The 144,179-nt window shown below is 42.9% G+C and overlaps 1 protein-coding gene and 1 non-coding gene across 4 annotated transcripts; both read right to left on the minus strand.

Annotated features, from left to right (window-relative positions):
- Positions 1 to 12,987: 12,987 nt before the first annotated feature.
- Positions 12,988 to 114,141, minus strand: CAB39 (calcium binding protein 39). Of its 3 annotated transcripts, XM_055398849.2 has the most exons (10): positions 113,752 to 114,141; positions 93,641 to 93,775; positions 70,832 to 70,987; positions 41,560 to 41,724; positions 37,583 to 37,701; positions 31,484 to 31,652; positions 23,841 to 23,900; positions 20,085 to 20,150; positions 16,422 to 16,565; positions 12,988 to 15,572 (listed from the first exon to the last, which is right to left on the minus strand). In XM_055398849.2, exons 3-10 carry the CDS (start codon positions 70,943 to 70,945, stop codon positions 15,384 to 15,386), a joined length of 1,026 nt encoding a protein of 341 aa, XP_055254824.1. In that variant the 5' UTR covers positions 70,946 to 70,987; positions 93,641 to 93,775; positions 113,752 to 114,141; the 3' UTR covers positions 12,988 to 15,383. The 3 variants fall into 3 exon arrangements, with proteins under 3 accessions (XP_055254824.1, XP_055254823.1, XP_088701056.1); XM_055398848.2 differs by lacking the exon at positions 93,641 to 93,775; XM_088844930.1 differs by lacking the exons at positions 93,641 to 93,775; positions 113,752 to 114,141 and adding an exon at positions 113,133 to 113,570.
- Positions 49,990 to 50,061, minus strand: TRNAS-GGA (transfer RNA serine (anticodon GGA)). Its single transcript has one exon. It is a non-coding gene; the product is annotated as a tRNA-Ser (tRNA).
- Positions 114,142 to 144,179: the final 30,038 nt, after the last annotated feature.

Raw genomic sequence — 144,179 nt, forward strand, 5'->3', positions numbered from 1 at the left:
TGGCCATCCTTGGAGGCAGTCTTACCACAGAGGAGTTGCCTATCCCATAATTGTGGATTTAACTATCTCCCACTTAGTTCTATCAATTTTTTTCACATGTATTTTGAAACTCTGTAATTAGGTATGGACATATTTGTGTATTACCAGACCATCTGGCCTGCCTCTTGAGAAACCTGTATGCAGGTCAGGAAGCAACAGTTAGAACTGGACGTGGAACAACAGACTGGTTCCAAATAGGAAAAGGAGTATGTCAAGGCTGTGTATTGTCACCCTGCTTATTTAACTTATATGCAGAGTACATCATGAGAAACGCTGGGCTGGAGGAAGCCCAAGCTGGAGTCAAGATTGCTGGGAGAAACATCAATAGCCTCAGATATGCAGATGACACCACCCTTATGGCAGAAAGTGAAGAAGAACTCAAGAGCCTCTTGATGAAAGTGAGAGAGGAAAGTGAAAAAGTTGGCTTAAAGCTCAACATTCAGAAAACTAAGATCATGGCATCCGGTCCCATCACTTCATGGGAAATAGATGGGGAAACAGTGGGAACAGTGGCTGACTTTATTTTTCTGGGCTCCAAAATCATTGCAGATGATGACTGCAGCCATGAAATTAAAAGACGCTTATTCCTTGGAAGGAAAGTTACGACCAACCTAGACAGCACATTAAAAAGCAGAGACATTACTTTGTCATCAAAGGTCCGTCTAGTCAAGGCTATGGTTTTTCCAGCGGTCATGTATGGATGTGAGAGTTGGACTATAAAGAAAGCTGAGCACCGAAGAATTGATGCTTTTGAACTGTGGTGTTGGAGAAGACTCTTGAGAGTCCCTTGGGCTGCAAAGAGATCCAACCAGTCCATCCTAAAGGAGATCAGTCCTGGGTGTTCATTGGAAAGACTGATGTCGAAGCTGAAACTCCAATACTTTGGCCACCTGATGCGAAGAGCTGACTGATTTGAAAAGACTCTGAGGCTGGGAAAGATTGAGGGCAGGAGGAGAAGGGACCAACAGAGGATGAGATGGTTGGATGGCATCACTGACTCGATGGACGTGAGTTCGGGTGGACTCCGGGAGTTGGTGATAGACTGGGAGGCCTGGCGTGCTGCGGTTCATGGGGTCTCAGAGTCGGACACGACTGAGCAACTGAATTGAAAATTATATTTATTTATTTATTTTTGGCTGCTCTGAGTCTGTATCTATTTGGGGCCAGTGGGGGCTCCTCTGGCTGCCTTGCGGTGGCTTCTCTTATGCAGCACAGGTTCTAGGTGTGCGGGTTTCAGTCGCTGTGGCTCTTGGGCTTAGTCGCTTTGTGACAAGTGGAATCTTCCCAGATTGGGGCTCAAATCCATGTGCTCCTCAATGGCAGGTGGATTCTCAACCATTGGACTGCCAGGGAAGTCCAAGGTACAGACACATTTTAGGATTGTTAGTCATCTTGATGAATTGAGCTTTTTATTATTAAGAAATTTCCTTCTTCATCTCTGGTAATGCTTCTTGTCTCAAAGTCTGCTTTATTGATGTCTATATAGTTACATCAACTTTCTGGTAACTAGTGCTTGCATCATATATTTTTTTAATCCATTCACTTTTAGCTTATCTGCATCTTTATATTTAGAGTGCACCTATTATAAACACCATGCCATTAGGTCTTGCTTTTCCCTGCAGCCTGGAAATTAATTATTAATTTTATGCAGTGTATTAATACATTTAATGTAAGTATTGATATGGTTGAGTTTCAGTCCATTAACTTGTTTTTTGTTTTCTATTTATCCTCTCTGATCTTTGTTCCTGGTTTCTCTTTTTCTGTCTTCTTTTGAATGAACTGGGTGTGTTGTAGTATTCTGTTTTATCTTTTTTATTGATTTTGCTGCTCTACTTTCTTAATTTTCATTTTTTTGAATTTTTTAGTGGTTGCTTCATAGATTAAACAAAGCATGTATTCTATACATTCCATGAAATTCTCCAGGCCATAATACTGGAGTGGGTAGCCTTTCCCTTCTCCAGGAGGATCTTCCCAACTCAGGGATCAAACCCAGGTCTCCTGCATTGCAGGCAGATTCTTTACCAGCTGAGTCACAAGGGAAGCCCATGTATTCTTACAGTGTATGCTTAATTAAGACACATCTGTATAACACAAGAAACTCATAACAGTATAATCAGTCCCCTTTTGTCTCTCACCTGGGTCACACCATGCTTCTGTGTATGTTATAAACCACACGGTATATTATCACTTTTGCATTAAAAAAGTCAACTGCTTTTGAAAGAAATTAGGAAAGGAGAAAATAGTCTTCTCTGTTTACCCATGTATTTGCATTTCTGGCATTTTTCGTTCCTTCCTATTAGCTCTGTCTTTCCATCTGGTATCATTTCTCTTCAGCCTAACGAACTCCCTTTAGCACAGCAAGTTTGCAGTCTATGAATTCTCTCAGCTGTAATTTTTCTGGAACTATCTTTATTTCACCTTCATTAATTTTTTGTATAATACAAATTATTCTTCTTTATTTCAATATTACAGCAGTATTTTATTACTTTGTACTAGAAAAAGTACACTATCAATTATTACTTTATTTCTCAATGGATTTTAGGCAATAGAAAAAAAATACAACTTTTATTTGTATTTGAAAGTGTTTCCAAACATTAAAGCAGATGAATAGAAGCAAAATATCCTGTCATATGACTTTTTTTGGTTGTTAAATGTATACTTTTTTCAATTCAATTATTTTTAGTAGATCTGTAGAACTGAGCAACTATCTTCACAATCTAATGTCAGAACATTGCGATCACTTTAAAATGTGCCTTCATGCCTATTTGCAATTCATTCTTGCTCCCACCCTCACCCTTAAACACCTTCTGATCTGCTTTCTGTCTCATAAATTTGGGACATGGCATATAAATGGAATCATATAAAAGTAGTCTTTTGTCTGGGTTCTTTCCACTCACGTAATGCTTTTCAGGTTCATCCATGTTGTAGCTTATATCACTACTTCTGAACTGCTGAATAGTATTTCATTGTATGAGTCTATTACGTTTTGTTTATATTTCCATTAGTCTTTGGATTTTTGGATTGTTTCAAGGTTTTTATTACTATGAATGATACTTCTATGAACATTCAGGTCTATGGTTTTTTATGGGCATATGTTTTTACTTGTCTTGGGAAGATTCTTTGGGGTGAAATTTCTTGGTGACGTGGTAAATTTATGTTAACTGTTTGCATGGTTTATCTTTCTCCATCCTTTTACTTCCAATCTATTCATGTCTTTGAATCTAAGGTGTGTCTTCTGTAAGTAGAATCTAGCTGGATATTGCTTTTACATCCAGTCAGACAATATCTGCCTTTTGATTGGGATGTTCAAACCATTTACATTTAGTGTAATTATTAATATGTCTGGATTTATATTTGCCATTTGGCTATTTGGTTTCTGTAGGCCTTTTCCCCCCTCTGTTTCTCATTACTGCCTTCTTTTGTGTTAAATACATATTTTTAGAATATCCTTTCAATTCTTTTGTTGATTTTTAAATGACCTTCCAAGTTCTTTTCCTCCCACAGTCATTGCATTAGGTATTACAGTATGCATTTTACCACAATTTACTTCAGATTGAGTCTAATTCAGTTCTGGTAAAACACAGAAAATTTGTTTCAATCTAATCTGATTCCATCTCCCTCTCCTCTGTCCTATTATTATCACAGATAACAAACCATTCTATCTATCTATCTACTATCTATCCATATGTATCTATGTTATAAGCACAACGTTATAGTGTCATACTTATTACTTTATGCAAACTTATGCTTTTTGTAAGTTAAGAGAAGAACTAAGAAAAATTCATTTATCTGTTACATAAACTTACATATTTACCCTTTCTGTTTCTCTTTACTTCTTCCCATGGATTTAAGTTAACATCTAGAGTCATTTCCTTTCCCCCAGAGGACTTTCTCTGTATTTCTTGTAAGGCAGGTCTGTTAGCAAAAAAGTCTCTCAGTCTTTATCTGAAACGTCTTTATTTTACTTCATTTTTGAGGAGATATTTTACTGGATACAGAATTCCTGGTTGACAGTTTTTTCTTCAGCACTCTGAATGTGTCATTCCACTGCCCCTACTTCCATCCTTTCAGATGAGAGAAGTCAGCCACATTATACTTCTGCTTGCCTTTACTGATAAGTTGTTTTCCTCTTGTTGTTTTAAGATTTTCTCTTGGTGGTTTCAACATAATTGAGGCCCTACTATGTGAATCTCTTTGTGTTTAACTTACTTGGTATTCACTGAGATTCTTGAATGTGTAGAATAATATTGTCACATACACACTCATGTTGACTGTAAGCCCTTTCTTCCACCTGGTGTGGGGGTGTTCAGATTTCTCCTGGAACAGGATGAGCTTTGACTAGGCTGCAGTTTTAATTCAACCATGTTCTCTGTGGTTAGCCCAACACACAGTCTCCTGGCCCACCAAATTTGATTTTATCTTTTGAACTGGTAGGTATTTGGCTTCAACTTCAGATATTTTTGGTGCATCATTGGGTTCAGCTCTGGCAGAGCCCCAGAATCCAATCACCATAAGAATGTTTGAGATTGCGCTGTTTCCTTCTGCTTACCAACCTCCTCCCTATTGCTGTTTCCCTGGCAAAATTCAGAGGAGGAAGTTTCTGGGCCAAGTGATCTGTCCTTGTGTTTGGTGCTTTCCCAGACTCCAATCTGTACCACAAACTCACTCTGTTTTCCAGGGTCTGGTTGATTTTCCTCACCTTGGCAAAGTCTCTCTATCAATGGCAGGATTGCTCTTACCCGGATCAAGTTATGGAAGGTGCCTCAGTTTCCCATTCATCTACAAAAGCCTCAGTCCTCTCAGGAGTTTAGTTCATCAAGGTTTCCTGTGTCCACCACTTTTTGCTAGCTTCATAGAAACATATTACTTCATTTTGCTTGTTTTCCTTCTTCTTACCACAGGAATAAAGTCTTCTGTGTCCTTCTAAACCTAGGCTGGAAGCTGAGGTCAAGTTTGCGTTTCCACTGGGTGTCCTGAACTGTAGAGTGAAAGCTCTCAACCACTCAATTTTACTGTTATTTCAGTCTTGACCTCACAGGGCTATTATGAGGATCAAATGAACTGATGCATCTATTGCCTCCACCCCAAGACTGGCAGCCCAGCAGTGCTCAACAACCAACAGCTATAGTGTTGATTACAAATCACGGTGGCCTTGGGCAGGGCAGGTGCTGGGAAGTTCCTGGCACAGCAAATGACACTGAAGTGAACTTGTTTTTATCTATCACCCTGCGTGATGAATCAAGGTAAGGCAGTGTAATTCTGAAGGACACTGCCAAAAATGTGACACTTGATGGTTTTTCCCAGCAAGCACTTATTGAGGGCCTACCATATACTTGGCATGCTCCTAGGTCCATAAATATGGACTTGTTTCATTACCATAGAAAATCTAAAAGAAGGGTCTTACTCCTCCTCACCCCCACACACAGATAAGAAGATGAAAGAAACAGGAAATGCAATTTCACTGAAACTCCTGTATGAACTTGACTTTTTTTCTTTCACGTGTTCAAAATACAGTAATATTTAAATGGACAGATCCTTTGACTGAGACAGTTATTAAACCTCTGACTTTCACAAGTGCAGGATGGTATGTCTGTGTCCCTGCAGAATTCGTATGTCAAAGTCCCAACCCCTATGTGATGGTATTAGGAGCTGGGAGGTGATTAGTCACAAGGGTGGAGTGTTCACCAATGGGATTCCTGCTCTAATACTGATAAGAGAGACCCCCAGAGAACTCACTCCCCCTCTTTCTGCCACGTGGGGACACAGGGAGAGGGTGGCCATCTGTAACCTATATGAGGGCCCTCACCAGAACTGACCTGGCTGGCACCCTGACTTCAGATTTCTAGCCTTCCGAACTTAAGAAATACATGTCTGTTGTTTGTAAGCCACTCGTTCTACAGTATTTTGCTATAGTAGCCTGAAAGGACTAAAACCTTCCAACTTCCTACAGGAGGAAGAACGGATTTCCAGTGACATTGGTCTCTGTGACACTCCTCTCAATGTCAGGGAGCAGCCCCTTGGTGGGCGTCCCTGGGGACAGGGACCTTCCTGTCCCTTCCCCGTGCCCACCCTCCCCCACTCCCACTGCCCACACCGTTCAGTGGCTTGCTGAACCCCTCCTACAGGGGCCTTTCCTTAGGGTGGTGTTTGGATGTACATGGCAGAAACTCCTGCAGCCTGGCTGAGTCAAACAAGGGTGTCTTCTTGTCACTCACAAGCCATCTGAGTGGGATGTCCAGGCCGGGGTCGAGTCAGGAAGGCCCCAAAGCTCCAGGACCTTTTCCTCCTGCCCACCATCCTTAAAGCCAGGAGCTGCACTCTGGGCAGAGTGGGTTTACCTACTGTGGTGTGGACAGAACAAAGTCAAGGGAGAGGGCCCTGGTGATGTTTTGCAGCGCTTAACAAGAAAGGCGCTCCTTCCCCCGAGGCACTTTACTGCCGCCTGCTGGAATTAAACAAACCACCCGGCGGCCATCGGAAGCTGAGTGGTGTCCCCCCCGGAAATGTGCCATCTTGGTGGGCTGGAGCTCTCAGCTGAGCCGAGTGAGGGCTGGGGACATAAAGATGTGACAGCCCCCACTGCTGATGCTGAGAAACCCCCGGCCTGAGGGGAGCAGATGCATAAAAAGAAACCGTGACACCACGATGCCACGGGAGGGACGCACAGGGCCCTGTGGCGCCCTGCATGAGTCTACAGCCCAGCCCAGAACTGTGCCCCCTCTGGGTGGCCGTGCAGACCCCCCCACTCTGGGTGCTGGGTTCAGGCCAGACTCAGTCCTCTGGCCCCACAGGCCTCTCTGCTGACCACGGCTCAGTGAGCTCCCTGAGACCCACATCCCTGCCTCTTCCGGGCCCCTTCCTGCCCTCACCCTGGAGAGGACCATCTATCTCAAACCCCAGCGCTTGCCAGAACTGTTCCTCACTCGCTTGCCTGGGCAGACCTCCTCTCTGCTCTTACCCTGGCCAACCCCAGAAGCTGGGTCGCCTACACCTTGGTTCTTGGCAACTGTGGCTGTCACCGGCCTTTTCCTGCTCCTCCTGGTGTGGTCCTGGGGCCGTAGCACCCTGGGAGCTTGTGTTAGAAAAGCAGGAAGTCGGGCTCTGTCCCAGTCAGACTGGATGAGCCTCAGTTTTTAGTCAAGACTTTAGCATCGCCCATTGGTATGGTCATAGCAGTTTGAGAAGCTCCTCTGAGCCTTGCCTCCTGGTTCCGGGAACCTGTGAGGAGGATGCCAGACAAATGGTCTCTCCTCCTGGGTGTTTAATGTCAACAGTGGGCTGTGGGTGAGATTCTGAGACCCCCTTTGCCACCGCTCACTGGGACTCAGTCACTTGCTCTTGACAGCTCTGGAGGAAGGCAGGCACTTGGTGAAGGATGTGAAGTGATAGGGCTGAAGAAAAGAGATGCTGCCTGCCGAGGCCACTTCTGGCTCTGCTACCGACTGCTGTGTGGCCTTGGCCGAGTGGCTTAACCTCTCTGTGCCTCTGTTTCCTCTTCTGTAAGGTCAGGATACTAGAGGGTTTCTCCATCTGAGTGTTGTGAGGATTGTAAAACCCTTGGTAATTACTGTCAATATTAATGAAGATTGTTGGCAGTTAAAGAATCTTGAAAGAATCTATTGACATGGGTGCTTTAGGAAGACTTAGATGGAGATGGTTAGCAAATGTTTACCTAGTTACCACAAAAATAAATCTATACTTATTCTGTGTTGCATCATTATACAACTGAATTTCTATTTCCTAAGAAGGGAAAAAAAGCTTTCTTAGAATTTTAGAAGGCTTGTTATCATCGTTCCAAGGACAATTGACTTGAGACCTTGAAACCAAAGCATTCTGAGGCAGAACAAACAGGATTTTCTGTCGACTGGATGGAGGAGGTGGGAGACAAGGCAGGGAATCAAGGCTGACTGTTGACTTAAGCAGCCAGAGTCTTAAGCCTGGAGGGTGGGGAGCCTGCCTGAGTTCCGGTTTGGACCTGGGACATCTGGGGTTGCTGTTGGACACTCACGTGCAGCAGCAAAGATACTGGATATGCCGCTCTGTCCCCTCACATCCTGAAAACCCGAGCTCCTTTCCCCTTGCATTTGGCCACACATGCTGGGTGTACACCTCACCCCACCCTCCTTTCAGCCATTTTCAGCTCAGTTCAGCCGCTCAGTTGTGTCTGACTCTCTGTGACCCCATGAACCGCAGCACGCCAGGCCTCCCTGTCCATCACCAACTCCCGGAGTCCACCCAAACCCATGTCCACTGAGTGGGTGATGCCATCCAACCATCTCATCCTCTGTCATCCCCTTCTCCTCCTGCCCCCAATCCCTCCCAGCATCAGGGTCTTTTCAAATGAGTCAGCTCTTTGCATCAGGTGGCCAAAGTATTGGAGTTTCAGCTTCAACATCAGTCCTTTCAATGAACAGCCAGGACTGATCTCCTTTAGGATGTACTGGTTGGATCTCCTTGCAGTCCAAGGGATTCTCAAGAGTCTTCTCCAACACCACAGTTCAAAAGCATCAATTCTTTGGTGCTCAGCTTTCTTTATAGTCCAACTCTCACATCCATACATGACCACTGGAAAAACCATAGCCTTGACTAGATGGACCTTTGTTGACAAAGTAATGTCTCTGTTTTTTAATGTGCTGTCTAGGTTGGTCATAACTTTCCTTCCAATGAGTTATTTTGTTTCCACCATTTGATGATGAAAAGTTTCAAGCAGAAAACTGAAAAGATTTTACAGGGGAAAATGATATAATGTGGGAGGAGTCAAAGCTCCCATGCAGAAAAATTCCAAGATATATACGTAGACGTTTGCTCTTAAGGAGATGGAGCCTAATGCCCACCCCTTGAATGTAGGGTGCTCACAGTGATTCTTTCCAAAGAGGACAGAACTGACAGAGGGAAGACGAAAGAACAGTTTTACAGAGGGACAACCTGACAACACTTCCTCAGCTAGGAGATCAACATCGACAGGAATGTTGTCGCTGTTCAGTTGCTCAGTCCTGTCCAACTCTCTGCGACCCCATGGACCACAGCACACCAGGCTTCCCTGTCCTTCACCATCTCCCGGAGCTTGTTCAAACTCACATCCATTGAGTTGGTGATGCCATCTAATCATCTCGTCCTCTGCTGTCCCTTCTCCTCCTGCCTTCTATCTTTCCCATCATCAGGGTCTTTTCCAGTGAATTGGCTCTTTGCATCAAGTGGCCAAAGTATTGGAGTTTCAGCTTCAGCATCAGTTCTTCCAATCAATATTCAGGACTGATTTCCTTTAGGATTGACTGGTTTGATCTTCTTGCAGTCCAAGGGACTCTCAAGAGTCTTCCCCAACACCACAGTTTGAAAGCATCGATTCTTTGGTGCTCAGCTTTCTTTAGGGTCCAACTCTCACATCCATGCCTGACTACTGGAAAAACCATAGTTTTGACTATATAGACCTTTATCAGCAAAGTAATGTCTCTGCTTTTTCATACACTATGTTTGTCATAGCGTTTTTTCCAGGGAGCAAGTGGCTTTTAATTGCACAGCGGTAGTAACCATCTGTAGTGATTTTGGAGCCCAAGAAAAGAAAGTTTTTCACTGTTTCTGTTGTTTCCCAATCCATTTGCCACACAGTGATGGGACCGAATGCCATGATCTTAGTTTTTTGAATGTTGAATTTTAAGTCAGCTTTTTCACTCTCCTTTTTCACCTTTATCAGCAGGAATAGGTCCTGGTGATAGTGCGTGTTCTTGATGGGATGAGAATGGCATTTTACTTGTGTGGTCTTCCTCCCCTGAACCCACAATCTCATTCGAATCATGAGGAAAACATCAGACAAATGCCACCTATGGGAGAGTCTATGAAACGCCTGACCAGTACTCCTCAAAACTGTCAAAAACAAAGTCTGAGACACCTCACAGCCAAGAAAAGCCTCTGGAGACTTGATGATTAAATGTTATGTTGGATCCTGGATGGGATTCTGGCATAGAAAAAAGGACATTAGGGGAAAATGAAGGCTATCTGCTTGATGTGTGTGTTCAGTTGCTTCAGTCGTGTCCAACTCTTTGTGACGCTATGGAATGTAGCCAGCTAGGCTCCTCTGTCCATGGGATTTCCCAGGCAAGAATACTGGAGTGGGTTGCCACGCCCTCCTCCAGGGTCTCTTCCCAACCCAGGGATCTATCTTGCATCTCTTGCATTGGCAGGTGGATTCTTTACTCACTGAGCCACCTACGGACTTTAGTTAATAACAACACATACGTATCTGTTCATTAATTGTGACAGATGTCCCATACTAATTTGTTAATAATAGGAGAAACCAGATGTGGGATATAATGAAACTCTGTGCTATCTATGCTTTTTTTCTGTAAAAATGCTTCTAAAAAGAAAGTTTCTTAAAAAACACAACCATATACCCACTAGGTAAATTCTTTCACAGTTTACTATCTTTACTACACTTTGCATTTTTATCACAATGTTTCACCCTCTTTAATACCCTCTCTTGGCTACCTCATCCTTTTTGCTCAAAACAGCACTCAGGAAGCCTGGGACCACCTGGCTCACAACTGCCTCAGGGTCTCTGGGTCCCTGCACATTTGTGAGGCTGGATTTGCTCTCTGGATGCCCCATTCCCTAGGCTTGTGTGTGCTAAGTGACTTCAGTCATGTCCGACTCTTTGAGACCCTATGGATTGTAGCTGACCAGGCTCTTCTCTCCATGGGGATTCTCCGGGCAAGAATACTTGAGTTGCCACATCTTCCTCCAGGGAAACTTCCCGACACAGGAATTGAACCCGTGTCTCTCATGTCTCCTGCACTGGCAGGTGGGTTCTTTACCACTAGCACCACCTGAGAAAAGCTGCTGAAAACAAAGAGCTCTACTGCCACCTGGTGGACCTTTAAAGTGCCAAGTGCAAGAAAAGCTGGAAGCCGGATAGGTGAGAGCACCCTTCAGGCTGCCAGCAACTGTGAGCACAGTTGACTCTACCCTAGCCCCTTCCCCACTAAGCCCCATCCCAATTCTAATTGGGACCTGGACACTTCCTAACTCAGCCCCAATTCCCACGTATGCAGTCATTTTGTAAGGTAATATTAATACTATACTTTTCAAGAAAAAATTTTTTGGAAGAGAGCAGGAGAGCATGAGGGAGAATTTTGAGTTTTCCACTTTTGCTAGGAGCTGTGATGGCCGTGAAGAACAATTTGGAGCTGTTTGCGTGCCCTGTCCAGCTGTCTTCTCAGGCGGCAGCAGCAGCTCTGGTCCTGATCGGCCTCACTGTGCTGGCCATGGTCTCTCTGTGTGGGACAGGAAATCACGAAGGGAGCTCCAGAGAGCGGGCAGTGCTGCTCTGCTTGTCCCAGGCCTCCTTTGAGGGAGGCCCTGCGCCTGGCAGCTCCTGTCCCCGGGTTAGAAGGAACACAGCGAGATATCTTAGGTGGGGTTTCCTCGGCAGCGCAACTTGGGACCAGGGTTCAAATGCCAGTCTTTTTTCTTTTTTGTTGTTGTTCTGTTGCTAAGTTGTGTCAAACTCTGTGACCCTGTGGAGTGCAGCATGCCAGGGTTCTCTGTCCCTTGCTATCTCCTGGAGTTTGCTCAATTTATATTCACTGAGTTGGTGATACTATCCAACCATTTCATCCTCTGTCATCCACTTTTCCTCCTGCCTTCAATCTTTTCAAACATCAAGGTCTTTTCCAATGAGTCTGCTCTTCACATCAGGTGGCCAAAGTACTGGAGCTTCAGCATCAATGAACATTCAGGACTGATCTCCTTTAGGATTGACTGGTTTGATCTCCTTGCAGTGCAAGGGACTCTCAAGAGTCTTCTCCAGCACCACAGTTCAAAAGCATCAATTCTTTAGTGCTCAGCCTTCTTTATGGTATAACTCTCACATGTGTACATGACTTCTGGGAAAACCATAGCTTTTACTGGGACTCAAGCCCAGGACACCCGCTGAAGAGTGATGTCGCTGCTCATCAGGAGGCAAAGGGGCACACGCAGGTGGCTCCAGGGTAGCCTATCTGAGGCTCAGCTCCAGGAGAACGTGGAGGCTGTGGCAGGGTCACGGGAACTGTGGGGAGGACACAGGAGTGGCCGGTGCTGGCCTTGGGGCCTCTGAGAGGTGTGCAGGGTGGTGACTCACGCCTCTGATGGCTCCGGCTTCCAAAAATCAGCGAGCACTGTGTGAGCCTTTGCAGCCAGTTTGCTCGATCCTCACACGAGGAAGGCAGCCTGGTGACTTCAGCTGTGGGCGTGCGGTTGGGGGCTGCGGGAGAGGGCCCGAGTCCAGGCCTCTGTGTGGATGCGCCTGCTGCGGCTTCCTGCTCATCCTCCGTAGGACGGGCAGCGTCGCCTGGTCCCAACATCATCTCTGGAGAAGCAAGACAGACCTGTGGGGCTCAACTACCTCCTACAAGAGATTGTAATGAGCAGAACGTCATTATTCAGAATTCAGAGAGGCATTTTTGGGAAGAGTGTGTGTGGGAGACTGGAGACCCCATCTGCTGACGAGGATTATGGAAACCTCGAGGGCGGGGCTGGGCGCCATGTGGCAGCAGGTGGCCCGGAGGACTGACCTCCTGAGGGGGCCGCTGAACCCTGTGCTTCCAGAGTGCTTGCAGCTTCTTTGTGATTTCACTCTGGTTACTTCTAAGTAGTCCTGCCGAGTGCTCAGTTTTATCTTAGTGTATTGATAACTAGAGAGAGGATCTACGGTCTGAGAAGCAAGGCGAGTAAAAGGCTTAATACTTAACTGTGACAGGAAGGGCCAGTGAGCTATATATGACCCAAGTGAAAACCACATTTTGGACACCAGAAATAGAACCTCAAATGGGGCAAAAAAGACTTAGAGGCTTGTGTATTAACTGTTCCCAGCTGCAGTTTGTAACACCGTTCGTGCCAGTGTTATCTCCTGACTGGGTTGTTAACAGTGATACAAACGCAATTATCTAAAGACATCATGTAAACAGCCGACAATGTTGTTTCTCCAAAATTTTATTTTAATTTAAATTACAGGGCCAGCCAGATATTCTGATAAGAAATTTACTTTTCCTCAAGAGAGAGGAAATGCTTCCAAGGCATTGTTAACATTGTATACATCTCCACCTTTTTTTTTAAGGGTTAAAAATCACATTGAGTAACTGACTTATGTAAAATTAAACCTTTATAACACAAAAAGAAACCACTTCCAGTATAATAGTTTGGGCAACATGAATATATTAAATGATCAGAATTTCAAATGCTATTTTTTAACTTTGAGTGTTTTCACATTTTTGTTTAAAAACAACAAAAAACCGAAAGTCTTAACTATCCCCAGATTCTAATGCGAGAGTCACATCCGGGTTTTCTTTGACACGCTGCGCCCCATGCTGTCTTCCACACAAAGGCTCTAACGCTATAACAGCATCACCAAAGTGGAAGCTGCTGTTCTAAGAACCAGCTTGGCAAGGAAACCTTTCTTCCATGTGGTGTAATGAATGCTTGCACCCTGAATCCAGACACCCAGCACTGGACCACGCGAATCAGAATGATGCATCACAGCCAACTCTGCCTTCCTAAATGTCTTGGATAGTTTCATTTCAAGGGGTTTGGATTGATTTAGTTCCAAAAGAAAAAACAAGGATTATTTTACACAGATTTTGGTAAAGACAGGCTCAGGAAAACCAATTATAAAGGTAGACCACCATTTCAATTAAACAGAATAAAATACATCTGTCTTTTCTGGGGCTCTTTTCCGAAATGGTGCTCCTGGAAGGAGATTTTAAAGCCTGCTGAAACATCAACTGGGAGTCTCATTTTACTGGCTGATAAGTAATTCAATTAGTAAGAGAGGCTAGCAAAGAATAATTACATAAATTTCTTAATCAGCTACAGCCATGCTGAATTCGAACCGGCAAACTCTGATTTGTAAGTTGTTAGTTGTGATCTTCATGTCACTAAGATGAACAGATACCATTCTAATAACTTTACATAGATATATTCTAGGAGACGTTGTTCTGCCGTGGTCACAGTAACAAAAAAAGTGGTGCAAAATCAGTTACTTTATAAATACTGATAATTTGCAGCATTAAGGAACAGGACGATAAAAAAAAAAAAATTTCCCCGTAGGACACCTATGACTAGGAACTCTTCTTTTCCTAAGAGAAGCCAAAGTTTTAATTATTCAGTTTCGCAACTATTGTACTGGATTACTTCCTCTAAGAAAGAAAAGGTGCTCTAAAGAGGTCTCCCCACACACAAAGAATCAGCATTAATTTAGCATAATCGGTATCATTCGTAGATATGGAGAACTCTTGACTCATTTTAAATGAATAAGGCCAATATTATGCAGGAAAAAGTGTAGCTGAGTTCCAGGTCTGTATTGTAGTCTATTGATGGCACCCCATTAGATAACTGAATACAAAGGACTGGTTTACTTCGTTTTCTTTTAATGCTGTGATACTTAAATGTTAAATCAGCATTTTCAGGTGATCTGAAGTATTTCAATTACATATGAGCATTCATTTTTTGCAAAAACTCAATATTAGGTAATAGTTACATACTAATACAATAACATTCCTCTGCTGTACAAATTAAATCATTTAAAAGAAATGAGCATTCTAAGAATTATATACAAAAGAAACCTGTAAGCACTGTTGAAATGAAATGCGAGGTGTCGTTGCTAGCTCTACTGTTTTAAAATACCTTCAAAAAGTAAAATTAACAAATACCCTTCAACGTATCCAGGTTTACAAGTCTCAAGAAAATCAAATGTCAAAAAATTCTAGAAAGCTGTGAAAAGCATATATACATTTTCCTTATGACCTTATGAAGCTTCACACTTTTGAGAAGTTGCTAAGTTTCAGTATCAATTTATTCGTGTGTCAACTTTATCCACTCAAGGAGCTCCCATCTCGGATACAGTTCCCCTAGGATTTCAAATAAAGCTCCGCACGATCTTCCATGAGTGAAGGCATACAATCTTACCCAGAATCCGCGCTCAGATCTTTAACAAAGATAAACGCAAACAGGCAGGTTTACTCTGATCAGATCAATGCCCTCTTCCCCTAACACACACTATCATCTATGCATTTGCCTTCAGGAACCTAGCCATGTTCAGAACTTCTACAGCAAACGGAGTCTTTAAATTCTGAAATGACACAAAGATCAAGAAAAAGTCCACGTGTGCTCTAGTGTGCAAGAAAGCAGCAGCTACGTTCTCCAACTTGGACTAAAAAAAACAAACAAAAAAATCAAAAAAGGTAAAATGAAAACCGTTCACTTAACAGCAGATTAGCAGTAATGTTCCTCATGAATCAATAACAGTGCCTGATGCTGAACAGCTAACAGCAGACGCTGAACTTGGATTTAGTATTTTCGATGTTTATTGGAAATCAGGCTTCTTGCTGAGCTGGTCTCTTCAAATCCCTGATCTGTTTGACTAAATACGTCTTCTCGTCATTGAACTGCTCATCCTCGGTCCTGTCATTCTGGAACTTGCTGAGGAACTCTATGAGCTTGGCTTGGTTCTTGAGGAGGATGTCGAGGATGGGCTGCGTCTTGTTGGGGTTGGCTACAAACACCTGCACAGGGAGAGATCAATGTCAACTACAGGACAGGGCGCGACATGGAGATGCTACAGACAGCAGAGCACGTGTGGCCACACCTACTGCTCCCCTGGGCACGGGCTGAAGCCAGGATTACTCATTCGGGGGTGTCTGCTTTGGAACCTTATTTTTACAATTAAAAAAGGAGGGAAGAAGTGCACGTTTAAGCACAAAAAGGACTGACGTGTTCACTCATGCTCTGAAACTCTGCAGTTTGTATTAAATACAGACTTTGATTTTAGAATAAAATGGGCAGTAGTTAGTTCTGGGCACAGGAGGTCAGAATGGATTTTAAGAATAAAAATCTCCATGGAAAGCATTAAGAAATGCATTACCCTTTACTTTGGGATTAGTAATATTCCATGCCAAAGACCACCTGATGCGAAGAACTGACTCATTGGAAAAGACCCTGATGCTGGGAAAGACTGAAGGCAGGAGGAGAAGGGGACAACAGAAGATGAGATGGCTGGATGGCATCACTGACTCGATGGACATGAGTTTGAGTAAACTCTGGGAGTTGGTGATGGACAGGGGAAGCCTGGTGTGCTGCAGTCCATGGGGTCGCAAAGAGTCAGACACAACTGAGTGACTGAACTGAACTGATGCCAAAGATTAAGTGACACTCCTCTACAAATCAACTTTTCTTATTCCCAAATACAAATGCCCTGTTTCTGGGTCCATTTTTGTTTAAATGTTGTACCACACAACTGTGAAAACGGATTGAATGGAACTGTGTCACTCAGATTACCAAAATGAAGCTAATAAACAAGTAACTTGCAAATAAAATGGGATGCACAACTAGTGTTTATGGTTTTAGTACTCTACCTTAAAAACGTGGAAGGCCTCAAACTGGATGTTACGGCTTTTGTCTCGTAGAAGGTTCATCATTAATTTGAGGTTCTCAGGTTTACTGATGTATTTTGTCATAATCGTGAAGTTGTGTCTGTCTAGTAGCAGTTCACCGAGAAGCTGAGAAGGCAAACAATTCATCCTTTTATTCCACCATTATCATTTAACATTTGAAGTAAAACCAAAATTTTAAAAACAGTTCATTAAATAATCATATTATTAAGCATGGAATATTAATAGGCACTCAAAAGATGGATGAACTGAATTAGGACCTGAAAACTAATGAGCACTTTCTGTTTGCTACTTGGACACCTCCTTTTTCTTCTGGGGTTTAAACCTAGAGTGGGTGTGACACTACTCCCTGAAGACGACCAAATTCAAGTCATCTGGCTCAGAATCTGAGACTTATCAGAACCTATTCTTTAAATATGCATTTGTGTTATCTCAGTAAAAAGAAACCACCAAAGAAAGTGGTCAGAAGATAAGTTACTGGATAACTATAAACCTTAGCTAAATTTAAAAATAATTTTATGTATCTGAACTTTACGGGACACAAAGGGTTTCATGTACACAGCTTTCCATATACTTACCCCTATACACGCCAAACATCATTTTATCTTATCTGATTCAAAAAGCTTTATAAAAACAAGTACTTTTCTGGTCCTTCTTATGCAAGGTATCCTGAAGATACTCTAAGCTTCTCTTAGTGACACCACAATATCACTAATGACGTTAATTAAGCTAAAAACAAAAAACAAAAACTGTACTTTCAGTTAAGTCTGGGCTTACTGAGTTCTATGGAGTTGATCATACCACATCAGCTCTTAATTTTAAAATCAAACCTGCTTGTTCTAGATTTATTTTTCTGAAACTAGTGGTCACCTCTTCATGCTGTCACTGTGCCAACTTCCAGTCAAGGAGTCGTGTGCAGGTGGTATGACCTGCATGGGGGAAAGGGGCCCAGAGGCACGACAGAGTGGTGTCCAGCATGGCTCCTGGCACCAGCCTGCCTGGGTTCAAATCCTGACATTTTGTTCCTTGTGAGCTCTATATCCTTGAGCATACTATTTAACTTCGCTGTGCTTCAGTTTCATCATCTGTACAAGGGAGTGGATGATGGTACCTGTATCTTAGGACAGTGCGGTGCGAAACAACAGCATGAATACATGCAAAGCACAGTGGACCTGAGTCTAGTAAGAGACATGGAATGAGGTCCAAGGGAAGGAAAACACATGGACAGAGCTACTTTGCCATGGTTTACTTGCTTTGGTTAATTCTTTTCTGGGTTCCTGGCTATGTTCTACGTACCTGAAAGTTTCCAGATAACTGATCTCTAGATAAATATCCTAGTAAATAAAAAATAACCTGATGTGCAGAAAAACAAATCTGTTTAGGATTTATAAAGAATTTAGAGGAAGAATTCAAAAGCTCAGACAGGTTTCACACCAATCCAAATCACAAAATCTACAACTTTCAAAGTAAGAAGCCCAGTATTTACTCTTTCAGAGGCGCAGAAGTTAGCATGAAGTGTGTACAGATTTACTCAGTGTTCATTTTCTGTCACACAAACCAGAGATACTGAAAATGGTTCATTTCAGCTTGATGATCTAGGGGAGGGTAACCAGTAATTTTAAAATGTCTTTGGATGTAAAAATTCAAAAATGTCAGGCCAGTTTTACTAAAAATAAAACCCTGGCAGTCCAGTGGTTAGGACTCCACACTCTCACTGCTGAGGGCCAGGGTTCAGTTGTTGGTCGGGGTACTAAGATTCCATAAGCCACACAGCGTGGCCAAAAAGCCCCCTGAAATCTGGTACAGGGAATTCAAATTTAAATAAATAAATTTAATTATCATTAAAAATAAATAAATTTAAATAAATAAATTCAAATTTAAACACAAATTTAAATAAATGCCAGTGTGGCTGCAGAAAAAGGGAGTACAAATTACAATACATGTTTAGAGTACCACTGGTCCTCAAAATTTCTCCATGTGTTCAGGAGAAACTGCAGGCATGAAAGACTGGCTTCATATCCACTGCTAAGATCTCACAAGTAGCAGTCTTAATCTTCCTTTCATGTTGGTAATTCTGAAGTGTTAGAAGGTCTTGAAAGCCTTTCTCCTATCTAAGCAGCCCAAGAATTCAGCATTTGGTCCAAGTCTTCTGATTTGCCAATTAAAAACCGCAACCCCCCCACCCCCCGCCACCCGCCCCAGGAGGTATCAGTCCTGGAAACTAGTATCCAAGGCAAACCTCTCTAGCCTCCTTGGCCTCAGAAAATACTGAGTGCATCCAACGGGGGGAAGAGGCCCTTGGATATAAAGAGGTTCCTGGCAGAGGGCTGCTTCTCCGTGAGGCTCTCAGGGAGCCCACACTAGGTTACACAGACACACAGGGAGATAATGCCTTAAACAGCTGCCAGGTGGACTACATCCACCCTGAAAATGAACAGACTGTCCCTATCAGCTATCACAACCACTGGCAATGGCCCAGCCAGCACACCTGCCAACGGAGAACAGGTTAAGGATCCCCGACACTGGACCAAAGGATGCCTGGAGGCCAGGCTCCACGGGACGGAACACTGTAGCAGTGACACATTTCTTATGGCCTTAAGGAAAACGAAGGAACAAGCTAGTCAGGGGAAAGGAATCTTTCGGCAATGTTCCTAATGTCCTTTAGTCAATTTCCACAGAAAGACAAGGTGTCAAAGACTGATATCCCCATGGGAGCAGCAGCAGGCGGAATGGAGTGTCTTGATTAAAATGAATTCAGACATCTCTGAGGGGAAGCCCTCTGCGCAGAGTAGAATTTAAAGTGGACCTGGGAAAAACCACAAAGGAACTGCAAATTTCCGCCCATAAAGCCTTTGTGATTCCATCTGTTATTCCTGTCAGGACCACTTCCTCACAGAAGGAAGGGTATACATGGGTATACATTTATTAACTGCAGTAAGAATTTTCTAGAGTAGGGGTTAACAAACGATCGTAAAGAGCAAGACAGGAAATACTAAAGTCTTCACTACCCATAAAGTGTCTGAGGCAACCACTCAAATTTGCTGTTGTAGCCAAAACAGCCACAGACAATACATAAGTGAACAAGTGCATCTGTGTTCCAACAGAATTTTATTTACAAAAATAGGCAGTGGGCTGGATGTGGCTCATGGGCTGTTGCTTGCCAACCCCTGTTCTGGAGTTTTAAGTCTTTATTTAAGTTTCAAGTCGAACTGTCCACATCCTATTTTGACACAAAGCAGCCAAAGCCGTGTGGTTCCCCATGTTACTGCTGGCAGCCACCCCTCCCCTCACACAGCAAGTCTGGGACCCTCTGGGCAGAATCCCGGGAGCACAACACCTGTGGTGCCTTCAACTCAGTGATAACGATTCTAAGTTTTAAAAATAAGGCTCCAAAACCTAAAGACCTTCATCACTTGGAGATTAGATCCTCTTCAAAATTCTGCATATTCTCTAACACAGAAGGAGGTGAGCTGGGGTGGGTGCCCTGGGTGAACCTCTGCTGAGCCCTGCTCCTTTCCACAAAAATCTTGACCAGGGACACGTGCATGTTTCCTGCAAAGGTCTGGACCCATACACGTTTCAAACACGGGGTGGAGAGAAATGAACGACTCAGATGATCTGTCATACCTTGAGTGACTGTCTTTTTGTCACATAATTTTCTGAATGAAGTAACTTCTCATATTCACTGAAGAACTAAAAGACAAGAAAACACACATCAGAGGTTTTTCTTAAGAGCAGCAGATAACGTTGAAAAGCTTGAGCACACACTTCTAATGGCACAGAGGCCAAGCTCTGCTCCTCCCGTCCATCTCACACTCCTCCTCGAGTGACAGCCGCTGGCTACTGCCATGAAAACAGCTCCTGGGCTGGCCCCTCGCAGCTCCAGAGAAGTGTGCACAGAGCGCATATCGCTTCTGTCACCCAAACTTCAAATGCACACAACTTAAATCCCTTCCCCACCTCCCCACCCCACTGTTTTCTCACTGTTCTCATTTCTTGGTGTTGAATTAGAAAATTCATATATATATATTTTTTACAACTCAACTAGTCCAAAGCACAACCACAAAGAGAAAAGTTATCTGTTTTTTCAAAGCAAAAAAATAATTAAAATAGAAGAGAGAGAAATTCAGCACTGTTGGGTAGGTAGATGTCCCACAAAAGGTAGGACTCGAGCTCAACTTTAATAATGAGAGAGACTTTGTTTCGAAATGGGGAGAAGAGATACTCTTGGGGATGAAAACAGAAGAACACAACAAGACTGAAGACCTGGAAAACGCAAAATGATACAGACTGAAGAGCTGATGAGGACCCACTGGATTTACAAACTGGGGATCACTGACAAGAGCCGCGTCCCTGCAAGGGTGAGGAGCAGAAGCAAGGACAGCAGGGAGGCGGGGAACAGAAAGGAGGGACACACAGGGGCAGGGCCCCCCTTCCCAAAATTCAGAGCAATGGGCCAGTTAGCTTTCTGTTGTCTGAACTATGGTCAGGCTTCTAAAGTTGCAAAATGTTGCAGTACTAGTGTGACGCTGCTGGGTGTCAGTGCATTACTGAGACTTGTCCCTGCCTGCGGTGGGTGGCTGAGGATGCCCGCTGTGTATTCTGTCCACACTCAGACTACTTCTGCCTTTGCTTTATGATGGGTCTTCATCAGCCATTCATCTGTGGTTTAGAGCAGGGGCTACATCCAACCCACTGTCTGTTTTTATACAAGTTTTACTGGAATACAGCCATGCTCATTTCTGTATTGCAAATAAATTCGTTTATGAACTGTTTATGGTTGCCTCTGCGGGAGAACTGACAGGAAAGTTGACCAAGAATGCATGGCCATGAAGCTGCAAATATTTGCTCTCTGGCTGGCCCGTTACAGAAGAGGTTTTAGCGCTAACCCAGAACCGCCCAGCATCCATTCTTTTATCTCGAGGCAGAGGCGGGATCGCCCTCTATGTAGTGTGCAAAGGAGTCAGACTTCTGTCTCCAGAGGTACTGTTACCCCTTCCTTCTCCTCAAACGATCATCAAGCCATGATCGAAACAGTCGGATCCATCTTTGATCAGTAACACAGGAACACCTCAAGTTCTTGACAGAACATGCAAGTTAAGATTTTCTGCTGCATAATTTTTAGGGAAAGCTTGGTTGCAGGAGATTATTCTCAAGAAGAACTGCCCCGGTCAGCAGTAAAGGACTAGGACAAAGGGCTGGCATTGTTTGGGCTCCTCAGAGATTTGCGGTCCCTGAGCCACACTTCAGTTCAGCATTTTCTTCACTGCAGAGTCACCCTTGGGGATGGCGTCAACTCCATGAAGCTGCAACTCAACTCCTATCCAAAAGCGCCAATGGGAGAAATTTGCTTCAGGCTCCAGTGCTAGAAAAGGCTGTTTCTTTTGAACAAGCTTCATAGACACTGTGATCTTTTAATGGTTTTGTTTCCCTCTATGTTTTGATTATTAGAAAGCTCAGAAGCAAAGTGTACAGACTTTAGAACATGTGTTTTTAATGACTCCACGTTTGGCTTAATTTAAATTGCTCATATCTCCCCTTTTCTTCTCTTTTCCCAGATCTGGCTGCACTGTATACATACATACGTATATATATATATATATATATATATATATTTTAATATATATATTTCAGTTAGCTGCTGCACATATATTTTCTAAAATCCTGATAACCAATGTCACCCATTAATAACACATAGGAAAATATTTTATTGCAAAATTAAAAAGTGACATCATTGCCTATAGTAAATTTCTTGGAAATACCGTTGGTAGGTTTTAAATTAAGACACTTGTATGCTCAATTATAAAAACCTTTGAGATCATATTTTAATAAAAACAATTTGCTAACGCTTATTAAATGTTTACTGTGGTCCAGGCACTGTGCCTTGCACTTGACACACACATTCTTACCTAATCCTCACAGCAACCTAGTAGTAATAAGAAGGTGCTGCTATGCGCCTTCTCTTAGAGCTGAGGATCTTAAAGGTACACAGAGGGTCAGGGAAGCACATGGTGAAGCTGAAACTTGAAGCCAAACTCCACACAGTGTGGTGCTGAAGCCCACACTTCTAACTACTGCAAAAGGCGCTGACAAAATGTGCTTCCGACTAAAAACAAGCAAACACATGGAAAAAAACACTCCTACATCTCAGTGAATACGGCCAAAAATAATAAATGACCACTGATGCTTAAGCCATCGATGAGGCTATTTCCGAGGGAATTACTACGGACTCTGCACTGTGTTAGGATGTTACTGCTAGTGGGAGGAAAAGACGGGAAAAGGAACACAGAAGAACTAGAGCGCATAAGCTCTGCCTCCAAGAATCTTCTAATTTAGCTGAACAGCACAGGGAATTTCCTGGTGGTCCAGTGGCCGGGACTCCACACTTTCACTGTCAAGGGCACACAGATTCAATCCCTGGTTGGGGAACTAGGATCCCACAAGCTGTGACATAGCCAAACCGCTCTCCCACCCCCCCGAAAAGCTAGTTGAACACTGAATAATGAAGTATTAACAAAACTTAGGATTTTAAAAATTCAAATAACTAGTGGAAGAATGAAAAACTAAGCCACACTTTAGAGGAGAGATAGAGATTTTAAATGGATTGTAATCATGGTAACTTCTCCAGGAGCACCTATACGGTTTTGGACAGTGTTGAAATTAAACTAGTGTGGCACACGGAAGTGCTCATGGGCGTCATGGGGAGCAGAGGTGACACACGTGGGAGAGGAGTGACCTGCTGTCATAATGATCAGGGGCAACCAGGTCATCAGAGTGCCCAGACCTGCTCACAAACCTCTGCGGGTTCTATCACCAGGAAGTCTAACATCAACTCCAGCCGGAGGGGGCCTTATGGCTGAACTAACCAATGTCCTACTTTACAAATAAGGACTGACTCCTGAGTCTCCAGAGTTAAGGGCCTCGGCCTTGGCCACAGGCACCAGCAGCAGAGTAGGGACACTGCTCATCCACCTGCTGTGTCCTCTAGGCTAGGGCTCTGCTCACCCACTGCTGCGGAGTCCCTGTCTCTCTATTTGTAAGCAGCTGGGATGTGAGCAATGGATGGGAAGTATGGGGAAGAAAAGAAGCCACATAGTAATTTTCTCTTTATTTTAACTGTGTATTATCATTCAGCAGCAAAGTGCTTTATTTTCCTCTTCTAAAGCAAGAAAAGATGCAAAGGGGAGTGTGTCATCAGAAAGAAAATTCTGCTTCTGACCAAGTAACGCTTTCTACCTTGGTTTTCATAGAGAAATGATTACAGCACCAATTAAAAACATATTTCCAAAACAAATCTTCTGGTACAAAATCTAATTAAAAGCTTTCATTTCTGGTAACAAAACTTACAGTGTGCTATTTTAAAACAGAATTTCACATACTTACTCTATCATAATGTTGTTCCAAAAATTCTGCACTGAGCAATTTATGTCTTGTAAGTAAATCCTAGAAAAAGAAAACATACATTTCACAGTTGTTTGGCATTCAAGTTCTTTTAGAAAAGAGAATCTTAAAATTCCACGCCATTTTACCTGATAAAAACTGTTGTCAAAAATTACTACACTTAAAAATATTTGAGCATGAATTGTATTGCAAAGTTGACTCTATGTAAGAGCAAATAAAAATCATCAATAATTTGAAATTGTGAGAGTAATGATCATGATTGTTGCAGGTCTAATAGCTCTTAGATGGAAAAATTAAAAAGCAAATTTATAAGGTAATGGACATAAAAAATCAAAGAAAGGGAATCAAGAACCAAAATTAAAAGTAAATGGTTGTGATAAAATGCGAAACAGCATACTGCTCCTGGTAGAGAAAGAAGAAATATCTTATATTAGAAAAAGTACAAGAAGTTTCATTTTTTTCCTCCTTAACTGAATTACATTCAGTTTAATCTTGAATGCTATCTTTTCTCAGAGGTAAGGGTCTCTTTTAAAGGCCCCATCATAAACATTAGCTCATGCTGCAAATACATAGAACCAAAAGTTATGAATAGTAGAGTTCAATTCTGCGTCCCTGTGAAACAGAGCTTACGCCTGACCCCATGGATATCCCTGGAAATCACTCAAGGGTCATTCATTCAGAAAACATCTCCTATGTGCCAGATAAAGGTCTAGGTCCTGAGGCTGCAAGACAAAAAGAGGACCTTCAAGGACCTGGAAGTCAGCAATGAACTAGCCATGGACTCAGCAGGTGGGAAGAGAATGGAAACAGGTGACAGCAGAACAGCCCATTCATCTTCAGTGAACTCTGGAGCACAATTCCTTTAGAGCTGCTGACCTCAGAGGTCAGTGTCAATAATCCCTTCTCTGAACCAACTTTCCTGCACTTATTTTCTCTGCTGTTTAGGTTACAATGACTAGTGTTTCCTGAAGTATGTCCTGAGAAATGCCCTAGGGAATGTTCCATGGTCAACAAAGGAGGAAAGGGCTGCAGTTTTGGGTCCCGTATGGAAACAAAACCCTCAGGTCTCAGGGAGTTTTGGAGGGAGTTCTCCTGATGCCTGCTTGTTAGCATCCTGCCCTGCAAGTCCTTCTCTGCATGGGCTTGCCCCTGGCCCGGTTACTTCCTACCTTCAGACCGTGACACACACATTGCCTCCCTGGGGAACCCTTCCTGCTGGTCACCAGCACAAAGCAAGGTCAGAGTTATGACCTGACATCTGTGGGATTAGGTTCTGAACATCTCTCTCAGGGCAGGCTATACATTCTATAAACACAAGGTCATGTCTATTTTTACTGATCTCTGAATTCCCAGCACCTATGCAGTAGCCAGCACATAGTAAGAGCTTAATATTTAATAAATAAATGAATGAACCAACAGAATCCAGGAACATATTTGGAAACACACGACATTAAGCAATCTTTGAAGAACGTTTTTAGGCTTTTAACCCCACCCCAAAGATTTACAGGTGTTCAAACTGCTGGACAGGGTGTGCATCCTATGCCCATGGAAGATCTACCCAATTTTCCTCAAGTGTCCCTTGGGGACTAAGTAGGCAAAATGAGAAAACCTGGAGTCTGAGTAACTTCAAGAATCTGGGAAGAAATATGTGGAAGGAGGAGATGGCAGGGCTAGAAGAATTTATATTAATATATTGTCCCATAGGGTCATATGTGAACATGAGAACTTTAAGGGAATATATCAAGAATGCCTGTTAAATAAAGTCTTGCCTCTAACATGCTACTCTCAATGTAAAGTGCTATGTCTATAACATGTGGTCTATGACAGCTCTCCCCTGGGTTAGGACCTCAAGGGCAGGGGTTTGTCTGGGCAGATCACTGCTAAACCAGAGTTCCCTGGTGGTCAAGTGGTTAGGACTTCATGTTTTCACTGCAGGGGGCCCTGATTTGATCCCTGGTTGAGGAGCTAAGATCTTGCAAGTCTTGCAGAATGGCAAAAAACCAAAAAACAAAAAACCTCCAGAAAACAGATGAAAACAATCACTGCTGATCCCCAGAACCTAAAGAAGAGTGCCCAACATTAGCAAGCTGTCAAGAGACTTGTGGAATGAACAACAAATAAGCAAATTTAAAGACTGCTGTGTCTGGATCCATGCAAGACTAAGTGTCTCATCTACTCTGGTTAAGTCTTTCTGGAGGCCACTCTGAGCAAGTACAGGGCTAGGAGCCAAGTGCTCACTGCTCCGTCACGATTTGACCAAAGAGAAAAGGAGGCATCTCAGAGGCAATGGCTCTCAACTGGGGTTGGATTCTCAGGTACAGAGAGGTAGAAAGTATTTCTCTGAAGAGTAAAGATCCTAAACATGCTGTACAAGTGTTTTTCTTTTTGGTCTGAGTAAGGTGACTGTTTATCCTGAGAGCTGTATTTCCAGTAGGAGCAAGAGGCTCACAGTTGGGCCACACACAGCAAGGGGGAACGTCCAGTACGCCCTCATCAGAGATTCTACCTGTTACCATTCGGTTTAGACAGACCAGGAGGCTCAGGAAACCACTGCCAACCTAGGGATCACATCTCCAGAGCCTTGGGGGAGGAGAGAGACTGGAAAGGGGTTGCTGAGACTGCTCAAGCAGGAGCCTGACCCCAGTGCATCGGAGGAGGGAAGTCCTTCCTAATAAAGGCCAGACCAGGGCCTGGAGCAGACAGTAAAACACTAGCAGGGAAGGGGTAATTCTTGAGAGCTGGCACAGAGGAAAAAGGCTGATACTAGCTGGGAAAAGAGGAGGTGGGGACTTGGGCAGACTGTCTCCCTCCTGAGAGATGGGAAAAAAACCCTACCCTCGGCAAAAGAGCCAAGAGCTTGGCGAGCTCAAACCAGGCTGTGGGCTATGTGTGGTGATGAGGCGGGGAGGGAAGCGGTCATGTAGTCGAAATCTGGTGAGCGACTGGCAAAGTTGACAGGGTGCACGTGGTCCCAGATCAGCAGAGTGGCCGGGTCAGCCAGCAGGGGACACAAAGAACATGAGGTCTGACTTCCCAACCTATCTAAATTCCCATATGGCCAAGCCCTGGCATGACCCAGAGACAGGTCAGGGGTCATCTCCCAAGTCCAGCAGATGGAGCAGTCAACTTTCAGGGTGGACTGAATTAAAAGATTCCTACAAGTTATGTGAGTTTTGGATCCCAAACATCATGTGACAAAGATGGCCCTGGAATCCCTGAAGAAATGTTGCTAACCCGGGGGCTCATTTTCAGAGCCTCGGCAAGCCATCTGGCCCAGTGTTGTACTTGATGACTGTCTGTGTCCAAAGACAAGAGACTTAATTCTTCCAACTGTGTGGTTCACCTTTGGAGTTAGAAAGTTAGAAAGTTCCTCCTGTGGCAGAGTTAAAACCTAACCCCAGGCTACTTCCAGAAAACTGTCAAGTCACAGAACTAGGTGGAATCCATTTCCTTGAGGACCCACTTTAAATACAAGCAGTGCTCTCCTGGCAAGTCCCTATCAAGTCTTCTCTCCTCCAGGCTAAGTATGTCCAGTTCCTTTAACCAAACTTCAAATGACAGGTCCTGAGTTCCCCTTGCCATCTATTGTCTTCTGAAAGTCATCTATTTGTCTGTGTGCCTCTTAAAAGCACAGCGCCTGGAACACACGTGTGCTGCTGTTACCTTACAAGCTTACAGTGGGACAGGACCATCAGCAGCTCCTTAAGTCACATGTTATGAAGTCACAGGTAGCTCTGGGGCAGCAGCATCATACTGTTTAATTTTACTGGACTTACACAGAATTTTATTTACTCAGATTCAGCTCTCCAGTCAGACTGCCTGGGTTCAAATTCTGGCTTACCCATTTATTGTCTGACTTCATCCAACATTTTTCTAGGTTTCCATTTCCTCATGTGTGAAGAAGATAATAAAAAAATACTTCCTTCACAGGGTAGTTTGAATATGATATGAAGTTACCTACATATTAGTAATTATCACACTGTGTAATGACTACATTTAGTATTACTTCCTATTATTATGCCTTATTCTCACATCTCATATTTACAAAGCTGGGTCCTCAGGTGGAAGACCTCACTTTTTGAGGGTTTTTAAATACTTAAAAATTGTTTTAATTGGAGGTTTTTAAATACTTAAAAATTGTTTTAATTTACAATGTTGTGTTGAAGACCTCAGTTTATCTGTATTTAACTTAAACCTGTTATATATTCTGGCCTCTCTGGATCTTTATGAAGCCTTATTTCAGGATCTCTGCTATCTGCTTTCTATTCCTTTGTGGTGCACATCTGCCGTCACCTTTTATCTGAGTCTTTAATAACAATCTTCGGCTGTGCTAAGTGAAGACAAATCCACTAAAAATTTCTCTCCAGGATGGTGGCAATCCATTTTCTGGCACCTTATGGATATGGTGTTCAATTAATTATGAATTGTTAACCTGAAACTTCATCGAGCTCCTAGTTCTTCATTGTTTTACAGGTCTGTTAAAACAGACCTGTACAATCATTCAGCATCTAACATATAATGGAATAATTCTAATAGCTACTATTCTCTGCGCATAGACTATGTGAGGGCACAATAATCTGAACATACTCGTATTGTCACCTACATTCTTACAGATAGAAAGACAGGTTAAATCAGTCTCAGAGCAGGGAACTGAATCCAGATAGCCATGCCCTTCGCCCCCTGATCTACACGTGTCTATGAGATTAGCATGACTGAACTTACTCTTAGTGAATCCATGCTGGCTGTGGGTACACGGTTTCCTTTCCAAAATGCTCAGAAATCATCTCTTTAGCAGTAATATTTTCTAGAACCTTACACAGGTATAATATCAAGCTCCAAGCTCCACCAGCCTCTCTGGGGAGTCTACCTTCTTTTACTCTGGAAAATGGGAAATATATTTGTTGGCCTTCTGATACCCCTCCCCGTCTCCTTAATTCCTCCTTAAAAAAAAAAAAAATCACGAACAAATATGTGGCCACTAATTTACTGTCTCAGTAACCCATTCATTCAAGCTCTGAACCGTAGACATATTTCAAGCAGGTAGTTTTAATTTCCCTTTAAGATTCAGTACCTGTTCCTCCTCGTCCAAGGTTATGGATGAGCTGCATTTGTTTAAAAGTTTTTGTGTGTGGAGTGCATTTTCTGGGAAGGTAGCTCTGGTCATTCTCAAAGGAGAGCATGAACCAAGGATCTATTTTTTCCATTATAAAAAGTGTCCCCCGCCAAGAGGACACCAGCAAACCGGAAGAGGAGCAACTTCCTTCCCTTATCAGCACCTCTGGTGTGGAGGTCAGACCAGCCCTGCCCGTCTTCCTCCCTGCCCTGACCAGACTTCTTAAGGAAGGGTGGGGAGGGAGCTTCAGTCTGTTTGACAGGCCTGTGCCTCTCCTGAAACGCTCTTAGTTCCGGGCCCTACTTCCTTTTGCCTCTTGGCGGGCTCTCCCCCTTCTATCAGGAGTAGCTGAGACACAGGAGCCAAGCCCATTCCTCACTGCTCTAGAGCCCTCTCCTCTAGAGCTCACCCTTAGAATCCTACCAGGTTTTTAAAGTTTCCCTTCTTCAGGTAGAGAACACCTGCCTGACTCTGCTCAGTCTCTCTGTCTCTGACAACCAGGACCCAGCAGGGTTGCTTTACCCACAGTGATTCCATCACCATTTTTCTTCTTGGTGACAATTTCATTCAAAGAGGTAATCCTGAGATGAAAGTATCAGCAAGGCCAATCAGACTGTCAGAGACTGGGACTCACGCTTCTGGCACTTGGCACGTCTCTCGCCTCAGCTGTGCCGTCTGTGCTAGGAGCATGCCCCTCGTGTCCCCTCGGTCAGGCGGTCCGGCTGAACTCTCCTAGCCCACTGCTGCTCCTCTCCTCTGCCCTCGCCCTCCTCCTCCCAGGGTCCTGCGCACAGGCTTCCGGCTTGCTTCCCACACAGGAGCATCCCTTCCTGACGCCTGGTGCCGCGATACCTCCCTCATAACAGGTCTGCTGCTTCTGAATGGGGTGTCCCCTTCCATCAGTATGTCCCAATTGTGAGTCCCAACACAACAAGTGCAGTGATACCTAAGATGTCATGTTTACCACTCCACGTTATAACCTCAAATTCATTTCATTTTGCTTTGTACATGTGTGTGTGCTCAGTCGTTCAATTGTGTCCAACTTTTTGCAACCCCATGGACTGTAGTCTGCCAGGCTCCTCTGTCCATGGGACTTTACAGGCAAGAATACTGGAGTGCAATTTCTTTCTCCAGGGGATCTTCCTGACCCAGGGATCAAACAGGCGTCTCCTGCATTGGCAGGTGGATTCTTTACCAGTAAACCAACTGGGAAGCCCTTGCTTCGTACATTAACATATAAATAACTGAGGTCGTACCTAAGGTTTCTGACATCTTGAATAATCCCTAAGCACTTTTCACATTATTACCTTATTCTCATTCAATGTGAAACCCCAGGCTTCCAGGCTTTCACCCTCTTTTAAAGGGTGTTCATTCTACTGGAGGAACACATTTTATTCAAAGACCAAGGCATGTGCTCATCATCTAAATGGGTCTTTACACATAAAACTGAACCTTAACATTAACAGTGGCTACTACTTCTCACTGAAACAGTGTTTATGGTTTGCAAGCACAGTAGACTATGTTAGACTATTAAATTCTGAATATATTGAAATTGCAGTTCTAAACACTCACTTATGAGGTGAGACATTTTATATAAGGGAATGTTAACATATAACAGAGGACGAGATAGTTAGATGACATTACTGACTCAATGGACATGAGTCTGAGCAAACCCGGGAGATAGAGAAGGGTGGGAAGCCTGGTGTGCTGCAGTTCATCGGGTCACAAACAGTTGAACACGACTTAGCTATTGAACAACAGCAGCAGCAGCATTTAAAGGCTTGCTCTCACTGTAAAAAGCACTAATAAACATTACTGCTTTATTCACATACCTTAAACAGCACAGAACCTTGCAATTCAAAACAAAATGTGCATGCTGTACACTGATGCCATATCATGTGTCTTTAATTTACACAAACACACAACAGAGTGGTAAGGCAGGCAGGGGAGGGAGGGACACTGATGGTGATTCTGCACCCCCTGCACCCTGTGTTTAGTAAACAGCTCTGGCCTGAGCATGAGACGGGAGAGCAGCTCACTGTGCCCTTGGGCCTGTTCACAACAGGGTGATCTATCCCGAAGGTGGTTCTACTATTTAAAAATATGTGTATTCCAAACTGATACGACCCTGAACGGAAGCCAACCTCTCTGATGCTTAACCAAAGAAACTGCTGCACTACGTTCCAACACAGGAGACAAATCTGATTTTCACATACACTGCATAGCTATATACTGTATTTGATGGGGAATTTAACAGAAAAGTGTACCTTTGACCATACAGGACTTATGCCTTTTAGACAGACTTGAGAGTCTTAACTTTTCTGACCTATTAGAGCTGTGACTCTACTGCACATACCTGAGTCACAAACACACATATAAAATACATCTTCTGTCTTCCCACTAGAGGGCAGCCGTGTGTAGATTTGAAGGGTACAGCAAGTTGAGGAAAGAACAGCACACCTGTTCATCTCACTTGTTGTACATATATTTAGAATTCTACAGTTTTTGTTACCTTGAAAGTGGCAAATGCATCTGAAGCTATGTCAAATGTTGACATTTCGACATATCTGAAGAAATCATAAAACTGTTCCGACCACAAAATGATTTTTGCAAGTGGTTCATGTCTGATGCATTCTCTTAACATTATTCCACAATTTAGGGCTATTTCTGGAGATTCATACCTGCAAAAAGAGAAGACAAATATGACTGCTTTCCCCCCCATCACTGTTCTTTTCAAACTCCCAACAGTTCCAATTTTTAGAACAGGAAGTTAGAAACATGTTCTGACTAAGCGACAGAGAAGGTTACAAGATGCATCTCTCTCAGTGGAGAATAAATATGTGCTCAGAGGGGTTAGTCTAGAGGGCACACATGCGTCAGTGGGTGGTGACCGCTTCAACACAAAAGTGACAGCCTTGACAGTGAGTATGTGGGTAAAAGCTCATTCCTTCAGTTAAAAAACTTGGAGGGAGGTATTCAGGGTCACACCTCCAAAGAGGATTTAGTTCATCTGAGGTGCTCTCAACAATTCAGAAAAACCAAACACTGAATCGAAAAACAACAGAAACATAAGTTTCCTAAATTCATAGTTATCTAAATGAGTCTATCAAATTATACAGCATTTACACTTCATTGTTTCAATTTAATACTCAAAATAGTACTTCCAAGGCTGTTGGCAACACATAAACGCCAGAGCTTCCAAGGCTGTTGGCAACAAGTAAACGCCAGAGCCGAAAGCCTGGTCTTGAGGATGTCACCGAGCGCGCTGAGGGCTTTCAAGTGGACACAGGGGCTCCGTGTACCCCTCCTCAGCTCTCCACAGAGACTTCCTCTACTCCATCTCAAGGCTGCGCCTCTCCTCCGCCATGATCAGACAGAGAACCTCGCTCTCCTCTAAAACAGCAGCCTTCTCCACGCTGATGTGCACCAGCCCCCTTGGGCTGGACTCTGCCTGCCACCTACTCACACACCCACCCTGTCACTCCACTTCCTCTCACTCTTGCACGCTCAGGCTGAGTCTCCTTCCCCACTCACAGCCGCCTTCAGCTTCCTGCCATTGAATCCAAAGACCTCTTGGCTAAAACAAATGATCTTATAACAGAAATTCTGCTTTTAATTTCTGGACAATGCAGACCTTTGCATCTCTTTCTTTAAAAAATGAAAGCAAGACCCCCAGTTCTCCTTTCTACCTCCTCGGTTCTTATTTCTTGCCTGGCTGAAGTCTTTCTTCCATTGCTCTGACCCTAAGATCTCACAGTTCCTACCACGGCTCCTAAACTGCCCCAGCCCAGATCCACCCTGAACTGTAGTGAGGTATTTTCTGTTGCTTTTGGACAATTCCATAAACTTGATGTGTCTAATACAGCATCACTATTTTGCTTCAGATATCCAGGTCTAAAACAGATCTTACAGAACTTTCTTTGATAACGGAAATGTTCTCTATCTTTGACGTCTACTGAGCACTTGACATTTGGCTACTATGACTGAGGGACTAAATTTTAAATGCCATTTAAATTTAAAATAATTACATGCTGTTAGTAAGAATGGTATTGAACAGCACATATCTGAAGCACAGATCTGAACATTCCCCTCTTTGTCTACTCCCAATCTTCCCATCTTCAACGTCATCACTCCTTTCTAATGCTCCTCTGCAATATTTCAGTTTCATTTTCTTGTATCCAGTGCTGCATGAAGTCATGCCAGGTCACCTGAGTGCCCCTAACCAGTATCTTTGTTCAAACTCTGACTTAACAAATCTATCCGACACACTAGTGTATCAGCAGCCTTTTCCAATTTAGGAGCTTAAAATGATTCTTCTTGCTAATCAAACAGACTAACATCTGGGCTTCCCCACATCACAGCAACGCCTCTGATACAACACCATCTCCCACAAGGCTATAACACCTTCCGATTCTCTCCTCACTGTTGTCAGTCACTGTGTTCATCCCTGCCCCTCTTACTCTTTTTTCTGCCTATGCAAATCTGAAACTATCTGGAACCTCAATCCTAAGTCCATCTCTGTTACCAAGTCTTGCCTTATTGACTAAACCCACATTTTACCCCCCGAAACCCTCTGGGAGTGTTATCTGGTAGGACCATCCTCCTACTGTACATATGTTCATTGCACATCCTCAACGCCACCAAAACCATGTTCCTTCGTGTCACTGGCGGCATGGCAGCTAGAATGGCGACAGGCTGTGAGGCGACTGAAACATCTGCTCACAAAATGGCTGAGCACACAGTTTCCTCTCTGCTGCTCTGAAACAGGCAGGAGACTAGAAAGACAAGGGTAAGACAATTTGGTACAACAAGTCGGGCAGGTTTTGATGGCAGTTTGTCAGGCTGGCCTTAAATGATTAAACCATAAACCACTGAGTACAAGGCAAATAGTTATGCTGTACAACCTGTTAGCACTAGGCAGGAGAGCACATTAACATTTAAACTGCCAGTGAAAAAATGACTGCCTCCAGATGCAGGCTAACACAAGTAACACGGGTTTTTCCAAAGGCACACTAATACTGGCAGCGTCACTCCTCAAAATGTCTAACATCAGAATACTTGTAGCCTGAGTGGATAATCACATTGTGTTGTAACAGTCTGAACTAATTACTAAACAAGTGCAGAAAAATTTTTTTCTTCTTTTTTTTTTTCCTTTTTGGCTGTGCTGCATGGTTTTCATTAGTTCCGACCAGGGACTGAACATTGGCCTCAGCAGTTAAGTGCTGAGTCCTAACCACTGGACCTCCAGGGAATTTCTGAAAAACGGAAAAATCACAGGGCCCTGGAAGAATTGCCTGTATCTAGGTCTGAGGAAGAAACCCATACAAAATGAGCACTGGATGTCTTGTGCCAGACAGCAAGGAAGCTATCAAAGACTAAGGGGGTCTTGCCAAGAGGACACAGGCGCCAATTTGAAGGAGTGCCCAACAGCCCAAGATGGGGCAATCTGGACATAAAAACGTGGTCGTAATGACTGAAAGGGTTTGAGACACATCAAACGTATTTTAAAATCTGATTAAAACTTCAGGTTTAATGCTTAAATACATAATGATACTTAAAACAATAACATACTCATTGCTCACTTAAGAAAGTGGCTAGGGCATCAACTGAGTATACTAAAAAACGATAATGTAGAAAAAGTCAAGCATCTATTCTGTCTTACCTACAGAAGTCATGAAACACTTGATATATGGAGAAGGAATAAGAGAATTAGGAAATCACCATTTTGAACCTAGACAACAGAGCATATCATGAGAAACACTGGGCTGGATGAAGCACAACCTGGAATCAAGATTGCCGGGAGAAATATCAGTAACCTCAGATATGCAGATGACACCACCCTTATGGCAGAAAGTGAAGGACTAAAGAGCCTCTTGATGAAAGTGAAAGAGGAGAGTGAAAAAGTTGGCTTAAAGCTCAACATTCAGAAAACTAAGATCATGGCATCTGGTCCCATCCCTTCATGGCAAATAGATGGGGAAACAGTGGAAAACAGTGGCTGACTTTATTTTTCTGGACTCCAAAATCACTGCAGATGGTGATTGCAGCCATGAAATTAAAAGATGCTTACTCCTTGGAAGGAAAGTTATGACCAACCTAGATAGTATATTAAAAAGCAGACACATTACTTTGCCAACAAAGGTCCATCTAGTCAAGGCTATGGTTTTTCCAGTGGTCATGTATGGATATGAGAGTTGGACTGTGAAGAAAGTTGATCGCTGAAGAATTGATGCTTTTGAACTGTGGTGTTGGAGAAGACTCTTGAGAATCCCTTGGACTGCAAGGAGATCCAACCAGTCCATCCTAAGGAGATCAGTCCTGGGTGTTCATTGGAAGGACTGATGTTGAAGCTGAAACTCCAATACTTTGGCCACCTGATGCAAAGAGCTGACTCGCTTGAAAAGACCCTGATGCTGGGAAAGATTGAGGGCAGGAGGAGAAGGGGACAACAGAGGATGAGATGGTTGGATGGGATCACCAACTCAATGGACATGGTTTTGGGTGCTCTTGGAGTTGGTGATAGACAGGGAGGCCTGGCATGCTGCGGTTCATGGGGTCTCAAAGAGGCGGACATGACTGAGCGACTGAACTGAATGATCCTAAATGGATAGTAAAACCATCAGGTATAGGGTTGATAGAGAACTTTAAAATGGACAGGCTAACATCATCTGCATCCACTGATCAACCTAACATTTCCAGAAGGACAACCAGCACTGTCCAACAGAAGCACACAGTCCTATCCATGAAGAATTCCTGTTCCCACCCCCTCAACTGAGGCTGAATCTAACCAAATGCAAAAGAACAGAGGATAGAGGAACATGGTCATGCGTGAAACCACAGCATGCAAATACCAAACAGGAGATTTTTCTACAAAACAAATGGCCCAGTTGCTTCAACAAATAATAGTATTAAAAGAAGAGGGCAGGAACTATTACAGATTAAAAGCGAGTTAAGAGTCATATCAACCAAATTCAGTTTGTGGACTATGCTGGAAGACTGTTTCAAACAACCTGAAAAATGACATTTTGGTGGAAATCAAGGAAATCTGAACACTGACTGGGTATTATATTCGCTTAGGTTTTTAAGTGATATGATTATGATATGGAAGTGATGTTGTACGTGAGGAGGAAAAACAGAAGGCAAGAAATAGATGAAACAGGAATGTTAATAATTTGTTAAATATCAACAAGATGTTAATAATTACTGAAGCGTGGTCATGGCCAGGAAAGGGCTTGGTATATTATTCCCCAGTTTAATGTATATTTTCCACAATAAACACTAAAAGGGGTGGAGTGGGGTCCCAACACCAGTGGCTTCTCCATGCTGCTTCTCCTCACTTACCTAAGCTGAGGTTTCTGCTCTGGCCAGCTCAGTTGAGAGCTTTAAACCTTTCTTTAAATAGTGCCTCAAAAGTCTTACAGCAATGTTCCTATCATACCCCTGGGCCACTTGACAGTAAAGACAGGCAGAGTTAACTAATTCACAGATTTTAATAACCACTGTTTTCAATGGAAAAAGGAATACTGGCTTTAAAAGTACACAAAGGCATCCGGAAGCTGCTCCAAGAACACCAAAATTTCAGACTACTCACTACATGCTCATACAGGCAGCTCTGGATTGATACAACAAAATACTGGATGCCAAAAATTCCTTACAGCAACATCTGAAGAAGCAACATAGATAGTCAGAACTAGAAAGGAGGAGATGGAATGCTGGCCTCCAACACAGGCAGTGACACATGCTCTGTCTAAACAAGTCTGAACTTGGAGGGAGTGTTAAACCACAGAGATATGAATCAGAGTGAGGCAAGCTACAAGGCTGAGGTAGCAGAGCAAGCTGATTCACGCCAACAGTCATACCAATAAAACGCTTGCCCACTGATTTAACAGAACCCTGCCACTGCACACATACCCAGAGCTGGCAAACAACCCTAGTGTGAAACAACAGGAGGTTACCTTGCCAATCAGTGATGAGGGAGAAGAGGATTTTTTTTTAAAATAATTTTAAGGCTCTTTTGGTTTTTTATTTTTGGAAAATGACATCTATCCAAAGATAAATGACTATTCAGTTCAGCAGTAACACCAGAAAGATGCATTGTGGATTACCAAACTAAGTGGGTTAGTGGGTGGACACACACAGGTGAAAAGCAAAGGGAAGTACATCATAAACATGTACTCTGTTGTTGCTGACTGAACAAGGCTAAGTTACAGTATCCACGGCTCCATTTACTGGGTAGCCTTTACTGCCATATAGTGCGCGTATATGTCCAAAGAAGAGGTCTTTAAGTATATGACTTATTTAGCTGATATTTCATACAGTTAAGATTTTTACATCTTAGAGAACAGAAACAAGACCACAGAGGACTTATTTTTTTCTTGAGGTTTGAGATTTTAAGGCTCATAATTCACTAACTTTAAAATACCCTGGGCATCCTCAAATTCTGTTCAGCTCACAGGCTGAATTTTAAGGGTGGAAACGTAATCAAGAACTACCAGAAAAGGAACTACAGAGAAAATGCTTTCCCACATTCACCATCCTGCTTTTGCCCACAATCATCTTTCCCTTTTTATTTTTAAATTCAAAAATACCAATTTTATTACATTATACATACCCTTTCAACAACATGAACAAAATATTCTGCTGGGTGCAGATGTATTCAACAGTAGGAGTTCTTGTACCAATTTGTCTTCTGAGAATATTGTTGAAAATTTGAGCCACGTCTTTCTTGCCCTATTAGGGAGACAAAAATAGCAAAATGCCTGACTAAATACCGAATGCCCGTCCATACTCCCAGATAAATGCAAACCAAGGTACTTACTAAACACTCAATGCCTGTCCACACTCCCAGATAAACTCAAATCAAGGTACTGACTAAATATCCAATGCCCATCCATGCTCCCAGATAAACTCAAATTGAGGTACTGACTAAACACCCAATGCCCGTCCACACTCCCAGATAAACTCAAATCAAGGTACTGACTAAACACCCAATGCCCGTCCACACTCCCAAATAAATTCAAATCAAGGTACTGACTAAACACCCAATGCCCTCCACGCTCCCAAACAGAACTCAAATCAAGGTACTGACTAAACACCCAATGACCGTTCATGCTCCCAAATAAACTCAAATCAAGTTACTGACTAAATACCCAATGCCCATCCACACTCCCAATTAAACTCAAATCAACATACTGATTAAATATCCAATGTCCATCCACCCTCCTAAATAAACTCAAATCATGGGTCTGCGTATTTATAATTATGACTTAGTATCTGACTTTAAAACATTCATAGAAATTGAATTTTATTTTTTTCCTTTATAATTCCAAGTTCTAATAGTGAAATATTTTTGACATGAATAATGTGCTGACAAAGTGAAATCTCAACTACACATAATTTCAGTAATTTCTAATTCTCAGAATGATGCTGACTCAGGCATGAAAAACAAAACCTTGCTATATGCTTACATTGTTCAGGGATCTGATTCCCATCCAAAGGGAGCAAGCAGCTTCAAATAGGATGCTCGTATTGTAAACAATACATGCAGCTTCCTTTTAACAGTGATGAAAGTAGGAGAAATTGTATTCTGCTATTATAATAAAAATGAAAGAATTCTGAAAGAAGTTGAGCTTTAATGGCATGTAGACATATCCTTCTATTTTTTTTTTGAGGGGGGGACGGGATGGGCAGCACAGCTTGTGGCTTGCAGGATCTTACCTCCCTGACCAGGGACTGAACCTGGGCCCTTCGTAGTGAAAGTGCAGAGTCCTAACTACTGGACCACCAGGGAATTCCCCATCTCCTCCTATTAAACAAGGTCAACTTGGGAAAAATTTTATATAGATTAACAGTTTAGGTACTAAGTATCACATGACTCAATAGTTCAGAGATCAGAGTTCCACCACTGTACTTTGCTAAACAAAATAGGTGGTTGTTAACTTCATATGGTGAAACTGTCTTGAACAGAAAGCTGCACAAGGAAGTAACAAATGAAGAAGTGAGTTTCGGAATGGCCACTTGTTACAAACCTGACAAGTCTGCAGGGGTGTGAGGAAACATTAAAGCTTTCCAGCACCGAGATCACCCTGGGGCCTGTGCTAGGTTTGGGGTAGTAACGGCAATCTCGAAAACCAGTCTCAAGGGCACACATTTCTTTTAAATTTATGTCTCTAAAGCCCCAAATGAATATCAAGATCAGGGTCCAGGATGGGGAGTAGGATGTGCAGACAAAGGAGGGGGAACTGGATGGTCTCAATGTATCCCCACCTTTGCAGTGGAAATAAAAATTGTTGCTGAAATTTGACACTCTATGAAAAATACGTGAAATCAGCTCTATAAATGAAAATATCATAATTCTGTTCTTTTTTTTTGGTAAAGAGTTTTTTGATGTGGTCCATTAAAGAAACTTTGGTTTTGTTACATTATTGTTTCTGTTTTATGTTTTGGGTTTTTGGCTGTCATGCCTGTGAGAGATCTTAGCTCCCTAACCAGGAATTGAACCCACAGCCCCTGCATTGGAAGGGAAAGCCTTAACCACTGAACCAGCAGGGAAGTTCCTCTGTGTGTTCTAAAAGATAGAAATAAATTTTGTTTCTCTTTTAATTATCCACTGATAGTACATTCAAGTAACCTATGAACCACACTTCAAACTTCTCCAAAACTGAACATGGCTATATGCACATGCTAAGTCACTTCAGTCGCTTCTGACTCTTTGCAACCCTATGGATTGTAGCCCATCAGGCTTCTCTGTCCTTGGGATTCTCCAGGAAAGAATACTGGAGTAGGTTGCCATGCCCTCCTCCAGTGGATCTTTCTGACACAGGGATCAAACCCACGCCTCTTATGTCTCCTGCATTGGCAGACAGGTTCTTTACCACTAGTGCCATCTGGGAAGCCTGAACCTGGCTATAGATATCTGTCATTTTCTCCCCTGATTTTTCAAATACCTAAACAGACAAAGGTCCATCTAGTCAAAGCTATGGTTTTTCCAGGAGTCATGTATGGATGTGAGAGTTGGACTAGCAAGAAAGCTGAGCGCCGAAGAATTGATGCTTTTGAATTATGGTGTTGCAGAAGACTCTTGAGAGTCCCTTCAGCTGCAGGGAGATCCAACCAGTCCATCCTAAAGGAAATCAGTCCTGAATATTCATTGGAAGGACTGATGTTGAAGCTGAAGCTTCAATACTTTGGCCACCTGATTCGAAGAACTGACTCGTTTGAAAAGACCCTGATGCTGGGAAAGATTGAAGGCGGGAGGAGAAGGAGACGACAGAGGATGAGATGGTTGGATGGCATCACCGACTCGATGGACATGGGTTTGGGTGGACTCTGGGAGTTGGTGATGGACAGGGAGGCCTGGTGTCCTGCAGTCCACAGGGTCACAAAGATTTGACATGACTGAGCGACTGAACAGAACTGGCACAGACATCCAACCCCTCAGGATGATAAATATTGGGGTTTAAACAAAGCACACCCATAAAAGAGCATCAAAGAGGGGACTGCTCATGACCATGCCAGAGCCCTTCATTATATGCTTCTCAGACGAGTTTACTCAAGACTGTTATCAAAGGCAATTCTTCTCACTAATAAATACACTAAGTATCTAGCATGGCCTGATTTGGCTGTATAAACTTGGGCAACAATATCAAGTGCTGACCAGGGATGAGCAGGAAATACAAACAGGTGCAGCAGGCCTGCAGCAGAAAAGCAAGCTGCGCCGTCTGGGGCATACCCGAGTACGGATACCCATGCATGTCACAGGCTGAGGGGCCATGCAGGGCTAAAGGCCCCATGCTGCCAGATTTTTCAAGGGAAGCCAAAAATTCCAAATTGTGTATAAAATCTCCTGCTGTTTTAATGGTATCCTAATTTAAATATTAAAAGCAATGCCATGCAAACAAAACATACATAATCTCTACTGCAATGAGTTTTCAGCAGGTTAAAGAAACAAATAAACAAAAAAACTAGGTGTTCTCTAAGATCTTATCTGGGGATTCCCGGGTGGCACTAGTGAGGAAGAACCCACCTGCCAATGCAGGAGATGTTTAAGAGACCCGGAGTCTATCCCTGGGTAGGGAAGATCCCTGGAGGAGGGCATGGCAACCCACTCCAGTATTCTTGCCTAGAGGACCCCATGGACAGAGGAGCCTGGTGGGGCACAGTCCACAGGGTAGTAGAGTCATACACAACTGAAGCGCTTAGCATGCATGCAAGATCTCATCTACCTCAAAAATTCTTAACGTTCTATGGTCTTCTTTAGATTATTTATTCTTTGAGAGCCAAGGACCAGTGAATTATATAAAACAGCATCTATTTAATAAATATACCTGAGTGAAAGGGTATAACAAATACCTAAAATACTTCATATACGATGTCATCAAAGAAGGGGGAAGACATGGCCTAAGTCTGTGATACACTTTAGTTCCTGACCGAGCCCCGCTAATTAGGCAGGCAACCCGGGCATGCTTACTGGTCAGTACCCCCGAGCCAAGAGCCCAATAAGAATCTTAAAACATTTCAGAAGAGAGAGCATAGGAAAAGGACTATGAATAGTTAGTGTTTTTGAAAAATAAAAAACTGATTTCTTACCTCAAAGTCAATGAGCTGCAAATCAGCTACCAGGGTGCTGAGGAGCCCACTGTTATACAGTTCTTGAGCGAGCTGTGCCACTGCCTCTGTCTGCGGCTCCTTCTCGTTTGTGCCATACAGAATTTCCTTCATGGCAACCAGATTCTTGGAAACTTCTTCTGTAGCCTGATTTTGGGGGAAGAGGAGAACAACAACTCATTTTAATAAACATAAATAACACACTGACATTTGCTCAACACCTTCTCTATATATTATAGACCCACAGAAGGGACACAAAGGCGCTCAGGCCCCATCCCTGCCCTTGGCAGTAAAACACTGCACGTGTGTGCGCATGTGGGGACTGACATGTGTGCTCAACAGGGAAGGCCAGCAGCTTCACAACCGTACACCCCAACACTGAAAACAAAGCTGTCAGAGAAGAAAGAACAGGGAGAATGGGTTCAGCTCTGCTCAAATGGGAGGGAAACCACATGGCAGAGGCAGCTGAGCCGACCCTGAGAATGGAGAGACTGACAAGCAAGAACTGGCTGGGGAAAGCAGACTGAGGGGAAGGAGGAATGGCATGAACTGGACGAGGGACAGGCGGAGAACAGCTGTGGAGGGAGCAACAGAAGAGGGAGTGGTAGAAGAAACGAAGCCGAAAGAGGCTCTGAATGCAAAGCTGAACTGTCAGCAATATATTACAAGTCGCTAAAAAGCTTCTACTCTGGCCAAGATCAAAACAAGGGTCCGATTTACTTATCCCCATGAAAAAGATTTAAAAAATGGGAGAAAATCTATCACATAATTAATTTTAAACGCTGAACTTTGGGCAGCACAGGAGAGCGATCCCTGAGAGAAGGGAAACAAATGAAGTGACCCTCATGACTGCCCTAGCTCATTGCTAGACCACAACACAGGGAGGGCAAGCTCCACGTGAGGAGACAGAGTTGGTAATCTGTGGAGGACAAGGAGCCTTGGTCCTTTTTCAGGGCAAAGACCAGAAAGGAGAGCTCCACTGAAGAGTATTAGAGACCTGCAGAAGGCTTGCCTGGTTCTCCAGCTGAGCACTGGTAAACACACACATGTGAGGAAAGTACCCAAGGCCAGGGAGCAGAGCCAAGGAGCTCATGCAAGGCTCCCATCAACGTGATGGAAAAACCTCATGTTCACAGGCATCAAGCAGAGTTTCCCAAGGGTTTTGTCTCTGCAGTTACAAAAAATTAGCCCGGGACTAAACTCTGCTCTCCAACAAAACTTAAAAGCCAGCCTGCAAAGAATCAAAACTTGAAAATACAACCAATAAAGGGGAGAAAAAACAGTCAATAGTAACAGCTCTGCAAAGTGACCCAGATGGGAGAAATTAAACAAGAACATTAAAAATTACTAGAACTACAGACAGTATGTTCAGGAAAAAAAATGAGCATGTTAAGTAAAAATACCGAAGGCATTAAAAAAAAAAAAAAGACCAAAATCAAATACTTACAGACTACAATTTCTGAAATAAAAAATTACACTAGATGGGATTAATAGCAGATTAGACACTGAGGAAGAAATGGTTAGTAAATACGAAGACAGAGCAATAAAAGCTATCCGAAATGAAACACAAAGAAAGGGAGGGAAAAAGCACGTCAGTGAGCTACAGGAGGACTGCAGGCAGTCTCATATTGGGTTGGCCAAAAGTTTGTTCAGATTTTTCTGTATGAAGTTACAGGAACACCCAAATGAACTTTTTGGCCTACCCAATACATGTGCAGCTATAGTCCCCAGAGGAGGGGGAAGGACAGACAAAACATGAACACACAACGGCTGAAAAATTTTCCCAATTTGATGAAAACTATAATCCCATGGAGCCAAGAAGTTAAAAAAAAAAAAAAAAAAAACCTAAGCACAAGAAACAGAGAAAACAATCAAATTGCTTAAATTCAGTGAAGAAAAAAAACCTTAAAAGCAACCAGAGGGGAAAAAACATTACAGACAAAGAATCAAAAACTGGTAACAGACTTGACAAAAATGATGCAAGTCAAAAGATAGCGGGGGAACATCATTAAAGTTACTAAACGGTCATTGCAGAAGTCTATACCTAGTAAAAATATTATCCAAAAATGAAGGTGAAATGAGTTTTTAAGACATAGAAAAGCTGACAGATTTTGTCACCAGCAGTCCTGCATTATAGGAAATGTTGGAGATTCAAGATGAGAATCTGTGTATACAGAAAAGGATGAAGAACACTGGAAACAGAGACGTGGATAGATTTAAAGACTTTTCCATTATTAAAAAAGTCTTTAAAAGATAACTTTAAAAATTACGCTTAAAGTATCATTTGTTTAAAGTATAAACAACTGTATTCTGGGTTTATAACATGTGTAAGGGCCTTCCCTGGTGGCTCAGACAGTAAAGAATCTCCCTGCAATGCAGGAGACCTGGGTCCGATCCCTGGGTCAGGAAGTTCCCCTAAAAAAGGGAATAGCTACCCACTCTAGTATTCCTGCCTGTAGAATTCCATGGACAGAGGAGTCTGGTGGGCTATAGTCCATGGGGTCACAAACAGCTGGACATGACTGAGCAACTAACACAACACCACCACAATTGTATTCTAGGGTTAGGGTATAAATAGAACGAGAATGTGTGGTAACAGCAGCCAAAGAGGCACATGAAACAGCACAGTATTTCTTGAAGACAAACCACAAGTTAAAAAAGCATACACTGTATAAGTCCTAAAAAGACACCCAAAAACACACACAGTGAAGAAAACCAAAACTGTCATAGCTAATAAGCCAACAAAGTAGAATATTCAAGTTATGTGGAAAAACATAAAGGCTATAAAAAGCTAAATAAACAAATATTTATGACCAGAAATCTATTTCAGGGAGATTACTTAGCACAGATTCAGAGGACATCAGCACTTCATGGTACCTAAAGAATCATCTGTGTCCATGGGACTCCCTTTTACAACCTTCTGATCTTACCAACTGACCACACTGCTTCACCTTAAGTATTTCCAGCATCTAGAAATGCAGTAATAATAGACTTTAGAAACAGAAAACTGTTAGAAAAGTTTATAGTTGAGACAAACACTGCCTCACTATAGTGTCTGCTGGTCCTGGGTCTGCAATGCAGATATGGTAGTACCTGAACTTCTCTTCCACATGAAGACTACTCACTGAGAACAGCTTGCCTGTCTCTCCTAAATAGAGAATCTCCAGAAAAACCTCCTCTCAACTTCTCTATCTATCCTTCTCAGAAAGGCAGGACTAATGCTCCAACTCTATCCTGATGGAATGATGGAGAAACCACCAGACCACCACTTCCTTGCAAATGTGGCAAATGTAATGTAGCTCAGGGCTCCTTTAAGGAGTTTAGAAATTATTCATTCAAAGCTGGTTCTCTGAATAACACTGCAATGATAGCTTTAACTCTTCTCACTATTTAATTTAATCTCATTAACAGCCCATCAGTCAACACTGTGTTCCTGACTATGAAGGACATCCAAAATGTCAGCTATTGCTCTCCTATTTGTTCCACCTGAAAATCTGATAGGCAGGCATGCCTCCCATGGCCTTATCATTAACCAAAATGCTGGAATGGAAGTAACTGAATGGAGACTAACAGTATGCCTTCGAATTACCACACTCCTTTCAGTAATAATCTACTAACCATCTCTGGGCATGGCTGCTCAGCCACTTAACATATATTTATTTCCAAATCATATTCAAAAGGCTTTTTAAAAATACTTCAATAAAATAAAAATATACTTTTCCTCCACATTTCCTGAATATAAGGAAATAAGGTTAATTTGGCATTATCTCTTTACTTAACTCTATGCTGATTTTTACTGACTACTGTACTGCTTTCTTTTCTAAATGCTGTATCTTTCTAATAATCCCATTATGAATCCTTCTTCAGTATCAACATTAACCAGATCTTTACATTTTCCAGTCTGCTGTTACTACCCTATCATGCTAATAATGTCTTAGATTTCTGACACCAGTTTGTCGTTATCCCGTATATAAATTTTAAGTAACCAGAACGTACTCTTTCAGGGCCAGGAGATAAAAATCATTTCTCAACAGTAAATGTTCTCTTATAATCTAATTACAAGTGTTGCCTTTTCAATTTCACTTCATTAATCTTTATTCTTAAGATGATTCTCTTTGACAGGGAATAATCTGACATTTTGAGTATATTATCTGCTGAATTTATTGACTGACTCTAAGGAGTGGAGCTTAAAGAGATGGGAATACCAGACCACCTGACCTGTCTCTTGAGAAACCTGTATGCAGGTCAGGAAGCAACAGTCAGAACTGGACATGGAACAACAGACTGGTTCCAAATAGGAAAAGGAGTACGTCAAGGTTGTATATTGTCACCCTGGTTATTTAACTTCTATGCAGAGTACGTCATGAGGAACGCTGGGCTGGAAGAAGCACAAGCTGGAATCAAGATTGCCGGGAGAAATATCAATAACCTCAGATATGCAGATGACACCACCCTTATGGCAGAGAGTGAAGAGGAACTAAAAAGCCTCTGGATGAAAGCGAAAGAGGAGAGTGAAAAGGTTGGCTTGAAGCTCAACATTCAGAAAACAAAGATCATGGCATCTGGTCCCATCGCTTCATGGGAAATAGATGGGGACACAGTGGAAACAGTGTCAGACTTTATTTTTTTGGGCTCCAAAATCACTGCGGATGCTGATTGCAGCCAGGAAATTAAAAGACGCTTACTCCTTGGAAGGAAAGTTATGACCAACCTAGACAGCATATTAGAAAGCAGAGACATTACTTTGCCAACCAAGGTCCATCTAGTCAAGGCTATGGTTTTTCCAGTGGTCATGTATGGACCTGAGAGTTGGACTGTGAAGAAAGCTGATAGCCGAAGAATTGATGCTTTTGAACTGTGGTGCTGGAGAAGACTCTTGAGAGTCCCTTGGACTGCAAGGAGATCCAACCAGTCCATTCTAAAGGAGATCAATCCTGGGTATTCATTGGAAGGACTGATGCTGAAGCTGAAACTCCAATACTTTGGCCACCTCACGCGACGAGTTGACTCACTGGAAAAGACTCTGATGTTGGGAAGGATTGGGGGAGGGAGGAGAAGGGGACGACAGAGAATGAGATGGCTGGATGGCATCACCAACTCGATGGACATGAGTTTGAGCGAACTCCAGGAGTTGGTGATGGACAGGGAGGCCTGGCGTGCTGTGATTCATGGGGTCGCAAAGAGTCGGACACGACTGAGCGACTGAACTGAACTGAAGGAGTAGAGCTTAGTCTTCTCTGCTTCTCTGACTAGATCAAAGTTTTGAGGCTCTTAAATAACCCTTCATATGTCTCAGTTTATACTCTGCGTTGAAACCGTAGTATGATTTTAAATCTGCATTCAGACTGTACTCTCTGCTTTCCACCAAGTTGGGGGAAGAGGGAGTGAGTAGTTAAAGGTATGGGGTTTCTTTTTGAGGTGATGAAATTTCTAAAATTGACTGTGGTTGTTTGCAGTTGCATATTACCTGTGAATAAACTAAGAACTACTGAACTGTATATTTTAGATGGGTGAACTGTGTGATATGCAAGTTATATCTGAACAAAGCTGTTTTTAAAAAACAGAAGAGAGAAGCAAGGAAACAGATGCTTCTATGATGAAACGCCCTTGAATCACACATAAAGCCCGCTTCTTCCCTTTCAGCAGACGACACTATCACCTAATCACGAGGGGGAGGAAAACACCATCCAATTCTCTCCTCTGCTAACCATTATACTCATCTACCTATACTAACCTTCCTGGCTTTTGAATTCCACTCACCTCCTCCCTTCTCAGGATCTCATCCATCCTGTTATCTTACTAGCTCATATAGTCAACTCCCCTCTTACTTGATTCTCCCAAACTCAACTTTAAATATGATCTAGATTCCCATTAACAAAATTAAAGAAGCTCTCCTTTGACCCCATAAGCCCCTGCCCCCCCAGCTACTGCCCACCCATAATTCAATCTCTCAAAACATCTCCTTGTGTCTGTTACAGTCCACATCTTGTTATCTCTTTCCTAGTCACTCTTCAGCCCAATCCCACGTGGCTTCTATAGCTAGTACTTCACAGCTTTTAGACAGCCACCAAGGACCTGCCTGCCATTAAATACAATTTTTAGTCTTCATTACATGTGAGCTCTTGGCAGCATCTGAAGCTGTTGATTACACCCTTCTTTTAAAACTGCTTCTCCCTGTACTCTGTGACTTACCAACACCCTCTTTTTTTGTCTTCCTGCTCCCTGGTTGCTCTGTCTCCTTTTTGGCTCATCCTTCTTGCATGGGGCATTTAAATACTGGGACTATCTCCAAGCAGAGTACAAGGCCCTCTTCATCTCTTTCTATCATCTCTCCGAAAGTGACCTCATCCACACCCACAACTCTAATTAACACCTAAATGCGATGCCTCAGATTTCTATCTCTAATTTAGTCCCTTCCTAGTGTATGCAGCAGTTTACTCACAGTGTCTACTACTCGAAGTGTCTCTACTCGGATGTCTCAAAATACCTCATATCTAACGCATCTAGAGCAGAACTCACGGTCTTGCCCCAAAGCCTGGTGTTCTTCCCTTGTTCCCTATTTCAGGGAATGAGATAGCACTGCTGCTGCAGCTAAGTCGCTTCAGTCGTGTCCGACTCTGTGTGACCCCACAGACGGCAGCCCGCCAGGCACCCCATCCCTGGGATTCTCCAGGCAAGAACACTGGAGTGGGTTGCCATTTCCTTCTCCAATGCATGAAAATGAAAAGTGAAAGTGAAGTCGCTCAGTTGTGTCCGACCCTCAGCGACCCCATGGATTGTAGCCTTTCAGGCTCCTCCATCCATGGGATCTTCCAGGCAAAAGAGAAAGCACTAATGATGTTCTTATATCATGTGAGAAATTTAAGATTCATCCTTGACTCTTCCCTCTTCAGCACCCTTCCTCAATGTCTCAATTATCACAAAATCTCTAAAATCCATCCATTTAGACTCCACATCCCCATTCAAGTTGGAGTCCCCATAACTCCTGTCTGGACTACCAAGTAGCCTACGGACTTGAATTCCCTACAGTCTGTTCTCCACATCACAGCCAGAATGATCTTTTCACAACACAAAATGATGACACTTTCTGACTAAATCTTAAAATGCTTTGTTTTAAAATGCTTAAATCTTTATGTTTAAAATACTTCAATTACCTATTGCTCTTACGGTGCAGAAAATTCCCTTTTGACGTGGCCCATAAAACCCTGTATGGTGGACGTGTCCCCTCTGACCTGACCCTGCACTACAATTCCTCCCCACTACCCACACACCAAAGCTCCGGTCACACTGGGCGCCTTTCGGGTCCCTGTGCATGTGGTTTCCTGAGCCCACAATGTTCTCTGTACTCACATGGGGCCCCACCTGCTGGCCAACTCCCCCTCCCTTCGCTGCTTGGCTCTGGTCAGCTCCGTTCTCCATCCTCCTGCCTCTTCTTCGGTGTCTCTCACAGCGGCAAGCCACTCTGCTCTTCCCGGTGATTTCCAGTTCATGCCAGCTTCCCCCTGCCCCATCAGAAGCCCCATGCGTGCAGAGGCTCCACACACATCTGACTGAACATGAGCACACGTGACTGCTGGATATAAAATGCAGGTGGACACTGGGTGTAGGGAAAGGTGCTGTTCTTAAACCATAAAAATCAAGGAATTCCTTTTAAAAAGAAGTGCAGATACAGGGGCCTGAAGGAAGGACACTTTGAAGCATCTCACCAAGAAAAGTGAAGGGAACCTACCCGGCAGACTGACAGTGGTGAGCAAGGAACCCAGCTCCCTGTTTCCTCCAAGGAAGTAGTCTGGGAGAATACACACCAGACTGAGGACCGCCTGCCTGGGGGAGGTAGAAATGCTCTCACTTTGCATCTGCTGTATTTCAGATACGTTTGAATGGTTTGCAATTCACAGTTTAATGTTTAAAGAGCAAAATAACAAAGGGAATGAGAGAAATACATCAAAGTATTCACTATATTTGTAACAACTGCCTTATCTTATTTCTGCTTCTGTTTTTCACTCCTCCCCACACGACACCCCTCCCTAAATGTTTAAGATTTCTAACAAATAACTAAGTATATAGCTTGACATATGTAAACAGGTCTACCAATCACACCTTGAAAAACTGCCAAATAAAAAGCTGAAGACTATAATAGGGCTTAACAGATAAAAGGTTGACTCAAAACTACTCCAAAGTAGAGAATGTTACTGGGGACAAGAGGCTTCCAAACCTGAGTACTTCCATGGTTAGTCACCATCCGCATAGGATAATCAGGAGCATGATTGAAAGTGAAAGTGAAAGTGAAGTCGCTCAGTCATGTCTGACTCTTTGCGACCCCATGGACTGTAGCCTACCAGGCTCCTCAGTCCATGGGATTTTCTAGGCAAGAATACTGGAGTGGGCTGTCATTTCTTTCTCCAGAGGATCTTCCCAAGCCAGGGATTGAACCCGGGTCTCCTGCATTCCAGGCAGACGCTTTACCATCTGAGCCACCAGGGAAGCCCTAGCATGATATAAAAGAAAAACTAAAAATCATCAACTTTGAAAGTTTTAGTTTTTTGGCCTTGCTCCCAACCAGCAATCAAATCTGTGTCCTCAGCAGTGAAAGCATTGAGTCCTGATGACTGGAAAACCAGGGAATTCCCTAAAATTCATCAACTTTACTGTTTATTAACAGGCTTGATATACAATAATCAAGATCATATCTCAATTGATGACTTCTAATTTTATGCATATTTCAAACATTTGTGTAATTTCTGTTCCCCATTACATAGATAAATTACAAGTTGATTTTTTAAAAAAGGCTTAAAAAATAAATAAAAATGACCATATATTAAACTAAACATGATCTGAGAAGCTTATGAAGTGTTTCACCAGAAAAGGCGATGCAGCAAGAATTTACGAATGAAGATGCCACGTACAGAATAAATAAACTTAGCTGTTCTCATTTAGATTTCACTTGGTTCCCTTCATCAGCGTTCACATTAGGGTCCCTGCCCAGTGCCTGCTGTCTGGTCAGCCTACATTCTGCCCACATGTTCTCTACCTCTGACCACATCCGCCTTATCTGCCACCTCCCAGCTTGTCCCCTCACACCTACTAAGTAAGCTATTCACACTTACAGCTCCTCACAGCTGTGCCCTTGTCAAGCTGCTGAGATCACCACGGCGCCTCATCTCCTGGGCTCCTTAATGGTCATGTTATACCTGTCCTGCTAAGCCTGCAAGTTTCGGGGCTGCCCGTGCTCACAGTTCCAGTTCTCTTGCTTCCCTAAACAACACTGGATGTTCTTTACTGAAAACTTTCTCTGCTTTAGCCGCAGGGTAGAGAAGGTGATGGAATCTGTGTACACCTGGTTCACGAAAATTCATGCTGTTCAACTACCTTCACTCAGCCAGAAACATTCCTTCAAACTGGATGGATTTCTCAACCTGCCACTCCCAGCAGCAAATATTCCAAAACTGTCCCACCTTCCTCCAGAGACCTTAGCTCTCTTTCTCTGGTCCATATCTGAACAGCTAGCTTCACTTCCCCCGTACTGAGACAAGACTTGAAAACATCTTCGACTTCTTCAATCCACCCTGATTTATTTCTGCCATTCTTTGTCTCAACCCTGGAGATACACCAGAATCACTTGGGAGACTTTTAAACAAAGATGCTCACTCCCCTAAGAGACCTACTAGTAACAAAAACAGTTACCTGGAGATGCCCTTTAAGCACATGATACCTGTGAACAGCACTGAGACTACTGACTACTGTCGTGTGCCTCCTGAAAGGACACACTGGAAAGGGCACGGCATCACTTCTGTTTTTTTCTTGCCAAAAAAGGCATCATCTACATTGACTCATGAGGAAATATCAGCCAAACCCAAATTAAGGGACAGTCTACAAAATAACTGGCCAGTATTTTTCAAAAGTGCCAAGGTCATAAAAGTCAAAGACTGAGAAACTGTTCCTTAAAGGGGACTAAGGAAATGTTACAGCTAAATGCAATGTGTGATCCTGAATGAGATCCTGGGCCAGAAAAAACACATTAGAGGACAACAGTGGGAATTTGAAAAAGGTCTGTAGATTAGTTAGTAGTAGTAGTATAACATATCAATGTTAGATTCCTGATTTGATCACTGTACTCTGGCTACAAAAAATGTTAACATTTGGGGAAGGGTACTCTTTTGCAGTACTCATTTTATCAGTTTTAAAATTTAAACATTCTGGTTATTTTGCTTTTACTTCACAGGTTAGAGGCAGCCCTCCTACTTAGTTCTTAGTATGGGTGCCAGAGAAAAGGCCCCTACACAAACAAGGCTGGCCTTGCCTCAAGGCCTCCCTCCACAACTCTGTCAGTTGTGCGGCCTCATGCAAGGCTGCGTGGCCAGATGCCTGCTGGGAACCATTCCCTTCCTTAAGATGTCAAATCCCAAACAAAGGTCCGCCCAGGTCCCTCCTACTCTTGCCCTCTTGTCCTGGAGGCTTTGTCTCTGCTCACGTGGCCTGGATGCCCACACTACTCCTCTCCGCTCCAGAGTCTGCCCCGGCTCCCGCCATTCTCCTCCTGCTACACAGTGGCCACCTTGTGCTGCTCTATCCTCTCCTCCACACCTCTCATGTTCCTGACACTCGAGGGCTTCAGAAAGGGTCTGCTTACCCTCCTCCCTCCAACGTGAATGAGACAGAGACTGACACACAGTCTGACTTCCATGATTTTGTTAACAATGAACTAACCGTCTGGGAAATTTTGTCAGTAAAATGTAGTGCTCTGAGACACAGATGCAACACTTATGTGGCCAGTGAGCCTCAGAGTATTCGCATGCTTCATGGGTATAGACTACTAACAGTGGCCAACTGCTTTATAAATACCTGGTCATGAAGAAAAACATGCGAGAGAACTGCCCTCCACCCCTACTCCCATGAAAAGCCACTCACTTGACTGGAAAATGTGGATTGTGCCTCACTCACTCGCAGCTGACTTGTCTAGGTGAGAGAGACAGAACTTTAAGTTCCTGGTTGTTTTCTTGCAGCTTCAGAGAAGTGGCTTACCCTGTGTGATTCTACTAAGCGGCCATACAGTAGGAGTTTCGGGGACACCTCTGTTGAGCAGAGTCACGGAGGAAAAGGTTTAAGGCTTGGTAGAGCTTCTCTGAGGCAAGGCCTGGGTAGGGTGGGTTGGGGGCAGGCATATTAATTCCATGCCAAGAAGCCTCATTGACTTCCACAAATAACTAGTTGGAGACAACTTTATTTCTGATCAGGATCTTAAAAAATATTTTTACATCAAACAATGTAAGGTACAGGATCTACTTAAGTAGCAACCAATATTCTAAAGTTCATATCAACTATTCACCTCATTAGTAACAATATCTTTTAACAATACTTTTTTACCTACCAGGGTGAGAAGACAAGTAAATACTTCAAATTTTTAAGGGTTGTGCCCATAATAACTTCCCCAATTAGAACTAAGGCTGTGAGACTTCCTTGCTGCCTGCTTTCTCATTAAAAAATACAAAGAGTTGGAAAAAAAGCAACTAGCAAGCCTAACATTAGTGGCCTATTTCAAGGCTTCCAAAACTTCAGGGGTCATATTAAATCTCTTCCCCTGAACCCCATGTTCCCACAGTACCCATCCCTGTACCATTTTACCATCATCCGTGGCAACCACTCAGATACAAAGCTGTGATGCAAGAAACATTTTCACATCAGAGGTATTCCTCACTCTCCCACTAGAGCTTGCAGACCACGTGCCTGCAGTGCTCACAGTCCTTATCGCCCACACCTCTTCCGGTCCCAACAAAGCCCAACTACTCAGAAGACTCCAAAGTGGCCTAATGGGAGGAGATGAAAGGTGACAAGGTGTCTGCTCACAGATGGAGGTACAGGGTTTATCTCGTGGAGTACAAGACTGGGTATGCTCTCCCCTTTGCCCCAAGTTTTAACAGATAAAAGTTACTTGTTAAGCCTAACTTACTAATTCATAGCACACTTAAGCACAGCAAGAGTAAAATGTTGAAGTACAGATACAGCTAATTCAGAAATTAAAAGACAAGAAAATATTCTTGACAAATAGCTATCTTAAAGAAGATATACTACTTTATAATATAAGCTAATATAATAATATTAGCTTAAAATGATAAACTGCAAAGAGCTGATGCATTTGAAAAGACCTTGATGCTAGGAAAGATTGAAGGCAGGAGGAGAAGGGGATAACAGAAGATGAGATGGTTGGATGGCATCACTGACTCAAACGACATGAGTCTGAGTAAACTCTGGGAGTTGGTGATGGACAGAGCCTGGCGTGCTGCAGTCCATGGGGTCGCAAAGAGTCAGACACGACTGAGCGACTGGACTGAATTAAAAATGACAAATATTTTCCCCTTCCTATCAGAAACAAAGACTTCTGGAAGATACATTGGTAGTGGAAAAATAAATGGGTACAACTTTTTTGGAGGGCAATTGAGTAAAATATAACAAAAAAACCAAAAAGCTTTAAAAGGTGCAATCCCTCTGAGTCACCCATTATACATCTAAGGAATTTACCCTAGGGGAACAGATAATTACACAGAAATGGAAGTACAAGCAGGGTCATTTACTACAGTGAAAGATCAGAAGTAAAAGTTATCTCTGGGAATTCCCTGGCAGCCCAGGGGTTAGGATTCTGTACTTCCCTGCAGGGCACACGAGTTCTATCAGGGAACTTAGATCCCACATGTGTGCTGCAAGACGCACCAAAAAAACAAACAAATAAACCCTGAACGGAACTAAATAGTGATGTACCCATAAAATGGAAGATTATGGCAAGCTTTGAAAACAATTAAGTAGATCTATATTGACATGCAAAGATTTAAAATTAACAAACAAACCAGGACCTAAAATGACATGACCTTGTGTTCAGTAACTTACCTGCCCCAGAAAGAGAGAGAGACTGAGAATATGAATGAGAATCCGAGAGGCTGTCCCACTACATAAACCGTAGTCACTGCATTCAGGAGTGGACTAGGGATGAGCTTTAGTTTTCCTTTTATGCTCTGCTGAACTTCCTTAATTTTTGGAATGAATACATATTAGAATACAGTATTTCATATAGATATAGAAATCAATTAATAAAACTATTAGGCTTAATGAAGGAAGCACAGATCTCTTGCACACATATGTACCCAAACACCCACTCCCACTACCTACAGAGTGCTTACAAAAAGGCAAAGAGGGAGAGGCTGTAAATTTCAGCCTCTTCTCTCCTCACCGGATGATTTCAAATGAACAGAACTTTGGCTGAAGTAAAGAGAAAGTATCCGATGCTCTAAGGTTTTGAGCCAGAAAGACAACATTTCTTAAGCTAAGCAGTCAGGAAGAGAGAGACCAATTCTGGAACAGCGAAGATGAATTCCGAGTTGAATATGTTAAATTTGAAGGGATGTCTGAGTATGGAATCACAATATCTTAAATGTTGAAAGAGATGTCAGAGGTCATCAAACCCGTGGTTTTTAAATGTTTTTTGGGGCACTGATAACATACTTCCTAATCCTGCTGCCATCATTTCTCAAATTAAAGATCTTGTATAGAGACTCAGTAGACAAATAAGGATAGGGTGAAACTGAAAAAGTCGATGAAGGTAGAAAGAGCACTGGAAACCATAGACAACTTGCTTCTTCAGAGCACCCTTTGCATGTTTGTGGAACATTTAAGTTTACAAGCAAAACAAAAATATTAGTATTACTCAGCCATAAAAAAAAAGAATGAAATGATGCCATCTGCAGCAACATGGATGGGCCTACAGATGATCACATTAAGCAAAGTAAGTCAGACAAATAAAGATAAATATATGATATCACTTCAATGGGGAACAAGAAAAAATAATATAAATGAACTTATTTACAAAACAGAAATAGACTCACAGACATAGAACACAAACTTATGGTTACCAAATGGGAAAGGAGCGGGGAGGGATAAATTAGTAGAAGTTGGGATGAACATATATACACCACTATATATAAAATAAACAACAAGGACCTACTGTATACCACAGGTAGCTATATTCAAGATCTTGTAATAACCTATAAAGGAAAAGAATCTGAAAAAATATATATGAATATATATACACACACATATATACATAACTGAATCACTTTGCTATACACCTGAAACTAACATAACATTGTAAACTGACTATACTTCAATTTTTTAATGGTTAAATAAAAACCTTTAAAAAAAGCAAAACAAACATACTTTTCCTGCACCTCGCCCCTACCTCCAATTTCTAATAAGCACCTTGTTATAATCTACCTCATCAAAAGCATCTTATCAAGTTTCTTTCGATAAGGATGTAGCTGTCTTTCTGTGGGTCACATGGTCTTTGTCACAACTGTTCAACTCTGCCATTGCAGCAGGAAAGCAGCCATAGTCCATGTATCAATGAATAGGTATGGCTGAGTTCCAATAAAACTTTATTTACAAAACCAGTACTGGGCTAACCTGGGACACAGTTTAATGACTTATGCTCTGAAAAATATCTGGTGGGTAGGAGGATAGGCCAAAGGATATGTGAATCTATAGTTAATTACATTGTTGTTGTCGTTCAGTCGCTCAGTTGTGATCAGTTCTTTGCAACTCCATGGACCTCGGCACACCAGGCTTCCCTGTCCTTCACTATCTCCCCAAGTTTGCTCAAACTCATGTCCGTTGAGCCGGTGATGCCATCCAACCATCTCATCCTCTGTCACCCCCTTCTGGATACCCATCAAATCCTTTCAATTCTCCCTCAGAAATTTAGTCTCACGTCTTACCTCCCTCTTTACTCTTAAGACTTCCTTGTCATCAGAGTCCTCTTACCAAGTTAATCTTCTGCCATTAAGTCCAGCAGTCCAACACTTCCAATCTCATCCCATCTATGACTGAAACATTACTAGTGGAATGTAGTGGGAAAGAGGCCGGTGGTTTCTTATAAAATTAAACCTGCTCTTACCGTATGAGCCAAGAACTATACTCTTGGACATCTATTCTAGAGGAAAGAAAATTTATGTTCACACAAAATCTGTTTATGAAAATATTTACAGTAGCTTTATTTGTCGGAGAAGACAATGGCAAGCCACTCCAGTACTCTTGCCTAGAAAATCCCATGGATGGAAGAGCCTGGTAGGCTGCAGTCCGTGGGGTCGCTAAGGGTCAGACACGACTGAGCGACTTCACTTTCACTTTTCACTTTCACACATTGGAGAAGGAAATGGCAACCCACTCCAGTGTTCTTGCCTGGAGAATCCCAGGGAAGGGGGAGCCTGGTGGGCTTCTGTCTATGGGGTCACACAGAGTCGGACACGACTGAAGTGACTTAGCAGCAGCAGCAGCTTTATTTGTAATAGCCCCAGCTGGAAACATTCTACTTACACATTCACCCTATGGACACACTATGGTATATTCATGGAACAAAAAACCACTCAGCGATCAAAAGGAATTAGTGATTAATAACCACTTGCACAAATCTCACAGGAAATCAAGCTGGGTGGGGAGAAAAAAGCCAGTCTCAAAAGGTTACATACTATATGATTCTATTTATAAGGCACTCTTAAAATAACAAAATTAGAGATTGCAAGAACAGATCAGCGATTGCCAGCAAGAGTTGTGGATGGGGGCGAGGAGACGGCGTAAAGGGGTAGCAAGAGGGGGCTTGTGGTGACGGGGGAGTTCTGTATCTCGGCTGTGGTAGTGGTTACACGTGTGATGAAACTGCAGAGACAAATATGCTCACAAAACTGCGAAAAGGTGAAGGAGGCCTGTGGACTGTACTGACACCAATTTCCTTGTCTTGATTTTGCATATAGTTAAGTAAGATGTTACCACTGGGGGAAACTGAGTATAAGGTACATGGGATCTTCCTGTATACTTTTTTGCAACTTCCAGTGAATTAAAAATTATTTAAAGATTTAAAACAAAGCAGAAAAAAAACAATACATTTCCTTAGCTCCCTCAGTCTATCTTTAGGTTGTACATAAGGCTCTTTTCAATCTACCACATTCTCCTCTAATCACTCCTACAAAATCACCCTAAACTTGTCACTGTTTTCTGGACATGCCATACTTTAAGATGTTTCACATTTCGTTCCCTTTCACTCTCAACTTGCCAAACACCTTTAAACCAGTTCAAATGTCACCGCATACTATCTCCGTACCTGTCTCTGACAGAGGTAGTAACTGCTTTATTTTCTGGGTTCCCACAGAATTTCACTCATACCTCCAAGTATCTCTATACTGTATTATATTATTTGACATGTCTATTTCCTCTGTGTCTGTGTTAGTCAATCAGTCGTGTCCGACTCTTTGTGACCCTGTGGACTGTAGCCCGCCAGGCTCCTCTGTCCATGGAATTCTCCAGGCAAAAATACCACAGTGGGTGTCATTCCCTTCTCCAGGGGATCTTCCTGACCCAGGGATCGAACCCAGGTCTCCTGCATTGCAGGTAGACTCTTTACCATCTGGGCTACCAGGGAAGCCCTTCTACTAGATTATAAATTCCTTAAGAACAAAGACAAAATTTGATCCATGTGCCCATCTGTCTGCCCTATATGGAAGGGCACTAAAATGTCTAGGCATTCAATCAAGTTGGGAATCTTTTGCAAAAGGTGACAATGGAAGTGATGACAGGAATTACTTCTATTGTCATCTTTTGAAAGCAAACAACAAAAAAACCCCTGTCCTAACAATTACTGTCAGTATGGAACTCTGCAGAAGGTAACATAATCAGATGGGAATCGTTATTTATAAAGTCATTTTTTTGGAAAAAATTTTGAAGTGATTAAGCAGAATTTTCCATTCTTGTGTTCACTACTGGTTTATACAATCAGGTTTATTCTAATTTACATGCAACTAATTGTTATTATTGGGAAATTCCTCAAAAAACTCAGATTTTTTTGAGGAGGAGGGGGCTCATATCATTTATTATTTTGTATTACACATTTTTTGAGTTCCTTTATACCCACTCTTATGCAAAAGAAAAATTTTAAACAAGAGTCCTCTAAATATTTACAGCCTATATTTATTGCCTCAAATATTAGTTCATTCTCAAAAAGCGATTAATTAGATGACCTCATTTAAAAAAGGAAGTTCTTAAAGTAAATTAAGATAAACGATGTGAGGTGGAATCTAAAAGTAAACTGCGGAACATTGCTGGCACTAAATACTCAAAAATGAGACCAATTTTATTACCATATTAATTTCTAAATTAAAAAAAAAATCCTATACATATATGTGCCTCTCTACTAAAGAAAATATCTGAGTATACTAAACTGAAAGATCATGGGCTAAGAAAAGCCTATTAATAACCTTCTGGTGTCAAAGATTACTCTAAACAAGTTTAGTAACCATGAGTCACTGTTAAATGGCTATGCTATGAAAAGACTACTCCCTTCCCCCCTCTTAAATATGCCAGCAAACTTAGTCCTCTCACGAAATGAGTGAATATAGTTATTCAATCCTGTGAACACATGCATTCACAGTGATGAAGGGATCCAGGTATAAGCTGAGCAAAGCAGCTATACCTTCTTTATATGGCATGCAGTGGCAAAGAGTGTGTAAACAGTCACTATGTATACCAGATCTCTGTGGCTGTGAGCAATGAGAGAACAAATTCCATTCCACCCGACTCCATGCTCCAGTTACCTAAAAATAAAGATGGTAAGATAAACCATTTTTCTAAAGGTATAAGGAAACTAGCTTTCAAATTCTCTTTTAAAGGTATGACCCAGTTCCTAAGGGAGTAATCTATTCCTATTACAGACAATTCTTAATATTGCAACTGTGTACCATACAGAATAAGGAAAAATATCAACACACTATAAAGAAAGAGAGACTCAAATGTTTCATTTATCGTTATGTTTATAAGATCACAAGAAATGAATGAGAGAATGTGCATGGATATCAAGAACAGACATAAAAGACAAAATTTTACCACAGGTTTAGCAGAGCTAGGAGTGAATACCCTGATTCTACTATAATGAATGTCCTTGGAAACAAGCTTTCTTCACGTGGATCATGAGAGTAATAACTATTTTACCTTGAAATAAGATGGAGGCCTATTTTCTACAAAGGCACATTGCAAAGTACCGGTGTTGTATCAATGTAAGGATGTGTCAATTATACAAAGCTTGAAATCCTTCTACACAACCTAAGTGATCAGCAAACCCACACCAACACAAACCCTGAGACAGGAAACCTGCTATCTCCCGTGGAAGCTAACTTCCACTTAGTTTCCCGAATATCAAGATGAAACTGGACTCCCTGTTTTATCTCCACTCATGGATCTTAAGTCTATCTTCTGTCAATCTGGAAGCTTCTCTAACATAAAATGATCCCTTCATGGGGTCGCAAAGAGTCGGACACGACTGAGCGACTGAACTGAACTAAACTGAAAAACATTTTACTAAGAGCACTAGGACTCAAATTTGGTTCTCTCTCTACAGCTGCAGTTCCTTCAACTGTTTCTCACGGCAGGACTCTGAATTTCAGTGCTAACCTGGTCACTCCCCTCTCAACACCTGAGCTTCTCCACAAACTCAGTATATAGACTTGTCTACACAGAGCAGAAGATGGTCACTCTGAGGCTGGTGTTTACTACTGCAACCTAGGCTTTCAATAGTCTCTCTGGGTGCTTTATTACATGGTCTATTCCTTCTTAGGGTAAACATCTATGGTTCTAAGTCACCTACACCTCAGCTTGGAGAAGGCAAGGGCAACCCACTCCAGTACTCTTGCCTGGAAAATCCCATGAGTGGAGGAGCCTGGTAGGCTGCATTCCATGGGGTCGCTAAGAGTCGGACATGACTGAGTGACTTCACTTTCACTTTTCACTTTCATGCTTTGGAGAAGGAAATGGCAACCCACTCCAGTGCTCTTGCCTGCAGAATCCCAGGGACGGAGGAGTCTGGTGGGCTGCCGTCTATGGGGTCGCACAGAGTTGAACACAACTGAAGCGACTTAGCAGCAGCAGCATACCTCAGCTGCTACGTGGAGTGTCGTTTCCCTTCTAATTGAGTTACAGTTAACAGACAACAAAACACACATATTTCAAGTGTACAAGCTGATAACTCTGGACTTAGGTACACACCTCTAAGACAAGCGAACTTATCCATCACTACCATGTTCCTGCTATAATCCCCTCGTTCCACCAAACCCACTCTAACCTGCCCACCACTCATCTACCTGCTGTCATTGCAGCTATTCACAGTTCAACAAAATCATATACTATGTATTCTTTATAGCCTGGCTTCCTTCACTCAACACATTATTTTGAGATTCATTGGTGCTGCTGTGTACAGCAAGAGTTTCTTCCTTTTTATTGCTGATTAGTATTCCATTCTATGGATGTGTCACAACTGGTTTATTCACACACCTGGGCTACTTCCTGTTTTGGACTCTTGCCAAATAAAGTTGCTATGAATATTTATGTATGAGTCTTTGTATGGACATAAGTTTCTCCCTCTCTTGGGTAAATACGTGGGAGTGAAATGGCTAGATTAAGTTCAGCATTTCCAGAAATAGACAAACTGTTTTCCAAAGTAGCTATATTATCTTACATTCCTACCAGCAGTTTTAATTGCTCGCCATAACTACTAACATTTGATACAGCCATATTTTCAGTTCAGTTCAGTCGCTCAGACGTGTCCAACTCTTTGTGACCCCATGAATCACAGCACGCCAGGCCTCCCTGTCCGTCACCAACTCCCGGAGTTCACTCAAACTCATGTCCATCGAGTCGGTGATGCCATCGAGCCATCTCATTCTCTGTTGTCCCCTTCTCCTCCCTCCCCCAATCCTTCCCAGGATCAGAGTCTTTTCCAGTGAGTCAACTCGTCGCATGAGGTGGCCAAAGTACTGCAGTTTCAGCTTCAGCATCAGTCCTTCCAATGAACACCCAGGATTGATCTCCTTTAGAATGGACTGGTTGGATCTCCTTGCAGTCCAAGGGACTCTCAAGAGTCTTCTCCAGCACCACAGTTCGAAAGCATCAATTCTTCGGCGATCAGCTTTCTTCACAGTCCAACTCTCACATCCATACATGACTGCCATTGTGATAGGTGTGTAGTGGTTATCTTATCATAGCTTTACTTTGCAATTTCCTATGATGAACATCTTTGCAAGTGTTTATCTGAAATCTGTATATCATCTTTGGTGAAGTGTATACAGAATCCAATTTTTATACTGTTTTCTTATAAAGTTTTGAGAGTTCTTTAAGTATTCTTGATGCAATCTTTCATCAAATATACGTTTTGCAAAGATTTTCTCAGTCTGTGGTTTGTCTTTTCATTCTTTTAACAGTGTCTTTAGAAGACTTGAAGGTTCTAGTGTTGATGAATTCCAATTTATTATTTTTTTCTTTTATAGAGTATGCTTCTGGTACCATATCTAAGAATTCTTTGCCTATCTCAAGGTTATGAAGATTTTTCTCCTGTTTCCCAGGTGCTTTAAAATTTTAGGTTTTTACATTCAGTTGAGCTATTTCAAATCCTGAAAGACGATGCTGTGAAAGTGCTGCACTCAATATGCCAGCAAATTTGGAAAACTCAGCAGTGGCCACAGGACTGGAAAAGGTCAGTTTTCATTCCAATCCCAAAGAAAGGCAATGCCAAAGAATGCTCAAACTACCGCACAATTGCACTCATCTCACATGCAAGTAAAGTAACACTTAAAATTCTCCAAGCCAAGCTTCAGCAATACGTGAACCGTCAACTTCCAGATGTTCGAGCTGGTTTCAGAAAAGGTAGAGGAACCAGATATCAAATTGTCAACATCCGCTGGATCATCAAAAAAGCAAGAGAGTTCCAGAAAAACATCTATTTTTGCTTTATTGACTATGCCAAAGCCTTTGAATGTGTGGGTCACAATAAACAGTGGAAAATTCTGAAAGAGATGGGCATAGGAGACCACCTGACCTGCCTCTTGAGAAACCTGTATGCAGGTCAGGAAGCAACAGTTAAAACTGGACATGGAACAACAGACTGGTTCCAAATTGGGAAAGGAGTACGTCAAGGCTGTATATTGTCACCCTGCTTATTTAACTTATATGCAGAGTACATCATGAGAAACGCTGGGCTGGAGGAAGCACAAGCTGGAATCAAGATTGCCGGGAGAAATATCAATAACCTCAGATATGCAGATGACACCACCCTTATGGCAGAAAGTGAAGAACTAAAGAGCCTCTTGATGAAAGTGAAAGAGGAGAGTGAAAAGGTTGGCTTAAAGCTCAACATTCAGAAAACTAAGATCATGGCATCCGGTCCCATCACTTCATGGCAAATATATGGGGAAACAGTGGAAACAGTGGCTGACTTTATTTTTTTGGGCTCCGAAATCACTGCAGGTGGTGACTGCAGCCATGAAATTTAAAGACGCTTACTCCTTGGAAGGAAAGTTATGACCAACCTAGATAGCAAATTAAAAAGCAGAGACATTACTTTGCCAACAAAGGTCTGTCTAGTCAAGGCTATGGTTTTTCCAGTGGTCATGTATGGATGTGAGAGTTGGACTATAAAGAAAGCTAAGCACAGAATTGATGCTTTTGAACTGTGGTGTTGGAGAAGACTCTTGAGAGTCCCTTGGACTGCAAGGAGATCCAACCAGTCCATCCTAAAGGAGATCAGTCCTGGGTGTTCATTGGAAGGACTGATGCTGAAGCTGGAACTCCAATACTTTGGCCACCTGATGCGAAGAGCTGACTCATTTGAAAAGACCCTGATGCTAGGAAAGATTGAGGGCAGGAGGAGAAGGGGATGACAGAACATGAGATGGTTGGATGGCATTACCGACTCAATGGACGTGGGTTTGGGTGGACTCTGGGAGTTGGTGATGGACAGGGAGGCCTGGCGTGCTGCAGTTCATGGGGTCACAGAGAGTCGGACATGACTGAGCAACTGAACTGAACATTCAGTTGTGTGATCCATTTTGAATTAATTTTTGTATATGACATGAGGCATGGGTCCAACATATTTTTTGCACATGTGACTATCAGGTTGTTTCAGCACCAGTTATTAAAACTACTATCCTTGCTCCACTGAACTGCATTTTCATCTTTGGCAAAAAATTTCCATACACATGTAGGTTTTATTTCTGGATTCTCTATTCTGTCCCACTGATCTACTGGTTTGCCTAACAGACTTCTTTTATCAATCACTGAGATTGGGGTATCAAAATCTCCAATTATAATTGTGGATTTAACTGTTTCACCTCATAGTTTTATCAGTTTTTGCTTTGTTTTAAAGCTGTTATTAGGTGCATAAACATTTAAGGTTGTAATGTCCCTTGGATTAACTGACCCCTATTTTATCACGAAATAACTATCCCTGATACTATTCTTTTCTCTGAAATTTATTTTTGTCTGATATTAATAAAGCTATTTCAGTTTTCTTTTGACAAGTGTTAACACGGTATATCTTTCTCCATCCTTTTACTTGCCTTCAAAGTGCACTTCTCTTAGGCACATACAGTTAGGACTTTTCCTCTTTTTAACAATTTTTTAAAACTGAGGTATAGTTAATTTATAATGGTATGCTAGTTTCAGGTGTACAGCAAAGTGATTTCAATTATACAGTAAAGTGATTTCAGTTATATATGTAACATTCTTTTTCGGATTCTTTTCCATTTTAGGTTATTATAAGATGCTGAATATAGTGTCCTGTGCGGTACAGCAGATCTTTGTTGTCTATCTATTTTATATATAGTAATGTGTATGTTAATCCCAAACTCCCAATTTATCCCTCCTGTACTCTCTGGAGACCACAAGTTTGTTTTCTACGTCTATAAGTCTATTCCTATTTTGTAAATAAGTTCATTTATATCATTTTTTAAAAATTCCACACAGAAGTGATATCATATGGTATTTGTCTTTCTCTTTCTGACATACTTCCCTTAATGTGATAATCTCTAAATTTATCCAGTTAGGACTTTCATATCCAACCTGACAAGCGCTGCCTTTTAACTGGAGTATTCAGACATTTATATTAAATGTGATTATTGATACAGTACATTTGAGTCTAGTATCTTGCTATTTGTTTTCCATTTGTTCTACCCATTCTTTAATTTTGTTCTACCCGTTCTTTGCTCTTTCTTTGATTTCTTTTGGTTTAATCAAATATTTTTAGTGTTTATATTTTATTTTCTCCTTTGGTATCCCATCTGCTTTTTCAGACCCTGATACAGAGCGATACTCGTATCTGTACTTCACTTTATCAGTTACAATCATATCCTTCCTCCCGCCCCCCTTCTCCCAGCTAATTAACCCTCCTTTGGTGCCTGATTTAGTCACCTACAGAGTCTTCTATCCTTCTCCAATTTCTGTCATTCACAAGCTCTGTTAATTAAGCCCTTCCTTAGGGATAATAAATGTTATCAAAGGTTTAGCACTGGGACAGTATCCTGCAACAGGTCACCAAAACCCTGCCTAGGTGTTTGGTTATCCATTAATTAGATCCACTGGGTATAATCATTCATCCAATCATGAAAAGTGTCCACTGAGCATCCTGAACTACACAGGAAGATAATTAATAAACACAAAACAATATGGAAGATACTAGGACTAACAGGGTAGACCTCTTGAGAAGGGTCATTTATCTCATTAATTGTGTGGGTGGTAGTAATGTATGGAATGTGATACTTGGCCACCATCATAAAATTCAGAAAATACCTGGTTGGGATACTCTCTTATTGGTCATAAACTCAACATATAAATTATTACAACACCCTCAATAATACGTTTTATCCTATTCAGTCAATACTAAGAGTTTAGAAGAGGTACAAGCTGACAGTGTTTCATGTTAACTCTGAATTCCATTTTCACTAAAAAATAACTATGGAGCTGTCTTTGGAAGGCTTATGTTCTAACAGAGGGAAGAACTAATTTTAAAAAAATCATTAAGTATATTAAAGATGTTAAGTGATACACAGAAAACAGCAAGATCAGGTAAACAGGAATGCCGGGGACTAGGCTGCACTTTAAATAGGGGGATGGGTGAAAGCAATATTTGAGCAAAGACTTGAAGGCAACAAGGGGGCAAACCAAGCAGACAGTTAGGGGAAGAACATTCCAGGCAAAGGGAACAGCACAATGCAAAAGCCTCGAGGCAGGGGTGGACTGGAATGCATGAGGAAAAGCAAGCCAACGTTGGGGGGAGTACTAGGAGAAGGGACGGGCCTGACTGACCAGGGCAAGGATGGGCATTTATTTTTAGGTAAAAACACCAAACAGGAAATATTTTAAGCTTTACAGGCCACATAAAAACTCTGTTGCATAGTTTTCTTTGCTTTTAAAACCAATCCTTTAGAAATGTAAAACCATTCTTATCTCATGAGCCTTACAAAAACAGGCCTACGCAGGATTTGACCTGTAGAACTTAGTTCAGCTCCTGTAAGGATTTTGACTTTTATTATAAGGGAAATATTACTTGATGCATGTTCTGAAAGAATCATTATGGCTGTGGGGGACCAGTTAGAAGAACACTGCAGCAATGCAGAGCAAAGATAACAACGGCTTAGACCAGAGTGGGAACCAGGAAAATGGGGTGGAGGGGTCATTAGATTCTGGCTTTTCAACACTCCCTGCTCCTATAAAGTGGATGAATCTGCTCATGAATTGGATCTGGGAAGTATGAAAGGAGTCATGGATGACTCAAGTCGTTTGGCCTGAACAACTAGAAGGATGGTGTCTCACTAACCACTATCGGGAAGACTGAGAGTGGATGTATGAAATGTGTGCTTTGCGTCACAACAAAGTAGAATTCACAGTCCTTAAATCCAGCACAACTTTACAGCTATTTATTCTTACAGAACTTCATAATCATTTTTTGTCAAGGTACAAAAAGATCCTGCTATGATGTGAATGGAATTGCTTTAAGCTTAAAAACTGATTTGATAAGATATCTTAACTATATTCTGTCCAATGACATGGACAGGTTCTGCACACCTCCTGATAAAAGTATCCCCAAATCCCTATTTATTTGTTGCTACTACAAATAAAATACTTTTAAAAAAATTATAATTTCTATATCATTTTGATTGATATTTAGGGAAGCTATGGATTTTGTATTTAGCTGCCCTAGTGAACTCTCATTTTCACATTGACTCCTCTGTGTTTTGTAAAGATATACAAATATGTCAACACTGTAATTTCCCTTCATTATTTGAAATAGATGTATTTTTAATTTCTAAACCATTTCTTTATGCATTGCCTAGAATTTCCAGAACAATGCTAGATAACAAATCATACCAAGCATCCTAACCTTCAAGTTTTCAGTTTTAAATATGATATCAAAGTCATTTTTCAGGGTGTTTAACTTAGTGGTAATATTTTATCTTTCCATTGTTTTCAGGTCTCACTTCCCTTTTTACCACTTGTATTAGCGCTGTCTCCTGAATCTTGACAAGAAAGTGAAACCACAAAGTTCAGGGTCTTCCTCTCTATTCCTTATCTATTCCAGAATAAGTAATTTTTATCAACTGGTCTTCAGAGTTGTCCCCTTTCTTTGAAACAAAACTTATTTTTCAAAAGTTCAACTAATTCTGTTTGCTTTGTTTATCCTAATAGCAGGAAGTCTATTCTTGCTTAGGTTTAGAGCAGGAATTCTCAACTTCTGTGTTACTGACAAAGGTTTCCTAAGACCCTTTCAAGGGGTCAATGGGGTCAAAATTGTTTTCATATCAGTGTAAACAGATAATTTGCCTTTTTCCACTGCTGCCATTTGCACTGATGGTGCTGACCTCTTGCCTGAGTTACGACAGCAATCATTGTAGTTTTTTCATCCTCACACACTCAGTTTAAAAAACTGTTTCACTTAAGAGTAGTATGAGGAAGCAGAAAAATAATTCATTAAAGTTTGACCTCTGAGTATACGCAAGCGGCAACATTTGATGTGACTGGCTTAAAGCTCAACATTCAGAAAACTAAGATCATGGCATCCGGTCCCATCCCTTCATGGCAAATAGATGGGGAAACAGTGGAAAACAGTGGCTAACTTTAGTTTCCTGGGCTCCAAAATCACTGCAGATGGTGACTGCAGCCATGAAATTAAAAGACGCTTACTCCTTGGAAGGAAAGTTATGACCAACCTGATAGTATATTAAAAAGCAGAGACGTTACTTGCCAACAAAGGTCTGTCTAGTCAAGGCTATGGTTTTTCCAGTGGTCATGTGTGGATATGAGAGTTGGGCTGTGAGGAAAGCTGATCGCCAAAGAATTGATGCTTTTGAACTGTGGTGTTGTAGAAGACTCTTGAAGGTCCCTTGGACTGCAAGGAGATCCAACCAGTCCATCCTAAAGGAAATCAGTCCTGGGTGTTCACTGGAAGGACTGATGCTGAAACAAAAACTCCAATACTTTGGCCACCTGATGCGAAGAGCTGACTCATTTGAAAAGACCCTGATGCTGGGAAAGATTGAGGGCAGGAGAAGAAGGGGACGACAGAGGATGAGATGGTTGGATGGCAGGAGTTGGTGAGGGACAGGGAGGCCTGGCGTGCTGCAGTTCATGTGGTCGCAAGGAGTCAGACACGACTGAGCGACTGAACTGAACTGAATGGGAAGTACACACAAAGCACCTTCTGCCCCTTCCAGAAGTATGGCTGCTTGTCTTAAAGAAAAGTATTTGTATGATAATGCTTGGGCTATGAGCTGAACAAGCAGTTTTCTTCATGTAACATCACTTTTCCTTGAAAGAAAAACTGACAAATTATTCAGGCTTGTATCCTTGGCAGGTATTTTTTCAAAAATAAACAAAGTGAACCTGTCACCTTAAGAAAAACAACAAATAGTATTTGTTGCCAAACTTGAATTTTGAAATTTGAATACAACATGAGGAAGTTTGACCACTTTCCAAAAGTTTTACTCTTCTGAGATCACAGTAGTATAATTTTAAAGTGTGAAATTTTGATACTGAATAATATGTCAACATTTGGAAGATTTAAGTCAATGATCCAATGCTTTCTGAATGATCAAAGACTGTAACAAAGTTATGTATGGATAGAGGACCTCTTCAAAGTAGAGAGTATGAGAAGTTCATTTACATACTTTGAGACTATTACAACCAAGAAACTATCAACTGGTGAATATTGGTGTGGTATCAGAAACTTCAAAAATCTGAAATGCTATTAAAATACTCCTCTTTCCCAATTATGCATCTGTATGAGGCCAGATTTTATTTATATACTTCAACCAAAATAACATAACAGCCATCTTTAAAAGAAGTTCACTTCATATTATTAACAGTTACCTACACATCTTACTAAGGTATACAAGAAATTGTCTACAGACTTTCTATGGAAGATCTAAAGAAAAGCTGAATGATGCCAAACTAAGTTGCTTCCAATGACAGAAAGTTATATAACTAAATAGCCTATAATTACAAATCTTAATCCCATGACTGTGATATTCTTTTCTTTATAAGAATACAGGTAAACCACAGAATCTCAAACTTAAAAAGATGGCAGAAATGATGCAATTTAACTGTCAACTCAAAACAGAAAACAACTTCCTAAAATAAAATACAGGATGGAAGATGTTCCACTCAAGCACTCATGCAATGAGTCATCAGGCATTCAGCCCAGGGGGAGACAGGTACCAAGGAGGGCAAAGGTGCGCCAGAAATGACACATGGGTCAAAGAGCGCAAAGTCTAGAAAGGAGGACAAAAATACGATGCAAATAAAACCATGTTGAAGACAGCAGCAGTCCAGCTATTTCCAAAGGAGGTGGCCAAATGGTGAATATTTGTTTCAGGGGGTAAGGATAAGGTCAGGAGAGGGAGTATTCTGGAAAGCCATTTGGGAAAACCAGATGAAGAGGTTGGTTCTGAAAAATCAATGAGGGCTAAGGGAAACTGATGTGGGGGCAGTGACAAGACAAAGGCGGTACAGCTGACTGTTTGCTGTTAACTGCTTTCCATGAACAGAGAGAAGCTGAGGTTGGTAGAGCACGCAGAATAAGGAAGAAAGGGGTTGAAATTCACCGCAAGCTGTACAGGCCAGGTCACAAAGGGTCTCATGTACTATGTGAGAAGGCTGAACTGAAGGGTTAAAGGAGGGGAGATATTTCAGAAAGAGCCCTAAGCAAGCTACTGCTACGATCCATAAGGTCATGAGAATTTTTGTCAAGTAGAAATGCAAGTTGGGATCAATTCCTAAACCTCTCAGGAAGCAGTAAAGGTTCACGCTATTTCTTGAAAGTTGATGCTTCTCGCGGGGGTGGGGGACAAACTGGGATGAAAGTCACATTTCAGACTGTGATGACTGGGTAGAAGATACTTGCCAGGGATACAGGAAACACAAAATCAGGAGCTGTATCTCCCATGGCAGACTACCGGTGGAAACACTGATTTCAGAAATCAGATAAACCACATCAACAACAAAAACCCCAAAAGTTAAAATAAAATTGGAAACCTCAAATGAAAAACTTGAGAAAAAAGTTAGATATGTGTTAGATGGCAGACCAGGAGAAAACATGTGGAATTTAAATAGCACCAGCAAGTGCTACTTAGTTGGACTATATTTTAAAAACCTTAAATAAACGCATGGGAAATAGATGGGAAAACAGTGGACACAGTGTCAGACTTTATTTTTTGGGGCTCCAAAATCACTGCGGATGCTGACTGCAGCCATGAAATTAAAAGATGCTTACTCTTTGGAAGGAAAGTTATGACCAACCTGATAGTATACTAAAAAGCAGAGACATTACTTTGCCAACAAAGGTCCGTCTAGTCAAGGCTATGGTTTTTCCAGTGTTCATGTATGGATGTGAGAGTTGGACTGTGAAGAAAGCTGATCGCCGAAGAATCGATGCTTTTGAACTGTGGTGCTGGAGAAGACTCTTGAGAGTCCCTTGGACTGCAAGGAGATCCAACCAGTCCATTCCAAAGGAGATCAATCCTGGGTGTTCATTGGAAGGACTGATGCTAAAGCTGAAACTCCAATACTTTGGCCACCTCATGCGACGAGTTGACTCACTGGAAAAGACTCTGATGTTGGGAAGGACTGGGGGCGGGAGGAGAAGGGGACAACAGAGAATGAGATGGCTGGATGGCATCACCAACTTGATGGACATGAGTTTGAGTGAACTCCGGGAGTTGGTGACAGACAGGGAGGCCTGGCGTGCTGTGATTCATGGGGTCGCAAAGAGTCGGACACGACTGAGCGACTGAACTGAACTAAATAAACACAAACTGAATTTACTGCTTTTTAGAAATCACCTCATAGTTTGTCTTACATTTGCTCCTAATCCAAAGATTAAAAATATAAAATAAAGCCAAATACTTACCTTTTCTGCCTTTTTGTCGGAAATGTCTTGCTTCTCCAGCACAGCCATGCTCTCCTTCAGGTTCTTCACGATGTCTGCAGGGGACTTGTGAGACTTCCCGAACGGGAAAGGCATGGCGGCAGCGACAGGCGCCTCACTGCGCTCCGCCTGATCTACCTGCGGACACAGCACAAAGCACCAGTGAGGAAAAGTGAGGCGGACAGAAGACATACTTTCTGAATCCTAATCTGAGAGGAGAACCAGGAGTGAGCAAGTTATTTCACCTCAGTTTCAAAATCAGTCCTAGGAAATACACAAGGATATGAGAAATGATCGTAGAATTACAGAACACTTTGTACTTTTCAAATCACCTTTTTAATCCCCTGCTCTCCTAACCCCATCTGAAGAGGAGCATGATGGTGCTGATGCTGGTGGCCTGCCAGTGCTGCCAGGGCCCCTCCTAAGCAATGGAATCCATCATCTACGGGATCTTTTCAAACAATTCTCCAAGGACATTATATTACTTCCATTTACAGGTAAAGCTGAGTGACTTAAAGAAACTGGCTCAAGGTACTAAAGCCAGTTGGCTCAGGATGATCCAAAGTGTCCTTAATCACCACGCTATACCTCCAGTTAATAGATACCTCTATCTTACAGTGGAGGAAACTGAGGTAAAAAGTTAGTAAGGGGCTTAGCCAAAAGACACTGGTAACAGGTCCACTCTCTAGGTCTCACCAGATACGCTTTTTCCAGGTTCATGCTGCTTGCTGCTAAGCGTCCTGCAGGCACACCCATCCTCCTCCTCAGTCAGGCCTGAGGGCTCAGGGCTGGAGAGAACCTTGGAGAGAGCCTTGGGCACATCTCCCTGTCAGATTTGCAAATTCTTTAAGTGACGGCTTCAAGGTGTACTTTTTCTGCCTGGATATGGCTATTCTCTATGAAGGAACTCACTCAATAAACTCTGGGGACAATGAAATTCTGGAAGTTCTTAATTTTTTGTGGGAAGCAGAAGACAACGTTTCAATTATATCAGGCAAAAGAGGGCTATCAAGTATTCAAAGAAGTCACCATGAATAAACACAGTTAACAAGATAAACGATGGAAGTAACCTGGGAACAGAAGTTACAATTTCTCTCACTAAATAAAAGAAGTTACACCCACCCTCACTAAACAACCTCATATAAGATTACAAAAGATTAACACTTTGGAGAAAAACCTTAATGATCACTTAGTTCAGTGACTTTCAACCTGGGAGTTCCCAAACTCCTATAGTTAACTGCCCCTGGCACCCAATGCCCGGGTAGGGGTAGGTCTCAGATACCCCAACCCTACTCTGTATTTTTTCCCATCAACATAAAATCTCTCTGCTGCACAGCATCATAACACTGCCTTTGACCTTCACCTAAGACTTCACTGGAAGAAAGTGTTGGAACGTTTCTTCTCTAAAGTTTGAGATACAGAGAGCTGAATGTCTGTTTACAAACATTTAGAGGGAAAGAACATGTAAATGAATTCTAACAAGAAGCTGACAAACCATGAACAGGTATGTTATTTCTTGACATGGTTTGATATGATCTGTTTTGATCAATCTCTATACCCGAATCAATCACTTACATAGTTCAGCTCTGTCAGCTTGTAAATCTTCTTTTGATCACATTAAAACCACATCTTCATTAATCAAAGGGAAATGCCCTCAAACACAGGTTCTCAAAATTCAAAGATGCATAAATTTATTTCTAAATATTTTTTCTATAACAAGAAGTTTGGATCAACTACAGCTGATTTACTCCCAGGTGGCTGTTACATTTTCTCTTTGATTACCTGGCAAGATGGGACCCAAATTCTGGATCACTCCTTTCCATTACTTTTTTCTTCTTTTATTTATTTTGAAGAAGGGTAGAGGGCAATGCCAGAGAAGGCAATGGCAAGCCACTCTAGTACTCTTGCCTAGAAAATCCCATGGATGGAGGAGCCTGGTAGGCTGCAGTCCATGGGGTCGCTAAGGGTCGGACACGACTGAGCGACTTCACTTTCACTTTTCACTTTCACACATTGGAGAAGGAAATGGCAACCCACTCCAGTGTTCTTGCCTGGAGAATCCCAGGGAAAGGGGAGCCTGGTGGGCTTCCGTCTATGGGATCACACAGAGTCGGACACGACTGAAGTGACTTAGCAGCAGCAGCAGCAGAGGGCAATGCAGACTGCTTTTCTATAAACAGTGAATTTACACTCACAATAAATCCTATGAATATATAATCTTCCTATTTGTATTCCACAAATAGCAGCAGCGATAAAACAAGTCTATGCTGGGTAAAGGCTGTGAATGTTTAATGGCTATTTTGCAGGAAATATTAGGGTGCTATGCAACAGAGATTATTTTCAGCTCTGGCTCAGTGGTGGAAGAAGTGACTTTCCAGCTACTACACGTGAAATACTGGAAACAGAAGAAAAAACACAGCTGCCGAAGAGAATACATATACAAATTGCTTCTGTGAGGGAAAAGGGGAGCATGCCACAGTCATTTCTCTTAATTAATACACCAGGCAGCCAAGATTCTGCCGAACAAATAAACTATAAACCACACTTAGAGGAATACAGTCAGTGACAAGTGGCGGACATTCCTCAGCAGGCTCTAATCCAGTCCCAGTGCTGAAGCTCTTCAGGACATGCTTGTATTTTCTCTCTGCCCTCCCTCCCCATTTCTCATACACACACTTTAAATATTCTTTTGATTTATTGTTTTAAAAATACAGTTAAGTATAATTATTAAGTAAAAGAATAAATACGAACTATTTAAATAATATTACAAAATGTATAAATAAAACCTTTAAGTTCTTATTTTAAAGCCTAAGTGCAATAATAAACATCCTTTTCTTTCATTTACACCCTCAAATTCACCAATTCTTATTTAATACAACCAAGATTTGGGGGATCAAAAACAAGGAAATAGTACCGCTTAAAACTTCTGCATTAGAATTTATTTCTTATGGCTAAATTTGCTTTGTATTAAACTTAATTATCCTTATACTACTGTATGTCACTCATGATCCAACTTTTTAAACAATTAATTGAAAATGTAGAGAAGTTCAAAATTCGTGAATGGCTTCCAAGTCATGACTGAGCAGGCAGACAATACATGAGCCTAGAACATTGCTAAAAGGCTAAGAGAAATACTTTGAGAAATAGAAAGTCTTAATAAACAGGTTGGCTTAACATGCATGGAGTTACTATGTGCATATTTACTGTGTTGTGTTACTGACTTTACGATGAGTAAAGAAAATAAAAGCAGCTATTGAGGCAATGTTATAAGTAACATGGTGAAATCATGGATGTGTCATGTAAGTATTAGTATGTTCATTAAAGATGTGGAGAAAGACTCCAAAACAATTGATCAAAAGAGGCTGTACCTCTAGAGAGCAGGAAAAGTGTGGAGGATTGTTATTTTTCTTACAAACCCTTTCTATAACTATTTGCCTCCTTCAATTTGACACATATAATTCTGGTAAACATAAAACTAAATTTAAAGAAATCAAAGGATATATAAAACTATCCACTATCCTTAATATATTAAAAAGTACTATTAATAAAACATTTCCATGGAAGACTGAATGACAGAAAAGTAAGGCTGCCAATTTACTAATCTTACTAATCCACCAAGTCAGACAGAACCAACAGAACCAGAAGACTTTGACCATGATCTGTACATAAGAAAACTAATGTTTCTTAAATATTTAATAGTACACACATGTGCATGCACACACACACACACAGCTAAAAGAAATACAGATGACTAAACTAGATTTCATGAATCACTTTAATGCATTTTAGCAATAAAGAACTATCTGAAATCAGCCTCAAGATTTGGAACCAAATACAAACTGTGTTTGAGTTGAGCACAAGGCTTCAGTTTGCTTGTGCGTCTGTGGTGTACATGTATGCGCTGTTCAATCAGTCGTGTCTGACTCTGCAACCCCGTGGACGTTAGCTCTCCAGGCTCCTCTGTCCATGGGATTCTCAAAACAGAAATATTGGAATGGATTGCCAGTTCCTTCTCCAGGGCATCTTTCTAACCCAGGTCTCTCACACTGCAGGCAGATTCTTTACCATCTAAACCACCAGGGAAGCCCAGTCCTTAAAAGCAACAGAGGTTAATCCCTTCACAGAACAACTCATGACCTTCCAACAATGCCCAAATGATAGCAAATGCAGCACTGAGAATCAACTCTCCAGCCCATTCTGCTTCCTCCCAGGAATGGAGATGGTGCTTTCAAAGGGGCCTGGTCCACCATCAAGCCGAACTATTCACAGGCTCCTGTGTCCATGAAGGACGTGAAACACCCAGGCACATGTCTCCAAGAGTATGGAGATGCCCAAGCTGGAAGTATTGCAGTGGCTTTACTTGTGGCTCAGCTGGTAAAGAATCTGCCTGCAATGCAGGAGACTCGGATTCGATCCCTGGGTTGGGAAGATCCCCTGGAGAAGGGAACGGCTACCCACTCCAGTATTCTGGCCTGGAGAATTCCTGGACCGTATAGTCCATAGGGTCACAGAGTCAGACACGACTGAGCCACTTCTACTTCACTTCACTTCAAGATGGTTATGAGACATTCCTCAGCTGCCTGGCTCTTGCTTCCTCCTTTGGGAACAGTAACAGCAAGGGTTCCCTGAGTGAGGCCCTTCAATAACTGTTCATTGCCTTTCTGGTAAACTCCAAACTGTCCACCATGGCTTTACCCATCTTCAGTTCACACAGCCCTCCAAGCCTCTACTCACGGGGGTCCAGCCACACTGAGGTCCTTTTGGTTCCCTAAATATACCAACTGCCTCTAAACCAGAGCACCACACTTGCAAATATGATAAAAAAAAAAAAACAACTTTAAAATCTAGATGGATTTATGTGTTTTCACTGCTCCTCAACTATTGCATATGTTCCAAGTTTTTCTTAAACTACGTTTTGCCTAAGCTATGTTTTAGACATAAGCGGAGTTCATGAAGGAAATGGACAAAAATATATACTGTAGTTGAAAAAATTCATTTAGTTTTTAAATACTCTTTTCCCTGTCTCTTAAAAAAAAACTGGTTCATAATAAATCTCAATAGGATTCCTTGGGCTGAGTCAAAACTACTAATGCCACTGGGTTTCAAGCCAGCCACTGCCAGCGTTACAGAGGGCTGTGGAGACCCATCCCTGAGTCTCTCAAACTGAGGGGAAGCTTGTTCCTGATGGTTAATTAGTGGGACATGCCCAAATCCCAAAGACGACTCAGGGGAAATTTAACATGAAAACTGGGAGGGTGGGGGTGGGGAATAATTTAGCACACTTTTATACTAAAATTAATATTTATAAAATAACATGCTAAATCTGCAAGAAAGGAATTTGCACAAACATTTAGCACTTCACACCTCTTAGCTTTCACACATTTGTTTTCCTGTCTTTTCAAATGCCCCTTCTTTCCGCCTTTAATTCAATGACTCATATTTATTCCAATGTTGACGTCCTTCAAGGTTCTATCTTGGCTGTCTTCTTACCCTATATTCTCTGAGTGATCTCATCTACCCACCGTTTTCAACAACGTGAAATCTATCTCCAGCTCCAACCGATCAGCCTACATTTCTAACTGCTGCTCGATACAGATGCCCTCCAGGCAACTCAAATCTCACCCCCAAGTTTTTATTCTTCTAAATTCCCCTTCACAGTGAATGGATCCATTGTTCACCCAATCACAAAACTTGGTTGTCAGAGCAGACTCTTTCCATTTGTTAACTCTTTCATACAATCAGGAAGTTATTAAAGTTCACAACTTCAGTAAATTCAATTTTCTAAATCTCTCTACCCCTACGGACACCAAGTGCAGACTCTCACTGTTCTCCACGAAGGGCTGTAGTTGTCAAAGGGGCCAATATCACCCCTAGGAGATGTCCTGGAAAATCTGGTTGTCAGGATGACTGGGACACTTACTGAAATCACTTTAAGGAGGAGGGGATTGCTTTTTGTGCCACTGTTCACAAAAGCACAGCCCTCAGCCAGCTTCTATATCCATGAGGTAGGGAGAAGAGGGCTAGACTGTGAGTTGGAATAAAAAGTCTGCACCTATGTCTACCACTGAGAGGTAAAACGTCTAGCTTTAAAAAACTAGGCTGTTAAAAGTGCTGCACTCAATATGCCAGCAAATTTGGAAAATTCAGCAGTGGCCACAGGACTGGGAAAGGTCAGTTTTCATTCCAGTCCCAAGAAAGGCAATGCCAAAGAATGTTCGAACTACTGCACAATTGCACTCATTTTATACACTAGCAAAGCAATGCTCAAAATTCTCCAAGCTAGGCTTCAACAGCATGTGAACCAAGAATTTCCAGATGTTTAAGCTGGATTTAGAAAAGGCACAGAGATCAAACTGTCAACATTCGTTAGATCATAGAAAAGGCAAGAAAATTCTAGAAGAACACCTATTTCTGCTTCATTGACTACACTAAAGCCTTTGACTATATAGATCACAACAAACTGTGGAAAATTCTCAAAGACATGGGAATACCAGATCACCTTACCTGCCTCCTGAGAAACCTGTATGCAGGTCAAGAAGCAAGAGTTAGAACCAGATGTGGAACAATGGGCTGGTTGAAAACTGGGAAAGGAGTATGCCAAGGCTGTATACTGACACCCTGCTTATTTAACTTATATGCAGAGTACATCATGAGAAACGCTGGGATGGATGAAACACAAGCTGGAATCAGGACTGCTGGGAGAAATATCAATAACCTCAGATATGCAGATGACACCAACCTAATGGCAGAAAGCAAAGAGGAACTAAAGAGCCTCTTGATGAAGGTTACAGAGGAGTGAAAAGGCTGGCTTAAAATTCAATATTCAAAACACTGAGATCATGGCATCCAGTCCCATCACTTCATGGCTAATAGATGGGGAAACAATGGAAACAGTGACAGACTTTATTTTCTTGGGCTCCAAAATCACTGTGGGTTGTGTGACTCCTGCCACGAGATTCAAAGATGCTTGCTCCTTGGAAGAGAAGCTATGACAAACCTAGACAGCATATTAGAAAGCAGAGTCATCACTTTGCTGACAAAAAGGTCTGTATAGTCAAAGCTATGGTTTTTTCAGTAGTCATGTATGGGTGAGAGTTGGACCATAAAGAAGGTTGAGCGCCGAAGAACTGATGCTTTCAACACTGTGGTGCCAGAGAAGACTCTTGGAAGTCCCTCGGACTGCAAGATCAAACCAGTCAATCCTAAAGGAAATCAACCCTGAATATTCATTGGACGGACTGATGCTGAAGCTGAATCTCTAATACTCTGGCCACCTGATGTGAAGAACTGACTCACTGGAAAAGACCCTAATGCTGGAAACAACTGACAGCAGGAGGAGAAGTGGGTGACTGAGGACTAAATGGTTGGATGGCATCACTGACTTAATGGACATAAGTTTGAGCAAACTCTGGGAAATGGTGAAGGACAGGGAAGCCTGGCATGCTTCAGTCCATAGGTTGCAAAGAGCAGGACATGACTGAGTGACTAAATGACAAGTTCTTAGAAGAGCATCCGCATGTGGTAAAATCTGAATAAATAGTAGAAAAAGATAGTTCTGTGGGGTTTTTTCCTTCTAACATCTGATTCATGGCTACAATTTCCAGAGCCAAATGGGTTTTTAAAAAAGGTATCCACACAGCAATGCAAAATGAGTGATTTTCTCCTGTTTAAAACTGCATCTAAAAGTTCTGATTTCGTTTTTGGAAGGATAGGCTATATGTTCTTATAAGCTGCAAATAAGATGCAATGACTCAGCAGCTTCATTAAAATAAGCTGTGAGTAGCTTAAAGAAGCAGTAGCTTAAAGAAGGTTAAATTGACCTCTGGTTAATTAAAAAAGCTGCCATACACATAGCTCATCATCAGATATGTAAAACCAAAATTAACTGTTCAAGAGCACACAAGACTTGTGAAGTGTTCTTTGCAATTAATATATTGCATTGGCCAATAAGGTTGTTAGGGTTTTTTAATAACAGCGACAGGGAAACCCAAACGAACTTTTTAGCTAAACTAATATCTTGATCAGACTTTCAGGGGCCAATGATGTGCAACACTGGATACTATGCAGGAATTAAACTGACATTTTTTACTGCTTAGAGAGTAACGGTGGTAACAGTAGCAGTATTTAAAATAATATAGGATCTCTCCTATAGTACAACACTTCACAGTTCACAAAGCCCTGTCACTTCTCTTTCCTGAGAATAAAATCCACACTCCTAACTACAGCCTGCAAGGTTCCTTGTGATTTACTCTTCTCTGTCCTCATCTCTTAGCCTCTAGGCTTCAGCCACAATGTCTGGCTTGACACTCCTGGCCAGGCCCATGAACATTTTCCATATTGTTCATGGAGAGCTCTTAGTGCAGATCATCATGGCTCTCTCCCTCATTTTACCCACAGGGCCTTCCTGACCAAGGCTTCCAGCAGAGGACCTCTCCTCTAATCTCATCTCCTTACCCTGCTTCTTTGCTCTTCCAGTACTTGTCACCATTACCTGAGTGAGATATATTAGTAGAGACGGGAGCAGCAGGAAAAGAAAAAATAAGTTCCAGGAAAGTGCTCTGCTGATTCCACTCATTCACTGTTTTATACCTGAACCCTGGAACATACCTGTAGAAAATATGTAGAAGGACCAAACTATTTCTTTTGATTCTCAAGGAAAGAGCAGAAACACTTTTTGATTCTTTACTCCTAAGAGAAGTTATTTTTTTTCTGTTCTAAATAAGATGAGTAAACTAAGGTACAAAAATATTGAATAATCTGTTCAAACACCATGAAGTTATTAATACTTAGTAAAGTGCAAGAGGCAAGACTTCAAAGGACTCCAACTCTGAAGGCACCATGTACTAGTTTATCTAGTGTCTTTCGTATGATAATGGATATGTCCATTGTGTATCAGTAGACTTAAAATGCTTCTCTGGCAAACCTGTTTCTCTAATATTTATGTACCAAGATGGCAGATGAATCATTATTTAAGACAGTTAAAGAGAATAAGTTCCAGAAAATATAACTGAACATTGTGAAGTTATTTAAAAATCAATGCTCCAGGGCTTGTGGGTTCAGTGGTAAAGAATCCAACTGCTGATATAGGAGACACAGGTTAGATCCTTGATCCAGGAGGATCCCACATGCTGCGGAGCAACTGAGCCCATGCACCACAACTACTGAGCCTGCACTCAGAGCCCCAAAGCTGCGCGACTGAGCCCATGTGCCACAACTACTGAGCCTGCACTCAGAGCCCCAAAGCTGCGCGACTGAGCCCATGTGCCACAACTACTGAGCCTGCACTCAGAGCCCCAAAGCTGCGCGACTGAGCCCATGTGCCACAACTACTGAGCCTGCACTCAGAGCCCCAAAGCTGCGCGACTGAGCCCATGTGCCACAACTACTGAGCCTGCACTCAGAGCCCCAAAGCTGCGCGACTGAGCCCATGTGCCACAACTACTGAGCCTGCACTCAGAGCCCCAAAGCTGCGCGACTGAGCCCATGTGCCACAACTACTGAGCCTGCACTCAGAGCCCCAAAGCTGCACGACTGAGCCCATGTGCCACAACTACTGAGCCTGCACTCAGAGCCCCAAAGCTGCACGACTGAGCCCATGTGCCACAACTGCTGAAGCCCATACGCCCTAAAGCCCGTGCTCCGCAACAAGAGGAGCCACCAGAATGAGAAGCCCATGCACCGCAACTAGAGGGGGCCCCACCGCTTGCCACAACTAGAGAAAAGCAATAAAGACCCAGCACAGCCATAAATACAATTTGAAAAAAAAAAAAATCAATGCTATGAAGATTTCTACTGACCTGAAAAAATGTCCACAATCCCTTTTAACTGAAAACACTTTAGATAGAAAGGTACATACACATATTTACATGCCCCATATCTACATATATATGTATATGTATATAAAATAAACCTGTGTATTCTATATATGCAAACACATATGTTGACTAAGAGAAAAAAATCAAAGATTAACAATGGGCATGGAGAATGTGTACTGTATATTAAGTTTTTCTTAAGACCAAATATTTATAATATACATGGGATACTTTTTCCTGATTATAGAAGTGCTATTTAAAAAATTAGTATAAGATCATTCCCAGGTAAAGGAACCAGGGCCCCGTGAAGGAGCTGGAAAATATGTAAGAGGAGAATGGGACATGTTACCTCAGAAAGCAAAGATGGATGATATCGTGCCAAAAAAGACACAGGAGCCAACGTGAAAGGCCCCACAGGCACGGGTGTGCATGTGTCTGTGTGCACTCAGTTGTGTCTGACTCTGTAAGTGCATGGACTGTAGCTGCCAGGCTCCTCTGTCCATGGGATTTTCCAAACAAGAATACTGGAGTGGGTTGCCGTTTCCTATTCCAGGGGATCTTCCCAACCTAGAGACTGAACCTGCACTCGCAGGTAGATTCTTTACCACTGCGCCAGCTGAGAAGCCCTCCCACAAGCCTAGTATAATAAAATTCGGGCATAAAAAAGAAAAATTACTGCAATGAACTGACATGAAAATTAAAATTTGCATATATATATATATAAATTATGTATCTGACAGTAGTATAAGTAAACTATACTACAGTTAATATAAAAGATTAAAACTCATGAAGATTATTAATACCAATAAAGAAAATTCATTGGTCACATTAAAGTCTGTGAGAACAACAACTCAATACCCCCAAAATTGGTAAATAAAAGAGAATGGCACTTTTATCCTGTCTTTTCTGTATGGCCTGCATTTGAGGGTAATCAAATAGTTGAAAGGGAAAGAATCTTCTTCACAGTAGATTCACATAGGTAATAAATGTAGAAAGAAAAACAGAAAATTAACATTGTGCAATTTTGATGAAACATGGGATATAGGCAACAATTATCAATGTTCATTAAAATTATAGGTGAAAGGATGATGGAGAACTTCATAGCAGATATACTGGAGCTGATACCTTGGAACACTGATCTATCAGCGTTTTCAAAAGAAGAAAATCAGACATCAATACGACTAGGAAAATCAGGCATCAATGTGACTAGGAAAATCAAACATCAACGTGACTCATGGTAGGATGTACAGGAAGTACAAAGCTCTATCTATAAAAATATTTACCTCCTTTCCCTCACTTAAAAAATCAACTGAATCTAATCAAGCTCCTAGAACTATCAGTCTACAGGAAACACAGGGGATGAAAGAACAAGTTAAACAACATAATAAGGAAGCACTAAGTCAAACCCAGAACAAGGGCCACTCAACAAGACAAATTTGGGTTTCTGCAGCAAACCAAAAAGCATTAGCAGATGGGGAACAGGAAAGGCAGTGGCAAATGTTTCCTAAAAGAAACTCACTGCTGCTGCTGCTGCTGCTAAGTCACTTCAGTCGTGTCCGACTCTGTGTGACCCCATAGACGGCAGTCCACCAGGCTCCCCCATCCCTGGGATTCTCCTCACTAGACACAGTCAAATGCATGGATCTTCTCTGGCGCCTGATTCAAATAAACCAACTATGCAAAAGATATATGGGCAAATCACAAAAATTATATACTAGGTAGGTAATTAACAAATTACTGCTAATTTTGTTATGTATTATATAGTATGTAAAAATATCCTTATCAATTAGACATATGTACTGAAATATGGGTGATTTGGGATTTGATTTAAAATACTATAGTACACTCTTCCTTAAAAGTAAGGTAGAGGGAATAGATGAAACAAGGCTGCTGCTGCTGCTGCTAAGTCACTTCAGTCGAGTCCGACTCTGCGACCCCAGAGACGGCAGCACACCAGGCTCCCCCATCCATGGGATTCTCCAGGCAAGAACACTGGAGTGGGTTGCCATTTCCTTCTCCAATGCATGAAAGTGAAAAGGGAAAGTGAAGTCGCTCAGTCGTGTCCGACTCTTAGCGACCCCACGGACTGCAGCCTACCAGGCTCCTCCGTCTATGGCATTTTCCAGCCAAGAGTACTGGAGTGGGGTGCTGTTGCCTTCTCCAGAAACAAGGCTAGCAAAATATTAACAACTGTTGCTGGGGCTAGAACTTCACTATACTAGAGTATCTGTATATACTTGAGCATTTTCGTAATTTTTAAAAATTAGAAATTGGGAAAACATTTTATTCTGAAGTATTGTTATGTTTCCTATAATTGATATGTCTGTTGTGCTTTGCTTTTTTCCTCTTTATTTGCCTAAACTGTCAAAGTTAAACATGTGCAAATGCAAAATGATCACCTTAAACCATGTTTCTGCCATAAAAACAACCCCTTCTCCTCTCAGGACTCACAGCTCTTACTTAACAGTTCCAATGTATATGTGTTTGTCATTCTGTCTACTATAATTCAATAACTAAACGTACCTGTTGATGGCACATGAAAGGAAAAAAATGTCGACCAAAGAAATAGGTGCTCAGGCAATGCCTTCAAGAGCTGACTTACAGTGCGCCTCCCTGAAATTCACAGACAACTGCAGCAATGCCAGCATGAGTAGCCCCTCTTTGGGAATGGCCCCGCTTCTCCACTTGTCCCAAATTCTGCCCATCTCTAATTCCACTTTTAAATAACAGCTCCTCCACAAAGACCCCCACAATAAAAGTAATCTTCCTCCTCATACTCCTGAGCTTTCAAAATGTTGATGAGAGTATGCTTTAAAAATTAACATATGTATCACCCTCAAGAAGTCAGGACGCCCCAAAACTGAAAGTGGCAGAACTGAACACTAGCCAGCTTGCTGCACGCTCGTGACACTTGGCATGCTGCTTTGCAAGACTCCAGATACACATTTTGACTGGAACCGAAAAAACAGTTCTGAAAATAAAAGAAGGCCATAGAAAGGACTGATATATAAGCAAGCAGGTGTTAACTAGAAAGCTTTAATCTGAAACCCAGATAGAACAGGGCCAGGGGTCACCACCTGGCTGGTTGTGGAGGTTCTTAGAGGGTGAGCAGGAAATCCAGGAAAGCACCTATAATCTAGATGTTGCTATGTAAAAAGTCGGACCCACACCTGCTCGCTTAACTTTTCTAATCTGTATGTGCTGCCACTGTATGTTGTTTGTGCCATGAAGAGCAACATGGCACAATTCTGACTAAAGTGTAATGTATACATGTAATTAACCAAGATGAAATACTGAAAAGGTGGCTCTGGGTTCCTAAGACTGAGGCATGATTTGTAGAACCATCCTGTTTGGGATCTTCACAACTTTTCTGCATTGATTTTCTTTTTTTCATTAATGTTAAATTAGAATGAACTTAACCAACTGACCACTTGGACATTATATTGTGATGTGTATTCTTTAAATTCAAGGTCTATGAACACCTTCCATCCATGAACTAGCCCTTCCCATTTTTCCCAATTCCTATGGTAAATACATCCTATACGTCACTGTGGTTGTTCAATCACCAAAGTGCCCAACTCTTTGGGACCCCACGGACTGCAGCATGTCAAGATTTCCCTGTCCTTCACGATCTCCCAGAGTTTGTTCAAATTGATGTCCATTGAGTCAGTGATGCTTGCTACCCAACCATCTCATCGTCTGCTGTGCTTTTCTCCCTTTGCGTTCAATCTTTTCCAGCATGAGGGTCTTTTCCACTGAGTACATCTTTAGGCTCATATAAAAGACCAGCCCTGAGATCCCACGGTGAGTATGTCCATCAGAATTCAAGGTAAGTCTCTTATCTTCAAATTCTCTTGTATTTATTTGTCCTGTCATGTTCTACACAGATCAACTATTACAAAAATGTACAAAATAAAAGTATGACTTAATTATGAAAAAGTAACCAGAAATAAACATTCACTAATAATGCCTTTAAAAAAATACTGATTATTAAATTCTGATCAAATAAACAAAAAGCAATTTCTAAAACTATTTTGAGTTAAATATGAAAAAGATACCTTTGACTGTCCCCTCCCTCCCTCAAAAAAATCCACCAAAATATCAAAAAACAAAAATTGGCTCATACCTCTGTTCCATATGCTTTAGAAAGGATTTTTATTGCTCATCATTGACAACCCAAGCTTCTTTTCTATTAAATATCAGGAATGCATTGCACAGGGAACTACTTTTTAGTTCTAATCAAGTCTAGTTCCAAATATGGGTATAGGTCTGAGTGACCATGAGCTTCTCCAGCTTGTGGAAGTACAGGAAGTACTTACCACAGGAATTGGGGAAGCAGGAAGGGGTAGTTTCACGGATAGAAAGTGTTCACAGACCTTGGATTTAGAGACGACACATCATGACATAATGTCAAAGTGATGAGTTGATTAAGTTCAGACTGACTAAAACAAAACTCTGTTAGGCATACACTGAATATTTTTTAAAATAGAGATTGTTGGGGACTTTCAATCTCTTTCACATTGTCAGAATTTAGAGGCATAGATTAAGGTAGACTATTCTTGGTGCAACATTCTCCATGACCCCAACTGCGTATGTCATATGAACCATTAATTCTATATTTTGGGGGGGTAATCAAAAGTAGCAAATAATCATTACAGGTAAATCAATCTTTAATAGTATTCCCACAAGTTTAAATTTCCAGAAAAAATTCCTATTTCAAATTCACAGCTTTTGTTATGAATTACAGATCAAGAACTTAAGTACTTAGTAAATGTGCTGTTTAGAAATAATTTCACTTTTGTGTTCTAAACAGGCTTTCTGTTAATCCTTGAAAGTTTCTTTTACTCACATTACATATGAGTGTCAAATTATGAATGTTTATGAAATATGCTCAATGATAATGTTCATTATTTGAACAACAAATCAAGAGACATCTTCTTATAGGAGAGTGCTTTGCTTCGAACAAAGCAATTTTCAGAGAAAAGTAATTTTAGAAGGATTTTTTAAAGCACCACCAGAAAAAAAAAAACCCGTGTATTAATTTTACAAACAGGAACCTCACAGTTAAACCTCAAACACTTTTTAAGAGAACCATACGACTAGTGTCAAGTTTTACTGTGGTAATCTCAGTGTACCACGCAGTCATTATGGATTTTCAAGACTAAAATTATGATAATTAAGTACAATAGAATACTTCAAGCTGTCTTAAATCCCCTCTGGAATAAGGTGGGGCATGGATGAACAATCACTTAAACAGTTCCAGAATTCACTTAAACATATGGTTGGAAGTATTTTAGCCAAACTGTAATTAGCTAAATAATTCTTAAGAGCTAAGACCGTATCATGTTTCAGAGCTCTCTGACTTCTTTCTTGTAACTTTAAATTACATTAAAAATACATACATGCATACACACCTAACTTGAATCTTACTTCTGCAGAAAAGTTTGCTCTTTATATATCTGCTTTTTGCTTCAGTTGAATACTGGTCCAATAACAGTTTTCAGACATCTTTTGTTGTTAAATGAAAGGTAGTTTGCTCACTAAAATAAGTGCCATGAATGAGACTGCACTTACACGTCTGATCTGCGTCCTTATATTTTCAAATTTCTGATGAGCACAGCTTCACAAAACTTATATTTTATATCAATAATTCTACACAAAGTATACCTTTAACAATGTCTTTTAAATTCATTATAAAAGTAAACATATACTTTCTTCATAGCTGAAACTATTAGACCAACACAGCTTTCTTCTGAGTCATCAGAGGTCATTGCAGCATTTCTCCAAAGGACAGGCTGTTTTGCAACTATTTCAGCAAAAATACTAGGTCATAGGCTTTGGGTCTTATTTCTAATGCGTTACTGTATTTCTCTTCTGTGCCCAACCGGTGTGCCCAGCTTTACTCTTTCCTGCAAGTCATATAAAATGAGTGAGAGTAAAGAAACTCCTTGTCTTTCTCTCTGATAGCCAGATCTCTCTCACTCAGGAGAGTCGCTGCGTATGTGTCAGTTCAGCTTTATAAAAACCAAAGAAATGACTCCTGACCGTCCCACCTTAGGAAGCAATTTTCTATAAAGAATGACTACGTAAAGGGCTGTTGTGGCCACAGAAAGACCACACAATGTTCTGTATACCAGATACCAAAATAAAAGAAGCCAAGGAGACTCTGAGTGCCTGGGGGGTCAAAACACTGAGATTATAACCTGTACCAAAAGTTTAAGCCAGTTTACACTGTCATCAACAGTGCATGAAGGCAGTGATTTCCTCACCAGCCAACCAACACCAGCCCTACTAATCCTTGTGATTTTTGCCAGTCTGTCAGAGTAAAAACACTATTTTCCTGACCGCCTTCTCTACCCACCCACCCATCAATTTGACTCCTTTGATTTGAATTCCTGATCACTGATGACAATAAATACATTTTCATATCTATTATCCATCTGGACTTCCTTAGCAAAACTGTACATCTCTAATGCTGATTATTACATTGGGTTTGGAGTCTTTTTCTTCCTGATTTCCCTCGTGGCTCAGATGGTAAAGAGTCTGCCTGCAATGTGGGAATCCGGAGTTCGATCCCTGGGTAGGGGAAGATCCCCTGGAGAAGAAAATGGCAACCCACTCCAGTATTCTTCCCTGGAAAATCCCATGGATGGAGAAGCCTGGCGGGCTACAGTCCATGAGGTCACGAAGAACTGGACACAACTGAGCGACTTCACTTCCCTGTGTAGGTGTAGGTGAAGCTGCTCAGTCATTTCCGACTCTGTGACCCCATGGACTGTAGCCCGCCAGGCTCCTCCACCCATGGGATTTTCTAGGCAAGAATACTGGAGTGGGTTGCCATTTTCTTCTCCAGGGGATCTTCCCCTACCCAGGGATCGAACTCCGGACTCCCACATTGCAGGCAGACTCTTTACCATCTGAGCCACCAGGGAATCCCATTATCTCTTTGGCTATATCTTTTTTACAAATATGTTCTCCTAACTTGCTGTTTGCATTTGGACTTTTTGTCAATGTACAAAGTTTTCATTTTCTTATAGCTTTATCTATTATTTTTTTCTTTACAAATTCTGGATATCCTATCAGGCTTGTAACTGCATACTGAATATGATCCAGACATTCAGTTCAGTTCAGTTCAGTTCAGTCGCTCAGTCGTGTCCGACTCTCCGCGACCCCATGAATCACAGCACGCCAGGCCTCCCTGTCCATCACCAACTCCCGGAGTTCACTCAAACTCATGTCCACAGAATCGGTGATGCCATCCAGCCATCTCATTCTCCGTCGTCCCCTTCTCCTCCCGCCCCCAACCTTTCCCAGCATCAGAGTCTTTTCCAGTGAGTCAACTCGTCTCATGAGGTGGCCAAAGTACTGGAGTTTCAGCTTTAGCATCAGTCCCTCCAATGAACATCCAGGATTGATCTCCTTTAGAATGGACTGGTTGGATCTCCTTGCAGTATAAGGGACTCTCAAGAGTCTTCTCCAACACCACAGTTCAAAAGCATCGATTCTTCGGCGATCAGCTTTCTTCACAGTCCAACTCTCACATCCATACAATTAAACTGCAGTATCCTTCTTTGAAATTAGTTCTAGCAGAATCTAACTTAACAAACCTCACTGTTTTGATCAGTTTGACAGTGAGGCAACTTTCACACTAGCACTGCTGAACTGAGGGGAAAAATTAATCAAGAAATCCACTATAACGTGAATTCATGACCTTTCTCCAGTAGCCACCTAATTACATTACGGGGGGGCGGGGGGGGCGGTGGTGGTGGTAGCAAAGTGTACGTAAAATAAAGAAGTGAAAGTCGCTCAGTCATGTCTGACTCTTTGTGACCCCATGGACTATACAGTCCATGGAATTCTCCAGGCCAAAATACTGGAGTGGCCAGTCAAGTCCCTTCTCCAGGGGATCTTCCCAACCCAGGATTCTTTACTACAGAGCCACCTGGGAAGCCCATGTTAAATAAGGATGATGTTAAATAAACATTTAAATATGATATATTTTCAAAAGTATAGTTCTGTGACTTGAGAATATTTTCAGATGTCATATAGAAAGAACTCAAAGTACTTTGAAAAGTCTGATCAGACATATTATTAACAATATATAAATTATCATCACCATGCTAGCCTGTGAACTGTTCCCTGGCACATGCTGGGAAAGTAAGACGTCAGACTTCCAAGGGGTCCAAACAAGAGAGAAAAAAGACTGGGCCAAGAGGTGTATGCTGTACAACCGGCGCTTAGTCAATGTCAATCCCAGCTCTGGTAAGAAGAAAGAGTCCAATGCCAACTCTTAAATCCTCTGTAATCTTGGCTCTCTCTAATAAAGCCACTTAGCCCAATCAAAAGAAAAAAAGGGGGGGGCATAATATTCACATTCAGTCTGCATTACCTTTAATATTGTTGGTAACCAAATTCCTGTCAAAAGTATCCAGTTGTGCTTTTGTTACAAAGAAGATAAAATTTGGGGGAGTTGACTCAATCAGAAGATCCCCCTCAGTTATTCTCCAGTTCAGCTTGTCTCATCCTTTTTTTAAAAAAAGTGCGGAATTTCAAACCAGACCCTATACTCCAGGTATGATCTAACCAGGCAAGACCATCTATCAACAGATTTCATAACGCAGTCTTAAACTCCATTCATAGTTTTGATACGTTACAAGGCAGTTCTCTACCAAGCAACTTAACTGACCCGTCTGTTCTGTAGTGAACCACATCTTCCTCTATTGTTTACTACTGCCTTTTGGGACATTCCTTCTGGGCTGAATAATTATTCCTATCAAATTGCTTCTGATTTAGATTCAATATACTTCTGACATTTCAAAATTTTTCCTGAGTTTGTTATCCAGTGTAGTACTAGCTTTCCTTACTGGATTCCTGTCATTTACAAACCTGACCAGAACAGTTCTTCCTTTATTCCCTATTAAAAGTACCAATACTGGAACTTCCCAATTAAAGCCATCAGTCTGTATTGTGTGTACAGTCATTTAAACAACCACAAGGAACCCGGCCACCTAACTGCATTACCCCTAGTAGTGAGAGCTTACAGATTTCTCTGATACAAAGACACTAAGATCATGGCATCCAGGCCCATTACTTCACAGCAAACAGAAGGGGAAAAAAATGGAAGCAGTGACAGATTTTATAATCCTGGGCTCTAAAATCACTGTGGATGGTGACCACAGCTGTGAAATTAAAAGATGCGTGCTCCTTGGAAGGAAAGCTGTGACAAACCTGAGTGAGTGAGTGAAGTCACTCAGTTGTGTCCGACTCTTTGCGACCCCGTGGACTGTAGCCCCCCAGGCTCCTCTGTCCATGGGATTCTCCAGGCAAGAATACTGGAGTGGGTTGCCATTTCCTTCTCCAGGGGATCTTCCCGACCCAGGCATCGAACCCAGGTCTCCCGCACTGCAGGCAGACGCTTTAATCTCTGAGCTACCAGGGAAGCCCACAGCAGAAGGCTGACCACCGAAGAACTGACGCTTTTAACTGTGGTGCTGGAGAAGACTCAAGAGTCCCTCGGACAGCAAGGAGATCCAACCAGTCAATCCTAAAGGAAACCAACCCTGAATATTCACTGGAAGGACTGATGCTGAAGCTGAAGCTCCAATACTCTGGCCATCTGATACGAAGAGTCAACTCATTGGAAAAGACACTGATTCTGGGAAAGATTGAAGGCAAAAGGAGAAGGAGATGGCAGAGGATGAAATGGTTAGACAGCATCACCAAAATTCAAAGGACATGAATCTGAGCAAACTCCAGGAGACAGTGAAGGACAGGCAAGCCTGGCATGCTGTAGTCTGTGTGGTCACAGAGAGTCGGACACAATTTAGCGACTGCACAACAACATGTGCTCATACACAAAAAATAATTATCACATACATGGGCCTTCCTTGATAGCTCAGTTGGTAAAGAATCCACCTGCAATGCAGGAGACCTTGGTTCGATTCCTGGGTCGGGAAGATTTCTCCTGGGTGGAGAAGGGATAGGCTACCTACTCCAGTATTCCTGAGCTTCCCCAATGGCTTAGCTGATAAAGAATCGGCCTGCAATGTGGGAGACGTGGGTTCGATCCCTGGGTTGGGAAGATCTCCTGGAGAAGGGAAAGACTATCCACTTCAGTATTCTGTCCTGGAGAATTCCATGGACTGTATAGTCCATGGGGTCATAAAGAGTTGGACACAACTAAGCGACCTTCACTTCACTTCATTACACACACACACACAGTATCACTGAGCAACCTTCACTTCATCACACACACACACACACAGTATCACTGAAGAGCACTCACCCTCACTACGTACACTATTGTGACCTTCTCCAATCCTATTTTATTCTCTCCTAGTCCCCTGCTCCCTTCCTTCTCTTTGAAAATGCTAGTCATAGCCCACTAAGTTGATTTCATAACCAACTGATAGAATGGGACCTGTAGTTTGTAAAACAGATTTATAATCAACCTGAGTAGTTCACTTATTAATGGAAGCTATTGTATTCACAATGCTGAATTCATCATGGGGTCTCAAAGAGTGGGACACAACTTAGCGACTGAACAGTAAAACAACACTGATTCATTCACAGATATTCTATGGAATTAAGTTACATTATCAGTTTAAGAATTAGTTTCAGAAAACATGAACTTCAACTATTTCTTGACAAACCAGCACTGAACTTAGTAATATGAAAGGTTAATCAGTGTCCACATTTAAAAATATGAAGCCATCGATTTTCAAGGATAAAATTACAAATCCATTTTCCTCTGGTTAAATTTACTACTCACTGTGCCACAAGGTTGTAGAAGCATCGTTCATATGATCATGAGCAAACATTGCGGTCTGGCCCATGCTTGGTAAATAAGAAAAGCAAACAGCCAATCCTGTTCTTTTAAAAAGATGGTAATTCCTTAAAAAGAATGTGTATTTCAAAACTCGAACAGTAAATAAGGAAAATTTGAAACAAGATTCAAATATGAAAAATAAAAATCCTTTTAGAAAATTATTTTTTTTGGTCAAGAATTGAGATAGAAAAAGCAAGCAAATACTGTGGTTCTAAAATGTTACACCTGAGAGTGTTGAAATGATTTTCCCCCCTTTTAGTTATTCCAATGAAGGACTGTATTTTGGGGAAAAAATCCTTTTTAAAGTTTATAACCTTAAAAATTATTTCTAGAAGATCAGATGTAAACCTGGAAAATCACTCTCCTTCAAGGTCCAGCATTGCTATTTCTGTTCTGGCTAAATGCCCAAAAAAGCACAAACACGCCACAAAACCAGGCTGAGCTGAAGCACCATAGTTGGAGATTCGGTTTGTTCCCTTTTTAAACGGCTCAAAGGCCACCGTATGGTGGTGGTATTCAGTGTAAATAAGACTTTTTCCAGCAGAAATATTTAGTCACAGAATTGCATGGCCTTTTAGAGGATCATTTAGAACATATTACCCAAAGGTGATTTCTCTGAGAATTCTTCTATCCTTCCAAATCAACACACTAACTGGTATATGGAGGTTTGATCCCAGATTGAAAGAAAAACTCTAGATGAAATAATGAGGCTGAAAACATTTTATTTCTGAGGAAGTGACTGAATTCATTTCTCAACTGACTGGCAAGATCATATATAAAAACTCTTGCTTGTGTTTTTGGAGGGAAGACGTTCCCAATCCTACAGCTAAAACTCATGGACCAAAAGATGTCATGCCACATCTAGTGGTACACACTCACTAGGGGTTCTTTCAGGACTTAGAATACAGCTAGGGAGACGAGGCACACACAGGAAGAGTGCACTCTATGGAAAACTAATTCACGCCACCAGACCCTGCAGGGCAAAACCCAAATAACAGAGGCGATGAGAGGCAAGCTCAGAGGACAGACAGAGCGTTGTGTGCTGAAGGTCTCACTCTTCAACAGAGGAGATGCTTCCTGAGCTGCATTTTGTAGACACAATAAATCTGGGTAAAAGAAAATGTATTACAATTGGTCAGAGAGCTTTATGAAACAATCTGAGCTCCAATTAGGAAATAAAAATTACTTTTTGTAATTTCATCAAATTCTAGGTGGGTAATAAGTGTCAAATGAAAAGGAAGGCAGAAGGCAGTCTGTTTACAGAACTCACTGTAAACTTAAGTGCTGTTTACAGAATAACCACATGGTTCCTTTTATTGCTCAAAGAACATTCTTTTCTTTTCAGGTGAGTGTTGACATTACAATATAGTCACAATGGAAAACTTGCTTTTTAATCTGAAAGCTGTACTGAAAATGTACAACAGAGACATTTTATATCCGAGGGAGTATGAAAGTTGAGTTTTAGGTAGAGGCCTCAAACATTCAGGAAAAGCTACAATGGATACATGTACTTACTTACATTAAAAACTTACTTCCCTCTACAACAATTTTGAACATGGGATTCTCAGTAGAACAATGCTACCGACTAAACTGAATATGATTACTAGGCCTCAAAAATCTATCTCCATGGTTTTTAACTTGATTTCCCAAATGTCTGGGTTATTTCTAACCATATTGTCAATCTATCAGAATCAGAGTGGTTTAAACAGGAAGTGAATGAGTTAATGTTAAAATCAGGCTTTTTACAGGTATTCTAGGGGTAGGTGGCACACTGGCTAAGTTTGATCCATAAAAGTGGGAGTCTGGTGATCCAGGCTTTGAAGTTTTTCCAAACTAAAATGCCATTCACCACAAATCTGACAGTGGCTTTTAAACCTTGCCCTAAGGTCTAGAGCAGGTGAGGGTCCATCTCCTCTCTAACCCAAATACCTCACTCTTATCGTTGTTGTTTTTTTTAATGTTGGGCTTCTGTGTCAGAAATTTGACAAATTTTTTTAAAAACTACTAGCTTGTGACATAAAACACTGTTCATTAAACATATCTGTATGGTGGACACAGAACTGTTTTCTGAGGAAAACAATCACCTGGCTTCCAAGTCAACTTAAACAAGTAGATTCGAAATCAAGTCCTGGTTTAAGGTCTTCAACTTACCAAGGCAGATGATTAGTGCTGCTGGTCCCCTCAGCTCATCGTTAAAAGCAGAAAACTATAACCTTGAACTCTCTGGCACTCGATTTTCATAAAAAGTTCAATGGCATGAGTGACTGTAGAGGGTCATTTCCATAGCTAAAAGAGCATCAGAAAAGTGGTGGTTTAATTACACTGCATTCCAGTCTAACATTATTCCTATGTCTTATACTAAGATGCCTTAAATTTGAACAGGGTACTTTTACAGACACTGTAGAGAACAGAGAGAAGTGTACCAAGGGCCCAGTGCCTGCATTAATAAAGCATCCACAGGGTCTCAATTCCTGGAAAAATTATGCTTCTCCTAAGTGGCTGGTTTATCTTTTATCTCATGAACACAGCCGTGCAACTGATCTTCTTTTCTTCTGTGTTCTGGCTTCTAAACTCAAAGCCAAATGTGTGGTCCCCAACCAGCTAGTGTAAAAGACGTGCATTTATTTGTGTCCTAAGGTTGCCCCAAGAATCATTTTGTCTTTCCTTATTTTTCCTTTGCTTATCTAATTCTTTGGAGTGAGGAAGAGAATGGGACAGAAAGGAGAAAAGAGGACACATGCTTTTTTTTTTCCCATTTCCCTAAAATGGAAGGCAAGGAACAAGAAAAAAAATAACTAGCTGTTTTAACATAAGGGTGTGGCTTTTAACCTTACCACCATGGTAAATTTGTTAAAAACCGCAAGATCTAGTGTGTCAGTTTTCCTGCTCAGGTAGAAACAGGTAACACTGCTGAGGAACATCCCATCTGGGGAGAGATGACTAGATTAAGTCAAGGAGGGAAAGTGTATCAAAGCAATCAACATGCACAGTGTACAACGAAATAAAGTGCTTCCATCATTTTTCATTGATTTTCAGAATATCAGTCCTGAGTATTCACTGGAAGGACTAATGCTGAAGCTGAAACTCCAAGAGTCTGGCCACCTGACACCAAGAACTGACTCACTGGAAAAGACCCCGATGCTGGGAAAGATTGAAGGCAGTAGGAGAAGGAGATGACAGAGGATGACATGGTTGGATGGCATCACCAACTCGATGGACGTGAGTTTGAGCAAGCTCTGGGAGTTGGTGATGAGTTGGTGATGGACAGGGAAGTCTGGCGTACTGCAGTCCATGGGGTCGCAAGGAGTCGGACATGACTGAGCGACTGAACTAATCATTTTTCTTTAGAGTCAAATAATTTCTGTGAATAACCCATGGCCCAGGCCTCCTCTCCAAAGTGAGAGATGGTTCTCACAGCTCCTCCATCTCTCAAAGAGCCCTGACTCCAGCATGTAACTCCTGTTCAGTCCCAGCCATTCAGTTAGGATAAATTAAAAAATACTTCCAAGTTTATTCAACATATTTTCAAGCCCCTATTATCTATGAGGCTTTACAGATATTATTATACTAAGTGAAGTAAGTCAGAAAGAGAAAGACAAATATGAGGACATCACTTCCATGTGGAATCTAAAATATGACACAAATGAACTTATTTACAAAACAGAAACAGACTCACAGACATAGAAAACAAACTTACGGCTGCTAAAGAGGAAAGGTGGAGGGGGGATAAATTAGGATTTGGGGATTAATATATATACACTTCTATATATAAAACAGATCTGTTCAGCACAAGAAACTCTTCTCAACATTCTGTAATAACCTATATGGGAAAAGAATCTGAAAAAGGAATCACTTTACTGTATGTCAGAAACCAACACAACACTGTAAATCTACTGTAACTCAAAAGAAAAATTTTTTCAGTCTCTTTCAGAGCTGCATGGCCTCAAACAACTACCATTTAAAAACTGGAACTCCACAAATTCTTTCTTCAACAGTTCCTGAGAAGCTGCACATGTGAGTGGACAAGGAGGAAAGAGGGAATGTGGGCAAAGTAAGATGCTTACATTAGAACCTCTCATTTCAAGAGTCTGACATGAGGAAAAGCAGAACAGTTTAGAGTTAGATCATAGTTCCCAGACAAAAAAGTCTCTTAGAAAACCCTTTCAAGTCCAAAGAAGGATCAGACAGCTGCCATGACTCCACATCTAATGCCTCAAAAATCAAGCTACTTTAGGAGGAGACACCTTGGGATCCTAGAGACAATCTTGCTCCTTAAGTGTCAAAAACAGGGTGGTGGTGGTCAAAGAACAGCTAGTTTTGTAGGTGCTGAATGTTAGATGACATAATTTATCATCTAAACCAGGAAGCTGTGGGGAATAAATGGTGACACAATGAATAATTATGTGAGGACAACAGTCATAAACCTGGACTTTTCCTGGCAAACCAGAATATTTGGTTACCCCTATCAAACTGCCTCCCCTGTGACTAGACAACATTTACCCTGATCTAATAAGGGTAAAGCACTCTCCACTGAGAGCAAGGCCTAGCAACCTGTTTGAAAAACAACATCTTTTTAGAGTTGACAGCATAAGCTCTCATCAGACCCAAATTCAAATCCAAGTTCTACCATTCAGTAGAAGTATACACAAAAACTCTTGGGCAAAACATTTACCTTCTGAGTAATTACAAATGCTAGGATGACTATTAAATTTTCAACATGAATAAAACACCCAGGGTTGCATTTAAAACATAGGGAAGGCTTACTAATAAATGGCAGTTTATTACTAATAAATGGCAGTCTGCATGAGCTTTTACTATACTGAAGTAAAGACTAACTTTCTATCATCATGCAATGTCTTTTCACATATTTAACCTTATTTTTTCCCCCTTTCAATCACTTGACAGCAATGGAAATAAGCCTGCTTCTTATTCAAAGGTCTGATAAATACTCATATAAGTGTCCTTCCCAATTTATGTTTTTTAATTCATTCTCCCATCATGTTTATTTTCATAAAGGGGTAGCTTAGTTATCAAAACTGATTTTTCCAAAGAACAGATAATCAATTATCTAAAACTCTTTTGCTAAATAATCCCTCTTCCTTCCCAGTGATGTATGATTTCACTTACGTAGCAGGTACATTTATTTATATCTTTCACTAAATTCCCTAAGGTTACTTCTTAAAAATCTGGCTATACTCTCTGGCCAAGATACACTAATTTAATTTGGGAGACTTTCTTTCTTCATAACATTCAGTATTCACATTCAAGAACATGGTAACTCTCCATCTTTAAGTCTTTTTTTCACTCAATTAAATTTATACTAGTTTTCTTCAGAGTTCTCAAACATTTCTTAGCAATCCCCTCAACTTACGAATTTGATTTTTGGTTGCTATTATGAGATTGTTCTCCCAGTATTTTTAGAACTGGATATTGCTAGCAAGAAAAATGCTACCAACTTTTAAGTGTTTTTATGTGGTAAACAGCTACCTTATTGAACTCTTACTTTTAGTCTTTCAATTGATTCTATTGGTTTTCCTAGGTTTAAGACTGCAACATCTACAAATATAGCTGCACCATTTTTTCAAACAGTTGTACCTTTTATTTGATGTATCTTGCATTGGCCAGGATAATGCTAAAGGTGTAGGGCAGGCCTGTTTCATTTTCTGATTTCAAGGGGAATTCTACTAGTGTTTTCCAATTAGTAGGCTGTTTGCTGTTGGTTTAAGATATTCTTTTATCTTCTACCAGCTTTTAAAGAGTTCATAATCAACAAGAACTGTTGAATTAACATTGTTATCTTGGCTATATTAATATGATACAGCATGTTCAATGTATGCTGGTACCAGACTGCAAGGGTTCAAAAACTAGGCTCTGTGACTTATTGGCAATTTATCCAGGGGCAGATTATTTAACTTCTGGGCCTAAATTCTGTCATTGTAAAATGAGGGTAATAATAACAACCTCCTTTTTGAGTTGTTTTGAGGACTGTGAACCGAGATAATATATTAGAACAAAGGCATACAGTAAATTCCAAGCGTTACACGTCCTTTGTCTTTTTTTTGTAGTTTCCATGTTATTCTTTCCATGTGTCTCACCCTCTCCTCCCCCTCTCCATGTCAGTAAGTCTGTTCTCCATGTCTGTTTCTCTACTGCTGCCCTGTAAATAAATTCTTCAGTACCATTTTTCTAGATTCCGTATATATGTCTTCTGTTCCGTTCCGTTCTGTCGCTCAGTCGTGTCTGACTCTATGCGATCCCGTGGACTGTAACCTACCAGGCTTCTCCGTCCATGGGATTCTCCAGGCCATATATGTCTTAGACTATGATATTTATCTTTCTCTTTCTGACTTACTTCACTTTGTATAATAGGCTCTAGGTTCAACCACCTCATTAGAACTGACTCAAATGTGTTCCTTTTTATGGCCGAGTAATATTCCATTGTGTATATGTACCATAACTTCTTTATCCATTCATCTGTTAATAGACATCTAGGTTGCTTCCATGTTCTAGCTATTGTAAACAGTGCTGCAAAGAACAATGGGATACATGTGTCTTTTTCAGTTTTAGGCATATTCAGGCATATGCCATTCAGGGTATATGCCAGGCATATTTAGGGTATATGCCTAGGAGTGGAATTCCTGGGTCATATGCGTTTTAGTCCTAGTTTTTTAAGGACTCTTCATACAGTCTTCCACAGTAGCTGTATCAATTTACATTCCCACCAACAGTATGAGAGCATTCCCTTTTCTCCACACCCTCTCCAGCATTTACTGTTTGTAGACTTTTTGATGACGGCCATTCTGACTGGTATGAGGTGCTATCTTGTAGTTCTGATTTGCATTTCTCTAATAATGAGCACTGCTGAGCATCTTTTCATGTGTTTGTTAGCCACCTGTATGCCTTCTTTGGAGAAATGTCTGTTTCGGTCCTTCCCCCACATTTTGATTGGGTTGTTTGTTTTGCTGGTATTGAGTTGTATGAGCTGCTTGTATATGTTGGGAATTAATCCTTTATCAGTTTTTCATTTGCTATTATTTTCTCCCATTCTGAGGGTTGTCTTTTTACCTTGCTTATAGCTTCCTTTGCTGTGCAAAAGCTTTTAAGTTTAATCAGGCGCCACTTGTTTACTTTTGTTTTTATTTCCATTACTCTAGGAGGTGGGTCATAGAGGATCTTGCTTTGATTTATGTCATTGAGTGTTCTGCCTATGTTTTCCTCTAAGAGTTTTATAATTTCTGGTCTTAACATTTAGGTCTTTAATCCATTTTGAGTTTATCTTTGTGTATGGTGCTAGGAAGTGTTCTAATGTCATTCTCTTACTTGTCGCTGTCCAGTTTTCCCAGCACCATTTATTGAAGAGGCTGTCTTTGCCCCATTGTATATTCTTGCCTCCTTTGTCAAAAATAAGGTACCCATAGGTGCATGGGTTTATTTCTGGGCTTTCTATCTTGTTCCATTGGTCTATATTTCTGTTTTTGTCCCAGTACCATACTGTCTTGATGACTGTAGCTTTGTAGTATAATCTGAAGTCCAGAAGGTTGATTTCTCCAGCTCCATTCTTCTTTCTCAAGGCTGCCTTGGTTATTCGGGGTCTTTTGTGTTTCCACATGAATTGCGAAATTTTTTTCTAGTTCTGTGAAAAATGCCATTGGTAGTTTTGAGGACTATGAATTGAGATAATATATTAGAACAAGGGTATACAGTAAATACCAAGCATTACATGTCCTTTGTCTTCTTTAATTAAGAGAATTTCCTACTTAATTAAATTTGCTGGCGTTTTATTGAGAATTTTCACGGCTTTTTTGATAAGTGAAATTGAAATAGTATTCTTCTTTTGTGATGTCTTATCAGGTTGTCGTTCTTCTGTTTTAATATGTTTTTAAGAGTTCATGCTGTCTTTTAAAAATGAATTTTACATCTTCTGGTATTTTTCTAGATCTAGAATAATCAGGGACAGGGGAGCCTGGTGGGCTTCTGTCTGTGGGGTCACACAGAGTCGGACACGACTGAATGACTTAGCAGCAGTAGCAGAATAATCAAGATAGATTACTGATAAGTATTTCAAGATTCTTAAAAGAACTTATCATTCCTATATTATAGAGGTCTGAAGCTCCCCTCCCTTTTTTGGTTGGGAGGCTATGGCCTTTAACATACATTTACTATACTTTATAATTAACACACTATTCAAGTGCTCCAGCTCAAAACAATCCCCGAGCAACCAGTTCCACTTTCATCATCAGCTCTTTCAAAGTTGCACGTGACATACAAATTTAGAGCCACTGACTCTCTCTCTGGTCACTTCCTTCTGGATATACTGCAATGTCTTGTTCCTCTTCCCTATTCCTTATTCCTTCCTCTTCTTAAGAAGCATCTGCAAAAGATAGTTGTGCCCTTTCCAACACCTATGATATCCTAGGATAAGGACACTCATTCCTCACTATATTTCATTTTAAAAGTGTGGGAGCTTTCATAAGATAAAACAGAAAAAAGCTAACACTTATCACCTCCACCTCCCTCTCAGTAGTTTTTAGCTTTCGTGAGGAAGCACTCTCCTATTGTCCCGTCCTCTTCCCATCAGCCTACTTCCAGTCAGTCACTAGACCATCTTCAGGAGCAAGACAACTAACTCTTGAGTAAACAAATGGTTACAATCAATCTCAGGAAACAGGGATAAATGATTTTAACAACATTAAACTAGGAAGTACCAATATTTACTTTGCTGTGTGCACATACAGGAAGATGGGACGAGTTCTAGTTCCTTCTCGCCTACTTGAGAAGGCAAGGCACAGCACTACTGTTTCTGAGACTGATTTGCCAGATGCAGCTTCAGTTCAGTTCAGTCACTCAGTCGTGTCCGACTCTTTGCGACCCCATGAATCACAGCACATCAGGCCTCCCTGTCCATCACCAACTCCCGGAGTTCACTCAAACTCATGTCCATCGAGTCGGTGATGCCATCCAGCCATCTCACTCTCTGTCGTCCCCTTCTCCTCCTGCCCCCAATCTTTCCCAGCATCAGAGTCTTTTCCAGTGAGTCAACTCTTCGCATGAGGTGGCCAAAGTATTGCAGTTTCAGCTTTAGCATCAGTCCTTCCAATGAACACCCAGGATTGATCTCCTTTCGAATGGACTGGTTGGATCTCCTTGCAGTCCAAGGGACTCTCAAGAGTCTTCTCCAGCACCACAGTTCAAAAGCATCAATTCTTCGGCGATCAGCTTTCTTCACAGTCCAACTCTCACATCCATACATGACCACGGGAAAAACCATAGCCTTGACTAGACGGACCTTGGTTGGCAAAGTAATGTCTCTGCTTTTTAATATACTATCTAGGTTGGTCATAACTTTCCTTCCAAGGAGTAAGCGTCTTTTAATTTCATGGCTGCAATCAGCATCCACAGCGATTTTGGAGCCCCAAAAAATAAAGTCTGACACTGTTTCCACTGTTTCCCCATCTATTTCCCATGAAGTGGTGGGACCAGATGCCATGATCTTTGTTTTCTGAATGTTGAGCTTCAAGCCAACCTTTTCACTCTCCTCTTTCACTTTCATCAAGAGGCTTTTGAGTTCCTCTTCACTCTCTGCCATAAGGGTGGTGTCATCTGCATACCTGAGGTTATCGATATTTCTCCCGGCAATCTTGATTCCAGCTTGTGCTTCTTCCAGCCCAGCATTCCTCATGATGTACTCTGAATAGAAGTTAAATAAGCAGGGTGACAAAGCTTAGGAAAAGCATATTACTATAAAGCTATATGGTGATGGATAGGGAGGCCTGGAGTGCTGTGATTCATGAGGTCTCAAAGAGTCAGACACGACTGAGCAACTGAACTGAACGTAAGTAAGATGATCTTGTAAAGACATCAAAATGATTTCTAAGTCCTAAAGGATATTTCAACTTAAATTGTATGATTTAACATTTTTTCAGTCAATCTCAAATATGAATTAAACTATGAACCACTGCAGATCCGTACTTTGGCTACATGCTTATTATCCAAGAACTTAACAGAATCCTAGGAGGAAAAGAAACAGTTAATAAATGGACAGTGCCTCTGGAAATCAGCACTTTGCTAAGGCTGCACCTCTTTCTGGAATCTGTCCAGCAAGCAACACCAAGTTCAGTGTGTATGAGTGGTGGATTCCACCTTTTCCTTTTTTGGAAGAACAGTATGTGAGCTTCCCTCCTCTTCCTACACAGCTCCCTCTCTTCACAGCTCCTCAAAGACCACCAACAGCTACTCAGCAATGTGAAAGTCCTCTCAGCATCGCAGGATATCACACGTGTTGACTGAAATACCTTGATGTCATTTGTTTCTGTAACAGAAATTCCCTATGTTCCGGCATGAGTCGACATTTCAACACCTTGTGGTGAAAACAAGAGTATGGTGGGACATGAGCATGCCCTCTGTGACCAGGGTTTCACATTTAGGGCCCCTATCTAGGTATATGACTTCAGACCAATTACTTAGCTTCTCTTTCTCAACTGAAAACAAGGGAATGAAACAGATTATAGGTTTAAATGAGGTAGATATATAAAGAGGTCTTAAACTTTATACCAGCAGGTAACATACATGAACCATGTTAGCATATTTACTCTTTTTACCTCACTCCTTTTGTTTATGTAAGCACAGAATCCCTCTTAATACTGAATTGGTCTGCCTCAATAATGTTCATTAGAACCTCTCATTTCAGCAACTTCAGGTCGAACTGAGGACAAATGGACAATTAAAGAAACAAACAGAGAAGATATAATCAGGGACAGACAATGAAAATGCCTCAGTGAATCACAAAAATGTCTGCAGTAGCCAGCTAAGTTTAGGACGATGGAGAGCAGTCTACAAACTGATTTGGCCTCTGCCATTGTTAACACCCTCTAAATATTCCTTTTCTTAGGTTAGGACACAAAAATTAAACCCCCAATAGCATTATAAAATATTGAGAAGGGGATTTTAAAAACTGGAGAAAAAGAGATATAACAGGAAACAGTAAACTTTACCTTGTCCTTCTTTCAGTGAACTACAACTATAAGAATACTAAATTAATCACTGATATAGGTATGTACTTATTTGTATTTAATTAAAAACTTAAAATATTGTTACAAATAGTTTAAAAAATATAAGAATATGGCATGAAGCAATTATGAGGCAAATCAACTTTAAGTGGGTCCTAATAGCTTCCCTGGTGGCTCAGATGGTAAAGAATCCACCTGCAATGCACGAGGTCCTCGTTCAATCCGTGGGTCAGGAAGATCCCTGGAGAAGGGAATGGCTACCAACTCCAGTATTCTTGCCTGGAGAATTCCATGGACAGAGGAGCCTGGTGGGCTACAGTCCATCGGGTTGCCAAGAATTGGGGCACAACGAAGCAACTTTCACTTTATGGCTATTTTAAAGCTTAGTATTCCAAAGGGCTAACATCAGAACAAATGATATATCCAGTTACACATCAAAAAAGAGTTCAGGTTCACTTGAAGGCCACTTTAACACTTTCAAAGTCCTAAAATATTTTCGAAAGTGTATATAGTGCAGTGGAAAGAGTTTTAGAACTTAAGTTATCACAAAAGCTACGAGGTTTGGCGTGCTTAGTCTATCAGACACGTTACGCAAAGCATTTCTTACCGAATCCTCAGAACTACTCCATGCATAGGTTCTACCCTACCTATTTTACTGATGAGAGAGCTGAGGCAGAATGGGCACTGAACACCTGGCCCAAGAAAACAACCAAATCTAAATCCAGAAATTCTAAGGCCAGAGCCCTTCCTCTTGCAGGCGAAGCTCTAGTTTTCCCACTCACAAAACAATCTTGACAGTATCTTCTCACCCTAACATCTTAAGAGTTTACAAATTCATGCAATCTCACAGTGTTTCTCAAACTGAATGGCTAATTATTTTAGGACCTAATAACATATACTGAAAAACAGAACAGAATAAAAAGTATCAGACTGCACTCATTGTACATAGGAAGGCCTAAGTATTATTTCATGAAACTTCTTTTTCAGTTTTGACAGTGTGTTTATATATGTGCTGGCTCATTGATCAAAAATGTAATTTCTCATTATGGGCTGAAGTTAAAAAAAAGAAAAAAAAGGCTTGAAATGTCACTCATCTAAGGTGTTCATTTTTCAAACAAAACTGAAAATAAATTACTCCAATCTTAGTTGAATTCCAACTTGTTGTAAGTAATCATTCCAATTAAAAACAAATGCTTTGAATTTCATACTAGTGAGTATGAAAATAAGAGAGTTTTCCAAATCATGCTCTAATAGACCCCTCCCTCAAAGTGTCTGTGGTCATTTCCTGGGGAAAGGAGATGTTCCTGTGACCAAATGCACTTGACAAATGGTGAAACACTGTACACCGCAGTCCCTCCTGGACAGTCATAATGCACATTATTAAAACTGAAAATCTCTGCAGAAACACAGTAACACAACCATCATCAAAAAATAAAAACTGATCAACTGTTTTTAATCCAGTGCTTTCCTAAACTTAAAATTTCTCTGGAACCTCTCCCACCAACCACTAATCTCTCCTAAGACTAGTGTTCTGCAAAACACAATTTAGGAAATACTGCTTTACATGAACTTATCAGGACAAAGGAGATCCCAATAAGCTTTAGCTTTACAGCAAGAAACCTCTCAAATAAGTATAAAGTTGGCAAAGAGAAATAAAATACACAGAAAATTGTGCTTTGGTTAAGTATTTCATCTCTGCTGAGTAGTTTTATCAGAATACTATATAACTGAATCATTTAATAAACACTTACAGAAACAATGTATCATACTCTGAAAACGGGATATGGGGGAAGAGAGGGAAACAGATAAACAAAAAAGTTAAAAGAAAACCAGCAACTCAACTATATTACAATCTATTGTACAAAATTTACATAGGAAATCTATTGATACAAAAACCTACATAAGCAGGAGAAATGTGTGTCACACACACACGGGCAGAATAGAGAATAAAACCATACTGCAAAGAAACAGCCAAACAATCTGTAGGGATTCCCAGGTGGCACTAGTGGTAAACAATCTGCCTGCCAGTGCAGGGGATGTAAGAGACACAGGTTTGGTCCCTGGGTTGGGAAGATCCTCTGGAGGAGGGTACGGCAACCCACTCCAGTATTCTTGCCTGGAGAATCCCATGGACAAAGGAGCCTCGCGGGTTACGGTCCATAGGGTTGCAAAGAGTCCCATACAACTGAAGCAACTTGGCAAGCATGCATGCAAATGATTTGCAAGGATTATTTCTGTGACCTGAGTTTCTGTCTCCCTGTTGGAGAATCCAGAGTCATAAACTAGCTCTTAACATGCCATCAAAGAGGGGAAGGGCTATTTACCTGAAAACTCTGAGACTGGCAAACAGAACAGGACCAGCATAACGGGCAATAAAAACTGCCTGCGGGAACAAACGCATTCATCATAGATGTCTGAGGAGCTATAAATGTTCAGGGGTGGTGAATACTGCTCTCATCTCTTATCAGTGACAGAACTCTGGGCTGGAAACAATCCTATCTAAGCCAGCCTACCACCCTTTCACAGGTGGAGGATTAGGACCAACACAACCAAAGAACACTATTAATATCTTAGGCATGTTCTTCACATCTTCCAATTGGTTTCTACATTATTGGCCCTTTCTTTTCCACTCACACTGCCTTCAGTTAATATTTTCCCTTTCCCTGAAACAAACAGCTCCCAGAACTTTACAACATATAGTGCTTAAAAGCTGACAAATGAAACTAGTTATGCAGCTTGGAGATTTGTTTATCATTAACTTACTAAGCTTCAGTTCAGTTCAGCTCAGTTCAGTCACTCAGTCGTGTCCGACTCTCTGTGACCCCATGAATCACAGCACGCCAGGCCTCCCTGTCCATCACCAACTCCCGGAGTACACTCAAACTCATGTCCATCGAGTCGGTGATGCCATCCAGCCATCTCACTCTCTGTCGTCCCCTTCTCCTCCCGCCCCCAACCTTTCCCAGCATCAGAGTCTTTTCCAGTGAGTCAACTCGTTGCATGAGGTGGCCAAAGTATTGGAGTTTCAGCTTCAGCATCAGTCCTTCCAATGAACACCCAGGATCGATCTCCTTTAGGATGGACTGGCTGGATCTCCTTGCAGTCCAAGGGACTCTCAAGAGTCTTCTCCAGCACAATTCAAAAGCATCAATTCTCTGGTGATCAGCTTTCTTCACAGTCCAACTCTCACATCCATACATGACCACGGGAAAAACCACAGCCTTGACTAGATGGACCTTGGTTGGCAAAGTAATGTCTCTGCTTTTTAATATACTATCAAGGTTGGTCATAACTTTCCTTCCAAGGAGTAAGCGTCTTTTCATTTCATGGCTGCAATCAGCATCTGCAGTGATTTTGGAGCCCCAAAAAATAAAGTCTGACACTGTTTCCACTGTTTCCCCATCTATTTCCCATGAAGTGGTGGGACCAGATGCCATGATCTTTGTTTTCTGAATGTTGAGCTTCAAGCCAACCTTTTCACTCTCCTCTTTCACTTTCATCAAGAGGCTTTTGAGTTCCTCTTCACTTTCTGCCATAAGGGTGGTGTCATCTGCATATCTGAGGTTATCGATATTTCTCCCAGCAATCTTGATTCCAGCTTGTGCTTCTTCCAGCCCAGCGTTCCTCATGATGTACTCTGCATAGAAGTTAAATAAGCAAGGTGACAATATAGAGCCTTGACGTACTCCTTTTCCTATTTGGAACCAGTCTGTTGTTCCATGTACAGTTCTGACTGTTGCTTCCTGACCTGCATACAGGTTTCTCAAGAGGCAGGTCAGGTGGTCTGCTATTCCCATCTCCTTCAGTATTTTCCACAGTTTATTGTGTGATCCACACAGTCAAAGGCTTTGGCATAGTCAATGAAGCAGAAATAGATGTTTTTCTGGAACTCTCTTGCTTTCTCCATGATCCAGCGGATGTTGATAATTTGATCTCTGGTGCCTCTGCCTGTTCTAAAACCTGCTTACTAAGAAATATTAGTTCTCAACCATTTATTCATAAGTACAAAAAAAGAAAATTTGGGGAAACAAATAGATTTTGATATACTATTACCTGAAGAAGAGAACTATTGTATTGTGAAATAATACGAAGCATCAGAACACAACCAGAAGAAAAAAAAGTTAGAGCATGGCCTCAGAGCTCACGTAAAGAAACTTACTTCAAGACCACGGGCAAAAAGACAGGTGCCCGGGAGAGGGGGAAAAGCCTACACACAGGATCACTGAAAATAAGAGCAAGAGACTGAAAGAGCTTTGCAGTCTGATCCCCTGAGTATAATGGGATGACTGAAGCCTAGAGAGGTGGAAAGACTCACCTAGAATGATATGATTAGTGAACAAGTCAGGACCCAGCCTAGAAACCTTTCAATCGGCCAGGCTTCTGCTTTGCCCACTATAACACAAGGTCTCCCATATTCTCTATAAGACTAACATTGAAAATAAACATTACTTACCGGCCAAATAAACCTATAAACCACTCATCAAATTATGACTCTATATAGCTAAAGCATTTAGAACACAACATCTCATTCTGCATTACAATATGTGGTTGCTGCCTCAGTTCAGTTCAGTTCAGTTCAGTTGCTCAGTCGTCTCTGACTCTTTGCGACCCCATCACAAATCACAGCACTCCAGGCCTCCCTGTCCATCACGAACTCCCAGAGTTCACTCAAACTCACGTCCATTGAGTCGGTGATACCATCCAGCCATCTCATTCTCTGTCGTCCCCTTCTCCTCCTGCCCCCAAATCTCTCCCAGCATCACAGTCTTTTCCAGTGAGTCAACTCTTCGCATGAGGTGGCCAAAGTATTGGAGTTTCAGCTTTAGCATCAGTCCTTCCAATGAATACCCAGGACTGATCTCCTTTAGAATGGACTGGTTGGATCTCCTTGCAGTCCAAGGGACTCTCAAGAGTCTTCCTCAACACCACAGTTCAAAAGCATCAGACCTTTGTTGGCAAAGTAATGTCTCCACTTTTTAATATGCTATCTAGGTTGGTCATAACTTTCCTTCCAATGAGTAAGCATCTCTTAATTTCATGGCGGCAATCACCATCTGCAGTGATTTTGGAGCCCCCAAAATAAAATCTGATACTGTTTCCACTGCTTCCCCATCTATTTCCCATGAAGTGATAGGGTTGCTGCCTAGAAACCAATTAATGCCCCCGTTAGGGTCTATTTACAAACTTTCATTCTAAAGTTACTGAATCAAAAAAGTCAGCAAGAAACTAAGACCCTATGGAGGGAAAGAAAACTATTTCATATGAGAGAGTCATAGTGTGTCTCATGGACAGAGGAGCCTGGCAGGCTACAGTCCACAACAGGGTTGCAAAAGAGTCAGACACGACTTAGCGACCTCACAACAACAAATGCTGTGACTTGGGGAGCACATACTTCGTAGTGAGGCAGATCTGGGTTCAAATCCTAGCTCAACTATGCAATGTCTGTGTGACCTTGGACATGCCCTCACTTTGGCTTCCGTCAATAATGAAGCTGGGGGATAATATATAATACTACTTGATTCTATTTCAACTTCATATTCTTACAACTAGCTCCCCCTAACAAAAAAGCTTGCTAGCTACATCATAATTATAAACATTAGTATATTAAACACCTTTAAAAAAAGGACTATGTGCCATAAGGCATTTAACATATGAATACAATCCGCAGACGTTGGTGAAAAAGTTCAAAGAAGACACTACTACATAAAGTATAAAACTAACTTTCAAGCAAACTGGATAAAGAGCAGAGATTCAGGTTCTACATCAGCCCTGCAACTATAAGCAGCACAACCCTGAGCAAGTGACTCTACTTTGAGAAAGTTCTGCCAGTTACAGCTCAAAGTCAGCCACCTGCTGCTCCAGTCATGGTGTGGAAAGAACCATTTCGACTACAGGGTTCCTAAAGCTCTCACATTTCTTCTACGAGAAACAGGCTAGCGTCAGCCAAACCTTCATTCTAAAGTACTAAACCAAAAACAGTCAGCAAGAAACCAAGACCCTAAGGAGGGAAACAAAACTATTTCATATGAGAGAGTCATACTCTGTTTCCGGGTGCCCACATTTTGAAGTGAGGTGGATCTGGGTTCAAGTACTAGCTCAAAACGGTGTGTGTCAGGCTGTATTCTAAGCACTCTAGACACAGTAACTCATTTAACCCCCTACAGTCTTCTCAGATGGTCTATAGCAGCGGTCTCAACCTTTGTGGCACCAGGGACTGGTTTTAGGGAAGATAAATTTTTCCAGGGACTGGGAAGCAGGGGGCTGGTTTTGAGATGATTCAAGCACATTACATTTATTGTGTACTTTATTTCTAATCTAATGCTGCTCCTGATCTGACAGGAAGGACTGGTCCATGACCTGGAGGTTGAGGACCCCAGGTCTATACCTATCCAAGGACTCTAAGCTACAGAGAAGTGAAAGAATTCACCTAGTTACAGAGACCATAGGAGTCTGGCTGCATCACTGCTTTTAACTACTAGTAACACTGGCTCTCAGAATCCTATAAATCCCAGAGTGGGTCTTAAGCTATAGACATGTAAACGGAAATCTGTTCATGCTATTTCTTCCTAAATACAGCTGATAAATAATCTACTGTGGAGGGAGAGAACAGTGACTAACATGTTAACAGTACCCTGTAACAGAACAAGCTACAGATCATTAAACAAAGTAATAAAGCAGCAACTTAATTAAGATCAAGCTACAAAATGTGTATTTTGTTTCTCAGACAAACATTTAATCAAAATAATCAAAGTGCTGAGATGCTGCTTTAACACTATCATACTTCCTTGGTCATCAAAAATTTATCTGCTGGATAATGCTCCTAAGGAATAATTATCGTATAAAACCAGACTGCCACTAAATACTGGTTAACTAGATTTTTCTGCCTTTGCGACTGCACACAGGAAAATGCACATACACATGCAAAGAAGCACTACAAACCTACAACTTAAACGCTGTATTCAGAGCATCAAAATCTCAAATTAGACACAATGCATGAAGGGCTATGAAAGCAGGTATGTGCCGGCCACTGCCCAACATAAATGACCAGGGCAGGCTTGACCTCTCCTTGGGAGCTACTTCACACCTGACTGACTTCCTGCAATTCTCTGTATGCCACTCTTCCTTCCTCTGCCAACCGGACATCACAGTTGCTAAAAACCACAATTCTGCCATCCTCGCACCCCTATCTCAAGAGAAAAGTTAAAAGCACAGTAGGGCCAGGAAGCTCAACAGAGTAGAAATGGTACATCGAAGGGCAACACACACACACTTACATACACACACACACACACACACACACCCTCCTCCCAAAAATGCTGACTGCAATAAGCCATTTTCATCACCACAATCTATCATCTGTTTCCCAGTCTTACAATAACTTTTCAGAATCTTTGAAAGGCCTGAGAAACAGAAAGAACATTCAGCGTTTACTTCCAGAGGGATCTTCTCTATAAATACTGGTGGAACAGACATTTGCTTCACTTTGCTCTGCCCTCATACTATGGACTGATAAAGGTAGTGATTAGGGTCCAGTTGGATAGTCATTTGAGTGGTAAGACACATAAAGAACTCACACAGCTCAATTCCTTTTTAAATTAAGGATGGTTTAAAAAAAACCCAGTCTTCGTTTCAACAAAAAATATAGACTGATGACTAAACTGTTATGCAATATTTAGGCTACTTAGTTTGATATGCATTCACACAAATACAAGATCTTTATAACCTCAATAATAACAAAAGAAATCACGAGCAATCTAATTCAGAGGTTCAAAGATTTGATCATCTTTCCCACAATTTCATCACATAAAGTTTTACCAACATTTTGCCATCATCTATACTAATCCACCTATAAGATTTCTCTTTTTACCATCACCAGACAACACCCATATAATCAAGTTTCCCAGTAAAAGGAACCAAGGAAAGGAGAAAAACTGATTTTTAAAAGAGATACCACTGGAAAGGTAACCAGAAGACACTACCTGACATGAAGCCCTGCCCTATAGGGCTTTTATAGGTAGGATTTTAATTTTCCCTACCAAAGTGGGGGGATTTGGGTTTGTGTCTATATTTTTTATGGCAGATGGTACAACTGTGAGTGATCAACTTCTCCTGGAAAAAAGGCTCCTGGCATAGTATGGCAGTTACTGTGGAAATCTATAACCTAAAGATGGAGAAGGAAATGGCAATGCACTCCAGTATTCTTGCCTGGAGAATCCCATGGACAGAGGAGCCTGGTGGGCTACAGTCTATGGGGTCACAAAGAGTCAGGGACGACTAAGTGACTAACACACACACACATAACCTAAAGAAGTTTATCCGAAGAAAAATAACAAATATTCAAAAGTAATAAAGGATGCCACGTGGTATACATTTACAACATGCAAATAAAGATTCAAATAAAACCACATTCACATTTCCCTGAGGTCCAGCGATTAAGACTCTGCCAGGGGAGACAGGTTCGATCCCTGGCCTGGGGACTAAGATCCCACATGCCATAGAGTGTGGCATACATACATAAAACAAGTGAAACCATATTATAAAAACTAAGCCCCATAATTAAACTGGGCTTTCTCAGCTATTCTTTTATATTAACCTTATGAAAACTTACACAATCTAACTCGGTATCCCACTTTAAATGCCATGAGAAACAGAAACAAAGACCTCACAAATACAGATTGTAAAGAACAAGGGAAAAACGGGTTTAAATAAGAACCTACTAATGAACTATGGTGATATGCCATGAAATTTTAAAAAGTCCCTTTGTTACAACAGCAAATTATTTCATGACAAATTCTGTATTTCACAAAGAAATACCAACAGAAAAATGAAATACGTCTAGCCTGAATCTTTGTGATGTCATGATCAAAAGGTAGTTAACCTATATGGATGGCCTTAGGTAGGGGGAGGTGGGATGTGGCGGGTGAGGGAGGTACATCACAGTGTATGGGAGATATTATACCAGTTATGAAAGTACTCTTTTTAATAGTGCCTTTTTAAAATTACATCCACTCATAAAGCAGAAATATGTGATCTCTTCTGTACCTGATGACAGCACACATTCCAAATGATAAAACCTTTATTTATTCAATAAGCAATAGGACCCAAATCTTACAGAAAAGTTAACAAAGTCTTCAAACAAGAAGGCTTTACAAAAAATCCTGTCTCAGCAATAATTACTAAGCTTGACTGTTGCATTTTGTCTGACAATCCTGACAGAAAAAAAACAATACCATTAAGAAGATTTCCCTTACATCTGGGTAGAAATATTTTTATATGAAGCTATTCAATGACAAAAAGGACAAGCCTAACATAAACTATACATATATATGTATGTATATAGTTTATTTCATTATGTAAACAAAAAATATAAAAAAGAATAAAAAGGAAACATGCAAAAATGTTAACAAGAACAAAATCTAAGCGATAAGATTACAGAAGATAATTAAAAAAATTTTTTAAATATTTCCTGCATTTGACAAGTCTATCTTTTTAACTGAAAAAAATTGACATTTACTTGTCATATAAGCAAACAACAAATAAGTGCTCACAAAACCAACACTGGTTCTAAGTTGCTTCCACAGACTTTTTAGACTTCAAATACAGGGGCTTAATTTGCTAGTTATCTGGAAGAAGGGAACAAAATAAAGCCAAAGACTTTCACTTCTAGTTCTCCTATATTTTCATAACTAGAAAACTAATAAAGAAGTGTTAACCTTTCTACAAAAATTTTCTATGTCCAACTTTTTATTAGTAACAATATGGTTTTTTAAAACATCCTTTTATACTGCCTTACACAAACACCATCTCAAAGAACTGAGTTATGCTCAGCTCAGCAGTCCCAAAATGTAGGCATCTAATACACAGTGCGAGAAGTTTTGATGCATTTTAGTGAACCGCACCAACAGAAACATCTCATTTTATACACACCTTTCCATTACTTCTTAAAAGTCTATCTAATGAAGTTTTTTGCAAAAGGTACTTTGGCCTAGCCTGGACATGGATTTACCTGAACATCCAGAAAGCTGTCAAAATGTATCTCAAAGTGCATTATATTCAAGGCACAGAATGTCAACTCTTTACTGGGCCTCCTTCTCTCCTTTCTTTCACAGGAACGCCTTTAATATTCCCCAGCTTCCATTTCTAGGCCCATGAGTCACTGGGAAATGAGCTCTAAGTTTTCCTTAGAATGCCACTCAAACAGCTCCTCTACAGTATTCCAGGATGTGGACCCCAAACGACTGTGGCGAACCCCACCCCCGCCCCCGCCCCTCCTCACCGTAGCCTTACGCAACCTACTGCATTATCTTCTATTCCTAGACGGTACCTTTTTATCTTTGTCCTCCTCTACCTTCGCTGCCCCTCTTCTGCAAACCCTCCTCTCTCCCAAATCCCCACAGGGCCTTCAAGATCGGCTGTGTACCGCCTCGCCCAGTAGTCTTCCAGATTTCTACTAGGCGGAAGGGTGTGATCGATCTGTCCCGGTCTTTCCCGGGTACCTTTCTTAGCATTTTGTAAGTCTTTCGCAGGACTTACGCCTCCTTCCCGGTATCGTGCCTCATCTCCCGTACCAAGAGCGTCTAAGGTACCCGCCGGGGTCGGGGGGAGGGTGGGAAGGGGGCCCCGGGGCCCGGGTTCACCTCTTGAATCCCTCCGGCGCCGACCGACCGGAGGACGGGGGTGGCGCCTGCAAGCAGGGTCAGCGCGCAGGTTGGTCCAACCGAACCCGGGAGAACGCTCCGGCCGCACCATTCCCTACCCAGAAATCGGTTAGGCGGTGTTCCCGAGAGGAAAATCGCAGAGATGCTCGCCCGCCTCCGGGTCACAAGGAAGTTTACCACGGGGCGAGCAGCGCGGCGGCCCCGAGCCCTGGTGCGGAGGGAGTGACAGTTGGCTCGGCCCGGGCCCCGGACGCCCTCCCCCCGCCGAAGAACCGCGGAGGGCGGGCAGGGGCGCACGGGGTCCCCGAAGCCCCGGGCCGCAGGCCCCTGGGCGCCGCGCCGGCTAGGACGAGGTTGGGGGGAGGGACGGGGAACGGGGAAGGCTCCTGCGAGGGGCCCGGGCCGGGCGGAGAGCCGGCAGGCCGGGCCGCTCCCGCCGACTCCTGGGCCGGGCGGAGGGCGGGGGGTGGAACCCGCCACCGCCAACCGGAGAAAATGGAGGCAGCCTCGGGGCCGGGGCCGGGCCGGGGCCGCAGGGAGGCGGAAGCCAGGCTCGGCGTGCGCGCCGCGAGCGGGGTCGGGCCGGCGGGTCACTCACGGGGCTGGGCCGGGCGGCTCCCTCTCCGCCTCCGCGTCGTCGCCGTCCCCGTCTTCGGCGGCCGCCGCCGCCTCGGGCTGCTCGCTCGGTCCCCGCGGCGCGGCTCGGGCGCTCGGCCCCTCCGTTGTCTTCCGCCCGCTCCTGCTCCCGGCGACAGGCTCCTGCGGCGGCGGCGGCGGCGGCTGCGCGGGAGGACGGCGGCCCAGAGGCTCCCGCGGCGGCCGCCGCACTGCTGCTGCTCTCGCTCACTCGTTAGGGCTGCGGCTTTGCGGCGGGGCCCGCTGCTGCCTTCGCCTTCGCCGGGTTCCCGGAGCCTCAGACGCTCCCCAGACCGCGCCGCTCCCCGAAACCCCCGTTCCCGGCCCGAGCCCGGCTTTGACGTGCGAACTGCGCAGCCGCGGAAGGCACGACGTCGGGCAGCGTCGCAACGCCCCGCCCCCAGCCCCACGCCTTTGGCCTCGAGCGCCCCCTGGCGGACGGGCGGACTCAGGGCGGGGGCGCGTAAGAGTCCTCGCAGAGCCGAAGCGGGAAGGGGCGCAGACAAAAGCGGAAGCTGAGGAGCAGGGTTCCTCCCCTTTCACCTGCCACTTAAACGTTGGCTCTCAGCCCCATCTCTTCTGTGCAAATACTTCTTCTCGGAAGCATCCCACGTCCACTTTCTCCGACCATTTCCCGAACTCTTAAAGAGTTTTTAAAACTCTTAGAGCTTTATTTCTGCTAAAAGGTCGGGCGCCGACTTGTTTAGACTCCTCTATACTTCCGAGGGAGAGAGAACCCTCATTTTTAGCATCCTCCGAGAAAGAGCGTAGAAAGTGATCGAACAGCCTGGATTTCAGTCTCCACACCACCATTTAGTCCTTATGGACTATTTCCTGTCCTTATTACTACGTTCCTTTACACACACTCACACAGAAGTATAATATATAATAGGCTAATGAGGATGAACGAGATAATGCATTGCAAAGCTCCGACAACAGACTCTGTATCTATTGCCATACATGTTTATCTTCATTTCTTTCTGTTGCTCTGCTTTTAATTTGTAATCGAGCAGGTATTTTGGGGCATCTACTGTGTGGCAGGCACTATTCTAGGTGGTGGGGCAGTGAACAAAACATTCCCTGCTCCTAAAGATTGAAGGCGGGAGGAGAAGGGGACGACAGAGGATGAGATGGTTGGATGGCATCACTGACTCAATGGATATGAGTTTGAGTAAATAGGAGTTGGTGATGGACAGGGAGGCCTGGTGTGCTGCAGTCCATGGGGGTCGCAAAAAGTCTGACATGAGTGAGCAACTGAACTGAAGACAAACAATAAATAAACCAACATATATATGACTTCGGATCTCCCTGGTAGCTCAATCGGTAAAGAATCTGCCTGCAATGCAGGAGATCCGGGTTGGATCCCTGGGTCGGGAAGATCCCCTATAGAAGGAAATGGCAACCCACTCCAGTATTCTTGCCTGGAAAATCCCATGGACAGAGGAGGCTGTCAGGCTACAGTTCATGGGGTGGCAAAGAGTCCGACACGACTTAGTGACTAAACCACCCACCGCCCATAGAGAATATAGGGTGTCTTGTAAAGTTTGCATGTGATTGATCGATTTATTGAATATGTTACTTCCGATGGCTTTCAGTGCTGTGGAGAAAAGCACAAAGGCTAAGAAGGGGAAAGAGTGCAGGGTATTGTTATTTACAGTGCTCCCACAAAGGGTGCATGCATGCCTGCTCAGTCGTGTCTGACTCTTTGCAACCTCCATGGACTGTAGCCCGTGAAATTTCATCTGTCCATGGGATTTTCCAGGCGAGAATACTGAAGTGGGTTGCCCTTTCCTACTCCAAGGGCTATTCTCAACCGAGGGATCAGAAGCCAGGTCTCTTGCATCTCCTGCGTTGGCAGGCAGATTCTTTACCACAGTGCCCCCTGAGAAGCCCAGGGTAGCTATTTGAAGAAAGAGCCTGCTGTGAGCTACCTATATGTAATGGCAGAAGGGACAACAAAAACCAACGCCCTGAAGGGAAGATGCCCTGGAGCCCACCAAGCCACGGGCCCTGAGCGTGGAGGGGGCGTTGAGAAGAGGAGGAGGCCATGCAGGCCAAAGTGAGGACTTTGATATTTACACTGAATGACAGCGGGAGCTGTTTGGAGTGTTCTGAGCGGAAAGAGGACGTGGTCTGACATTTCAATGCAATTACTCTGGTTGTGGTGTGAAGACTAGCCTGAAGGGCCTGAGACTTTCACCCAAGAGACTAGTTGGAAGGCTTTTGCAATAATCGAGCGACAAGAAGACAGACTCAGCCCAGTGGAAGACTAATGAAGTGGTCCTGTTCTAGACACATTTAAAAGGTGGAGCTGATGTGATTTTGCTGATTTCTAAGTTTTGTTTGTTTTTTGTTTTCTCAAGCAACTGGAAGATACAATTTGGTGAAATGGGTAAGACTTTAACTGAAACAGATATGCAGGTGAGTAACTTAGAAACACATTTAGACCATAAAGAAGGCAAAGTGCCCCAAACTGATGCTTATGAACTGTGGTGCTGAAGAAGTCTATTGAGAGTCCCACGGTCAGCAAGGGGATCAAAGCAGTCAATCCTAAAGGTAATCAACCCTGAATATTCATTGGAAAGACTGATGCTGAAGCTCCAATACTTTGGCCACCTGATGCAAAGAGCCGACTCATAGGGAAAGATCCTGATGCTGGGAAAGACTGAGGGCAGGAGGAGAAAGGGATGACTGAGGATGAGATGGTTGGATGACATCATCGATTCAGTGGACATGAGTTTGAGCAAACTCTGAGAGATAGTGAAGGACAGGGGAAGCTGGTCTGCTGCAGTCTGTGGGGCTGCAAAAAGTCGGACACAACGGATGACTGAACAACAATGTATGAAGTTTGAGCTGTCAATTCGACACCGAAGTAGAAGCTCGATGTAGAAGTCTGGGGTTTGGGGGAGAGGTCTGGGCTGGATACAGAATCTGGGGAGTCCTCACAGTAAATGTGGAGAAGGAAATGGCAACCCACTCCAGTATTCTTGCCTGGAGAAGTCCATGGACAGAGGGGCCTGGTAGGCTACAGTCCATGGGGTCACAAAGAGTCAGACACAACTGAGTGACTGAAGAGTAAGTAAAATCTCAATGTTCAATGAGATCATTTAAGCAGAGAGTGTTAATAAAAGACTCGGCCAAGGGTGAGCCAAGGCCCCAACATTGGGAGGTCAAGAACCAGCAAAGGATACTGAGCGGAGCCAGCATGGCCAGAGGAGTTGGCCCAGGAGAGCTTTGCATGCTGGGATAGAGGAGGAATGCCTCCAAATGCAGCTCACAATTCAAGTACAGTCAGTCCTGGTGATTGGCCGTTGCTGTCGGCGCCATCGGGGCAATTAGTGGCCTGGGAAGAGCTGCTTCAGCAGAGGCTGGTGGGAAAGCCTCACTCTCTAGAAAGAATGAGACCTAGAAAGATCTCTAGAAAGAATTGGGCTCTAGGACAAGAGCCCATAGGTGCAGACAATTTTTTCAAGAAGCTTTGCTCTAAAGGAGGGCAGAAAAATGAGGTGGTAGCCAGAAGGGAACGTGGAGTCGAGACAGACTTTTCTGTTCGTTTGTTTTATTTTGTTTTGTTTTGTTTTGAGGATAGGAACTGTTAGAGACAGCTTGTGTGCTGTTAGGAATGATTCAGTAACAAGGGAAAATTTGATGATGACTGGGGTGGGGCGGCATTTCCTGGAGAGTTGTCCTGGAGTGAGCAAGAAGAGAAGGATACAGCACGAAGCTGGGGCTGGGGGGAGCGGGCGGACCTTGGAGACCAGCAAGGCAGAAGTTCACTCACGGTAACAGAGGGCAGGCAGCCCGGGAGAAGAGGAGCCAGAAGGCACGGACGTTCCCTTGAGGGTTTCTGTTTCCCCAGGGCAATAGGAAGCAAGGTCATCGGCTCAGAGCATGCAGGGGGAGGAGGCGTTGGACATGTGCGGGGAGAAGGGCCCATAGACAGAAGGGTCAGTCAGTAGGATCATTCTGTTTCTCGGGGGCCACAATTTCCTAGAAAGGTGCAAGTCCAGGATGGTGGGGACCTGAATTCAACCAGGGTTATTTTGGGCTTCCCTTGTGGCTCAGTGGATGAAGAATTCCCCTGCAATGCAGGAGACCTGGGTTCGATTCCTGGGAAGGATCCCCTGGAAAAGAGAAAGGCTACCCACTCCAGTATTCTGGCCTGGAGAATTCCATGGACTGTACAGTCCACGGGGTCGCAAAGAGTCGGACAGGACTGGCCGACTTTCATTTTCTGCTTGTTTTTTTTTAGATTTTTGTTGCATGACTCCATGAGGAGAAGAAGGGGCAAGAAAGGGAAGGGCGTATGCAAGGAAGTAATAATAATGCCTCGCTGCTGCCTCCAAGCTGGATAGGAGGGAGGGAGGGAGTGGGGGAGGAGGTGGGGCCAACGTGAGGACGGAGACCCTGCAAGGGTGGCGGCAGGAACTAAGCGGTGAGAAGCGAAAGGGTGGTGCGGTCAGCACAGCAGGCCAGGTGAGCTGGAAAAGCGGAGAGCCAGGCTGCTTACACTGAGTGTACAGAAGAAGCCGTGCACGCTGTGCTCAACTGCTTCGTGTCCGACTCTTTGCGACCCTTTGGATGGGAGCCTGCCAGGCTCCTCTGTCTATGGGATTCTCTAGGCAAGAATACTAGCGTGGGTTGCCATTTCCTTCTCCAGGGGATCTTCCTGACCCAGGGATCGAACCCAGGTCTCTTGGGTCTCTTGCACTGGCAGGCAGATTCTTGACCACTTTGCCACCTGGGAAGTCCCCATGGAAGAAGCAGTTTCTGGTAAGTGACAAGGCCTGGGGCAGCCTCTCACACTCATGTCCACGTATGATACCAGAGGGTCTTGTTGAAATGCAGATGTTGATTCTATTAGTCTAGAGTGGGGCCTGGGACTCTGCATTTCTAACAGTTGTGCCTGGAGTGGGGGAGGATTCTTCTTGTTCTGGTTATGGTCTTGATACCAAAACCTTAGTAAATGCAACACACACACAAAGAAAACCAGACTGATCTTGCTAGTGTGTGGATATATATATGTGGCTTCCCAGATGGTGCTAATGGTAAAGAACCTGCCTGCCAATGCAAGGAACATTAGAGACTAGGGTTTGATCCTCAGGTTGGGAAGATCCCCTGGAGGAGGAAATGCAACCCACTTCAATATTCCTGCCGGGACAGTCCCATGGACAGGGGAGCCTGGCGGGCTACACAGTGCAGAGAGTTGCAGTCAGACACAACCAAAGTGATTTAGTTTCCATATATATATATGAAAAACCTAAACAAAATGAGGCTTCCCTGGTAGCTCAGGAAGTATGGAATACAAGTAAAATAATAGCACACTAAAAGTAAAGTTCATTCCAACCAAGGGCAATTGATCACAAACATATCAGAAACTATTAGAAAAACTATAGCTGTCTAGGCTCAGGGAGAAATCAGCTGATGAAAAGCCCTGAGCAAGCAGATGCCCGGAGCTGTCTCTGCTTCTCTCCAGTTGCCATGGGTGGGAGGTGCCTGGCCCTCTGCAGTGAGCAGAATGCAAGTTTTATCTAATTTTAAAACTTTGTTCAATGAGGTCTTTACCCCAACAGCTTTTTATTTTTATTTTTTTAAAGAAGAGAATTCTTTTTAACTGTAGTCCCCTGAAGGGTGGCCTTTATTGTGCTGACATACCACAAGAACAAATTGGGACCCAATTTCCCACAGAATAAAAGAATGCTTGGGGGTGGATAATCCCACATGCAAGGTTTCCATTCCTTTGATTTAAGGGTCAGAGCAGGATTCCAGATTAATCTCTTAAAGTGGGATAAGTCCACTACAGCCAAGAATTGTAGCAGCAAGATGGCAGAAATTTCTGGAGAAGGGGTTTGTAACAAATTCTGAAGCCAAAGTGGAAGGAGCAGTAGCATCTGACCAGTTGACCATCTGACCACTTGAATTTGCACTTGGGGAGATTCCTTCTCAGTCTTTCCACTGGACTCGAAGCCCTTTCTTTTAATATATTACATATGCATTTTATGATATATTCTATAATTTATACCACATGAAGCACAATCTCTTCCTGGGAAATTCCTCCACCTCTTCATTTCGAGCCCATCTCAACAGAGGCCCTTCACTGTCTCAAGCCCTGTCCACAGACCTCAGGGTCATGCAGCAAGGTCACATTCTACTGGAGTCTGTGTTGGTTCTGTGTAATTCCTCCATCATTTACATTTCCCTTCCTCTCCTCTGCTGAAGCCAGGCCATTGGATAAAGGCACCTCCCTGCCTTACTCACACCACTCGTGTGAAGGACTTCGAAGCCTGACTCACAGCTTCCCTGCCTGCCCCACCCTGTGCTTGACTTCTCCAGGGCAACATAAGTGCCACTCATCCAACATATTAGGTCATGATTCCCTCGTGTTCTCTGCCCCAGTGACCTTCACTTCCACTCCACTCAGCAACCACTTGGTTAGCCCCACCCTGGTCTCTGCAGTTACCAAGCTTCTACCTTTGAAGCTTGAACTCTGTAACTCTCCTGTTGAACTGCTCCTCCCACCCATTCACCCTTCCCACACCCTCATACCCACCAAACCTGCTCTGAATCTCATTGAAACTTTGTTTATTCAACAAATACATACTGAGAACACATAATTACTGGGCACAAACAGTGGAAAGGAGACACTGGGCCATGGCATGGTCCCTGCTTTCAGCCAGCCTGCAGTCCAGGAAAGGCACACAAAGAAACAGCAATTACAGAGAGTGAGACAGGACGCATGAATAAGATTTAGCCAGCTGAAAATGGCGGTAAATGCTCAAGGAAGATCATGTGAATAGCGCCCAACACAGGAAAGAACAATGAGTTTGGGGAAGTGCATACCAGTAGGTCACTGTATACAGCTTAGTGCTTTGGGAGGGGAATTTTATTTTTTTTAATTTATTTCTTTTTTCCCAAGATGTATTGAAATATCATTGACTTGCAACATAAGTTTTAGGTGTGCAGTATGATGATTAGGTCCATATATGCATTGCAGAAGGATTACCATAATAAGTTTAGTTCAAATCTTCATCCCCTCACATAATCCTCACATGATTTTGTGTGAATTCATTGGAAAAGAACCCTGATGCTGGGAAGGATTGGAGGCAGGAGAAGGGGATGACAGAGGATGAGAAGGTTGGATGGCATCACTGACTTGAAAGACATGAGTTTGAGCAAACTCCAGGAGTTGGTGATGGACAGGGAAGCCTGGCATGCTGCAGCCCATGGGGTTTCAAAGAGTCGGACACGACTTGGCGACTGAACTGAACTGAACTGTGCAGTGATAACATTTAAGATCTACTCTCCTAATAACTTCCATTAAAATAGAGTACTGCTAATTATAGTCACCATGCTATACATTAGGTATGTACATCTCTGTGTGCATTATTCAGTTCAGTTCAGTTCAGTCGCTCAGTTGTGTCCGACTCTCCGCGACCCCATGAATCACAGCACGCCAGGCCTCCCTGTCCATCACCAACTCCCGGAGTTCACTCAAACTCATGTCCACAGAGTCAGTGATGCCATCCAGCCATCTCATTCTCTGTCGTCCCCTTCTCCTCCCGCCCCCAACCTTTCCTAGCGTCAGAGTCTTTTCCAGTGAGTCAACTCGTCGCATGAGGTGTGCATTATACACGTGATATAATGTATATACATATACATATGTATAGTACATGCACATTATACATATTACATTTACATTAGACATAGTATGGACATCTCTTCATTTTCCCCAGCTGCAGCCCCTGGCAGCCATCTTTCTACTATCTATTTCTGTGAGTTCATCTTTTTTAGATTCTGTGTATATAAATGAAAACATACAGCATTTGTCTTTCTGTCTGACTTATTTCACTTAGTAGAATACCTGAATATCCTCAAGGTCCCTCATGTTGTCCAGGACTTGTGGAGGGAAATTGACACCAGGTACCATTGGAGGATAAGCAAAGTCCCAGTAATGAAGACCCACATCATCCATGTGAAGGAGATGGGGTTTCAACAAGAAGGCAAAGGGGCTAGGTCGGGTAGAGGGAGTATTGAAACTTTAAGCTGTGGAGTGACCAATTCACATCATTCTTTAGGTTTATAGACATCACTCTGAGCCTACTGGTACTGTGGGTGGGAAAAAGGCCAGATTAGAGGTAGTGAGAGGAGGAGGTTATTCTCATTCTGGCGAGAGATAATGGGGCCTGATCTAGGTGGCATGGAGAAAAGTGAATCAGTCAGAACAGAAAGTGTCTATAAGGCAGTAATTGGTGATTTGAAGAATACAGATGGTAGGAGAGAATCAAGAATACAGGTTGAAAACCAGGCAACTGGTTGGATAATAGAGCTATCTAGTTAGACGGACACCATCTGGGAACCATCTCATGACAGGAAAGCATATATCCCGCAGACACACTTCCAGAGAAAGAGTGTGTGGAGTTCCACACCAAGGTCACAGTTGCGAGGCTTTGTACTAAGGCCACAGACGCGGAACCCAGAACCAAAGTCACCTCCAGAGCTGACCATTGCAAAAGCCTTCCTGATCCTTACTGGTGAGGTTCCTGACTCCAAATTAGGCAAAAACTCCCACCCGAATACTTACCCTATAGCACGCTAACCAATCACCTTATGCTGTCCTTCCTGCAGGAATTTTCTGTATCTCTCTTGAAGCTATAAAAATCAGCTGCTAAAGTGTCAGCTCTCCCTTGAGCTGGCCCACTGTCCTAACAGCATCCTGTCAGCTCTCCCTGGTCTATCAGGAGATCAGCCCACTGTGCCCACTGCTTCCACCTCGTCTCTGCTGTTTGTTCTTAATAAACTTACTCCTTTCGGAAATACTCTGTCTCTGGAAATTCTTTTCCAACTGGCTGTGGGACTGCCACAAGAGAACAGTCAGCAGTCTAGCGCTACAGTCAGACTAAGTGATACAAGTTTGGAAGTTGTGGTTGGCTGGGGCAACAGGAGGATTTGGGTGACCTTGGAGAGCACCATACCAGTGGAGTGATGGGTGAGGAGGTGCTCATATGGCACTGTGTTGAAGCTGTGAATGGCAGCTCTGGAAAGGGAAAAGAAGCAGAGTTTGTACTTTCAAGACAGGGAAGTGGAGAGGAATGCCTGGTCAAGATGAGGTCTAGAAGACAGCAGAGACTTGGACGTGTTTAAATGCTTGTGGGAAGAAATGGCTAAATAAGTTGAAGATACAAGGAAGAGAAGGGCATCACAGATGTCTGGAGGTCCCTAAGGATGGAGGAAACTTCATGGGAGCAGAAGAGAAAGAAGTTTCCCTCTTTGTAAGAGCAAAGAAAGAAGAGGATGGAGATCCACGAAGATCCCGGCTCTGTGAAATCAGGAGAATGTTTCCGGGAGCTGAGATATGCAGGATGTCTTTTGTTAAGAAAAAAAAAAAAGAGTCATTTTGTCCTGAAGTAAAAGGACTGGTTGTTCCAGAATAAGAAAGAGGAAAGAGTAGGTCACAACCTGATGAATATAGAAAGTAATAGAAGGTTCTAGAAAGTGAAATTTTATTTGTCCAAGCTTGCTAAGGTTTGATGGATTTACTTATAAAATTTTCCAAAAAAGTTTTAGCATCAGATACAGTGACGTAAAATTAAAATTTGGTTTTCTCTCTGTTAAGATGAGAAAATGATTGGTCTCCCTTAGCGAGAGTTTTGGCAGACTGACTAATGACCCCTTAAACACGGCCATGGCCCAATCTCTGGAACCTGTGAATATTTGAGTTCAGGACTTGAGATGGAGAGATTTTTCTGAACATCTGGTGGGCTCAATGTAATCAAAAGTGTCCTTATAGGACGGTGGAAGGAGGTCAGAGTAAGAAAAAGGTGATGCGACAAGAGAAGCTGAACGAGATAGAAAGCTGGTTCACTGCTGGCTCTGAAGACGGAGGAAGGGGCCCTGAGTCAGGGGTGAAAAGAGACTGTAGGCTTTGGAAAAGGAAATGGATGTTCTCCCAGTGCCTCCAGAAGGAAGCAGCTTTGCTGACACCTTAACTTCAACCCAGTGAGACTGGGTTTTGGACTTCCGATCTCTAGAACTATAAGATAATATATCTATGTTGTTTCAAGCTCCTAAATTTGTTAGAGCAGTTATCGGAAATGAATGAGGTTGTAAAAGGTTATTCTTTACCTTCTGTGTAGTTTGCCAAGGTAACAGTTTCTATGTTTTGCCAGAATAACCTTCTATGGCTTCTGCTGACTTTATTATGTCCTTGGTTATTTAAGAGAACAAAGTTTTCTTACTTTGGAAAGAGCTAAGATTCTTTATAATCACGTTATCACCTATGTTTATTTTTTAAATCCTTTCTTGTCACTTTAAGTGAGTAGCCAAGCGTTCTTTCTCAGGCACTCATGATCCTACCTTATTCGGGTGTTCAAATTTCCTGACAACTTTTGATATTTTGCCTTTCCCCAAATTGACCCTAAATGATTCCTTTTGCATCTTAGACTGTCTTTAAGATTTCCCAAAGGAAAAAACACAAATGATTTGATCTTTCATTGTAAAAAGAGAAATGGCAGAAATAATGAGTTTATTTGATGGTTACTATTGATGAATTGCATGGGAAGAGTTGTTAAATCAGAAGAGATGCTCCTTAGCATGTCCCAGGGTAAATCATATGGTTCAGTTCAGTTCAGTCGCTCAGTTGTGTCCGACTCTCCGCGACCCCATGAATCACAGCACGCCAGGCCTCCCTGTCCATCACCAACTCCCGGAGTACACTCAAACTCATGTCCACAGAGTCGGTGATGCCATCCAGCCATCTCATTCTCTGTCGTCCCCTTCTCCTCTCGCCCCCAACCTTTCCCAGCATCAGAGTCTTTTCCAGTGAGTCAACTCGTCGCATGAGGTGGCCAAAATATTGGAGTTTCAGCTTTAGCATCAGTCCTTCCAATGAACTCCCAGGATTGATCTCCTTTAGAATGGACTGGTTGGACCTCCTTGCAGTACAAGGTACTCTCATATGGTAGAATGTAATTAAATTTGGATTTCAGGAACTATATGCTCTAGGGAAATTCCTAGAGCACTGTCAATGCTCTCACTGGCCCTGTTGTTTCTTGGTGCTGCTGTACAGTCATCCCAGGGATGACTGTATTCACAAGGACTTGGTTTTAGGATCTCCTCCAGATAACAAATCTGTGGATGCTCAAGTCTTTCACAGAAAATGGCAAAGTGTGTGCATATAAACTATGTGCCTCCTACCATATTCCTTAGATTACTTTGCCTAATAAATTGTAAATGTTATGCAAACACAAAGTAAATGCTATTTGAACAGTTGCTAATGTGCTGTGGTTTCAGGTTCTGCTTTATGGAACTTTCTGGAATTTTTTTTTCCAAAATGTTTTCTATTTTCAGTTGTTGGAATCCATAGATGTAGAATCCATGGACACAGGGCAGACTGTTGACCGCCACAGTGTTGTCAGTCATAATTCCAACTATTTCTTAAAATGGTAACTTGGTCATAGCTTTAATTTGAATCTAGCATCTACCTGAGTAGTGGTTTTCAGCTGGAAACTCATATCACTTAACTATGAAGTTATATTAATATGCAGATGTTTAGGACCAATTCCAGATTTACCGAGCCTATATGATAGTCTTTATATATTCTTAGTGTATTATAGCTATGTATTCAGTAAATTGTGAGGATTACTATATGTTATATCTGAAGGTTTTTTCCTTTGAAGATTATGTTACTCCATTTTTATAAATTAGATATAATATTCACTCTTCTTTGAAAATAGATTTACTCATTACGTTAACAGATATTTTGTCTACAATGTTTGCTGGGTTGACTTTGTCGTTTTGGTTTGTATGCCATAGAAATAACTAAATTTCCTTGTCAGCTGTACTATTCCTGTTAGGAACTTCCAGCAGATCTTTCACTTTTGAAGCATGTCAGTAATAGGTTAACTGCAGCCGTCTTGTTTTGTCATCTAAAGATAGTTTGGGGATTTCTCTTATGCTTCCCCTGAAAGAACTTGCAATCAGCTACAGACTATAGCTTGTCTTCAACAAAGAAGGGCTGTCTTAGAGACCTATAGAAAAGGACTGGGCTAGACATTTGGGGTACAGTCTTCTGATGGCCTTGTTTAGACAACTATGAGACCATACTAGTGGGATGGTTCAGGATTTCTAGATTTTTAGATGAGACACAGATGAATTCAGAGGATGAGATGGTTGAATGGCATCACTGACTCCATGGACATGAACTCGGGCAAACTCCAGGAGATGGTGAGGGACAGGGAAGTCTGGTGTGCTGCAGTCCATGGTCGCAAAGAGCTGGACATGACTTGGCTACTGAACAACAACAACCACAACAAAACCAAAATCCAGTGAAATGTTGAGTGAGTTCCGTCCGTTCCGCTTTAACCTCTGAGCCACCAGGGAAGCCCGTTGAGTTAGTTACCTAGGACCAAATGAGTGGATGAGGGGTGATGTGGGTTTTGTTTAGAATATTGTTGATACTGTTTTAACGTTCTGATTTCTGGGTATATAAGAAACTCTACCCTCTTTTCTCTAAAGCCATGTATATGTGTGCTAAGCCACTTCAGTCGTGTCTGACTGTGACCCTATGGGCTATGACTAACATTTTCAGGCTCCTCTGTCCATGGGATTCTCCAGGCAAGAATCTGGAGTGTTTGCCATTTCCTTCTCTAGAGGATCTTCCTAACCCAGGGATCGAACCCACATCTCTTATGTCTTCCTGCATTGGCAGAAGGTTCTTTACCACTAGTGCCACCCCGGAAGCCCCAAAGTGATGTATAACTTGTAACAATTCAGTAGACTATACTTCGCTAACCAGAAACATATTCTCCCTCCTCAATGGTTCCAAAATTGAGAAACTCTGGTGCTGCTGCTACTGCTGCTAAGTCGCTTCAGTCGTGTCCGACTCTGTGTGACCCCATAGATGGCTGCCCACCAGGCTCCGCCGTCCCTGGGACTCTCCCGGCAAGAACACTGGAGTGGGCTGCCATTTCCTTCTCCAATGCATGAAAGTGAAAAGTGAAAGTGAAGTCGCTCAGTTGTGTCCAACTCTTTCCTACCCCATGGACTGCAGCCTACCAGGCTCCTCTGTCTATGGGATTTTCCAGGCAAGAGTACTGGAATGGGTTGCCATTGCCTTCTCTGGAAACTCTGGTGAGAATTCTTAATTTCAAGGCAGTATAATTATTCTCATACTTCAGTAAGAATCTGTCTTCCTTATTAACAAGGCATAATTGGAAACACTGGTTATGAACCCAAAGCTTTGCCTGGAATAACATAGTTGAGAAAGATGTTCATTTAATCAGAAATGACTTGACACTTTTAAGGAACTCAGGTTGACTGTGTGGAGCCACTGGTTAATTCTTAAGGTTCAACTCCTGGCTCTTTAACACAGCTCTTAAAGTATTATTTCTCTGTTTTAGGCATCCCTCTTTTAAGATATGATCTCCAGGACCATAAAACAACTGACCTCTGCCCCACCACTCAACAGATGAGCCACCAGTTATATAAGAACAACACCAGCCTGAATCCTGGAGAGACTCCTTCTTAAGCCCTGCCTCATGCCACTCAGGAGGCTGATGCTTGCCTCTGAGTTGTTCAGTGATGAGTGATAGTCATCTTGAAAGGGAAGGCGGGACTGACAATATGGATCTTTATCTGTGCCCTGTGCCACTTCAGCAGTGACGGTTAAGAAACTCCTCCCACGCCTTGTGCCTCAGAAATGACAATCCAGCTAACCACGCAGGACCACGCTGCTCTCAGAGTTTCCGAGGGAAGTCTCAACTCCATCCTTCCTCCCACAAGACTCCAAGCTGACTCCCTTGTTTACCTGCCTCTATAAAACCCCAGGTTCCCTTCCTTTTCTTTGAGATTTTTCTCATTAATGAATGTTCTCCTTAATACAGTAGCCTGAACAAATCATCTCCTTAATTCTCAGGTGAATTTTGTCATAGCTCCAGAGAGGACCTCTCTGTGATGGCAGCCCCTGACTGTCCCCCTGGGATGACAACCATCTGTGCCCTGAGACTCTGTCTACCCCTTCCGTGACTTTGCCCTGTGGACAACCACCCCTAGACAACTCAGGCCGTGTGTAAACAGAGAGCAAAAGCATGGCCCTGGATCCCTCACGTGGTGGTAGAGTTGTGGAAGGGAATGCCCATGTCCTGTGCCGAGCGGGATAGTAAGGAACTAGTCTGAGACGCTTTTGAGCTGAACCGGGGGGAAACACACCCAGGATTGCCTTTGAAGGAGAAAAGGAGATGGGTGTCAAGGCAGCTGGGGTCTGAGGTGGGTAGGTGTGGGGCGGAGCACAGGCTGAGGCCGAGCTGGACCACAGGAAGTGCTGGTCACTGGAGAGCTGTCGGAGTGACCGGTGTGAAGGGAAGAGTGAATCTGAAAGTCCGAAATGTCGGGGGCAGCATTCCCTGAAAACTGGGGGCAGGGAGGCCCCAAAGAAGGAAAGTCCAGGGAAAGACTGGTCAGAAAGTAAAAGGTATACAGGCCTCTGACCAACCCGTGAGGCTTCCCAGGTGGCCCAGTAATAAAGAATCTGCCTGCCAGAATAAACAATGGTGCAAAGACAGCCTCTTCAATAAGTGGTGCTGGGAAAACTGGAGAGCTAAGTGCAGAAGAATGAAATTAGACCATGACCTAACGCCATGCACAAAGATAAACTCAAAATGGATTAAAGACCTAAATATAAGACCAGAAACTATTAAACTTTTAGAGGAGAACATAGGCAGAACACTCGATGGCATAAATCAAAGCAAGATCCTCTATGACCCACCTCCTAGAGAAATGGAAATTAAAACAAAAATAAACAAGTGGGACCTGATTAAACTTAAAAGTTTTTGCATAGCAGAGGAAATTACAAACAGGGTGAAAAGACAATCCTCAGAATGGGAGAAAATAATAGCAAAGGAAGCAACTGATAAAGAATTAATTTCCAAAACGTACAAGCAGCTCATACAACTCAATACCAGAAAAGCAAACAACCCAATCAAAAAGTGGGAAAGGGACCTGAAGAGACATTTCTCCAAAGAAGACATACAAATGGCTAACACACATGAAAAGATGCTCAACGTCACTCGTTATTAGAGAAATGCAAATAGAAACTACAATGAGATACCACCTTACACCAGTCAGAATGGCCATCATCATAGAGTCTACAAACAATAAATGCTGGAGTGGGTGTGGAGAAAAGGGAACCATCTTGCATTGCTGGTGGGAATGTAAATTGATACAGCCACTATGGAAGACGGTATGCAGACTCCTTAAAAAGCTGGGAATAAAACCACTCCCTGACCTAGAAATCCCACTCCTAGGCATATACCCTGAGGAAATCAAAACTGAAAGACATATGTACCCCAGTGTTCACTGAAGCACTATTTACAATAGCTAGAACATGGAAGCAACCTATATATCCATCAATAGATGAACGGGTAAAGAAGCTGTGGTACATATATACAATGGACTACTACTCAGCCATGAAAAAGAACTCATTTTGAATTTCTTCTAAATTCAAAGAAATGGGTGGATGAAGCTAGAGCATATTACACGGAATGAAGTAAGTCATAAAGAAAGATATAAATATTGTGTACTGATACATAGAGAAACAGACATAGAGAACAGACCTCTGGACAAAGAGGGAGGAGAAGAGGCAGAAGGGGAGGTGTATGGAGATAGTACTTAGAAATTTACACCACCATATGTACAATAGATCACCAATGGGAATTCACCGTATGACTCAGGGAACTTAAACAGGGGCTCTGTGACAAGCTAAGGGTGGGATGGGGAGGGAGATGGGCGGGAGGTCCAGGAGGGAGGGGACATGGGTGTGCATATGGTTGATTCTTGTTGATGTATGACAGAAAACCACAAAATTCTGTAAAGCGGTTATCCTTCACTTAAAAAACTAGAAAAAAAGAATCTGCCTGCTAATGCAGGAGACATGGGTTTGATCCCTGGGTTTGGAAGATCCCGTGGAGTAGGAAATGGCAACTCACTCCAGTGTTCTTGCCTGAAAAATCCCATGACCAGAGAAGCCTGGTGGGCCACAGTCCACGAGGTAGCAAAGAGTCACACACGACTGAATGACTGAGCATGCACGTACGCACGACCGCATCTCATCCCTCTTCTGGGTGGGGAGCGGGGTCAGGCAAGGAAGGCTCCACTGGGAAGAGTGTGTGTTCTCAGGGGTCTTTGATGGCAGCAGGTGACAGAAATCACTACCTCTGCAACTGTACAGGAATCAGAAAGTGGCCTTCAAGATTTCAAAGGGCATGATTGAGAAGGCTGAAGAAGAGCCTGAACTCCATCCTGAAGTTGTCTCTCTTGCAGCCTGAGGGATCGAGACATCGGTGGTAGGTTTTCTGTTTGTTTTTAATATATATATGATTTCCCCCGTTTAAAGCAAGCGTGTCTGAGGCTGGGTTCAGGGGCCAATGATAGCCAGGGAGGGAGCCCCTGAGAATTCTCAGGGCCCTCGGGTGTCTCTGTGCTGTTCCCAGGCCTAACACAGTGCCTGGGACTGAGGAGACAGTTTATGAAGCTTGAGAATCTGTCCTTACTGTGCAAAGTGTGTCCTGGGTTGTAAAGTTTGACAGGGCTTCCCTGGTGGTCCAGTGGTAAAGAATCCGCCTGCCAATGTAGGAGACACAGGTTCGATCCCTGGTCTGGGTAGATCCCACATGCCGTGAAGCAACTGGGCCCATGCAACACAACTACTGAGCTTGTGCTCTAGAGCCCAGGAACCGCAACTACTGAAGCCCACACGCCCTAGAGCCTGTGCTCCACAAGAAGCCATAGCAATGAGAAGCCTGCTCCCAGCAACTAGAGAGTGGCCCCTGCTCACCACAACTAGTCAAAGCCTGCGCAGCACTGAAGATCCAGCATAGCCAAAAATAAATAATTGACAAAGCTGTAAAGCTCATTAGAGGCAGGATGAGGTAATGTGTCATGCTGATTCTATGACAGGTAGCCAGAAGTCATATTAAGCATGTTTAATAACTAGAAACTATACAGAAAGCTGAGTGCAGAAGAATTGATGCTTTTGAAGTGTGGTGTTGGAGAAAACTCTTGAGAGTCCCTTGGACTGCAAGGAGATCCAACCAGTCCATCCAAAAGGAAATCAGTCCTGGGTGTTCATTGGAAGGACTGATATTGGAGCTGAAGCTCCAATATTTTGGTCACCTGATGTGAAGAGCTGACTCATTGGAAAAGACCCTGGTGTTGGGAAAGATTGAAGGCAGGAGGAGAAGGGGACAACAGAGGATGGTTGGATGGCATCACTGACTCAATGGACATGAGTTTGGGTAAACTCTGAGAGTTGGTGATGGACAGGGAGGCCTGGCGTGCTGCAGTTCATGGGGTCGCAAAGAGTAGGACACGACTGAGCAACTGAACTGAACTGAATAACTAGAACTTTTAGGTATCGACGAAGCAGAATGGATTCTGGCTGAAAGATCATCTCTGTGTATAGCAATGGTAGGACCTCTCTGGGGTCTGGCTTACCTAATGTTTGAACAAAATCAGGGGACAGAGGAGTGGAAGGGCACTCAATAGGGCTTTGAACTGTGCTTCCAGAATTGGGGTGCAAACTGAGGCCACTTGGTTAGTCAGTGGATTAGAATCCAACATTGGCCACTAAAGCTGTGATGGCTGGCCCGGGGCTCTGGTCTAGAAGGTCCTGTGAGTTGTCTTGGTGACCTCATATAGAACACCAGCAATCAAGAGGCCGAAACTATCACAGAGTCCAGTTTTCAGGGGCCTCTGGCATCCGAAATAAAGGAGCCTGAAGGGCTTTTTGGGCCTTGCCTTGACCTGAGCATGTTCTGCCAGAAGCCTGACATCTGGATGTTTCTGGGTTGACGTCCTGGCAGCAGTACATACCTGTGTTCTGGCTCTTCCCCAGGGAACATGCTGGAGGAGTCATAATGGCAGAGTAAGCCTGTCCTGTCCTCTGCACTCTGGAAGTCCCCACAGAATGGTGAGGACCTTGTCCAGGGACTGCTGAATGCAACACGGGCCTGTTGCTGGTGTCTGATCGTGCTGGGGGTTCTAGGAGTACTTGTGTGTGTGTGTGTGTGTGTGCGCGCGCGCGCGCGTGTGCACGCACGCTCAGTTGTGTCCAACTCTGCAACTCTGTGGATTGTAGCCCACCAGGCTTCTCTATCCATGGGATTTTCCAGGCAAGAAGACTGGAATGGATTTCCATTTCCTTCTCCAGGAAGGGATCTTACCGATCCAGAGATCGAACCTGCATCTCCTGCATCGGCAGGCAGATTCTTTACCCCTGAGCTACCTGGGAAGCCTTCTAGGAGTGCTCAGCTATGACTTTATTTAGAATGGAGGATCTTCCTTGAATTCGGTAACCTCAGCTGGCTCCTGTTATTCAGTCTCATTTGATAAGTATTTAGCTGTGTGGTTGCCTAGGCTAGCTGTTTGAAAACACCAATCATTGAATGTCAAGTGGCCAGGACTGAGTTTTCTTGTCTCTTTGAGCTATTTCAAGCCACAGTGGTTAGCCTTTGGGGCCCACTATATAAGTTGCTTTTGAGTTCAGCTCGTCAAGCCTTAAAGCCTTTTTAAATGCTATCTGTGTCCTGGGTGTTGATTTCTCACAGAATTAGATTATTTGAAAAATAGACACAAAAGCAAAAGTTTCCTAGCAACATGGCGGACCTGTGTACATGTTTGGGAGGCTCCCAAGCCAGGCAGACATGGGTGGGCTGAGTTAGGACGGGCTTGGATGAGGGCAGGAAAAATCAGGCCTATGATTTTGGGAGGAGCCTTTGCTAACTTTGGGGTCCAGAGAATATTTCTTTTATTTTGAGGAGATCTGTTGACAAGATGCAATGGGAAATGAGTTTTTAATAGCTGCGGTAACCAGAGAAGTATTATTTCTGGTGTATAAGAATTTGGCTAGTTGAATGTAGAAACCTGGTCAACTCAACTTTAAATATTTTGAATCAAATTGGGGGAGGGGACACTGGCCCACACATGGTGTTAAAGATCAGGTCCAGGAAATAACTGTACATCAGAACACCTGTCATGCAGGGCTTCGCCCCTAACCGGGAGGCCTTGGAGGACCACACGTGTGAGTCCTCAGAATCCACATGTTGTGGCTCAGGCCTCAGAGGATCACCAAATACTGGGTCTGGTCCAGGCATATGCAGAAGGCCTTCTCTGCTCGCTCACAGGCGCACCTCTGAACTGTTCATTCTCAGAATGTCCAGCTTTATGAACGGACGGGCTCCTCCAAATTGACTTCATGAATTGAAAATGATTGGAAGTGAGTCTTTTATTGTGACCGCCCTTATTAGGGCCATCATACCATGTGAGGGCCTGGTGAGAAAAAAAGACAGGTAGGGATTTGATGGCTAAAAGTACTTAGGTGGGATGCAACCTAGTTAGATCCTGATTTCCCTTTCAGACGGATGTCCCCTGTCTTGGTGGCCCCAGCCCTGACTCTGGGATGTCCTGTTTTAGCTGGAGTCCCCAGTTTTTAATTTTTACAAAGACATCAAGTCCTTGCTGGAAGTGGTCAAGGATTTATTAACTACTCACGGTAAGTTTCTTCCAGGCTGTCCTAGTTGGAAGACCTGACCTTCAAAAGATGACTATACCCTTGAAACCAGGGGTCCCCAACCTCCAGGACCTAATGCCTGATGATCTGAGGTGGAACTGATGCAATAATAATAGAAATAAAGTACACAGTAAATGTAATGCACTTGAATCATCCCGAAACCATCCCCCACCCTGGTCTGTAGAAAAATTACCTTCCACAAAACTGGTCCCAAAAGGTTGGGGACTGCTGTTTAAACTGTTTATGGTATCGTCTGGTTGGAGGACACCCATCTAGGAGATGCAAGAACTGGATGGAGCTCCATGTCCGAGTACCCAGGTGAATATGAGACCACGGTGTCCTTCAGATAACCTGTTGTATTCTATTCTAGTTACTCCTGGGTGGGGCCAGGAGCTATGGGGTTTCCACCATGGCTTACAGATGGCAGCTGAGGAGCTTGTGGGTATGGGCTCAGGGGCCGTGAGGCACCCCAGTACAGGGACTCACCTGTGCTGTGTGTCCATACTGTGCCATGTGGACCAGAGTTCAGGAGGCTTTTTGACACCCTGTAATTTGTCATGACGAAGATCACAGTTCCATGTGAAAGGGAGCCGGATCTTGGCTGTCCTGGGTTTTAGGGTGGAGAGTTGGGTCTTGATTCTTGATGAAGGACATCATTCTTGGGGGCTGAGAGGGGATAGCTGGAAAAGAGCATCTATTATGCTGAGGAAAGTGCCACGGTTCCCTTGGGTGGTCTGTCCATTTGGCTGGTGTGTGTGTGTAGTGCATACAGGTGAGTGAGTATACGTGAGAGCGGACATGACTGTGTATAAATGTCAGGGAGGTACAGCAGGAGGTGGCTTTATAACACTTACATAGGAAGCCCAGTGACCTACCCCAGGCAGTGAATGCTGGGCTGGTCAGAAAGGTGAGTCTTTTATTGTGACCGCCCTTATTAGGGCCATCATACCATGTGAGGGCCTGGTGAGAATAAAAGAAAGGTAGGGATTTGATGGCTAAAAATACTTATGTAGAGTTCTATCTACCTGTTGTATTCTATCCAGGTAATTCCCTACCCATCCCCACGCCCCCAAATGGGTTGAGTTTGGCAGGTAGGACAAGTCTCAGTACAGGCATGGGCTCAGTCACTCAGTCGTGTCCGACTATTTGTGGCCCCATGGACTGTAGCCTGCCAGGCTCCTCTGTTCATGGGATTTTCTAGGCAAGAACTGTGGAGTGAGTTGCCATTTTCTTCTCTGACCTCATAGTGAAGGGTGACCGATGACCTCTGCCAGAAGAATCCAGGGGTCAGAGCCTTCCAGGGACTGAAGGGAGGCACGAAGCCCTCACTGAAGCAGTAGCCTGGGCTGGAATCCAACTTCCCCAAGACTCTGCTACAGTGGAAGAAAGTCCAGGGAAATCACCAGTTACTGTGGTTTAGTCCTACTGCTTCCAGAAAGGATTGTTCAGATCTAGAAGGGTGAAGAAGACTCCTTCCAGTCCAGGCACAGTCTGGGTGACAGCATCCCAGGGCTCAGGCCCAGCTGGGGCAGCTAGGATGCAGCTGATGGTCTTGACACCTGGCCTCCACTTGCCAGCAAGGCCCCCAAGAAGGAGCTGCAGTATCTCCAGTTATTTTAGGGTGGATACAGAAGATGTTATTTGTATTGCCACAGTGTCTGAGGAATAGTACATAAAGTGTGCTGGAGATGGTCCAGGGCAAATTCATCAAACTGAAGCTTGGTTTCTTCCAGGCTGAGGATCTGTGTGTCTCTGGTGTGGCTTCTGCAAACCCCAGTGCATCCAGCCATATCAATTCCAAAGAACACCCTACTAGCCAGAATCATGCAAGTAAATTTCTGGAAACCAGAACAGGGCTAGAGACCCACTATACAGTACATAAGTTTCAAATGAAAAGAAGTAAAAAATATTTTCAAAATATATAAGGTAACAATGTAATATTGTCATTGAAAGTATTTGTAATCTGTTTGTAGATCTGAGTTGATCCCAAGTGTTAATGGTCCAGGCCTCTTTTATGATGATTATACCACAAACCACCTCAGAGGGCAGGCCAGGTTATGGGTTGGAGATACCACTAAAAAAAATATAAATCCCTTCAAGTTCACCAATAATCATTGCATGCTTATATTAAAATTACAAAGCAAATAAACACTATGGAATGTGTCTAATGAAAATTATGTGAAAACTGCCCAATTTCTATCTCATCATTTCAAATATAAGTTCCATAACTGACCGTTTTAACAAAAATTATCTCAAAAGTCATGTTGATTAAGTTAAAGGATAAATTACATCATCAAAAGTATTTATAAGCATCACCCATATTTCATTGCCATAATGTTTTTTGCCAAGCTATCTTATGATCAAAAACTCAATTCTGAATTTTTGTATAATCTATATTTTCTAAACATAACTCTGTTCTACAACTTTATACTTTCTTCGAGCAGAACTGGGCACACTCACACAATTACATGCTAAGTTATAAGCGAAACAGAATTTTCACATTTGTCCTATTCAGCCATAATGGTAACATAGCAATTAGCAATTCTACCATTAAAGTAATTCATTAATAATTCTCTTCTCCAATGAATGTCCTGAGTCACTCCTTACACAAATTTCTTTGTATCATTATTTATCTTGATGTTTTAATGTCTTTCCCTGATTCTTACAATTGGGACCTGCAAACCCATAAACCATTTGACATCCTGTGGAACTTCTCCAGATCGATACAGATCAAACCCTGATTTTACTTTAAACGTTACCCTGCTCCATTAAGTAATGAAATCCTTTCATAAAAAGCATTTCCAAAATTACACTATACAATCAAATATTAAATTCAAGTAGAAATATCCAGATGTTCACACACAAAGAAAAATTTAACAAAACAATACAATTCAAATTGAACAAACCACTTGGGGGTGGGGTGTGGCGGGGGAAGGAGCTGGGTTCTAAACCAGGGGTAAATGTAGACATTCTTCCCAGATCTACTCCAAAGCACGTAAGTGTTCCTTCATGTCTTTAAAAATTAATAGGGAGCTTTGCACCAAACAACAGTCTCTATCTTCTGATTAAAAGGAATAAAGGAACGAAAAGGTCACATTTTCACCTTCCAACTTTATAATAATCAGACTTCTCAACTCCTCCGGGTCTGGCAGAGATTAGCCTCTGGTTCTCTGAGGCTAAGGGAGATTTGTCCTGGATGTTCTTCTTTGCTCCTTGCTGAGTCATCCGTGAGGCTTGATCACTTCATTCGAGCTCATTTGTCTTTCCTAGGCTTGGAACCAGCGTAGCTTACATCTCCACTGGCACTGTAAAGTTCCAGCAAGAGGACGGCCGATGACGTCACCTTTAATTTTCCTCCTGTTAATCCCTTTCTTTTCTACCCCCGCCCACTCCCACTCATCTTCTAGTCTGCATTCTAGCTGTTGCTGTTGTTCAGCTGCTAAGTTGTGTCCAGTTCTTTGTGACCCCCTGGGCTGCGGCATGCCCGTCTCCTCTGTCCTCCACTATCTCCCGGAGTTTGCTCAAATTCACGTCCACTGAGTCAGTGATACTATCAAACCATCTCATCCTCTGCTGTCCCCTTCTCTATGTGCCTTCAGTCTTTCCCAGCATCAGGGTCTTTTCCAACCAGTGGACTCTTTCCCATTCCCTTCTCCATGGGATAGTCCCGACCCAGGGATGGAACTGATGTCTCCTGCATTGGCACAGCCATGAGGGAAGCCCCTGTATTCCAGTCCCACTTACAAATCAGAGCACTTCCCACAAAAAGCTTTGCAAGGGTACCTCCTAAGGCCCGCAATGACAATTGTACATGTGGGGTCTTAGTTCCAAGACCAGGGATTGAACCTAAGTCCCCTGCATTGGATGGCAGATTCTTAACCACTGGACTACCAGAGAAGTCCCAAGACTGTCTTTAATATCTTGAAGGAATATTATTAGAATAGCCACAGTTCTTGAAACTATAACGTGCAGGTCCTGTGCCAGAGTGATTGCTGATTCTAACACAAAAAGGGACAGGCAGTATTTCATCAGATCCACCGACTCAATGGACATGAGTTTGAGTGAACTCCGGGAGTTGGTGATGGACAGGGAGGCCTGGCATGCTGTGATTCATGGGGTCGCAAAGAGTCAGACACGACTGAGCGACTGAACTGAAGTGAACTGAATGCTACTCAGTGTAGGTGAAGCTGCTCAGTCGTGTCCAACTCTTTGCAACTCCATGGACTGTAGCCCGCCAGGCCCCTCTGTCCATGGGATTCTCCAGGCAAGAATACTGGAGTGGGTTGCCATTTCCTTCTCCAGGGGATCTTCCCCCACCCAGGGATGGAACCCAGGTATCCCGCATTGCAGGCAGACTCTTTACCACCTGAGCCGCCAGGGAATCCCCCTACTCGATGTAACATGAAGGAGGAAACAAGACAAAAACCCTATCAACTGTATTATAACCTGACATTGATTGCAAATTGTAGCCTAATTTCAGAGATGTTAAAATGGGAAGGAAAAAAAAAGTGCATCTTAGACTCGATGGTGAATTTTGCAGAGGAAGCTGAAGCTCAGAGAGGCTGTGTGATGTGGCCAGAACCACAAAGCTCATCAGAGGCAGATTGTGCCAGACTCCCTGCCTCTCCAGAGGTTTGAAGGCTTTTTCTCCCCCATGGTTTCCTTTTCCTCGCCTGCCTGTTTTCGAGAACCAGTTCCTAAGCCATCTGTCTTGGAAAAAAGAGCTTCCCCTTTCGGTTACTACTTAACTACTTACTAACAGAGAAAGCAAGTACCCTTCGGAGACAGCAACCCCTCTTGGCCCTGCCTAATTATAGAGACTGCCCATTGTGCTGTCGCTACATTATTTTTGGCAGGGGGGTGGAGGGAGGGGAAGGAGTGGGTGTTGGTGATGGTTATGCTTACCCTCCCCCTTCTCTACTTGCCCTGAGGCAGCAGGGGAGGGGGGACCCAAAGCCTTTGCAAGTGGATGAATAAAAGCTGATTTAGGAAGCTAGAAGCCGCAGGGCAAATCCACCCACGCCTCTCCCGATCAGATCTTCTCACTCTTCCCCAGATAAATGCGCTGACCCCCTGCTGATCCTGAACTCGGCATCACCCCTTAGACTTCAAAGTTTTTTTTTTTTCCTTCTGAATTGGTGTCCTATGTCTCCAGAGATGAACTCCCCAACTGCTGAGCCCACTGCCTGTTTGTTGGGTGATCTAATAAATACTTAGTGAGCATCAGCTTCATAGTACTCTGAAGATGAGTGACAAGCCAGCGCACACACAGTTCCTGCCCTCTTGGGGTTCGCAGTCTAATGAGAGAGACACTTGTCGTCAAAGAAGCTTATAAATTACTGCAAAATGACAACTGTGATAAAAGGTTCTCAGGAAGACCGGTCTCTGAGATAGTGCTCCCAGAGTATTCCGTGTGCCCTTCTGCATTTCCCAACAACTCCCTCCGCCCGGCCCCCAACCTGCCTTGCAGTTTCAGTTGGGGCCAAGAGATGAATTCTGGCCAAGGATCATGAGTGGATATGATGTGTGTCCCCTTCCAGGGCAAGCCTTTAAGAACTGATGCCTCTCTTTCAACTCTCTTTGCTCTGTTTTCATGACTGTGTAGATGCTGGAGCTACAGGATGAAGGAGGGCTACCCAAACCACACTGAAGTTTACATTTCGGGGAACTAAACTCCTATTGTGCTTGCTCATTGAGACCTCAGTTTGACTCAGTAGCTGGTGTGCTGTGCTAAGTCATTTTAGACGTGTCTGACTTTTTGTGACCATAGCCTGCTAGGCTCCTCTATCCGTGGGATTCTCCAGGCAAGAGTATTGGAGTGGGTTGCCGTGCCCTCCTCCAGGAGATCTTCTTGACTCAGGGGTCAAACCTGTGTCTCTTATGTCTCCTGCATTGGCTGGCAGGTTCTTTACCACTAGTGCCACCTGGGAAAGCCCCAGTAGCTGGTGGTAATTACCTTCACTAAGACAGAATCGCAGTTCTTAGAGGGGAAAGCAGGGAGACAACGGAGCAGGCAATGGGCCAGGAAAGGCATCCTTAGGAAAGTGACATTTAGGTCAGGGTCCAAAGGAAGAGTGGGAGTTAACTTGGAGAAGAATGTGGGGAAAGGAGCATTCAGACATACTGACAGCCCGTGCAAAGGCCCTGTGATTAGAGGGTGCAGGACTCATTTGATGAAATGGACAAAGGGTGGAGGGACAGAGGGGCTCATCTACCTACTATCTGGCTGATCTGAGACATGCACACTGGGACACCACTGCTTCTCGAGTCCCCTGAACTGCCGAGGGCTGCAGGATGGGTCACTCAGGCTTGAAATGAGGAGTCAGCTTTGCCTTCCTTCTCTCTTGGCCCCTCACAGTCGGTTAGTGGGCACCTGGACAGTGTCTAGGCCATGGGCTGCCCCTCTGTGTTGCCCTGTGTGTGCTACAGGGGACCCTGGGGAGGTAGGTGGGAGATGGGGTCCCGGGAAGCTCTTATCCAGCATCCCTGGGTGAGAGGAGCCTGAGGGCTGCTGAGCAAGAGGACTGGCATCAAACGACAGGCCATGGTGAGGACCACGGTGAGTGGGGAAGAGGCGTGGGGGTGGGGACCACTGAGGCCCACGGAGGCCCACCCCATCTGAGCCACACTCTCACTGTGTGCTCTGGGCTGCTCCTTCCTCTTGTGAATAGAGTGCTGTGTAACCCAGCAGCCTGGGTTGCCCACTTCACGTTTCTAGGGTACCCAGCAGCCTAAAGGGGGTGTGAGAGTCTGGGCAGCCACCCGACTGGTGCTGTGGCCCTCTCTTGCCCCACTGTGTCTCCATCTCCCTGCATGTAGGTCTACCTGTTACACACCTGCTCAAAACTCTGCAAAGAGCTCCCTTTTGAGCACAAAGTAAACCGAGGCCTGGAGTCCAAGGACCCTGGATTTCTGGCCTCTGACCACCATTCCGTTACTCCCCTCTCAATCCTGTCCTCATCTGAACCTGACCATGGTCCCAGCCCTCTGGGGCAGGACAAGATTGCATCCGCCACACAGGGGACCCATTGAGGCAGATCTCATCTTTGTCTAACCAATATCCAGTCCCTATTTCATTCTGGAATTTAATTGCATGCAGCAGTGTGCCCAGGCTCAGCGTTTAAATCTGTCATGGGTCTCATTCCCAGTTCTCTCAATTCTCTTGCAGTTAGGGAAGGCTGTGTGACTCAGCTCTCTCAAAGACACCTATGTGGGAATCTGCCTGAAAAAGGTTTTGCTTTCCTGATAACAGGGGACACAAATAGCTGATACTACCTTTTCTTCTTCCTTTTTTGACTGCAGATGTGGTGGTTGGAGCAGGAGCAGCCATCTTTGAACCACAAGGCAATGAATGAATGATACCAGATACCCTGTCATCTAAAGGCTATTAAACCATCACCAACAGCTGTCTACTTGTGGACTTATTATGCACACCCTTTACTCATTTAGGCCACTGTAGGCATGTGTCTCTTATTTTCACTGAATGTCATTCCTACCTGATACATCTATCCAAGAGCTTAGCCTCACATTTCTTTCACTTCCTCAACCTCAGTGACTCTGACCTCTCTGCTCCATTTCAGCACCATACCACATCCAAATCCTGGAACCTCTTACCCCTAGAACTTTTCACACTCTGTGTCTCAAATATCTAGTACAAACTGCTCCTTTTCTGAACCAAACTCTGATCCTTTCTTATTCCTGGGGTGACTGAAAGAGTGCTGTTCCTTTGGAATTGGAAAGTTATTCTGGACTCTGTTTGGAAAGGGTCAGGATCCACATGTGAGCTCCCATTCAGATTTCTTTCCAGTGTCCACCTGGTCTAAGCACCGCTACAACTTCTGGCATCCTGCTTTTCCTCGTGTTTCATGTAGACAACCCCCTTCTACTGTCTCCTCCTGTAATGCAGGAGGAGCACCTAGACACAGGTTCCATCCTAGACACAGGTTTCCTGGGTTGGGAAGACCCCCTGGAGGAGGGCATGGCAATCCACTCCAGCATTCTTGCCTGGAGAATCTCATGGACAGAGGAGCCTGGTGAGCTACAGTCCCTGGGGTCGCAAAGAGTCAGACACGACTGAAGGGACGGAGCACTCACTCACTCACTCTACTGTCTCCAAGGACGAAGTCGTCCTCTTGAGGGTCAAATCCAGCCACTCCCTCCCCATCAAACCCACCCGGTTCTATTCCCTCTGGCACCTCTAGCACTTGCTCCATCTACTCCTGTCTCCCTCTGCTGTTTTAATTTCTCCCTCCTTGCCTTTCACCTGGAAATATGCTCAAGCTTCCCTCAACACTCACCCCCCCCCGCCCACATGCACACACCTCCTTTTGACTAGTGCTCTCCCCCTGCACTTCCTCTTTCCTTTCCTTTGGCCCTGAGCTTGGTTAAAGGGCCAGCATCACTGGGTAATTTTATCCTTCGCCACTCAGTCGCTTCCCATTCCTGATTCTGGTCCTGTTCCGACCAGTCTACTGTAACTATCTACAGAAGTCTCCAGAGACTTCCAGATGATCCAGCCCACTGGAGACAGTTCAGTCCTTATCTTCCCAGGCTGCTTTGATGTGTCACGGTGACCATACTCTCAGTTTTCAGACTTCTCATTTCTTTGGCTTCCAAGACAGCTTCTCACCTGGCGTTCCTTGAGCTCAGTCAACCACTTCCTCCAAGACTCTTTGATTGAGGGTATTCAGACCCTAGTCTTGCTCCTCGGAGTTCTGTGTTCAGTGTGGGGCTCTTTCCCCTCCTCCTCTGTGTCATTTCTCACTCATCTTAGAATTCCCATCACTTCTGTGCTGCTGATGCTCTGATACATACCGTCAGTCCTGAGACTGCCCCTAAGGCTGAAACATTTTTTGCAGTCGTCTATGGATTGTTCCTCTGTGAAGACGGCGGACCACCCCATCCAAGTTCCTGGGGGTGTGCACCCTGAGGTCTCATCTCCTGCTCTTTCTTCTAGTCTGACTTCCTGTCTAGTCATGGCAGACTCCCTGGAATGCCGGTACACATCATGATGGCTCACATCTTTTGAGTTTTTACACATGCAGCTTGAAAATCCCTCCCGCTCCTTTCCTCTCCACCTCATTCTTAACTCATCCTCAATGCCCACCTTAGGCATCACCTCTCTGCCAGGAAGCTTTGCCTGTCTGGCATCTTCAGGCAGAGACACGTGCTGGTCTTGTGGGCATGCCCTCCACCGCTGCAGCAACACAGCCCTTCAGACCCAGCCTCTCTCTACCCCTCCATCTCTCTGTCTCTCTCTCCTGCAGCCTCACCCCTCTGCACACTTGTGCGACTCTCCCCTAGCCAGCTGGGGAGGCTTCGTCTTTGCATGGGGCACTGACTCCAATCTACTACCTCCCAGCTGCAGCATCCCCAGGCCAGCCTCTAAGCCGGGCACTCCTGGGACTCGGGATTCACTTCCACATCCCCAGGAATGTCAGGGAGACAGTGAATGAACAATGACAGTTTCAACCTGACTCCTTGCTTTGGCTGGGCTGCCCTGCTCCTGCCACATGGAGATGCTGCTGGGGAAGCATTCCCTGCAAAAGAAGGCCTCCTTGTTCTCATTGGGACGGTGCCCTCGCTCCGCTTTTAGCCCAGACGGCAGAGGCACCCCACCCTCAGCTTCAGAGGCACAGATGTTCACTTTACAGCCTCGCGCTCAGCCTCCATTGCTGGAGGTTAATCCCATTCCACAGGCTGAGCCCCACATGCTAAGCCTTCCAGTTGAAACTGGGTCCTGAATCGGTCACCCCCTCTCTTGATAGTGAGTTCCCCCTCTCAGGCCCTTGCTGCCACCAGTCTCTCATTGGGGACAACCTCAGGGCAACATGGACAGAGAGGATCCCGGCGGGCTACAGTGCAAAGGGTCGCAAAGAGTCAAACACGACTGAGCACACACACAGTTCATCAGAGACGCTCTATACAATGCTGAAGGTCAATAGACCCTGTGGCCAGGGTCAGGATTACTCTGGTTCAGGGAGGCTCCTTGGCCCTGTGCAAATGTGGCCGCTGTCCCCAGGCCAGCTCTGCAGAATAAGGGCACAGGGTAGTGACGCTGAATGCTGTCTCTGTTACATTCTCAAAAACCATTCTGTGGCCTGCAGCCCTCCCAGGAGTGTCACAACACACAGTTGGCCCACCCAGCTCCGACTGGGGCAAGAGGCCCCTTTGAGGTCAGCCTGCCACCTGCACTTGGTTCTGAGTTAGCAGTTCGCTTATACCGTAACTCCCTTGCTGCGATAGCCCCTCTAGAAAGTGCCCCATCTAGACCCATAGCTCCTTCAAAGTCCAGCCCATGACCACAGGATTCAAGGGTGGCTCTTGTTCAGTCGCTGAGTTGTGTCCAAGTCTTTGGGACCCCATGGACTGCAGCACACCAGGCTTCCCTGTTCTTTACCATCTTCCTGGAGCTTGTTCAAACTCATGTCCATTGAGTTGGTGATGCCATCCAACCATCTCATCCTCTGTCGTCCCCTTCTCCTCCTGCCTTCAGTCTTTTCCAGCATCAGGGTCTTTTCCAATGAGTCGACTCTTTGCATCAGCTGGCCTAAGTGTCGGAGCTTCAGCTTCAGCATCAGTCCTTCCAGCGAATATTCAAGGTTGATTTCCTTTGGCATTGACTGGTTTGATCTCCTTGCTCTCTAAGGGACTCTCAAGAGGCTTCTCCAGCACCACAGTTGGAAAGTGGCTCTGGCCAAGCTCAAATGTGGAGAGGGCCTGGGCTAATTGAGATGCCCTCTCAGGTTGGCATGGAGGCGGCTGCATCCCAGGTAGGTATCAGCAGCCTCTTCCCAGAGACTGAGCAGGGAGTAGGAGTGGGGGAGGGT

Source organism: Moschus berezovskii, chromosome 2 (assembly GCF_049115385.1).
Source record: "Moschus berezovskii isolate FMDL1 chromosome 2, NW_MosBer_1.0, whole genome shotgun sequence".
Lineage (NCBI taxonomy): Eukaryota > Metazoa > Chordata > Mammalia > Artiodactyla > Moschidae > Moschus > Moschus berezovskii.

What these genes read in the sequence shown, in the direction of transcription:
- CAB39 (XM_055398848.2), bottom strand. Translation starts at nt 70,945, where the DNA reads ATGCCTTTCCCGTTCGGGAAGTCTCACAAGTCCCCTGCAGACATCGTG. An exon ending in TGCAGCTCATTGACTTTGAG is followed by an intron (nt 37,702 to 41,559) that starts GTAAGAAATCAG and finishes TCTCCCTAATAG; the next exon opens with GGCAAGAAAGACGTGGCTCA. An exon ending in TTGTTCATGTTGTTGAAAGG is followed by an intron (nt 31,653 to 37,582) that starts GTATGTATAATG and finishes CTCTTTTTGCAG; the next exon opens with GTATGAATCTCCAGAAATAG.